The 144,179-nt window shown below is 36.9% G+C and overlaps 8 protein-coding genes, 3 long non-coding RNA genes and 4 pseudogenes across 26 annotated transcripts; 10 read left to right on the top strand and 5 right to left on the bottom strand.

The window, feature by feature from the left end:
• The window catches only part of LOC110760934 (FT-interacting protein 1 pseudogene), a 3,831-nt pseudogene extending 2,028 nt beyond the window's left edge, over positions 1-1,803 (top strand).
• Positions 1,804-2,067: 264 nt separating this feature from the next.
• LOC110760941 (large ribosomal subunit protein eL6x) lies at positions 2,068-4,373 on the bottom strand. The gene is made up of 4 exons (XM_021963299.2): positions 4,013-4,373; positions 3,221-3,327; positions 2,539-2,720; positions 2,068-2,414 (listed from the first exon to the last, which is right to left on the bottom strand). Exons 1-4 carry the CDS (start codon positions 4,267-4,269, stop codon positions 2,259-2,261), a joined length of 702 nt encoding a protein of 233 aa, XP_021818991.2. The 5' UTR covers positions 4,270-4,373; the 3' UTR covers positions 2,068-2,258.
• Positions 4,374-4,837: 464 nt separating this feature from the next.
• Positions 4,838-7,756, top strand: PSRP2 (RNA-binding (RRM/RBD/RNP motifs) family protein). The gene is made up of 4 exons (XM_021963304.2): positions 4,838-5,272; positions 6,458-6,559; positions 6,727-7,026; positions 7,575-7,756. Exons 1-4 carry the CDS (start codon positions 4,958-4,960, stop codon positions 7,611-7,613), a joined length of 756 nt encoding a protein of 251 aa, XP_021818996.2. The 5' UTR covers positions 4,838-4,957; the 3' UTR covers positions 7,614-7,756.
• Positions 7,757-9,226: 1,470 nt separating this feature from the next.
• SYN3 (Rad21/Rec8-like family protein) lies at positions 9,227-15,651 on the top strand. The gene is made up of 14 exons (XM_021963286.2): positions 9,227-9,558; positions 10,277-10,538; positions 10,623-10,669; positions 10,777-10,826; positions 10,950-11,017; positions 11,112-11,584; positions 11,690-11,780; positions 11,862-11,998; positions 12,089-12,675; positions 13,988-14,027; positions 14,192-14,264; positions 14,387-14,522; positions 15,064-15,209; positions 15,462-15,651. The coding sequence occupies exons 1-13, from the start codon at positions 9,435-9,437 to the stop codon at positions 15,160-15,162; spliced, it is 2,187 nt and encodes a 728-aa protein (XP_021818978.2). The 5' UTR covers positions 9,227-9,434; the 3' UTR covers positions 15,163-15,209; positions 15,462-15,651.
• A 21,991-nt stretch (positions 15,652-37,642) lies between these two features.
• On the bottom strand, positions 37,643-39,524 carry LOC110760946 (Thioredoxin superfamily protein). Its single transcript, XM_021963303.2, has 2 exons — positions 39,272-39,524; positions 37,643-38,079 (listed from the first exon to the last, which is right to left on the bottom strand). Exons 1-2 carry the CDS (start codon positions 39,414-39,416, stop codon positions 37,826-37,828), a joined length of 399 nt encoding a protein of 132 aa, XP_021818995.1. The 5' UTR covers positions 39,417-39,524; the 3' UTR covers positions 37,643-37,825.
• A 572-nt stretch (positions 39,525-40,096) lies between these two features.
• Positions 40,097-45,514, top strand: LOC110760939 (PPR repeat protein). 13 transcript variants are annotated; one of them, XM_088249086.1, is made up of 6 exons: positions 40,097-43,329; positions 44,045-44,166; positions 44,360-44,429; positions 44,562-44,621; positions 44,723-44,796; positions 45,354-45,514. In XM_088249086.1, exon 1 carries the CDS (start codon positions 40,212-40,214, stop codon positions 43,287-43,289), a length of 3,078 nt encoding a protein of 1,025 aa, XP_088105212.1. In that variant the 5' UTR covers positions 40,097-40,211; the 3' UTR covers positions 43,290-43,329; positions 44,045-44,166; positions 44,360-44,429; positions 44,562-44,621; positions 44,723-44,796; positions 45,354-45,514. The 13 variants fall into 13 exon arrangements, with proteins under 13 accessions (XP_088105212.1, XP_021818988.2, XP_088105214.1 ...); XM_021963296.2 differs by having other exon boundaries at positions 44,291-44,429; XM_088249088.1 differs by having other exon boundaries at positions 40,097-43,413; positions 44,562-44,600.
• A 20,674-nt stretch (positions 45,515-66,188) lies between these two features.
• LOC110746724 (cytochrome P450 71AU50-like) lies at positions 66,189-68,244 on the top strand. Its single transcript, XM_088249687.1, has 2 exons — positions 66,189-67,168; positions 67,456-68,244. Exons 1-2 carry the CDS (start codon positions 66,296-66,298, stop codon positions 68,074-68,076), a joined length of 1,494 nt encoding a protein of 497 aa, XP_088105813.1. The 5' UTR covers positions 66,189-66,295; the 3' UTR covers positions 68,077-68,244.
• A 5,885-nt stretch (positions 68,245-74,129) lies between these two features.
• Positions 74,130-79,628, bottom strand: LOC110760945 (uncharacterized). Of its 3 annotated transcripts, XR_015834085.1 has the most exons (4): positions 79,098-79,627; positions 74,531-78,500; positions 74,387-74,446; positions 74,130-74,302 (listed from the first exon to the last, which is right to left on the bottom strand). It is a non-coding gene; the product is annotated as an uncharacterized LOC110760945 (long non-coding RNA). The 3 variants fall into 3 exon arrangements; XR_015834084.1 differs by having other exon boundaries at positions 74,387-78,500; positions 79,098-79,628; XR_015834083.1 differs by having other exon boundaries at positions 74,130-74,446; positions 79,098-79,626.
• A 430-nt stretch (positions 79,629-80,058) lies between these two features.
• On the top strand, positions 80,059-81,271 carry LOC110760936 (uncharacterized). Its single transcript, XR_015834036.1, has 3 exons — positions 80,059-80,289; positions 80,412-80,486; positions 80,583-81,271. It is a non-coding gene; the product is annotated as an uncharacterized LOC110760936 (long non-coding RNA).
• A 2,095-nt stretch (positions 81,272-83,366) lies between these two features.
• Positions 83,367-84,113, bottom strand: LOC148296210 (uncharacterized). The gene has a single exon (XM_088248014.1). The coding sequence runs from the start codon at positions 84,111-84,113 to the stop codon at positions 83,367-83,369; it is 747 nt and encodes a 248-aa protein (XP_088104140.1).
• A 1,542-nt stretch (positions 84,114-85,655) lies between these two features.
• LOC148296209 (uncharacterized) lies at positions 85,656-92,643 on the bottom strand. The gene is made up of 3 exons (XR_015834129.1): positions 92,392-92,643; positions 86,784-86,825; positions 85,656-86,008 (listed from the first exon to the last, which is right to left on the bottom strand). It is a non-coding gene; the product is annotated as an uncharacterized LOC148296209 (long non-coding RNA).
• A 17,095-nt stretch (positions 92,644-109,738) lies between these two features.
• On the top strand, positions 109,739-112,873 carry LOC148296208 (uncharacterized; annotated as a pseudogene).
• A 353-nt stretch (positions 112,874-113,226) lies between these two features.
• LOC148296207 (secreted RxLR effector protein 161 pseudogene) lies at positions 113,227-113,949 on the top strand (annotated as a pseudogene).
• Positions 113,950-114,978: 1,029 nt separating this feature from the next.
• On the top strand, positions 114,979-117,199 carry LOC110746725 (cytochrome P450 71AU50-like; annotated as a pseudogene). Its single transcript, XR_015833390.1, has 2 exons — positions 114,979-116,013; positions 116,310-117,199. The product of XR_015833390.1 is annotated as a cytochrome P450 71AU50-like (transcript).
• Positions 117,200-121,707: 4,508 nt separating this feature from the next.
• LOC110746723 (cytochrome P450 71AU50-like) lies at positions 121,708-123,855 on the top strand. The gene is made up of 2 exons (XM_021946959.2): positions 121,708-122,689; positions 122,989-123,855. The coding sequence occupies exons 1-2, from the start codon at positions 121,817-121,819 to the stop codon at positions 123,601-123,603; spliced, it is 1,488 nt and encodes a 495-aa protein (XP_021802651.2). The 5' UTR covers positions 121,708-121,816; the 3' UTR covers positions 123,604-123,855.
• Positions 123,856-144,179: the final 20,324 nt, after the last annotated feature.

Raw genomic sequence — 144,179 nt, 5'->3', positions numbered from 1 at the left:
AAGATTTAGTCTTTGTGGCAGCTGAGCCCTTTGAGGAGCAACTGGTTATTACAGTCGAGGATCGAGTGCACCCTTCGAAAGATGAGGTGTTGGGGAAAATAAGCATGCCAATTGACATGTTTGAGAAGCGGCTTGACCACAGGCCAGTTCATTCTCGCTGGTTCAATCTTGAGAAGTATGGTTTTGGTATCTTGGAGCCAGATAGGAGGAAGGAGCTCAAGTTTTCTAGTAGAATTCACCTGAGAGTTTGTCTTGAAGGTGGATACCATGTACTAGATGAATCAACCATGTATATAAGTGATCAAAGGCCAACAGCAAGGCAGCTTTGGAAGCAGCCTGTTGGGATTTTGGAAGTGGGCATTCTAAGTGCACAAGGGCTTCTTCCAATGAAGATGAAGGATGGCCGAGGGAGCACAGATGCTTATTGTGTAGCCAAGTACGGCCAGAAATGGGTTCGCACCAGAACAATTCTAGACACATTCAATCCTAAATGGAACGAGCAGTACACATGGGAAGTTTACGACCCCTGCACCGTGATAACATTGGGAGTTTTCGATAACTGCAACCTAGGTGGAGGTGAGAAACAAACACCAGCTGCAGGCAGTGCAGCAAGAGATTCACGAATTGGGAAGGTACGTATTCGACTATCAACACTTGAAGCTCATCGGATGTACACACATTCGTACCCACTCCTAGTTCTACAGCCTAATGGAGTGAAGAAAATGGGGGAGCTCCAACTAGCAGTTCGATTCACCACCCTCTCTATTGCTAACATGATATATGTTTATGGGCACCCTTTGCTACCAAAAATGCATTACTTGCATCCTTTCACAGTGAACCAAGTCGATAATCTACGATACCAAGCCATGAATATTGTAGCAGCAAGACTTGGCAGAGCTGAGCCACCTCTTAGGAAAGAAGTGGTGGAGTACATGTTAGATGTTGATTCTCACATGTGGAGCATGCGAAGAAGCAAGGCTAACTTCTTTCGAATTATGTCACTACTTTCTGCCATGTTTTCTATGAGCCGGTGGCTTGGTGATGTATGTGATTGGAAGAACGGGGTCACCACAGTTCTTGTCCACATTCTCTTTCTCATATTGATTTGCTACCCAGAGTTGATACTTCCAACTCTTTTTGTCTACATGTTCCTCATTGGAATGTGGAACTACAGGTTCAGGCCTAGACATCCTCCTCACATGGATACCAAGCTTTCATGGGCAGAGACAGTTCACCCGGATGAGCTTGATGAAGAGTTTGACACATTTCCGAGCTCTAGACCCCATGATATAGTTCGAATGAGGTACGACAGGATCAGAAGTGTAGCAGGAAGGATACAGACAGTTGTAGGTGACATAGCAACACAAGGGGAGAGGTTTCAGTCTCTACTGAGCTGGAGAGACCCAAGAGCGACCAGCCTTTTCATACTGTTTTGCCTTTGTGCATCTGTGGTTCTTTATGTGGTCCCATTTAGAGTGGTTGCTTTAGTTGCAGGGCTGTATTACTTGAGGCACCCCAGGTTCCGAAGCAAGCTGCCTTCTGTACCCAGCAATTTCTTCAGGAGATTGCCCGCTCAGACCGACAGCTTACTCTGAAACTAATTTGTGGCAAGTCCTGTGGAAACTGTAACGTTCATGTAACCATGTTCATCTAACCTTGCTTTCATCTAACCTTGTTCGAGTTTGAATAAATGCCCTGTTTGAATTCCCTTTGTAACAACAGGGGCTCCCCTCTCAATAAAATAGAACTATGATCACACAATGAACAATGTAAATTGTTCTTGTATTGTAGCTGAGTTTTATACTCCTCGTGTCGGTTTTCAATTTGTTGGCTACGACTCCTTATAACTCAATAAAAATAGCAAGGGTTTTGTCACACATACAACCATCTTCAACGCATTTATCCTAAGAATTCTGTTTTTATACTTCAATTTAAGCACCCCCAAAGAAAGGTTTCCATAATATTATCCTAAACCCTAAGCAACCAACAAGTTAATCATCTCACATGACCGCAACTAAGGCTGTAATATTAGAAAACATGGCATGAAATGGGAGTGAGTCGAGATCCTAGGTTCAAACCTCCTTTAATAAAATAGAAAAGGTAAAAAACATTCGCACAATGCATGATCTAAAGTAACATCCGATTAGAAGTCAATTACAAATTAAACTTAAGAGTACAACCACTAAGATCAAGTTCAAACAAAAATGGAACAATTTTGGATAGAAAAGCAAAATCTAACACTTCTCAGTTTCTTCAATCTAGAAAACAAGCTCGTGAGGCTTCATGCCTTGCTTGAGAGAAAACCTTGCAGCCAAATAAGTCTTCAAATCTGAAACTCCCTCGATGGATTTAATCAATGCTGTATCAACAGCCTTCTGGTCATCTTTTTTCCCCTGTGGAAGTACAGTTTTCTCCTACAATTTGAAGAAGGAAATCAAAGGTTAGAAGAAAAGAACAAAAAGACGGCCAAAGAACGACCATAGACAGTATACACTTGAAAATAGATAAAAGATTTTTTTAATAAAGAAAAACACCAACCTCATTCTCTGCTTCAAAGAACTCGCCTTCACCCTTATTTTTCTTCTTCTGGACTTCCTTTGCAAAATACTTGTCATCAAACTTATCCACGTTAACGCCAGAGATGTCAACCTTGGTTGAAGTTCCAATCACGTAAGCTTGGTTCACACGTCTAAGAGGAACACCGTTAATCTTGAATGGTCCTGAAATGACAAGAAAGAACGACAGTAAGAAACACTCCAACTCTGAAATCTAAGGCACGCAGGGAATATGAAAAAAAAAAAAAAGAGGGAAGGGAAATGCTCAACAAAACTACAAATCACATTATCTGGCACAGCCTAATGGTTCTTTTCAAAACAGACGTGCACAGCCAAATGGCTCTATTGAACTTCCATTCAAACACACTAACAAAATTTAATCACTTTTATCACACATGTAAACAATGACCTTGTTCCATGTACTGAATGACCAACACTTCATCAAAGCATGTTTTTCTTTGTATTACATACGCGGTCGATCAAACCAAATAATAATCTCCATATGAAACCAACCAGCAGAACAATTGATACAAACATTAAGCACTAATAAATTTGATAAGAAAGAACTGAAACAGATGAAGGAGCACTTTCTCATCATTGTTCTTGCACCAATAACATACAAGAAAAAAACAAAAACTTAATTAAGGAAAAAAAAAAGAACTTACCAGTGACCAAAAGCAAGCCAGATGAGAGCTGCTTCAGAAACACAACCCTCTTCCCCTTGAACCTCCCAGCAAGAAGGATCAACACAGTACCAGGAGTAATGCTATCCCTACAAAATATGAAGAAAAGAAAATAACAAAAAATTACTAACGATCTAAACAAAAAAACCATACAGAGATTACAGAAGATCAAAAACTGCTTCTCGAACATAAACAATCTACTTCCGCTTTAAAGTAAGCAACTGAAAAAGAAAATAAAACATTCCCATCTCACAATTTATGTTTTTTTTGGTAAAAATAGATATCTAACTCTAATCTCTATATCCTAACCAATATTGAACAAATGAAAGATGATAATATCCTCAAACTCCCAAAGGGAAAAAACAAAACTCAGATAACAAAGTAAATACTTTCTCAAACCCCAAACCAAGGGGACCGTCCAATGCATATCTTCACTTTCTATGTTCCCAATTTCTTTTTCCATAATTGACATGGGTATTGGAAATCAAAGACGGAATCCCAATAAACAGAACTTAATAGAATGCACACACCCAATCACATCACATAAAAAAGTAGTCACTCACAAATCTACAAAATAGAGAGAGAAAAAATAAGCTCATAGGTAAACACATTTTCTCAGAATCCAAACACGTTAAGGCATCCATTCAAACCATTTCCCCACATTACGGAAAAAGCAAACCAAACCCAATAACATAACACAGTCAAAGAAACCCATTGATAAATACATAAAGGCACACAAATCCATAGAGATAGATACAGAAGGGAGATAGGGACCTGAGCTTTGTGGGTTTGGGCTTGCGCTTGTTGACGAGTGGCTTCTTGACATCATCGGCGGGGTAAAACTTAGGCGGCTTCACAGCAGGGACGTCAGCCGCGGGCTTCTTGTCGTGGCGAGGGAAAGCGCCGCCGTTTTTGGCCTTGATAGCCCAAAGCCCTCGCTTGTGGTACATCTTCGACCTCGAGTATTTCCCAATCCCTCTAATCAGATCTGGGTTTCGGGTCACCTTTGGGGTCCTCTGCTTCGGCGCCATCGTGAAATCTTTGTAAGAGTCTCTCACTGGTTCTCCGTCTCCGAAAGGCTCAGCCACAAACACTGAGTAAGAAACTGGTGTGTATATATACGGGCCGAACCCTTAAAACCCTCAGACCTACCTGCAAAATGGGGTACTCGCTATCACTTTTACCCACAGGGAAGGAAATGACAATTTTGGCCACCCCCATTTCAATTAGGTCTCTATAATTTCTAGGCCTAATTTCTAACTTTTCTTTTCGAACTTCCTATTGAGGGGTCGATAATATACTAAAATCACAAATACTAATTTTTATTGTTTTAATTAAGGCAGTGAATCTATTCCTTGCACTCGAATTTGAATCTCTAGTTTAGACTCTCACTCACTGGTATAAAAAATTATGTATAATTTACTTATTTATTATTATTCAAAATGCAATTCACTATCTTTTTTTTTTTATAAAAAAATGTAATTTAAATTTTTTTTAGTAAAGTAATTTACTTTTACTACAAAAGAAAAAGAAGTTCAATCATATCTCACCCGCGGGTGAGAGACCTTGTTCCAAAATCCCAGCTAGATAATGAGATAATGAAATTGAAGCCTCCTCAGTCTGAGCTCTTTTCCCACCCTCACTCTTTCACTCTGCTCTGAAACCCCATTCACTTTTCTCCTCTTGTTCATAATCACACCCAATAGCCCAGAAAAACAAATGGCTACAATCTCATCCCTACTGTCACCACCCAATCTCCTTCACCATCCCACAAATCCCATCAAAGCCGCACCAAAACTGTCTCTCCAAATCCTCAAACCAACCCAATTTCAGGGCTTTCACAAACTCACTTCCTCTTATATGATTCTGACCCCCAGACATTCACAAAGAGTCTTTGCTGTTGCCGAAGAAGTCGCAGCCGACCCGTCTTCTAAAGCGGCCAGGAGAGTTTACATTGGCAACATTCCCAGGACTGTGGATAATGCTGAGCTTACCAAAATTGTTGAAGAACACGGAGCTGTAGAGAAGGCTGAGGTTTTTGGCTTTTCCTTTTCATTTTATTTTATTTATTTATTTACGTCTGATTTTTGTGTTTTTCCATGCATTTTTGTGTTTTTTAATTGTTGGGTTATTGAAGATTGAGAACTCAGTATGGTAAGTATTTGATACTTGGCAGCCACTACATTTGTGTTTGGGTTCATATTAGTATTGGATTAGTTAGCTTGAGAAGAATAGGTTGGTTGGGTTAATATGTAGCATCATGGACACCCTAGCTTAATTGGTGTAAGGGAACTTCAGTGTTGTAGGGTAATTCGTTGATTGGAACTGAACTAAGAGTAGTTTACAACGGTTGGTGGGGTGGAGCTCCTCCGTCAGCTAGTATACGAACCCGAGGCTGCCAATAGGTTTTACTTACATGCATATGGTGTCTGTCCGGTTTGACAATTGCATTCAAAGTTGCAGTTCTAGATTCTAAATGTGATGTTAAATAATAAGAGTGGACTAATAGCTTAGTTGGAACTTCATACTGGGAATCGTATTCTTAACCTCATGAGCGTGAATACATCAATCTTGGTTATTACCAGCAATACCCTTAATATATGCATAAAATCTTGTCATGAATTTGATTTTGCCTGTCACAAATCTTTAGTTATTTTGATCATTCCTTTCAATGACAAATAATTCACATGTAGTCATATCAATATAAGACAACACTGAAAGCTTGAAGATATGCAGCTATCAAAACATATGATCCTAATCTGGTGCTTTAACAATATCTTTTGAGCCGTTCTACTTATAATTTCATCTTGATTTTGTAAAGCAGCATGCCAAGACCTTGTTACTGTTTCTCGAGATGTTTTCCTGATCTTCTATTATTATATTTGTCATTGACAGTCAAACCATTTACTCTTTTCATGCTTGAGCATGGTTTAATAATACCATACTTCAGATAGCTGAGGATTTGCTAGTAACCCAGTAAGCTTTTACCAGAAAATATTGGCTGAAGTATTTTAAATGCTTGTGCAAGTATCAATGTGAAGAATTTACTATTGTAAAATCCAAGTTGGGAGATATGTATTGCTGAGCAAGAGAATGAGGATTTATTTGGCGACTTTCTTTCAATATATAGAATGTTTTTTTTTTTTGAGTTGACTGTAATATAAATAACATAGAAAAGAAATAAAAGAGATGACTTTCTTCCCTTCCTTTTGGTCATAGGTGATGTTTGATAAGTACTCTGGAAGAAGTCGCCGATTTGCATTTGTTACAGCAAAGACTGTTGAAGATGCAAATTCCATTGTTGAAAAACTGAATGGAACTGTAAGTGTTGCCAAGGTTCATACGTTTATATTGATTAAAATACTGTTAAAGAATTCATCTAGTATAAAGTGTACTTCCTCTGCCCTCTATCGGCACTTTTTCAATTTGTTTAGTAAAATTTTATTAATTGTCAAAAACGAATTAATTCCATCTGGTTGTTAATACAGGAGATTGGAGGACGTGAAATCAAAGTAAACATAACTGAGAAACCCCTGCTACAAGCGGACGTATCACTTCTTCAGGCAGAAGAGTCCCAATTCATTGACAGCCCCCATAAAGTGTATGTTGGAAATCTTGGAAAGGAAGTAACTACGGATACACTCAAAACCCTCTTCTCTGAGAAGGGAAAAGTTCTTAGCACAAAGGTTTCCCGGGTTCCAGGGACTTCAAAATCTAGTGGTTTTGGGTTTGTTTCTTTCTCCTTGGAGGAGGATGTAGAAGCTGCCATCTCATCTTTCAACAATACTGTAAGTTTCTAGCTGTTCCATATTTTAGAGGAAGCTGGGAATCGAACTATACATACATATACTTGCCTGCTTGTTCATATTCTTTCTTCTATATGTTCTTATGGAAGTTTTCATATGACTGGCAACATAAACCATTATTGAAATTCAATGATGCAAAAGCTAGAATTACTAGCCAATTTTCAAATTTGCGGGTGCATGGTGTATTTTGTCTCTAGTTGCTTCTGTTGTCTGCATAAATTCCTGTTAATTCTTGTATGATACCTATCACGAATCAAAATACCCTTTCTCACCATCCATGATTTATACTTCCTTGTGGTTTCCATCCTGCTGATTTTCACATGTTACAAATAATAATTATAATCAAGGGTATGGTGGTTATGTTTTCATTTGGATGGATATTGCTTTCCTCATTAGTTTCCTGGAACTGATTATTCCTTTATTGCAAATAATTGGAACTGTTTGACCATTTGTTTCCTTAGCAATTTTGATCAGTTGGTATCCAATTTTTCACGGTTAGACAATTTATTTATATTTATTGTTCATTGCAGTTGTTTGAAGGGCAACGAATTCGTGTAAACAAGGCATAGTAAAGCTGGCAGAACGCTTGGTTTTGGAGAGTTTGTACTTGTATCTATTGTATCAGAAATTAGGATAGGGTATTTATGGAACAAAAATCAGAGTCTTTTTTGTAGTTTCTATTGATTTTGATCTTAATGAATGATTTTGTCAAGACCTTGATATTTTCTAGTCGTTCCTGGTAGAAGCTGACTGGATTGATAGTTATCAAAACGTATGAAAATGACATGGCATGATTAGTGCATCTTGTGATGGTTTTCTGACCAATACAGGTTTGAACAGCGTAATACAAATCTGGTTTGTTCAAGCTGGGTTTGGTTGAAATTCTCGAATTTGAACTAAACTCAAGCGTCCATTGTGTTCGAGTAATTTTGCTCAAGCTTCGTTGTTGTAGATTTGGTTGAACTTGAGCTGGTTTATTAGATTATAAGAATGGTTTTTTTTTTTTTTTGGGGTGAAAAAAAGTTTAGGAGGGAAGGCTACCCCATCGCAGGGCTAGGGCATACTAAGGCCTTAGCCTCTTTTTTGGTTTTTACGGATTACCCGCCAAGAGGGATTGTCTGTAGCGAGACTCGAACTTAGGCTTTGCTAGCGAAGAGAATGCTCTTTACCAACTCAACCAACCCTCGTTGGCTATATGAATGGTTTTTCAGTTGACCACTGTTGGGTCATGGAATACTTTGTAGAGTTCAATGCATTCTCATTGTGCTTGCTGCCGGTAAAATTCCCTTGCATGATTACATCTCTTGCTACAGTATTGGCTTGGAATTTGAAAGAAATGAGCGTTTTATTATAAATATTTGTTTGGATTTTTTTTTATTGTTGGAAATATTAGTTAGGAATTTGAAAAGACAAGAAAATTAAATTTAGGAGTTTCTAGAGATCTCTTTATAAATCACACAGAATATATACCATTTTATTAGGCAATCAATATGTTTCAAAGACAGCATGAGCCGAATAACAGAGAGCTACATTATGACCTTCAAATTTGATAACTTTGCGTTTTCTTTTTCGGTTTGGCTTTTATTTAAAAAGGTGTTGGTTTTGATCTGTTATTTTTTAATTCGAATTTTTTTAGTAGTTTTAGTATTTTTTGTTGTTGTTGAAGCAGATGTACTGTAAAATAGAAACATCTTGTATACAAAAGATAGCAAGAGAAATCATCCAAAATCCAATGTGAAAAGCATAGACAATAGCATAATCTTAAAAAAGATTTGCGGCGTGAATCAAACACATGGAAAAAAAAAAAGTTTAGCTTAAATTTCTTTGATTTAAAAATAAAAAAATAAAAAAACAGTTTAGCTCAGAGTTTTTATCTTCAGACTTTAATTACTACCAATTGAAAAATTTGAGAATTTTCTCTAAAATTATTGAATTCTCTTGTGGATATTACCCACTTTTTTTTATTTTCGAAAAGTGAGCAGATTTTTTTTTTGAAAATTTGAGTAGTGGAAACTTCCAAAGTATCTGTCGTTTCGTTTGGAAAAAAGAAAAGAAAAAAAGAAGAGAACTCCAAATGGGCAACAGTCGTAAATTCGTAATTCTTATAAACCACAAGGGTTATTCCCGTAAAACTCACTCCAAATGGGCGCCATTTTTCGTTTCCCGCGCCCCATTTCCTCCTTCAATCTCCAATAACCCTAAAACCTCCGTCTTCTTTTTCTCTCTCTCTCATAAACCATATTTATACACACAGAAACACTAACGAAGCACTGTTCTTATTTATATATTTATAAGTTTTGCCATTGAAATAGTGTAGAAGAAGAAGAAGAAGAAGGTTTTGCCATTGAAATAGTGTAGAAGAAGAAGAAGAAGAAGACGAAGGTCGAAGGATGTTTTATTCGCAGACGTTCTTGGCTCGGAAGGGCCCACTGGGAACCGTATGGTGTGCGGCGCATCTGCAGAGCAGGTTAAAGAAGTCCCATTACACTTCCACCGACATCCCCTCCACCGTTGGTCCGTACAACCCTTTTGTTTGTTTTGCTTAAAGTTTGGGTTTTTTTTTTTTGGTGTTCTGGGTGTCTCAAAATCTGAATCCAAAGCTACTTTCCTCTGTTAAATTTTGAGACTTTTTTGTGAAACCGTCGCCTTTCTTTGAGGAAGTGTTTTTTTTTCCTTCTTTAATCTGGTATTTTTATTAAGTTTTGATTTGTAAGATGCTAATTTAGATCTTAAAATTTTATGGAATTCATAATTTTTGTCATACATTATAATCAATCCATGCTAAATTTTGCTGAATTGAACCCCTTTGTCGTTTTGATCACATGGTCAGTCTGGTGAAGATGGATGGTGCCTGTAAAACCCCTTTTTGTTTTACAGGTGCCGCCCGTCTAAGGATTGCCCCATCAACAGAATCATATACCCTTTTAGATATGCTTGGGTTCAAGTTACTTGGTTATTTTTTTGTTTCATTCCCCTTTTCTGATTTCTTAATCAATTTTGGTAATGATATGTGTTTATTGTGGGCTGTGTATACAATTTTAATTGGTCATACTTTTGAATTTGAGGTATCTTTCTCTCATACTCATTTCAGTTAGAATTCTGTGGTCCTTCTCTTAGGCTCTCTCTTCTTGTTTGGTGGGTCTATTGTGTGCAGTTTTTCTCTTAATCGTATAAAAACTTGAATGTTGAAAAAACAATTGGCTAACAATTTTCATATGAATGCTTTTATTAGATCGCATCATGTTTCCGGATGTTCCTATTGCACTGAGAATGTCAGGACACCTTCTAGTAGGTGTTGTTCGGATATACTCAAAGAAAGTCGACTATCTTTACCAGGACTGTACTGTTGTTTTGACTAGCCTAAGAAAGGCCTTTGCTTCTATAGACTTGAATTTGCCAGAGAATGCAAGACAAGCACCGGTCCAATCCATCACTTTGCCTGACACATTTGACCTTGATGCTTTGGATTTGGATACAGACTTGTTCTGTGAGGGGTAATATTCGCAGAAGGCCCTTTTCATCCATCTTTCTTTTCTGCTTTTAAATGGATGTATGATGCAATGATTTTGTTTCCTCAGGGCTCACGATAATCATCTCAGGAGTGAGGAAGACATCACACTAACAGGTTGTAGAAGTGACTTGCTGTTTGGAATTTTCATCTTACTTTTCTTATTTTTCTTTGTTTATGTTCATTTGGTGAAAGTCTTGAAATATTTGAACTTTGTGTTACAGATCAAATTCCTATTGGAACAAACCCTTATGTTGCTATAACTTTTGACGAGGTTGAACATCTATTCCTTTTCTGTTTTAAAGTATATATATTTTTTGCTCTCCTTCATTTTACTGTTTGAATGTTGAAGTACTGGAATTGCATTGTTACTGACTGAAGCTTGTGTTATTTTTAGGATATACAGATGTATCTATCACTTCCAAAAGAGGTTTTTGGTTCAGATGCTACCCCCATGGATGAGGAGTATGCTTCTTAATGCATTTGAGTTTTCCACGTATGATTTTAAATCTTTCTTTGAGAAAGCAGTATAGTAATTTTTATGTTTCCATGGTTACAGCATCCTCCATACACCTCCAGCTGAGGGGGCTCCTAGTCCAGGCAATCAGACAGATGAACAAATAAGATTTAGTGATGACTTCACCCTTCCAAATTTTCCAGAAGTTGAGGTTCCACAACATGTTGGTTTTGAAGATACTGTTCCAACTAACCAGAGAGAAAGTATTGATTTGAGGCATAGAGATGACGGTTCCCCTGAACATGTTCAAGAAATGGAAGTTCTGCGAGATGCTGTTTCTGATTTTGGCTCAGAAATCCTTCCTCCGGTTTCCCCCAATAACAGTGATGATGTAACTGAACCATACAGGTCTGTTGACCCTGAAAGGAGTGAGAAAGACATTCTTTCTCCAATTATGGAGGAAACTATACCTTCTGGTGGGCCATCTCCATTATTTCAGCCAAGTTCAGGACCACCAGCATCTGTTGCTTCTTTGCCAGAGGGTCTACAAAATATTGATACACATGTTTCATTTGGTGTGTAGAGTTACTATTCATCATCTAATATCCTCTTCAGATGTAAACGTCAATATGACACAACTTTATTTTTACCTTGAGTGTTTCTCTCTTCTGTTGTTGCAGAACTTCAACCAACACCACCTCCTGAGCAGCCAAGAGCAAGACCAAGGAAGAGAAAGCAGTATTTTGATGAGACCCTTGTGTTGTCCAATGAGTATGGTTGCACATATTATTCATCATATGGTCTGTATTTCTTCTGGTATTGGTCACTGAGATAAGGTTGTGAATTTTGCAGGTTTATGAATAAGACAATTCAAGATACTAGTGATTTATTGCGTAAAAGGAGGAATATTCCGTGCTCTGCTTTGGGTGTTTGGAAGTTGAACAACAGTTTAAGAAAGGAACAAATATTCTTCCAGCCTTCATTAAGTGGTGAGTGGGTCTTTTCCCTTTATTAGTTTTCTCTTGCTGCTTGTCTGCCATTTTGATGACTTTATTTCTAATCTGGGTGTCTGCCTGTAGGTCTGTGTTCAGATCTTTGTAACATTTCCAACAAAGACTATATATCCACAAAATCCCATTTGTTTGAGGAAGCTCTTCCAGACTCTAGGCCTACAAGATCTCCTTCTCCCACAACTGAAGCTTTCTCAGAAGCTAGGGTTGCACAATCTCCTCGTCCTTTTACAACTGAAATCTCCCCAGAGCGTAGGGTTGCACGGTCTCTTCCTGTAACTGAAGCTTCCATAGAGTATAGGGGTGCACAATCGCCTGCTACTCAATGCAACCCAGAAATTGATCAACTCAGACATGTTGAAGAACATGATGGGGAAAATATCTTACCTGAGTTTATACCTTCACCAAGATTCATGCCTTCTCCCAGGAGAGATGATCTTACGCCTGCTCCATCTCCATACTTACGGTCAGCTTCAGTTCCTCCATTGGAAACAAGCACTGGAACACAAATACTGCAGACACCAGACCTACCATCATCAATTGGATTTCATGAGACTGTTTTTGAAACTCCAAGGACAATATTTGAGGAGCAGTTACGTCCAGAAAACACTGGTCTATCAGATACTCCTGACTTAAGGAATACTGCAGAAGCTGAAGTAAGTTATACAGTATTTGGTCCTATAAGTGCTTTCATATAAATTATATTTGACTTTTACATCATTTTTTGCTTTTCATTTTACTGTTTTGTGCCTTTTGTGGGAACTTTACAAGCCTTAAGTTCTTGTTTATGCTTGAGTGGATGGCATTAGATTTAAGATTTCTTTGAGGTAAGGCTTAGGGATACATTATAGAGAACCTAAGGCTTGTGAAACAGCTCACTTTATTGAGCACAACTTACTCTACCGAGCTCTATTATGCTTACCTTTAGCCTTGAGTGATCTATGTTCATTAAGTGTTTTCTTTGCTCTTTGAAGCTTATATATCCATTTACTTGGAAACATTTAGATGTCTTTCATTTTTTATATGATTATATATGATATAATGCACTTGATAATTTCCATTAAGGATAAAGAATGTTTATCATTTAACTCTCTTTTGAGTTAAATTTGAACGTTAAGCAGATTCATATATATTTTTTTGGAGTCAATAAGTTGCATGATAGATTTACTGAGGAATTAAATAATATTAGTGTTTTTTTCTTTGAGAAATGGTTTTTGAAGATTAACAAACCCTTTTTTACCAACTCTCTGAGAGGAAGATGGCAAAGCCAAAATTTTCCTTTACCTTGGGATAATGCATTTTGATACATGTTGAATCATTCAGAGCAAGGTTGGAGAATATCACCTAAAGTCAAACTAAAACTGAGTTTGAAATATCAAACTACGAATGTGTATCACTCAACTCACAACTACAAGACAATTACTAGTAGAAGTCTAATATTCTATTTGAATGACTATATCTATTTTATATTCTAGGGGCCGTGGCGAGGGCCGTGGCCTGTGGAATCCCTGGGCACAATTTGGCTCTGCCTTTGATCAAGAGTCTCACGTATTTAATCTTTTTCTTATTTCTATGATATTCCTAACTCCTGAGCCTTGTTCATTTTGACCTTCATTTCCTTGTGGACTAAAGTTTTAATAATATTGGTCTATGTGTAATTCCTTCCTCAAGTCTTTAAACTTTCTTTATGGTTGTTTTTCGGAAAAATACTTCATTGAAATACTGAATTACTTGTATTTACCGCAATATGAGATTTATAGTTTCAACCTGCCAGGCATTTTGTTAATATGTAATTTTTAACTCTTCTTATCTTTTAGTTTTGAGAATCAACTTATGAGAGACATAGAACTTCATTCTGAAACCCCTCTCCATATGCAATAGGTGTATTAGTGCATTACTTCATGTTTTCCTCTGTGAACCAGTTAACTCTTAATTAACTTTCGAACTTGTTAAAATGTTTCATTGTAGGATCTTTATTTTCTGGAAGCAGATAGCAGTACACCAGCTGGTAAACTCAGAAACCTTTGCTTGATCAGTGATTTGGATGATTCTGTAAATTGTGTATAGTGTTTTTCTTGGCTGCCTGTATGAATAAAGAGTACTCATTCTTTAAGTTCAAATTTTCTAACTTTTGTGTTCACTATTTGGATGACATATCTATGCTTGTACCAGGATCTCAAGGGACACAAGGAGTACCAGGATCTCAAGGGACACACGCAGTTGATTCATTGTCTGTTAGAACCAGGTACTTCTCTTTCAATCGTTTCTTTTCTTTGTTTATAAAGGGTTTAGTTAGTCGCTGTATTTCTGTACTCAGTGGCTCATTGTCTTTAATTTTCTTAATAATTTTCCCCATTTGGTGCGCAGGGCTGTGGCTCAGTATTTAAAAAGGCAATCTCCTATCACCTCAACCTCAGAAGACCTATTTGGAGATCTCAGCTTAGACAAAATCTTAGAAGGAAAAACAAGAAAGCTATGTGCCCGAATGTTCTATGAAACTCTGGTAAATTTTGGAGACATTTTTGTTAAGTTGTCTTGCTTTGAATCCAAGTGCTTTTTTGGATAGTAAATTGAGAATTTCTCCTAGTTCTGGTGTATCATGTATGTATCTTATGTGTACATCATAGAATTTTAAGAGCAAATTATTTGTATACATTTTAGATGAATATGCGCAATTGAGCAAAATGTTTGTTTAGGTTTAAATCAACCTAGTTATTGAAAAATGATTCAATTATTCAAATTCTATATTTTTTTGTTAAATATCAATTTGTCTTTGTGTTTGGGTTTTTCGTTACATATCATTTTATCTCTGATTCTTGTTCCTAGTCTTGGTGCTATTAGAAAATGTTCTGCTGCATTTCTATTTTCTGAAATATGCAATGTATTGGATGCATCTTTCTGTTTTTTGTTTGTTTGTTTAATTGGCTTGTCATTTGTTCCTTTTATACTTTCTGAACAAGCAAAACTTGTACTGCCTGTTGAAGTAGCTGATGCAGCATTTTTGGTATATTACTAAATGTGAGTTTTCATGGTCAATACATCAGGTTTTGAAGAGTTTCGATCTTGTTGATGTAAAGCAAGAAGTACCTTATGGTGACATTAGTTTGAAATTGACTCAAACCCTATCGAAGGCTCAAATTTAAGATGATCTGAGTCAATTCAGTGTGCTTGGTGGCTTTAATATATTTTGGTAAGAATGAGTCTTTTGACAATCGTATTTTCTGTATGCAATTTGATATGCTGTAGTGCCCGCTTACTCCTTGTGTGGAAGTGAAACCAATTTGTCGTTGTTAGTGCGTTGGGTTTTTTTCTTTTTCCATTTCATGTTTTACTTGTGCGTGAACGTTGCACCAACATGCATATGCTGTACATTTAGTGTGAATCGTAATTTGCTTTACTTTTTAGAAATACGGTGCCAAGTTTTACTTTCTGTGGATTGCAGGCGTTGCCAGGTCAAAGCATGAGGAAGGGAATGATGCAGTGTTAGTTTGTAAACAAGTTAAGTTGCAACGGAATTTTTGACCTTGTAGAGAGAGAAGTCTAGTAGCCCACATGTGTAACTAGTAGAGGTTGTGGTGTAAATTATTGTACTCATATTGTAATAAAAGGTATTTTCATGCAGGTTTTCTTTTTCTTCGTTTGCCATTTTTTCTCGCTGCAACATAGTTATTCATTGAACTTTTTACCTCTCAATTCACCATACTATAGTATGTGCCATCCACGTGATTAAAACCGACAGAAAATGTTACGATAGGACCAAGGTTTGTTAGTTTTGGTTTTATATCTACCTCGCGATGATCGTGACGAGGATACAAATTGAATACCAAGCTCATGGTTGGTTGCAAATAGATGCACCCTCAAGGTGGGTAGACGAGAGACAATATTCGAGAGCATGCATATCTTGAGGCCTGAGGAAATTCAAGAACTGTAAGGACATCATCTCTGTTTCTAAGAGCGTCAATCCAGTTTAGGGGTAAATGTCTCGCTAGTAGGGTAGTTAACCTAATACATCATCTGCTTTTCATCGATTGGTTCTCATTCTGAAATTGTGCTCACTGCTGCTACTTGAGATTATTATATTTGATCTGGTAAAGGTAATGCAGGTATGAGCAGAGCTTATCTGTTCTAAAGCATGCAAAAGAAAGCAAGAAAAGGATGATAACAAAAACCCATCTCCAATCATGCTGGGGCTAAACTCAAATTTCCATACTCAAAAATAAAACTATTCATGTATTTTCAGGACTAAAAGAAAAAAATTTCCTCCAATCTTGTAGACTCATAATTTGAGTCTGCAACTTTATTAAATTGTTTAAGCATGATTAACCCCTAAATTTTTTTTCTCGTTAATTTTTTTTTACATTATTTTTGTTTCAACATTCGTGATTTAATTTTCTAAACATTTTTACCTAAAAAAATTAAAATTCCAAAACATAATAGAATTTCATTTAAAAATAAAAACAAATACAACACCATACGTATGCCCGGAATAATTCGAACCTTTCATTGAAGCCATTGCCATAATTGTCTTCCATTTTTACTTTTACTTTTACTTCATTGGATTCCTTTATTCTCATTCAATAATGTTCTGAACTTTTGCTCATCTCCACTTGTGTTCTTCAATTATTTTTTGAACCATTTCCCATCCCTTATTGTCTTGTTTCAATTATGTTCTAAACCATTGCTCAACGTTGTCCATCTCACTTTATTGGATTCCCTTATCTTTTCCTATCTTCATTCAATTATTTTCTGAACCATTTCTTTTATTGTCTTGTTTCAATCATGTTTTGAACCATTTATCATCTTTGTTCATCCCGCTTTATTGGATTCTCTTATCTTTCCCTATCTTTTCCTATTTTCATTCAATTATGTTCAAACATGTAGGCAGTGACGGATCCAGAAATTTTTTAGCTGAGGTGCAATATTTAAAAGGGTGAAAGCTCTAAAAAAAAATTATTTCAAAAGCTCTTAATCTAATCAAAATCAATACCAATTAATCTAATCAAAATCAATCTCAATTAATCTAACAAAAATCAATACCAATTAATCTAATCAAAATGCATATCAAATTCTCAATTAAATAAATGAATCATAATTGATCCTACCTCAAGTCGTGCACAACCTCTTTCTGCTTAAGTTTGCTATTGATCATAGAAATACTGAGAGCTAAATCAGAAAAATAAAAATAAAAATAACATTTAGAAAAACTCTGAAGACCATTTAAAGACTATAGTGTGCCCCTTGTAGACTTAAAAGAAAGATCCGAAAAGCTTTAAATAAAATAAATAAATCCGAAGAGCCTTTTGCTACTGAAGAAGAAAAACAAAACCAGACCTTGTTGTTGGGTTTGCTTTGCCTTTGCTGAACAAGAAAAGTAAAAACAAGATATTCGTATTTTTTATTTAGAAATTTGTTTGATATCAGCCCTTGTTCCTCTGTGGATCCGCCACTGCATGTAGGTCATCTCATTCTCTTGTCTATTTAAGAAGTGTTATTCTACCCCAAATTTGGGCCCACATAAAATACCAGTTCAAACAATACTTAGATTGGAATTCCACTCCAAATTTGAGATTTCTCAAATTTCCATCCCCCAAAATACATGGGTTGGAGAAGATTTTTGGATTCAAAACTCATAATTTGAGTTTCCACCTCTTGGGTTGGAGATGGCCTAATGTTGGGCCTGGGAGAATCAGATGACGAGTTGAAGCAAGCTATGGCTGATTTAAGGGCTATAGATGTTGATATATTGACACTTGGACAATATTTACAGGTTAGTTAATACGCATAGCTTTGCAAAAGCTTTTGGTCAAATTCTCTTCACGAATAAAACTATTTATATTATCTTAATTTTATTTATTTATTAGATAAATAACATCTTAATTTTAATTGATCATGATTAGTGTAAAATCTCTCTACTTGAGCTTAAACTTGCATGTAACGGAGACGTGCTATCCTCTCTTTCACATGATGAGAGATGCATAACTAAACCATCTCCTTAGACAAATTTTAGAGAGGAATTGAAAAAATACAACTCCAACTATGCTTCCTATTCACCTCCTAAAATAGGGAGACCTCTAGGAGTTCCTAAATATGAGGAAAGAGAAATGACTCTTAATGGCTTCCTATAATTAAATGTTGTTTTATTTTATGATTATTTTAAACCTTTAATTAATGCTAATAATTTTTATATTATTTTTTAATTGAGATGGACCAATTGAAAAAGAGTTATAGTTTTAACTAAAAAATAAAGAATATAATTGTGGATGCTCTAATAACTATTTGAATAGTCCACAAAAGTGCAAGGAACACAAAATGCATTGGGCCATCATAGGAAAGACTCAAAATTGAAAAGAAAAGCTCAAAGCAATTGAACAAAAAGAACCACGAGAGTCCCAATCAACCACCATAGGCACATCGACACAAGTGCTTGACCACCATGGCAACCAAACTCAAAATTCAAACCCATATAACTTGGGAAGCTTGGAATTCATAACACGGATAAAAGACACATGCAACATCAAGGCTCTACTTGCTAATCTTATGTAATGCTTAGCTTTCATTACAATAACTTTAGAGTGTTTGTTATTTCCGCCTATTTTCTCACACTTTATTTTCAGAAAATTTAAGACAAATTCACCACTTTGTAAAATGACTTTTAAGAACTCAGGAAAAAAAAACATTAAAACAATAAAACCAAAAAAAAAATAAAGAAACTGATGAAGAAAAGAAACTAAAAAGATCATTAAAAATTATAAAACCCCTTCCGTCTCATCACGCATACCCCACACTCTTGCCTCCTCTCTCCTCGCTCTTCCTCCACCGCACGGCAACCATCTCCCTCACTTCCCCAAGCACCCACCTCTGTACTGTACCCAGTACAATCCATTCCCCCCTCTCATCTCTCTGTGGGAATTGAGTGCTTTCCGTGATTTGAACTAGAAGAACTATAGGGATATTGGGGGAACCGGAGAGAGAGGAGCTTAATGCGAAGGACGACAAGGGAGGCTCTGGATTCTTCAACGGGAAGAGAAGTTTCTTTTATGAAGTTGAAAGCATTGCTCAAGATTTAATTGAGAGCTTTTCAATTCATGGGCTTGTTGTGTTGTAGCTATTAAGTAATTTGTTTCTTTGGTAAAATATATAGTTTCATCCCTGAGTTCGTTTGACTCCTATTCAATTGGGTATATTTGTATCTGGTGGAATTTGACTATGGGCATTATAATATTTCTGGGTTTCGGATATAGTGATCTATGGAGGCCGAATTTGGAGCCAAGGCCCATAATTACTACGGGTTGTTTTTGTACCAAATTATGTCATGTCCAGAAATGAGAATGAAAATAACAGCACTCTTACTTTAAGATTTTTTCTATTTAAACCCCACACTTCTCTTAGTTCACCCCAATACTTAAATCATTAAGCTGTAAGTTTTATTATTGTGTAAAAAGACAAAAAAGGTCATCTAACTTAATACTTAACCATAGTACACACACCCCACACACCCCACAACTCTTCTGTTGGCACTAAAACTGAACAGATAGAGATGAGTGCAACTTACAAGTGAGATGGACGATCTAGTAGATCGATTGAGTGATAGATGCTGATTCTTCCTGTCCTCGGATGCTGATCCTGAATAGAAGATGAGCGAAGCTCGTGAGGTCTATGGAACCGGTGTGGAACCAGCCTAAGACCCTCCGATGCCAAAGTAAGTTTGTTTTCTAAGAGCTTTAGCTGTTGACAAGATATTAGTATACAAGTCAAGCTGAAAAGTTTTACCCCTGTATTGTAGTGAAGGGGCCTATTTATAAAGGGCATATTGGATGCTCTTAGTACTCATTTTCGATGTGGGACTCGTGGGAGGGCCCTATGAGGTTGACACGAGTCTCTAGATATTTCGGGCGGGTGCTTCGAAGTTGATTCTGTAGAATCGGCAGGGCGTGCCGATTTCAGGCAGTGTTGAGACTTGCGAATATTTGTGGTTTTGAGACAATGCCATCGGTAGCCGATGCCGATTGTTCGAGGCCTTGGGTACTTGGGTGAGTTTATATGATCCACGTGTCGTTGTATGAGTGGAGGGTCAGATATGGTACAAACAGTAGTCCCCCAAGTTGCCGATTGAGAAGCTTCTCGGTTGGGGACTTGAATATGTCTTCGGCATTCTGACCCGGACTTGGTCTCATAGTTGCCGATGGTGGTATGTAGTCCCCCAAGTACCCGAGCGAGTGAGCTTGAAAAAAGAGACGGTATCATGTACCGAATGGTTGGAGAGGCCAGTGTAGGTCAGGGTTTTGAAACGCCTACCGTTCGGCAGGAGAGGTGAGTGGAAACTCATCGAAGGTGCGCCTGCCGTTCGGCACGAGAGGTGATTGAGAAATCATCCAATGTGCGCCTGCCGTTCGGCACGAGAGGTGATTGAGAAATCATCCGATGTGCGCCTGCCGTTCGGCACGAGAGGTGATTGAGAAATCATCCAATGTGCGCCTGCCGTTCGGCACGAGAGGTGGTTGAGAAATCATCCAATGTGCGCCTGCCGTTCGGTACGAGAGGTGATTGAGAAATCATCGAATGTGCGCCTGCCGTTCGGCACGAGAGGTGATTGAGAAATCATCCAATGTGCGCTTGCCGCTCGTTAGTGGAGTTGTGCTCGAATGTGGCTAGATCTGCCACGTTCAGGAAGTTGAAGCGTCTCTAAGGATTTGAAACGTTTCAACTGACAAAGTCTGGGCGTCGCCATGCATGCTGTGAAGAGTCGCGTCGTTCCGTCTTCCGATGCGTCGTTTCGCTTCCCGATGCTAGATCGGCTTTATAAATATGAGGAGTGGATGAGGGTTCGAATACTTGGAGTTTTTGATAGCAAAGAGAGCTTGTGAGAGGCGATTTCCGGCAACCGTGCGAAGGCTGAGGAGGCGATTTCTGGCGAGCGTGAACAAGGCTGAGGCGATTTCCGGCGAGCTTGAACCACCGTGTAAACAAGGTATGTTGCCGTGTTTTTTTATTTTTCCGAATCAAAGTGTTGAATGTGATGAGTTTTTGTTTGAACAACGTATGAACAAGCATGAACAAGTATGAACAAGTATGAACAAGCATGAACATAAGTGTTTAAGGGGTAGAATAGGAATTTGATTCTAGCAGAGCACTTAGTTTCCCTTCGTATGTTGTTTGTAGATGTCAGATACTGAATCCGAGAGTAGGCGTAGTCCGAGGGCATATGAGGACGAATCGTCTTCGGGGAGTTCGTCCGAGGGGAGTGTGGGTGTCGAATCTGCTAGCTCTTCGAGCTGTGAGATAGTAGAGGGGGCAGGAGTGCGTGCCGAGGCTGTGGGCACTTCGACGAGAGAGCGTGGAGATGGTGAGCCTTCGACCTCGGGTCGTGAGGCTGATAAGGGTGGTGTGTCCGTTGCGGCCCCTGGTGAAGGGGTGTTAAGGGTTGTCAGTGGGAGGCAGCGGATTCCGATGGCGAAGCCCAAGGAAACTTTGTTCGGCGTAGATGAGTTAGAGCCGAACACAATGACTGAGGCGGAGCTGGCGAAGATTCGGGCAGAGTTCAATATTCCGGAATCGGTAGGGATGCGAATTCCGGGGCCCTTAGAGTCGCTCAGTCATAATGACAAGGGCGTAGTCTTCTTCACCGACGTGTTTAACCATGGGCTTCGGCTACCGTTGAAACATTCGGTGCATAAGATTTTGGCTGCAATCGGGTATGCACCGGGGCAGTATAATCCAAACTTTTGGATTACATTGCTCGGGACGATCACAGCGTTCAGCTTGGCTGGCGAGGGAGAACCGAGCTACGAACAGTTTGCCCAACTGTATAGTGTGACGAGGGCGAAGAGTGCTGATAATGGGGGGTGGGTCCAGTCCAACTGTCTATCGGCAGGGCAGCGTGGGCACTTTGTGGTTGGGGTGCCGAGCTCTCAAAAGACGTGGCGCAAGCGTCGAGTGATTGTCTATGGTGACTGGGAATCGGCACCGGGGGTGTAGAGAGACGGATCCCTACAACCTTCCAAACAGTCGGTAGGTTAAGGCCTGCCGTTCGGCAGGAGCGTTGGATTTTTTTTTTTTTTTTTTTTTTGACCGTTTGCTATTTGATTGCTGATCGGTTCATAATTGTATATCATTTTGTACCCTTCTAGCTTATGATTTGGTTATGTTTTTGAGTTAAACTTGGGCTTTTAATCCTTTTTGTGTTTATCTTTCAGCTTTAGGTAACAATGATGGCTTTTGATAGGAAATGATGCAATCCATGCATGTTAAAGCCTGATTTGGATAAAGGGAAGAAGTGCTTAAAGACAAACTCAATTTTGGCTACAGCCCCCTGCCAATCCAGTTTCGTAGGTCATATTGCAAGCTTTGTTTCAGCAACCTACATAGCTCGGATGAGGCAACATTCTTCATGAAAGTTGTTTCAATGGGTGTGTACTATAACATATCCAAAATTCAGCCCCATTGGATAAATATGGAGGCTGTTACCTAGCAAACACAGAGCCATGCTCAAGATGGATTTTATCAGCGCGCAAAATGAGTTAGCAATTTGTTTTGGCCTTAACTTCCTCCTCCAACCTTGGATTGGCCCAAATGATATATGGCTGGAAAGAAGACATTCTGAACTTCAAGTTTGAGTGCTTAAAGTTTTAATTTACTTAAGTGAAGCCCAATTTGTAAGCCCTTGAAGTTGCTGGTCATGCTGACCTCAGGATGAGCTATTGTTTCTGGTTGGAAGCTTGGTCATGGTGAGCTAGGCATGAGCTATTGTAGCTGGTTGGAAGCTTGGTCATGGTGACATGAAGATGAGCTAGGGCTGCTGGTGGGATTTATTGGTGAAGTGCATCAACCAATTCATATTTTCTAATACAAGTGTTGTATGCATTAGCCATATCAAATTCAGATTTTCACTTCCCCTAGGCCTATAAATCGGGAGGTTCTCTAAGCTTGTAAACACACCCCAAGGGGGGGAGCTCTCAAACACTTCTCTAGAGCTCCCTTCCCTTCTCTCCCTCAAATTCTCTTAGTTTCATTTTCTAGTTTTCAATTGTTGTAATGAAATATTTGTGCTGAAATTCTCCTTAAGTTTTTCCAAGTTCTACTTTAATTTTTATTGTTATGTAAATTCTTTTCTTTAGTTTCAAGTTTGATTAGTTTCCAAGTTTCAATTATGATTGTTGTTCTTATTCATTATGCTTATAAGTTAATATGCTAGTTTGAATGATTGATCACCATTTAGGCTTGCATGTTAGCTATCTTGGTTTGAATTAAGAGTATACACCATGCTTTAATTCGAATTGAACTATGAATAGGAAGAGTATGTATGGACATTCGACAACAGGGATTAGATACATACTTGGTTGTTTAAAATGTTCTTCTATGCTTAATGGGTTCCTAATGCTTAATTTTAGGTTAGACAACAAATGATCAAATTAGGGAATTAGGAACACAAGGTTATGACCACACACCATGGCTTAATCATACTATAGCTAGAATCAATCCATTAATCTAAATTGAACTTGGGAACTTATTTGCTTGAGTTAGTTATTTCTTTCTTCCTTGTTTTATTTATTTCCTTTCTTTTTCATTTCTGTTTTGTGTAGGGAAACTAAATTGGATCATTCAATCACCAATCCCTTTGGAATCGACCTCGCACTTACATACGCTAAACTACCAACGGCTCGTGCACTTGCGAGTATCACAAGTTGAGGATGCAGCTTAATCCATTTTGGTGCAGCTGTATCTACACAACAGTTGTAGTGTCTTTGAAATGGCCTGCCGCACCGATCAGAGAAGTGGAAGCAATCGAGAGGGTGCGAGTGAAGATTGCCGAAGAAGATCGCTTTTTTAAGGAGCTGCTCTATTTTCGGAATCTATTCAAGGCTGGTCTGATCGGTAGGGTCGAACACGATCGGAAAGTGAAGGAAGAGGAGGAAGAAGAAAAAAGGCAGAGTAAGTGATACCGTTCGGCTGGTTTAACTTGTATCTTTTTTTGCTTAGCTACCGTTTCCTTATTGACTTCGTGTGTTTTGCAGTGGCAGGAGGGAGGCCTATGAGCGAGGCGACAATGAGGCGTCTGGAGGGGCAAGGGGCGCCGAAGCCAAAGAAGGTTCAGTCCCCTAGGCTGAAGAAGAAGACGGCAGGAGGTGCTGGAGGGGCTTCGGCGGATGAGCAAACGGTGGCTGATCGCCGCCGGGAGAAGAGGGCGGCCGAAGCGGAGACCGTTCAGGAGGTTCATCTCCAGATGACGGGAAAGAGGATGATCGAGGGGGCCCTCGATGCGACGCCTATGCCGAAGCGGCCAAGGGGGCCTAATGAAGGGACATCGGTGCTGATTCCTGATGACGAATGAGAAGGGGAGGAGGGGCCGGTGAATATTGCGTGTCCTCGGAAGGCGGTGCCGTTCATCAACTGCATGATCGACGGCGCCCAGATGGAGCTCCCGGAGTTAGAGCAACTGTCGACAAAGACGTTGCGTGAGCAAACCGGTCGGGCTTTCTGTTGTGTAGATACAGCTGCACCAAAATGAATTCAGTTGCATCCTCAACTTGTGATACTCGCAAGTGCACGAGCCGTTTGGTAGTATAGCATATGTAAGTGCGAGGTCGATCCCACGAGGATTGGTGATTGAATGATCCAATTCATTTTCCCTACACAAAACAGAAACGAAAAAAAGAAAGGAAATAAATAAAACAAGAAAGAAAGAAAATAACTAACTCAAGTAGATAAGTTCCCAAGTTCAATTAGATTAACGGATTGATTCTAGCTAATGTATGATTAAGCCATGGTGTGTGGTCATAACCTTGTGTTCCTAATTCCCTAATTTGATCATTTGTTGTCTAACCTAAAATTAAGCATTAGGAACCCATTAAGCATAGAAGAACAATTTAAACAACCAAGCATGTATCTAATCCCTGTTGTCGAATGTCCATACATACTCTTCCTATTCATAGTTCAATTCGAATTAAAGCATGGTGTATACTCTTAATTCAAACCAAGATAGCTAACATGCAAGCCTAAATGGTGATCAATCATTCAAACTAGCATATTAACTTATAAGCATAATGAATAAGAACATGAACCATAATTGAAACTTGGAAACTAATCAAACTTGAAACTAAAGAAAAGAAATTACATAATGAAAAGTTAAGTGGAACTAAGAAAACTTAAGAAGAATTTCAGCACAAATATTTCATTACAACAATTGAAAACTAGAAAATGAAACTAAGAGAATTTGAGGGAGAGAAGGGAAGGGAGCTCTAGAGAAGTGTTTGAGAGCTCCCCCCTTTGGGGTGTGTTTACAAGCTTGGGAAACCTCACTATATATAGGCCTAAGGAAGCTGAAAATCTGAATTAAGTATGGCTAATGCATACAACACTTGTTTTATAAAATCTGAAATGGTTGATGCACTTCACTAATGCATACAACACTTCCATTATAAAATCTGAAATGGTTGATGCACTTCACTAATAAATCCCACCAGCAGCCCTAGCTCATCTTCATGTCACCATGACCAAGCTTCCAACCAGAAATAATAGCTCATCCTGAGGTCAGCATGACCAGAAACTTCAAGGGCTTACGAATTGGGCTTCCCTTAAGCAAATTAAGACTTTAAGCACTCAAACTTGAAGTTCAGAATGTCTTCTTTCCATCCATATATCATTTGGGCCAATCCAAGGTCGGAGGAGGAAGTTAAGGCCAAAACAAATTGCTAACTCATTTTGCGCGCTGATAAAATCCATCCTGAGCATGGCTCTGTGTTTGCTAGGTAACAGACTCCATATTTATCCAATGGGGCTGAATTTTGGATATGTTATATTACACACCCATTGGAACAACTTTCATGAAGAATGTGGCCTCATCCGAGCTATGTAGGTTGCTGAAACAAAGCTTGCAATATGACCTACGAAACTGAGCTGGCAGGGGACTGTAGCCAAAATTGAGTTTGTCTTTAAGCTCTTCATCCATTCATCCAAATTAGGCCCTAACATGCATGGATTGCATCATTTACTATCCAAAGCCCTCATTATTACCTAAAGCTCAATGAACTGAAAGATAAACACAAAAAGGATTAAAAGCACAAGTTTAACTCAAAAACATAACCAAATCATAAGCTAGAAGGGTACAAAATGATATGTAAATATGCACCGATCAAATACCCCCAAACCTAGATTTTGCTAGTCCTCGAGCAAAACAAAAGGAAAACAAAGCTAAAAACAAAACAAGAAGTTAACTAGACCACTTTCGTAGGTAACTCGATTGCATTGAGCGTATGCAACAAGCCTTTCAACCTCTAGGCATCCCTAGTAGGAGGAGTTGTGTCTCCTGAGGGTTTAACAGATACGATACCCACAAACGTTTTACTGACTCTACAAAACAAGGTAATTAGAAAACTTAAAAGATTGTTAGTCCTTAAGCAAAATAAAAAACAAAAACAAAAAAAAATAATTACATTAACAAAAACAAAACAAAACAAAACAAAAAAAAATTACAAAAATAAAAAGAACTCAAAACAATCTTTCCGAACATTTTCTAAAGAGAAATGACTCATGCACATGACTCAAAAGTTTTAACAATAAAAGCTCAATTTTAAACATTATTCACAAAGCGGCAAAGTTCAAAACATAATATGCTCAAAGTGTGGTAGTGTGATAGCCAAATGCAACAAATTCCCCAATCTTAGTTTTCACACAATTTCAAAAATCATACAAAGCACAAGTTCAACTTCAAATCTCACCAAAGTTATCCTCTCACAAATGAATCACTCGGAAGAGGGCTATAATGCAACACTCAGTTATAAACATGAGATTAGAGTTAAACCATAAAGACTTAACTCGAAATAGAAAGATGAAGAACTTGCATTAATATGATCTCAAGAAGGATGCCAAACACTTAAAAGTAAGAAAATGCATGCAATTCAACTATATGACATTTAAGATCAATTTAGGTCTTTAGCATAGGTTGTAATGGGGCCAAGGGTGTAAGGTGAGTAAGAAATGAAGGGTATGGATAAAACAAAGTCCAAGAAACTCAAAATATAAGAGCATAAAACAATTGTTTACAAGACTTCGAATCATCACGATTAGATTTTTTCTTTTACACGATCAAAACTCCTTATACCTTCATTTACAATTATTCATACTCCTTTCCTTGAATTGAACAAACACCAATTTATTTAGAAGGCCAAAAAATGAAACCCAAAAATGAAATTTCATTCAACCACGAGTTTATCACAATTTTTTCTCTTTTCTTTTTTTTTTTCTTTCACCAATTGAGTGAATTTTTTTTTTCTTTATGTAATATCCCTTCCCAAACTTAGCATGAAAAACACATCCGAATTAGAGCTCATGAGTTCCTTAGAAAGGTAAATTCTTGTTTTTCGGGCTAAGGTGAGGAAATGTAATTGGTAAAATGAAAGAAAAGGTTTACATGTAGGCTCAAAATGGTTAACAATGGAAAATCATGCTTAAGCATGCATAAGGTTAGCTTGAAAGGCACAAACGATCCAAAGAGGGCCTTAATATCACTTCTTAAATGTCATGAAATCAAATTGCATAAGAATGAATGACTTTTAAGTGTTCAACCAAATCAATGAATAATGAGATCAACAACTTTGATGACAAGAAAATAAGAGTATGTATATAACACTCATGAATTGAAGTACAAGGCTCAAAAGCTCACTTTATATGGTTGGTTAAATAAGTCTAATTTATGATTCATACAATTCTTTAGATCATGCAAATCCTTTAATTGGAAAATTATGAAACAAATGGCAAGTGCAAAGAAGGTTTCGAACATGTCATGCTAGAACGATGCCAAATTAATTAATTAATTAATTATTATTTTTTTACAATAAAAATTTACAAGGAAAAAAAATAAATAAAAAATAAAATTCAATTTTTTATTTAAGTCATGCAACATTTATCACAATCTCATCAAATGTGTTCGGAAAGTGACTAAACAAAACAAGATTCAAAACAAGAAAGAAATTTAAAATTTTTTTATTTTTTATTTTTTTTAAATTTTAAGAAAAACCAAGTTTACTTGCTAAACTCCAATACCCCCAAACCTAGAAATGAGCATTGTCCTCAATGTTTAAAAATTAGCCACAAACAATGTCATAACAACAAATGAAAGGTATTAAAGCAAATAAAAAAAAATCACAAAATCACAAAAGAAAAGAAAAACAAAATAATTATAAAATAAAAATTACAACACAAACAAACAAAAAAAAAAAAAAAATGAAACAGTAAACCCTAATCACACAATTCTGAAACCCAAAAAAATTTTGAAGCCCAAAGCCCACAATTTCGAAACACAAACCACGGTGAATTTAACCCACTTTGAAACCCAAACTAAAGTGAAACCCGACCCACAATTTGTTTACATTTCCGGCTTTTTATTATTATTTAGTTTTGTAAAAACAAACTATCGAACCGTGATTAGCAACACAAAGAGCGGGATTTTAACATGGGTCATGATGTCTCGGTTCAGTGTAAGGGACCAACAGACAGGGCGAGACACGTGTCGACACATAGAGGCGCCGCAGACTCCACAAGCAAAAATTACGGGCTCATGGAAAGGCGCGAAGACTTTACTGAACGCGTTCGTTCAGAAAAGACACGTCATGATAAATGAGTTGGGTATGGTTGGAAGGCGAGAAGGTTGTGGGACTCAAGGAATGCTTGGAGATTCAGAAAATGCTCAGATGCTGTAATGGCTAGGGTTTGTCAAAGACTAAGTCTATAAGAAAGGGTGAAAAAAACGCAAACTCAGAAACACACAAAAGAGAAAAGAAAGAAAGAAGAAAAGAGAGTGAGAAATCAAATGGCCTCTAACTACCCATTTTCGTTGGATCTCAACCTAGCTCCACCGACTCAGACACGAGGCCAAGCAGCGGCACCAGTATGGATGCCCTACTTTGCTTCTGCACGGGGGCCTGTGACAGTAACTGACTCAATACTCCTGGACAACGATGTTGCCATTGGAGTGGCTAGAAATTTAGTGACTCCTAAAGATATACGTGTTCTGGGGACAAGGGATGACAACCGGGTCGTGAGCGATGCCCTGGCACTGAGCGTGCAGAGTACAGCAACAGTCGCAAGTTTGGGTCATCGCCTACTTGCGAAGTCCCATGAGGTAGAGGTGCTCAAAGCTCAGTTGGCGGCGGAGCGAAGTATGGTTGAAGATTGTCAGAGTGCTATAAAAAGCTTGAAAAGGGAAAGGTCAAGGATAGTGGAGGTGAATCGACACCAGCTAGAAGTATTGCGGGACGAGAATAAAAACCTATCAAAGATGGTAGAGTTGTATTCTCGCGACATGCGAAAGCAGCTGGAGGACCTAGACAGACCGGGTAAACGCAAACAAGCAGATCGCGAGAGTAGTTACGCTCAAGCTAAGATTGCGATCTTTGGGAGCTCAAGTGATGAGCCCCAAGAAGCTGTGCGTGAAGCCCCGGAAGAGGACAGCCAGAGGGCCAAACTCAAAGCTCCAATGGTCGAGACACCAAGCACTGAGAAGAAATGACTTCTACTGCATTATTGATGTTTTTATTTTATTTTATTTTATTTTTTTTGGTTGTTTTTGTCTTTATTTTGTTTTGGAAATAAAAGAGTAAATTTGCAAAAGGAAAAAGAAAACGGAAAAGAAAGCACACTTTCCAAACTTAAATCAAACGAAGACGACAAACGGAAATGGAAGCACAGTTCCCTAACTAAAATAAAATAAAGATGATAGCCGAAAGGGAAAGGCAAAAACACAAAGCTCTAGAAAATGAAAGTAACGGGCAAAAACATTAAACACCAGAAAACACGGAAAAAAGTAAAGTAAAAGTAAAGGTGCTCCCCCTTGAAGCGATTAGGTCGAGCATGCCCGGGAAATCCGAAATGGTGTTGGCTCTCTCTCATCAGCATATGTCTATTTAAACCACACCTCTGCAAGCGGATGATACCCAGCATTTCTTCCTGCAACTCAAGGAAAAACATCAAAAAATCCAGAAACAGAAAAAAAAAATGGCATCCTCATGCACTCACCTTGATGATCTCAACCTTGAGCTCTCACTTGCACCACCGAATGCCCAGACAAGGGCTCCTCCAAACACTGTCTTTCCAAACTCTTCATATCATCACGGCACGGCCTCAAACTTTGCTGAGGCAATACCGAACTTTTCTGAGGCACTGTCGAACAGAGCAGTGCTGCTAGGAGGCATGATTAGCAGCAAGCTCACTCCGACAGATCATCTGCATGTGGCACAGAGGTCTGATAAGGCAGCGGTAGAGGAGTCCCACAATTTAACTGTGCTCCACGCGGTCTCCGCTACCAATTTGGGCATGCGATTACTGGCGAGGACAAGGGAGTGTGCCGCGATGAGCGAGGAAATAGCTTCCTTGAAGGCTATGGTGGCGGACTTGCATAAGCGGCTCTACTGTGCCAATCAGCACGTGGAAGCACTGCAGAGAAAAAATGAGGACCATGTGGAGCTGCTGCAGATTCTACAAGTGCGAGAAAATAGAGGCAAGCCATGATGATGAAGAAGATGAAGAATATTTCTTTTTTTGTTTTTTTTTATTTATTGTTTTTGTTTTTATTTTGTTTTTGTTGTTTTGTTTTTTTTTTATGTTTTTTTTTAATGCAATGTTTGAAATAAAAATGTGTTTTAACACTCAAAAATAAACTAACCAACCAAACCACGTAAATAAAAACATAAACTAACTTAACGAAACAAAAACAAAAACAAATCAAAAACAAAGACTCAACAGAAAAGAAAACAAAGAAAATAAAAATAAACTTAATTTAAAAACACACGAATATACAAGCAACTCACGGATGACTAGTTAAGGGCCTCAGAAAACACAGCCAGGGGATCCGGGAAGGTTGGAGGGGTCACAATGGTCCCGCTTAAAACCCAAACTTCTTAGACACCGAAGGTGTCGCCTATAGAACTCCTAGACACTGTATTGACGGAAGTGCTCACTGGAGTTACCATAAGTCAGCTCATATGAAAAATCTTTTTTTTTAAAAAAAAAAATTTTAAAGATAAGAAATAAAAACAAATTAAGATAAAATGAAACAACAAACCATAAACAAAAATGAACTAAGTACTGTAAACAAATTCAAACAAACAACATAAATTGTTGTACTAAAAGAAACAAACCAAGAAACCAAAGAAAAAAAAAAAAAAAAAAACAGCACTTTCTATCACCCGTTTATCACCATTTGGACAGATTCGTTTCTATGTTTTTCAGCTTCGACCTCTGTTCCGTTTTTAGGCTATAACTTTCCAACCGTAAGTCCAAATTTTACGTTCTTTATATGGTTGGATTCAGCATAGAAAAACAAAGAACTCAGCGCGGACCAAATGGTAAAAACAATGACGGAAATAAACATAATTCAAAGAAGAGAAAGGATTGAAATGCTCCCCCTTGAAGCGATTAGGTCGAATGTGATGCACTTGGAGGTCGCGACTTCTCCCATTGCTCCACACTTCCCATTCTTTGAAGTTGCCATCTCTCTCCATTTTTATTGAGCTATTTACATTGCTAAAACAAACACATACAAAAACTTGAAACGGAATTAAAGGATTACGAAATATAAAAAAAAAAAAAAAATGAAAGGGAAAAATCAACACAAGTCCAATTCCATGCTTCAAAGCAACAAGCACCAATGGGTTGTGTAAGCTGGGACTTAAACCCAGTTCTCTTGCTTGTTGGGCAATTGTCCTTTTCTGTTGGACTACAAACACAACTTGTCCATTAACGTCATTAACTTTAAAACTTGAAATTGTCTAGTTAAGAAAAAAAATAAAGTAGGAAAGCCAAATAGAATCAAACAATGTTACCGATCCCCGGCAACGGCGCCAAAAACTTGTTGTGTAGATACAGCTGCACCAAAATGAATTCAGTTGCATCCTCAACTTGTGATACTCGCAAGTGCACGAGCCGTTTGGTAGTATAGCATATGTAAGTGCGAGGTCGATCCCACGAGGATTGGTGATTGAATGATCCAATTCATTTTCCCTACACAAAACAGAAACGAAAAAAAGAAAGGAAATAAATAAAACAAGAAAGAAAGAAAATAACTAACTCAAGTAGATAAGTTCCCAAGTTCAATTAGATTAACGGATTGATTCTAGCTAATGTATGATTAAGCCATGGTGTGTGGTCATAACCTTGTGTTCCTAATTCCCTAATTTGATCATTTGTTGTCTAACCTAAAATTAAGCATTAGGAACCCATTAAGCATAGAAGAACAATTTAAACAACCAAGCATGTATCTAATCCCTGTTGTCGAATGTCCATACATACTCTTCCTATTCATAGTTCAATTCGAATTAAAGCATGGTGTATACTCTTAATTCAAACCAAGATAGCTAACATGCAAGCCTAAATGGTGATCAATCATTCAAACTAGCATATTAACTTATAAGCATAATGAATAAGAACATGAACCATAATTGAAACTTGGAAACTAATCAAACTTGAAACTAAAGAAAAGAAATTACATAATGAAAAGTTAAGTGGAACTAAGAAAACTTAAGAAGAATTTCAGCACAAATATTTCATTACAACAATTGAAAACTAGAAAATGAAACTAAGAGAATTTGAGGGAGAGAAGGGAAGGGAGCTCTAGAGAAGTGTTTGAGAGCTCCCCCCTTTGGGGTGTGTTTACAAGCTTGGGAAACCTCACTATATATAGGCCTAAGGAAGCTGAAAATCTGAATTAAGTATGGCTAATGCATACAACACTTGTTTTATAAAATCTGAAATGGTTGATGCACTTCACTAATAAATCCCACCAGCAGCCCTAGCTCATCTTCATGTCACCATGACCAAGCTTCCAACCAGAAATAATAGCTCATCCTGAGGTCAGCATGACCAGAAACTTCAAGGGCTTACGAATTGGGCTTCCCTTAAGCAAATTAAGACTTTAAGCACTCAAACTTGAAGTTCAGAATGTCTTCTTTCCATCCATATATCATTTGGGCCAATCCAAGGTCGGAGGAGGAAGTTAAGGCCAAAACAAATTGCTAACTCATTTTGCGCGCTGATAAAATCCATCCTGAGCATGGCTCTGTGTTTGCTAGGTAACAGACTCCATATTTATCCAATGGGGCTGAATTTTGGATATGTTATATTACACACCCATTGGAACAACTTTCATGAAGAATGTGGCCTCATCCGAGCTATGTAGGTTGCTGAAACAAAGCTTGCAATATGACCTACGAAACTGAGCTGGCAGGGGACTGTAGCCAAAATTGAGTTTGTCTTTAAGCTCTTCATCCATTCATCCAAATTAGGCCCTAACATGCATGGATTGCATCATTTACTATCCAAAGCCCTCATTATTACCTAAAGCTCAATGAACTGAAAGATAAACACAAAAAGGATTAAAAGCACAAGTTTAACTCAAAAACATAACCAAATCATAAGCTAGAAGGGTACAAAATGATATGTAAATATGCACCGATCACTTTCCGGCTTCAGGCAGCGGTAAGTGTAGAATTTGTGGTTCCAAGTGCATGTCGATTCGGCATGAATTAACGTTTTCGTTTATGTGGCAGGCTAATATGGAAATGTGGCTGTGCGCGAAACGAGCTGTCAATGCTGCCGAACGGCATCAGAAGAAGTTCGAAGAGAGCCGGTCGAAAATCGCTGATGCTGGGAAGATGCTCCAGGAGGCTGATCGGCGTGTCGAGGATAATGCGGCTAAAATTGCCGAGCTTGCGTCGAAGCTGGCGGCGACCGAGCTGGAGGTGGTCGCTGCCCATGAGGCCAAAGTAGCAGTGGAGGTGGCAATGGACGCTGCCGAATGGTCGCATGCCCGGGAGCTGGAAGAGGCGAAGGCGAAAGCCGTTGCTGACTACCGATCGTCGGAGGGGTTCACGCTTCTGGTGGATAAAGAAGTCATGGAGCAATGTGATGACTTTCTCTACCGATTCAAACGGTACAATGCTGACAAGAAGCTGAACCTGAACTTCCTCCGGGATCCACCACCGCTGCCAGAAGGGGTGACCGAAGAGATGGTGGAGGCTTACAAGGGCGAAGATGCCGAGGCCGAGGAAACCGATGACACCGAATCCAGTAGTGAGGAGGAAGGGAACCTCCCTGCGCCGAACGCAAGCAGTGTGCCGAATGCCGAAGCCTCGACCAATGCCGAGGAATCACCGGGAATCGGTCATAGCTTTGTGCCGAAGGCTTATCGGCTGTTGCAGCTTTGCTTGGTAGGGCCGAAGCCAACCCCTTGGAGTTGAAATGTTCGGCCTTGGCGTGGATGGCTGCCTGCTTCATTAATTCGGAGTAGGTGGTCCAGTTGCTGATGTGGACGAGATAGCGAAACTGAGACGACCGAATGCCGCTTTTGAAGGCACCGAAGGCTGCCCTATCGTCAGTCTCGGGACATCGGGAATATTCATGGCTGAACCTAGCTGCATATTCTCGTAATGGCTCATCGTCTTGCTGCCGAACGGTATAGAGGTCATCGGCAGAGTACAGCCGATCGGTCTGAATCATGAAATGGTTGAGGAAGGTTTGCTTCAACTGATCAAAAGAGTCAACCGTACCTGGCTCCATTCGGTAGAACCAATTCAGAGCAGCTCCGGTCAGGGTGGAGGGGAATAGTAAACATTGTCCTTCATCCGTCAGTCCTTTGCAACCCAAAGCCGATTGAAAGGTATGAATGTGAGTAACGGGATCTTCCACCCCTGAGTAGAACGATATCTGGAGTGCTTGGACCTCTTTCTCGTGTCTGAATGTTCGGATTCGATTCGTGAACGGCCCTGGCTGTACCGTTCCCCACGTCGGTGTCCGAGCCTGGTTCTGTTCCTCCTCGATACGATTCATCTTCTGTAAAAGGAGACGAATGGTCGGATCAGTGGAGGGAAGATCGTTACCAAAGGGTTCGGTCGCTCGGTTCCCTGTGTGTTGGCCAGCGTTGCGGCCTCGTCCTTCTTGGTCTGCCGTTCGGCTGGGACTTTTCTCGTAGCGTCTGCTATGCCGATCGTTATCCTGATCCACTCGATGGCGCTCCCTTGACCGCCCCGCCGATCGGCGGGAGATTGTGGTCCCGGCTGAAGTTGGAACATAGTCTGATTTGTCCGTTTCTTCCAGACCGATCGCACCGTATCTTTGGCGTATGGGGGATTTTGGTCCAAGGGCCTCTAGGCGGGGATCGTCGAGCGTCGCCCGGACTTGGATGGGTGAGGACCGCCGTTCCCTCCGCCGATCGTTGATCCTATCGCGGCAATCGGAATAAACTCGATATTCGGGATGGCGCTCCTTTGGAGTGGGTACGAACAGTCTTCGGGAGGCAGTTGGTTTGTCTGCAGCTTGCTGTTTCCCTTTATCTTGAGCGTTAGGCTTTCGCACGCTTTTAAACGACCTTTCCTGCCGAAGCTGTGTGGTTAGTTCCATACCGTTCTGTAGTTGGGCGGAGTGTGTCTGTTGATCATGTAGTTGCCTTTGGGTGTCATCCAATTTAGAGGCAAGAATATTGTTGTGCTCCTGCATTCTTGCCATATCCTGCTGTAGGGTTTCCATTCGAACCTCCAGAGTGGTCGGTCGAGCAGGTATCTGGAGCAAGGGAGCTAGACTTGGCTCGTTGCCGAGGCCAAGAATAGGGCCATCGGTAGGGAGGACCGAAGATGGATTCATTTTTTGGTCTCAGAGAAGCGAGATATGGGTGAACCGATAAGCGATTCCCACAGACGGCGCCAATCTGTTGGCACTAAAACTGAACAGAAAGAGATGAGTGCAACTTACAAGTGAGATGGACGATCTAGTAGATCGATTGAGTGATAGATGCTGATTCTTCCTGTCCTCGGATGCTGATCCTGAATAGAAGATGAGCGAAGCTCGTGAGGTCTATGGAACCGGTGTGGAACCAGCCTAAGACCCTCCGATGCCAAAGTAAGTTTGTTTTCTAAGAGCTTTAGCTGTTGACAAGATATTAGTATACAAGTCAAGCTGAAAAGTCTTACCCCTGTATTGTAGTGAAGGGGCCTATTTATAAAGGGCATATTGGATGCTCTTAGTACTCATTTTCGATGTGGGACTCGTGGGAGGGCCCTATGAGGTTGACACGAGTCTCTAGATATTTCGGGCGGGTGCTTCGAAGTTGATTCTGTAGAATCGGCAGGGCGTGCCGATTTCAGGCAGTGTTGAGACTTGCGAATATTTGTGGTTTTGAGACAATGCCATCGATAGCCGATGCCGATTGTTCGAGGCCTTGGGTACTTGGGTGAGTTTATATGATCCACGTGTCGTTGTATGAGTGGAGGGTCAGATATGGTACAAACATCTTCAAATTAAGTTTTTAAAAAATACAAACTCTTCTACATCCTATGCCATATTACTTTTCTCTTTTAAAGACGTAGAACATTGACGAGCCTACCTCTTTGAAATATGCGCGGAAGCTGATGGAAAGACTTGTTGATTGTTTCGCTGTAATGATCTTATTCTCTTCCCTTTGTTGATTTTTTTTTTGGTACTCTTTGCTGTTGATTTCTTGATTGTTTTGATTTTTGATTTAAAATTTATACCTGATGTTTTGGTAAAACTGTTCTCTTTCTCTAGAAAGTATGGGATAACTTGAATTTTTCTTCATATTATATTAATTGACATACATGTTCAAAAGGCACGAAACCAAGAGATTCATGGGAATATTGTTAAGTTGGGTTTTTATTATCCTGCTAAGAAGAGGGAGAGAAAGCAACAACAATTTATATCAGGTTGAAACTTGAAGGAATCCTTTTATGGACAATTATTCAAATGTCAAACAAGCCACGTGAAGTTTTTCAGTACTGTAAACATGAATGGGCTAAGCTTGCGGACTTAAGAGTTAAATTGTATGTTTATGAACAGACAATGAATAAGACTCTGAAATATCATCAAAAAATTAATTTAATACTTACTATTTCTCATGCTTAGAACATATTTTCTCCTCTAAAGGTAGCTTGTGGGGTTTAAATAGAAAATCTCTTTTATTTCTTATTTTTTATGCTTGGGGTGTATTTAAGGGTAGTTTGGGAAGATAGTGGGGTTTACTTAGAAATTGTGAAAATTTAAATTAAAAGTTGGGGTGAACTTAGAACATGGGGTGAACTAAGAGATGTGTGGGGTTTAAATAGAAAATCTCTACTTTAATATCCTCCAATATTTCAAGATAGATATGCATAATAGGTATATGGGAATTATATTTAAAGGTCGAAACATTAAGGAGAAAGGTTAAACTGACAGTGAAAAAGAAGAAAGAATATTAAACTATGAGTTAAAACACATTTGAACAATGAAAAACCCAAATGTTTCACTCCTTTAAAATGGGATGCTACTACTGATTCATGCCCTTATTGAGTCCTACCGAAATAGTTGTCAGACATTATAGACAACATGCATTTCAAGAATGAAACAATATGTATGTGAAAAACAAATTTTTAATGCGATACAAACCTAACACAAAATTAGCATGTTTAATTGCCACTTAGAATATTTCACAAAAACGCCAATATTTGCTAACATGAATAATATATGGATCGGATTTGATGAACTAACATGATTCGTAACCCAATCCATTTATTATTATTTCTTGTAGAATTGGAAGATTTTCTTTTTCTTCGCACATAGATATCCTGCAAGACTCTAATCACAGACAAGTTCACAGAAGCAACAAGAGCAATCGGCTGCTATAAGCTGCAACATATATCCTTAGAAACAGTAAAGAAGTAAAAGGCAACATCTCAACTGGCTATAACCACCATGGAGCACCTTATTTTTACAAGTCTAACAAGTCATAAAACATACGGAAATTCAACCATATTAGATATTGAAACGATAAACTTAATTTCCAGCAACAAGTGCATCGATTTTCCTTTCAACATGCGCTTCATGGTCTTCAAGGCGACCCTTGATCGCATCATTTTCCCAGCGGACTAGTGTTGGAACTCCAGTCAGCTTAAACCTCGAGTCTACTCTCCATGGGTGCACCGGATTCCTCCATGTTGGTCTATCTCCGACATATGCTCTCAGAAGTGCAACATCATCAGCTGTAGCTTCCAGCTTTTTGTAGATTACAGGTTCTGCTCTCACACAATCTGGAACAGAGAAGGGAAAATCAGTGCCATACACGATTTCACACTTCATTTCCGTTTTAAAAAAACTCTCAATAAATGGGAGAATCCTCCTGCCAAGTAGTTCTTAATGCAGTTTTTAGTAGGAGAAGCACGAAACTAGTTCCTTTAATTTAAGGGTTGTTTTACTCGGCGACATAGCAAATCAGTGTTTCTGATTCAACATTTCTGAGGATGCACCACCACCCCAAGTTTCAATAGGATCGGGATCATGATCCATTTTTGTCAATCTGTGCTGATTCAAAGATATGCAAACTACCACCAGGAAATTTGAAGAGATCTGATACAGGTCTGACATTTTGACAGCCTTCCTTCCTTCTAACCATGGATGATCAGGACATGTTTGCAAGAAACTACTTTCCTCTAGGAGCAATCATCACACAAGATTTTAGACGAAGACTTTGCTAACTTGTTCCAAGAATCCATTTTCACATTGAAGCTATTCTTAAACTAACAGTCAAGAAAGCAACTTGCCTTTTGTTTTCTTCTTCTATATCTAACATGTACGGAACATCTATTTTCATCCAGAGCCCCCCTTAGAACACAAGCTCCTCCTAAATCGATGGAAATGCCCTCACAGGATGACAGAAATTTCCTTTTTTTTTTAAACATACACTTGGGGTCCATGGTGAGAAAGAAGATGTCTAAAGGGCAACTTTCAACCAAAACTCTTCCTAGCAAGAATTTAAGATTTTGAATCAAAGAAAGGTATCGGAAAATTCATGAGAAGGTTTATGTAGAATTTGGAATTTATAATTGTATACAAAGTGAGCAGAGCAGACCCTATGCTGCAATGCATCTTACTCTCAGTCTCTCAGTGTCAATCTGACAGTGAACTGGAAGAAGTCAATGATCACTAAATTCTTTAAAAAGGTGAAGCTGGGGGCACTATTTACACATCTGAAGACACCAACAGGGTGATTTCTTAGTGATTTAAAATTATGGGATTTTGAATGTGAACCTCTGAGAGTCCAGATCAATTTTCTCAGCCTGTTGATAAAATTTCTAGACCTTGATTTTCTGATGTGAAAAGAAATGACAATAGTATCGAAAAATTTCACAAGAACTCTATCACGGGCACTTGTAATTTTATCGCATAAAATAAACACACAAAACTGAAAAGAAAATTCATTTATGAAGTAAATTAAATAATTACCAGGGCACCAGCTGAGCGAGGTAGAAGGGTCTTTGTCAGCCAAGAAGACGATGAGATTGGCTTTGTTCTTTGGGGCTTCTGCTCTGAATTTCTCGAACACACTGTCAAAGGTGGAGATGGTGGCGTCCAGCAGCTTGAGAGGCATTTTTCAGTTTCAGCTTTTCCAAGGGAAAGTTAAGGAACGAAGATAATTTTGCTGCTCTGTTCTCGTCTGTACGAGGAAGATGCTAAGCTAACGACGTATTTATAGGAGAACATAGCTTAAGGTGGAGTCAGAGGTAAACTCTGCTTTCTAGCTCCCCTACCCTGTTTTGTTGGACAAATACATCACCCGATAAAAACCATTCACAAAAACACTCACCTAACCTTAGTGGAGAGGGGCATTGTCATGCAAATAGGTGGTCTCAAATTCGAACCCTTAGGACACAATGTATGTGAGAAATCTCATTCCTTAATACGGCTTATATAAGTAAAAAAAAACATTTTCTTTTCTTTTTCTTAAAAACAATTATAACCTACCCTATCCTGTTTTGAATGTAAATCCTTTTTCAGGTGGTTAAATGTATTTATCTATATATCTAGGTTCGACTTCTCCTTCTCCAATATCGTTTATATTTATATAAAAAAAAGTCATGATTCAACTTTACTTTCCCTAATATTACCTGTATAAAAATAAAAATGAGAAAAGCCAAAGAGAGGGACATTCGAACATAAATATATGTAGTGTTATTATTTTTGTTTTTAATTATTTCACGGAAAAAGAAAAAAATAGGACTTATTCATACAGTAGCAATGTTTATGCTTTGGTTAGTGGTAGTGTACTAGTACTCTGTCTACTTCACAGCAAAAAAAACATGTTTGTTTGGCATTTCTGAATTACAAGTTCAATTGTTCAGATAAACAGAAGAGAAGAGTAAGCGAGGAACTAGCAGTATCACAGATGCTGCTTTTGAAGAAGCAAGCGAAGAGCACCCCTTTCCTCTCTCTATCTTTGAGTTTCTCATCAACCAAACTCCGCCCGACCAATCAAAACCCACCTATCTTCGCTCCTTCTCATCTCCAAAGCTACAATTTTGCCATCCCACCATCCAAGACCCACCTCTACTCATCATTCTTCTGCACCCTCATACACCTTTACTTGGCATGTGGCAGATTTCTCAGCGCTTCTGATGCCTTCTTTTCTATGCGAAATCACGGCCTTGTTCCTGTTTTGCCGCTTTGGAATCGGCTTCTTTACCAATTCAATGCCTCGGGTTTTGTTTCTCAGGTACCTCTTCTTTACTCTGAGATGCTCACTTGTCGGGTTTTGCCCAATGTTTTCACCCGCAACATTTTGATTCATTCATTCTGCAAAGTGGGAAATTTGAGTTCGGCTCTAGATTTCTTGAGAAATGGTCAAATTGATACTGTTTCCTATAATACTGTCATTTGGGGTTTCTCTAAACAAGGATTGGCTTATCAGGCTTTTGGGTTTTTGTCTCAAATGGTGAGGAGGGCTATTTCAATCGATTCTTATACTTGCAATACACTGGTTAATGGGTTTTGTCAAATTGGGTCGGTAGATTATGCAGAATGGGTTATGGATAATTTGGTTGATGGTGGAATTCCTAAGGATGTTGTAGGTTTCAACACCTTGATTGCTGGACATTGGAAAGCTGGACAAATTAGTCGTGCACTTGAGTTGATGGAGAGAATGGGGAGTGAGAGTCTGTTCCCGGATATTGTTACTTATAATACTCTCATTCATGGGTCTTGCAGCATGGGTGATTTTGTAAGGGCCAAGAGTCTTATAGATGAGATGTTGAGATCTCGGAGATATGAAGACAGCCCTCATGATGAAAGAGACGATGACCAGAATCAGACTGACGGTAACCCTTTGAAACCAAACCTTATAACACACACCACACTCATTAGTTCTTACTGTAAGCAGCAAGGACTTGAAGAGGCCCTGTCTTTGTATGAGGAAATGGTTATGAATGGCATTTATCCTGATGTAGTAATTTATAGCTCCATTATAAATGGTCTTTGCAAGCATGGGAGGTTATCAGAAGCCAAAGTGCTTTTAAGGGAGATGGAGAAAATGGGTGTGGATCCTAATCATGTCTCCTATACTACCCTTGTCGATTCCTTGTTTAAGGCAGGCTCTTCCATGGAAGCTCTTACCCTTCAAAGCCAAATGGTTGCTCGTGGCCTTGTTTTTGATATAGTAATCTGTACTGCTTTAGTGGTTGGACTCTTTAAGGTTGGGAAAGCAGATGAGGCTAAGACTTTTTTTCGAACAATTTCAAAGCTTAGCCTAGTTCCAAATTCTATCACCTACTCTGCATTGATAAGTGGGCTTTGCAACTTAGGGGACATGAATAGTGCAGAATCAGTACTTAAAGAAATGGAAGAGAAACATGTTCTCCCGAATATTGTTACTTATTCTGCAATCATAAATGGCTTCATGAAGAAAGGAAAGGTTGGTGAGGCTATGAATTTATTGAGGACGATGGTGCAAAAAAATATCCTGCCAAATGCTTTTGTGTATGCAGCACTAATTGATGGGTGCATTAAGGCAGGTAAACAAGAATTTGCTCTTGATCTTTACAAGGAAATGAAAATGGGAGGATTGGAGGAAAACAATTTCATACTTGATACTTTTGTGAACAACAAGAAAAAGTGCAGAAGGATGGAAGAAGCTGAAGGATTAATTATGGATATGACTTCTGGTGGTTTGTCTCTTGATCGTGTTAACTACACATCTCTAATGGATGGGTACTTTAAAGCGCGAAAGGAGTCAAATGCTCTTAACTTGGCCCAAGAGATGATGGAGAAAAATATAGGGTTTGATGTTGTTGCATACAATGTCTTAATGAATGGTCTGTTGAAGCTTGGGAAATATGAAGCAAAATCTGTCTGTATTGGAATGAAAGAGTTGGGTTTGGCTCCTGACTGTGCCACATACAATACCATGATTAATGCATTCTGCAGAGAGGGTGACACTGAAAATGCTTTTAAACTCTGGCATGAGATGAAGTGTCAAGGGTTAATTTCGAACTCAATAACTTGTGACATTCTGTTAAGAGGACTCTGTGATAAAAATGAGATTGAAAAAGCACTAGATGTCTTAGATGGAATGCTGGCTGTTGGTTTTCTCCTTACCTCATTTACTCATAGAATTTTGCTTAATGCTGCTTCAAAGAGTGGGAGAGCTGATACAATTTTGCAGATGCATCATAAGCTTGTAAGTATGGGGCTTAACCTCACTCGTGATGTTTATAACAATCTCATCACTATCTTATGCAGGCTAGGAATGACCAGGAAAGCTACTTCAGTACTGAAAGAGATGACTGGAGGAGGATTTCTAGCAGATACTGATACTTACAATGCCCTTGTATGTGGATATTGCATAAGCAGCCATCTGAAAAGGGCTTTTGCTACATACTCGCAAATGTTGGCTGTGGGAGTTTCTCCAAGTATTGAAACGTACAATTTTCTCTTAGGGGGACTTTCAGGTGCTGGTCTGATGACAAAGGCAGAAGAGTTATTTGGTGAATTGAAGAATAGAGGCTTTGTTCCTAATGCTTCTACATATGATATTTTGGTTTCTGGCCATGGTAAGATTGGAAATAAAAAGGAAGCTATAAGACTTTATTGTGAAATGGTAAGGACAGGTTTTGTTCCCAGAACTAGCACCTATAATGTTCTTATTAGTGATTTTGCTAAAGTGGGAAAGATGAGCCAAGCTAGGGAGCTTATGAATGAGATGCAGACAAGAGGGACCTCTCCTAACTCTTCAACTTACAACATACTAATCTGTGGCTGGTGTAAGCTATCAAAGCATCCAGAGCTGGAAAGGAATTTGAAAAGGTCATATCGGGATGAGGCAAAAAGATTATTAACTGATATGAATGAGAAAGGGTATGTTCCATGTGAAAGTACCCTTCGATGCATCAGTTCTACCTTTGCTAGACCAGGAAAGAAGGCTGATGCTCAGAGGCTATTGAAGGAACTGTACATAAAAAAGAACATATGATAGATGGGCTGAACGAAGAAAAGAGGAAATACCCATCCTGGTATAACATGCCTTCTAATCAATAATGTAATGTGGCTAGTTCAATTCTTCAGTTGGAACCAAGTCCTGAAATGCTATATACATGGTATGCATTCCTCAAGAGTTGATATTGATGCAGAGTTTTATGTGGTCTTCAGTCCCATAGCCTCCAAAACCAAATCCAAAAAGTCACAGTTAGAATACAAAACAGCTCAACTAACACTAGCAATCTTAGAAGACCTCCAACTGTGGGCATAGAATAAGACGAAACATACATTCCTAAATTCCAATGACAGTGAAGCCCACTACACTAAATCCCTTCCCATTCCCATTCCCCTTTATGTTTTGTTCATCCATGCTACCAAACATTAGTAATCACACAGCAATTCCACAAAGTTTTTCCTTCTCACCCCCATCCAAATGAAAAGTGCTTCTCAGTAAACATAGAAATTCTCTTATAACCTAGAAAACTGAAAATGGGTTATAGTTCGACATGTTCCACACTGAGAAGAAATTAAGATGAATTGGTGGATATTGTTCATTGTGAAGGTCAGAGGCATTTTATAAACGATAATGTTTTAAGTCTTTAGAAATCCATTTGATGGCAAGTAAACCTTTTAGCTTCATGATCATCTCAACTGAAGGACTCTTGTTGTACTATACTGTTACGTATTCCTTGTCTAATTCACTTCTGTTTATTTATGTCTGCACTTATGTCATTAAGCACACTTTTGTAGGTTGGCCATTCTGCATTTGAAGATCAAGGCAATGGCTCTCCCAATGATTTCAGGAATCTGTTTAAAGATATCTTTGATAATGATGTAATGACTTTATTCTAAAATTAAGGTTCTACAGCAAGGTGAAGTACCATCTATGTTTCCTAATTATTGTCTCTTGCATTTTTTTTTCTTTTTGGGGATGTTATATTCACTTTGGGTGGTATGTGCATGTTATTGGTGGGCGTTGTTTCCAATGGAAATTAGATCATCATTTTCCGTCAGAATTTGGTGGTCAAGATATCAAAGGTTTTATCCATCTTCATTAATACACAGGTTTCATTGGAACCATCCTTTATGGAAGCTGTCCAGGGATGTGCTAAAACTGTGCAGTGGCCTGTGAAGGGTATACTGATTCTACTCACTTCTAAATGTCTTTGCTACTTTTGAAATTTGTCTAGTATTTAGTTGTTTTTGGCTCATTAGTATTGGAAGGAAACTCTCTTTTCTAATTTCTTGTGCTTTTGGATCTTTGCAGGTGGTAGTGGTGTTCCTCCTGGCACCAGACCTGAATCATGTAAGCGCTGTAAAGGGTCTGGTATGGTCAGTTTTTCTTGGAACAGAAACCTTATCAGTTATTTGATCACTAAGAATATCACATCATCTGCCCTTGTTAACTCTGATTTTCTGCATATCCAGACTTTCATGCAAACTGGCCCATTTAGATGCATACTACTTGTTCGAATTGTGGTCGTAATGGTAAAACCTTCGCGGTATGGTTCGCATCTTATCTGGACAAATTTTCACTACTCTAAAAACAAATTTAATTGTCTATATTCATTCTCCAGACATGCCATGTCAATCAATAAAATCTCCGGAACCTGACTGTCTCCCAGAAGCTTTCTTCATTGGCACTATAATTCTAACAAAGTTTTCTATTTCTCTCCAACCAAATCACCCAAAAAACGGCTGCCACTGTACAATTAGACAAAGTTGCCTGAAGATGGAGACAAGAATGGGAATGAGATATATTTCTAGCTTAAACGCCATGGAAACTCAATAGCTTAGTCACAATTTGTCTTAAATTTCTGTGGTTTTTTAATTAAAATGGGAATACCAAAAATGAAAGATGAGAATGGGTTTATGTTCGACCAAAAAAAGAAATGGGTTTATGTTGCTGGCTTAAACGGGAATACCACCTATCTTTTGTTATAAAGTGTGTAACTGAGCTTCAAGATCATATGTTTTCAAGTTTGTGGATATGTTTGTGCGCGCGTGTAAGTATATGTATTGTTGCTGATTTTCCCTAGTATGCATTTTTCATTTGCAGGAGCGACTACTTGAAGCAGGCAGGACTATACAAAAGGAACATTTCTGAGCCGTCAAGTACTTTATTTTGGTCTTCTTTGCAGGACCAACTACTTGTAACAGGATACCCTTTGGATTGCTTTTCAGAATTTTCTGCTTGAATAAAATGATGAATTTTTGAAAGGTTCAGAAAGGGTTTTGAGGCTCCTTGTTCAGGTTGAGAGAAAATGTCAAGTGATCTCACATTAGCGTGACTATTTGCCCCCTTCACTTTTACATGACAACTGTTTTACCACATCTCTGCCTTTATATGCACACATACTGAGTTTAATAATCTTGATCTTAACCTTTAACATAGCTATATCTGGATGCCATCTAACCCAGCCAAATTTATCCTCTTGTTTTTGAAGAGGTTGCCAAAATATGCATATTCCAGGTTTTTTTTAAATGATCCCCTTTATGCCAACGGGGTCTAGCCGAGTGAAAAGGACCTTGATTTGCTGAGGTTTCAGGTTTGAATCCCCATGGCATCTGATGTAGAACAAATGGCTGAATGGATTGAAGAAGACTTGGAGCGATGAATGGAAAAAGGACGCAGTAGGAATTTACAGATTTGGCGTCCAAGCTCCGATTGGGACGCATGTTACCTTTTCGAAAAAGGAACGACGCAACGAGTCAAACTCACCGCTTCGCTGTGGCATAAGGTGGATTTTGGGCTTTTGAGGTCGTTTGGGCTTTCAAAAGAGCATTTAAAAGCTGTAGTTAATTTTCGACTTTTCGTTTATTTTCTGTTTACCTTTCAATAACTCCCCAGGGCAGTCCAATGGGTGAGATTGATGTATTTAGACAGCTTTCGTGTATGGTTGGTCTCAACTCATCTTTTATCAAATAATACAAACAATGAGAATTCTCTCTTAACTTTCTGGTGAATTCTAAGTTTATGATCTTTCCTAGGTTACTCTTATAACCTATTTGCTTGTGCTGCGTCGGCGTCATAGTTGTGTGTGTGTGTGAGAAATCTCCCTCCTCTGTAGTTTAGAGTATCGCTTGTATTAGGAAGAAAAAAAAAATGAACCCCTTTACCAAATAGAACATTTTTAGGTAAGCTCATGCTTTTGTAGGCGCAAGTTCTATTCATGGGCTCACATTATTCGTATTTGATTTTACCATGGCACTGTACTCAACTTAAATCACTTAAACCCATTATACAATGTATTTTCTTCAATTTTTGTGTGTCAAAACAATAGATAATTGACTAAATGAACATCTTCTAAAGTTTTATTGAAAATTTCCATATTTTTCTAACAATTTCCGTCATTTTTATTCAATTTTTACCGATATCAACATTTTGTCGATATTTCCTCAAAGGAAGGAAGAACCTGACCCCAAAAAAAAAGGAAGGAAAATACCACCATTAAATTGATAACGTGGGCAGAATTAGGACCTTAATGGAAAGTCATATCACATGTTTTCTTTTGATTGACTGGGTTCTTGGAGGTTCACAGAATTGATGAGAAAGGAATTGGTCTCTAACCACAATTGATAAGGTGTACTAAGTCATGTGAGACTTTGGATCCTGTTTCTAGCTGGCACAAGAGTAGCTTTCATTTGAAACTTTGCCGATGGTCATAGATTAGCAGCCTAGCAAGTAGTAACAAGTGGACAGAACCTTCAAAATCTTGCTTTCCCAGCAAGATAATCAAAGAAACGTCACATTTCTATCCCACTATAAATTTTCAACGACCATTCTAATTAATCACATACATTCATATATCTTATCCTATTTCCCTCTCTGATTTTTGTTACTACCATTTTGCAGCCCCATCCATCCATTTCTACTTTGCTGTTAGAATGGCCATTTTCTCAGGTTTTCTCAATTGCTTCTTTCCTTGCTCATCGTCACAGCAGGTCTCTGATGATGTAGTAGGAGGCAGCTCCAACAAAGAGCCTTCTTCAAAGGACTCCAAAAAAGACAAATCAAAATCATCATCGTCTTCATCGTCGTCAGGAGCTCCCATAGTGGTTTCTTACTTCCCCCACAATTCATCTCTCTCTCTCTTGTAAATTGCAATTAATTGTATCACTTCAAGCAAGAAATTTTAGTTAATTAATTTAACGAAACCGATTGAAAGAAGGCTACTCACTTTGTGTCAAGAAGCCACTAAGTGTTGGCGAGTAGAATATATCCTATTCTATTTGGGTTTTATTTATTTTTCCTTTTGTATAGATATTATGTAATTAGGATTCCACTTATTTCCAAATTAAACCCTACTAGGGTTTGTAACCTGTATTATAAATACCTCCTTTCGGAGAATGAAATATATATGAAAATATTCTACCCATATTGTTTGACTTGGTATCAGAGCCGACTTTCTGGTGACCTGTGTGTGTTGTGCCCACTCGTGTTCTACTGTGTGCCCTAATTTCTTTTAGGGTTCTTGTGTCTGTGCCTTTGCCGTGTTCCGCTGTGTGCTCTGTTGTGTTTGTGCCTCTACTGTGTTCGTGCATCTGCCTCTACTGTGTTTGTGCTTCTGTTGTCTTCGTGCATCTGCCATATTTGTGTGTGCTGTGATCTGTTGTATACCCTGCGTGATTTGTTGAGTTTCTGCTACAATTATGAGTGATAATTCCATTGTTGGTGCTGCTGCTGCTTCTGCAAATTTGCGTGTTTCTGACTCTATTCCAGGTACTAGCTCTAATACTTGGATAATTGACACTGGTGCTTCTGATCATATGACTTATAATGCCAAATTTTTTTTATGAGTTGTCTAGTAACACCCGTGACCCATATATAACTAGTGCTAATGGTTTGCCCTCTCCAATTACTGGCGAGGGCACCATTTCTCTCACCCCAACTCTGTCCTTGTCTCGTGCGTTATTAGTTCCCAATATCCATTGTAACTTGTTATCTGTTGGTCGCTTACTTGATACACTTAATGCTTCTGCTACTTTCTATCCTACCCATTGCTCTTTTCAGGATCTCAAGACTCACGAGGTGATTGGGCATGGTAAACGGATAGGGGGGGTTGTATTATTTGACATTACCTTCTGCACCAGTTCATGATCGTGTCGTTAATACTGTTCAACGTTGCAGTGTCAAAGACAAACAGCAAATTTGGTTATGGCATCGTCGCTTGGGACACCCGTCATTTGGCTACCTTAAGCGTCTGTTTCCATCTTTATTCCGCTCCTGTGATGAGTCTAGCTTCAAATGTGAGACTTGTGTAATGGCCAAGAGTCACCGTACTGTTTTTCCCTTAAGTAATAATAAAGCTGCCTTGCCTTTTGAGTTAGTCCATTCTGATGTATGGGGTCCTGCTCGTGTGACTTCAAATGGTTTCCGTTGGTTTGTTACGTTTATTGATGACTGCACTCGCTTAACATGGGTGTATTTGATGAAGAATAAACATGATGTTGCCTCTATTCTCCCTGATTTTTGTGCCATGGTGTCTACTCAGTTTCATACTCATGTTAAAGTTTTTCGGACCGATAATGGCGGTGAATATGTGAATCATACATTGAGTCAGTTCTTTCGTGATCACGGTATCATTCACCAAACTACCACTCCATTCACTCCTCAACAGAATGGCGTGTCTGAAAGGAAGAATCGTCAGTTACTTGAAGTTGCTCGCTCTCTTATGTTGGATATGTCTGTTCCTCATTATCTTTGGGGACATGGTGTCTTGGCCGCGGCCTACTTGATTAACCGTACTCCTAGTCGGGTTCTTGATTTCAAGACTCCACTTGATGTGTTGTGTGCTTTTACTCCTCCGGTTTCGGTCTCTAAGTTACCTCCGAAGGTGTTTGGGTGTGTTGCGTATGTTCATGTCTACTCCCATCAACGGAGTAAACTTGATCCTTGTGCTCTCCGCTGCGTCTTCATTGGTTATTCTACTACTCAGAAGGGTTATAAGTGTTATCACCCGCCTACTCAGAAGGTACATGTCACTTTGGATGTTACTTTTCATGAAGAAGTACCCTACTATGTCTCTCCCTCCTCTTCAATTCAGGGGGAGAGGGGGAATGAATTGAAGAGTTTCGGAGTGGAAAATATGGAAGTTTTTGGACCTGAAGAAGGAATTTCTGGCGAACAGGAAGCGACCGGTCGCCAACGACTCTGTGATGAAAACGACCGGTCGCACATAGGAAGCGACCGGTCGCACGCGTCGACGAGGGACAACAGTACCGATATGAGTGACGCGACCGGTCGAGAGGAAAGCCACGACCGGTCGCCAGACGAAATTGTTGGTGTTTTCGAGCCTCTCTCAGAAGGACATAACAGTGATATTGGCGACTCTCGTACAGATGAAGAGCCTCTCTCAGAAGGACATAACAGTGATATTGGCGACTCTCGTACAGATGAAATTGATAATAGACCCCCCTCTGCCCTGCCATTGCCTTAATCAAGTTGTGATAATGAGGTACTTTCTAGTGATGTGCCTACCTATTCTTTGCCCCCACGTACTACCCGTGGGGAACCTAAAGTGCAATATTCTCCTGATATACATGCCAAGTCTAAATATCCCATTAACCATTATATGTCAACTCATCGTTTATCTAAGTCATATGCATCATATTTGTGTCAATTATCTAGTGTATGTGTGCCAACTAAGTTGCAGGATACTCTTTCTGATCAAAACTGGGTAGATGCAATGCATGTTGAGATGGAAGCCTTGAACAAGAATGCTACTTGGGAGTTAGTTCCTTTACCAAAAGGAAAAAAGGCAGTTGGGTGCAGATGGGTGTTTACTTTGAAGCACAAGGCTAATGGTTCCATTGACCGTTACAAGGCAAGATTGGTAGCAAAAGGGTATACTCAGACATATGGAGTGAATTACACAGAGACTTTTGCTCCAGTAGCTAAGCTCAACACTGTACGCGTACTCTTATCCTTAGCTGCTAACCGTGACTGGCCGCTGCTACAATTTGATGTCAAAAAAGCATTCCTCCATGGTGACCTCAAGGAAGAAATATATATGGATCCTCCGCCGGGTATCCCTGTGACTTCTAAGGAGGGTGTGGTGTGCAAGCTACGGAAATCCTTGTATGGATTAAAGCAGTCTCCAAGAGCGTGGTTTGGAAGATTTGCTGCATCCATGAAGAAGTTTGGGTATGTGCAAAGTAACTCTGATCATACTTTGTTTCTGAAGCGTCATAAAGGTAAATTGACGGCTTTAATTATTTATGTTGATGATATGATTGTGACTGGAGATGATCATGTGGAGATACAGTGTCTTCAGAAGTATCTGGCTTCTGAGTTCGAGATGAAATCATTGGGTGATTTAAAGTATTTTCTTGGGATTGAAGTTGCTAGATCTAAACATGGTATTTTTCTATCCCAAAGAAAGTATGTTTTGGATTTACTTGCAGAAACTGGAATGTTAGATTGTAAACCAATTGATACCCCTAGTGAGCAGAATCATAAGTTGGGGATATATCCCGATCAAGTTCCGACTGATAAAGAACGTTATCAACGACTTGTGGGGAAATTGATTTATTTAGCTCATACCCGTCCGGACATTGCGTATGCTGTAAATATAGTGAGTCAGTTTATGCACTCTCCTAGTGTGGATCATATGGGGGCTGTGACTCGTATTTTAAGGTATCTGAAAGTAACTCCTGGCAAGGAGTTAATTTTCTCCAAGTATGGCCATACGAATGTAGAAGGGTATACAGATGCTGATTGAGCAGTTTCAGCCACAGATAGGCGTTCAACATCTGGGTATTTTATGTTTGTGGGTGGCAATCTTGTTACGTGGAGGAGCAAGAAACAAAAGGTGGTGTCTAGATCTAGTGCTGAGGCCGAGTATCGGGGAATGGCCTATGGTGTATCTGAGTTACTATGGTTGAGGAGATTGTTGAAAGACCTTGGTTTTGGGCCTAATAAACCCATGGATTTATATTGTGACAATACGGCTGCGATTGCAATTGCTCATAATCCTGTACAACATGACCGTACAAAACATGTGGAGGTTGATCGAAATTTCATTAAAGAAAAGTTGGATGCGGAGATTGTGTCCTTCCCCTTCATCCGTTCAGAGTATCAGTTAGCTGATGTTCTTACGAAAGCTATTTCTACAAGTATCTTTCTCAACTCGCTTGACAAGTTGAGCATGCGTGACGTTTTTGCTCCAACTTGAGGGGGAGTGTTGACGAGTAGAATATATCCTATTCTATTTGGGTTTTATTTATTTTTCCTTTTGTATAGATATTATGTAATTAGGATTCCACTTATTTCCTAATTAAACCCTACTAGGGTTTGTAACCTGTATTATAAATACCTCCTTTCGGAGAATGAAATATATCTGAAAATATTCTACCCATATTGTTTGACTCTAAGAAGCCTGTGGCTCACTGAAGCTAAGAAAGGAATGATGATTAATTCACAAAATATATAACACGTGCATGGAAGGAAATAGAAGTGGGATGATGATTTGCAGCTGGAATATTCATTGAATCTGTCTACTGTTCTTGAGTGGTTCTGTTCATTGTTTTGTATTGTTTATTAGATTTTGGGTTTGATTTGATGTAATATATTTCAAATTATTAGCGTGATTTTTCAGTTCCTCTTTGGAGAAGTATAATATTAAGAACATGTGTAAAGTTGAATAGTTCATCTCACTCATGCATGTTGTTAATTAAGTGGATTATTAATTTCTTCGTTGGTCCACAAGCTCATCTCTCATTAATTACCTTTGAACTGTGTATTTCTTCGTCCTTATAAAAATAAATCCGTCGTGAGCTGCTTATTTATATGGGTGATTATTCCTTGAAATTTTTGATACGGAGAGGATATCTAATTTTATTTATTTATTAAGGTATGCCAAATGCAATGGTAAAATTCGAACTATGGTTTTGGGCATGGGAAAATTATTCTTACCAACAATGTGTTGTGGCCAAACCAAAACGAAAAAAAAGAAAAGAAAAGAAAAAGAAGAAACTATGATAGGAACCACACCATTTGAAAATATACAAAAGAACATCATGGTCGAATAGACACATGCATATGCTTTAGTAACTACTAGTCCCTCTTCTTGCTCTGCACGCTGTTGGTGCCTAAATATATTGACATTTTATAATCTCTTGACCATTGACCTCAATTTTCTTATCTTCATCACTTTCTCCGTTGTCGAGAGGCCACCTACTAATCGAGCAAAGGTGAACCACGTGGCATTTAAAAATCATAGTTGATGACATTTGATTCTTAAAATATCAGCGTCGTCAACTTGGAAGTGCATTTTTCCTTGCTCTCCAAGCTTCTCATCTCCCACAACAACACACATATTGGAATATTACAAATAAGATTCTACACTTTATTTCATTGCGTGGCCTCCATATATATATATATATATATATATAATTTTCTTTTGACCGAGTCACAGAAGTTCGATATGGCTTCCTGGAAGTTCACAGAAACAATAATTGAGAAGTAAACATTTTTTTTTCCTTTTCAGCATTAGAGAAGGTTACATGAATAATAAGACTATCCACTAGATTTTATAAAGGACCACAAATATTTGGCTTTCTATGACGTTGCCTTTAATGTCATTTTAGCATCGTTTATTATACCCACCGATGCCTAAAATGCTTTTTAGTTTTTAGTTTTTTTTTTTTTTTTTTTTAAGTGGAACATTAGGTACTGATGCCTAAACTACGGTCAACACCATAATTGATTTTCACATGCCCTTTTAAAATTTTCATACTCCTTCACAAACAATTTTCATAAACTCTTTAGGAGTTTGCTGTGATTTGTTTTCTATTTAGGATTTTTATTTCTTTTTAGCTTTTGGCTTTCGATATGGATTTGCCATTTCTGCCGTTGACGCTGTGGATTTCTATTGTATGTTTGAGTACATGTGCTTCTGGTTGTTGAATTGAGTTGTTTGAGTTGTGCGTGATTCTCTCTAGATCAATTCAACATGTTGCTGTGTTTGATCATTGGAGAAGATTTACTAATATTTGGCACATAATTACTTTGTACTTTGATTTGCTCGTCAATAATATACTATCGTTTTAAAAAAAATAAATAATCGTATATAGTCTTAATATTGTTGAAAATAATCCCAAGTTAAAGTTTTAGGTTTTAAAAAAAAAAAAAAAAAAAAAATAGTATAAGCATGCGCGTCGACATAAATTTAGTGAAATTCGGTGGAGTTAACTTTGAGGGGTACTGACTCATCTCTGACTTTGAGCCATGTTTAATAGTTGGCAGAAGGGTAGTTTTTAATTCTATCTCGTCATAGTTGTTAATTTTATGACTTTGAATCACATTTTCCAACATAATTTGTCGTCATAGATTGTTTTGTCTGGTTAAAGCAGCCTAGTGTCTACAGAACCTTCAAATCCTTCTTGCCCTGCAAGTTAATTAAGAAACGTCACATTTCTATCCATCCCATCCCACTATAAATATTCAACGACCATGCTAGCATTCCCCTTAATCTTATAGCAAACTCTTATCTTTGTTGGCCAGCCATCCATTTCTACTTTGTTGTAAGAAAGTAGCCTCAGCTAAAGAAACCAGCACAAGCCTAGCTCTCGTCTCTCTTTGCTTTTCATTCACCCTTTTAATAAAAAAGAATGGCCATTTGCTCAGGTTTTCTCAATTGCTTCTTTCCTTGCTCATCGTCACAGCAGGTCTCTGATGATGCGGGAGGCAGCTGCAGCAAAGAGCCTTCTTCAAAGGACTCCAAAAAAGGCAAATCAAAATCATCCTCATCATCATCATCGGGAGCTCCCATAGTGGTTTCTTACTTTCCCCAAAATTCATATCTCTCTCGGTTGTAATTAATTGCGTCACTAATTAATGAACCCGAGATCGATCAAAGAAGGCTACGTACTCTCGCTTTCTCTGAAACGTACTACTCTCTGAGTTGCAAGATACTCATGAGTTGCAATTTGAAGCTGGAATTGGGCGGAGTTGGATGATTTTAACATCTTCATTTTGTATTGTTTAGATTCTGGTTTGATGTTTGTGTTAGAATATATCTCAAATTCTTAGCGTGATTTTTCACTTTTCTCTTTGTTCAAGAATGATAATAAGAAAATGTGAAGTTGAATAATGATCCTTACGGATTGTTTAATTAGAATTTTATAAAATTTTAATTTAACACATCAATAATCTGTTAGCAAGTTTCTTTTCTCAAGTTAATTTTGAGGAAAAGAACACGAACATGGATGGATGGATGCAGTAGCTGATCCAAGATTTTAATCCCTATGGGTCAACGTGTAAAAGTTATTAAATTTTTTTCAACAAAGAACTTATATTAGAAATAATATGAGTCTAATATGAGAACTATTAGAAAATCGTATAAACAATAGAATTAATTCTAGTATGAGATTTTTTTGGGTTGGAATTCCAATATGAGATTACATCGTGCATATTGACTCTATCTTTGCTTCTCTCAAAGAAAAAAAAATAATTCCAAAACATTCTACTTTTATAAATTCTAGAAAGAAAAATTAAATTTTTTTATAGGGTTATTTTCAAAATTAATTAAAGTGAAAAAGATTTTACAGAAGAAAAAAGAAAAAGAAAAAGAAAAAGAAAAAGTTTTCCTTAATTATAATCTACATGAACAAAATATTAAAACAATAAAAAAGAATTCACTAGACAGAAAAATTGATCATAATATTTCGGGGAAAAAAAAAAATCCTTTCTCTCCTATAATCGCCTAATCAGAAGGAATAATAATCGTTCAAGTTTGAGAGGGAGTGGGAGTGTGAACTAATTTGGAAATTAAGGGGTTGGGTGGATGTGGAGTCGGATAAAGAGGAGGAATTATAGAATAGTACGGATGTACCACGTCAGCGTATGATACTCCCATTCAAATTTCGACATGTGTCCATTTTTAAAAAGAAATTAATTACTTTATTATACCTGGACTTACTTAACTTTTATCTTTTAAAATAAAAAAGAAAGAAAGAAAGAATTTTCCAACCCTTCGTCCCCAACCCAAACACCCATCACCCCCAACCTGTGCCACCCCTATCCTTGCTCTTCCTCTTCAAAATCGAATGCTCAGTAGACAATTGACCTTAGAATCCGATTTTGAACCCAAGTCTTTTATTAGCCAAATCAAATTGAAGAAGATTGTCCTCCAATTGATGCGCTCTGATCACAATGGCAGCACCTTGGGTTACTTGGGCACAGCCCAGCATCCACAAAATCCCAAATACAACACATATTTGCGCACTTGCACCATTGAATTTGCTACCAACACACCCTCTAGTACACTCTCACTCTGCAACACAAAATCAATGGAAGGCACAACCGATGTGGATTGAGTTGAAGTATACTCTGAAAGGTGCTACAGACACCACCCTAGGAATTTGAGCATGGAGTAGCTTCAGAAATGCAAGGGGTCGACAGGAAGAGCAAGGGAGAGGGGTGGCGCAGGTTTGAGTTGGAGATGGAGGGTTGGAAAATTCTTTAATTTTATTTTAAAAGATTTTTCTAATTTTATTTTAAAAGATAAAAGTTAAGTAAGTCTAGGTGTAATAAAGTAATTAATTTCTTTTTAAAAATGAACACATGTTGAAATTTGAATGGGAGTATCATACGCTGAGGTGGTACATCTGTACTATTCTATAATTTGGGGGTGCGGTTCCTTTTTTTAATTGTTTTTTTTAAATAAAGTCAGGCTCAAAACGACGGACTTTTGAGGTTGGTCATTAAAAGCAAATTGAATAAGCATGGTGAGGCGCTTTGAAAAAAAATTAGAACCTTGCGTTGCGTGCAGCAGTTGCTTTGGGGACTTTCATTGAGTAGAATCACTTATAGGAAGAAGCACCTATTACTTGATTCTCCATATAATTGCTTTAAAAGTGATTTTAAACAATTATGAGGATGCGCTTTTTCATAAAATTACTTAAAACAACTTAAATAAATTATTGGTCTATCTAAAATCACTCTCAAACGAGCCCTAAGTTTAATTGTCAAATGAAGCCTATTTAAACTTTAATCACATCTCTAATCTAATGGTCTCACATCAGTTCAGCATCATGCCGGCATCTTATGCATGATGTTAATAGTTAAATAAGTGCCTTTCTTCTACCTTGGTCTGCATGCAAGCTCATCTCTCATTAATTACCTTTGAACCCAGAATATCATCATGTCACCTGAGAGAGCCTTGTTGGAATTCACACCTTTATAAAGGTCATCAACTTCAGTCTCCCTTCCTATATAATCTGTCGCTCTCAAGTGTCAAGTACTTGTCAAAGTCGACAGAACCTGAATTCATACATCTTGCCGTGCAGGTCAATCAACAAAGTCACGCACATTTATCACACTATTCAATTATCTTAAACATTTTGTCATTGGCCGTCCATTTCTACTTCGCTAAGCAACTAAAGAAATCGCCTCTCTAGCCGACAAGGGTTGGTTGAGTTGGAAAAGATTGTACTCTTCGCTATCAAGGTTTAAGTTCGAGTTCAGCTACCGAAAATTTCTCTTGGTGGATAATTTATAAAAACAAAAAAAGGGGCTAAGACTCCAAGTCCTCAAAGAGGCTTTGGTATGCCCTGATCCTGAGATGGGATAGCCTCCCTTATCCCTAAACTTTTTTTTTTAAATTTAAAAAAGGTGTCTTTTTATTATTATTATTGGCATATGTTTAGAAGAGTTTTTAGTATTGTCAATTAATTAGTGTTTAAATTCGCCCCTATACTTTATTAACCGATCCCTCTGCTTTTCTTGGTCTGCAAGCTAATATTGAATATTGATGCCTAAATATATATTTACATTTTATGATCTCATCACACAAACGGAGTCTAGTCTAATAAAAAATAATTTTGATTTGCAGACTTGGCGGTGTGTGATAAAACTCCCTCTCAAAATTATTTTCTATTAAACAGATATTTTAGACATGAAAGCAGACGCATTTGATTGTTAAAATATCCGTTTAATAGAAAATGATTTTAATTTGCACACTTGACAGTGTGTGTGATAAAATTCCCTCTCATTTCTTACTTTGACAGGAAAAAAGAGAAAAAGAAAAGGCCCACAAACCTGAAACGTCGGCTGAGAGAGCCGCCTTGGAAATTCATAGAGTTTTCTTTAAATATTAGCAGGTCCTGATCTAGACCTTTTTTTTTTACTGCTTCTCGAATTAATTATTTTTAGAATTAAGAAACACAAAAATATGTCTATTGATTTAGTCAAGGTTAACAAATAAAATAAGCTAAACACAATGTCTTGCTTTATTGTTAACTTTGAGATTTTTCAACATGCCTTTGTTAATTATGATATCTGGTCAAAGAGGCCAAGTCTATTATATGAAAGTGCACAGAACCATCGATATATCAGATGATGTCTTCAAATGTTGCTTGGCCTCCAAGTTAATGGACAGAGTGTCATTTCTTTCTCATTATAAATATATTGGACAACATAGCAACTCACATACCCATTAGTAACTGGGAGTGACAATTCGAACTTAGAACCTATTATAAAAGGAGAAGTATAAATAAACTAGAAAAGAAACTAGTCAATTTTGAACCAGTACTTTCAATTGTTTTAAACACAAACCAACCAACTTGAACAAGAAAAAATCAACTAAATAACTAATTGGAAATAAAGACTTCGTTGATAGAATTAGAACAGCATCCAACCATTTATACCAGAAGGTCAGTCACGCTGCTACATCTACTTAAATAATAAATCTTATGCAGAACCGTGAGACATGTTCTTCAGGACCTAGTTGTAAGGAACCCAAAGTACATCTTTCATCATATACCCGAGGATCACAAAGTTCTGTTTTCTTTTTTTCTAAATTTGGGAGATTTCGTATTTTTGCTTTACTTTTCTACTTTAGTGTATACATATTTTACATGTTGACTATGTCGAAGGATAAATTTCTCGCATGCTCTCTCTCTCTCTCTCTTAATCAACTTGGTATATCATAGGAATCAATTTCCAAGGGAGATGTCAAATACAAAATGTTAAATTTGAATTTGATGGTTATGTGGCAATTTGACATTTAGTAAAAGGAACTACACTTAAAATGCCAAATATCATATTATTTCATTATATTTTAAAAAGAAATGGGGTTCATATGATGCTTAAAGTTTTAAAATAGAGTAAATGATAGAGGGGTCCAAGATTAAAAAATAATTAAAGTAATATTTGACATCAAGCTTTTGGATATGTTATTTTTGACATATCTCTTCCAGCTAGCCTTTAAATCCACGTATGATTTGACTATTCAGTTGGAGTAACTTTAACCTTTATTTTTTGTTATTTCATGTCCACGTGGTAATTTGACATCTCATTTGGAGATGCTCTAATTAAGGCTTATAGCCTATTTGTTGTTGATTATTCTCATTCTAGCGAATCAAAGGACTAATGGTATATGTAATCCGTAATTGGGAGAGTATGAATTTAATTAAGGAGGAGTTTGACTGAGAAGGAGTTTGATTATTAAGGATAGATAGTTTTTTCTTTCCTTATAAAAGCTATTCTAAATAAGGAGGAAAGATTCAAACTCTGATTTTGGGTGTGGGGAAAAGTATTCTTAGTCAAACCCAAAAAAAAAAAAAAAAAGGGAGGAAGGCTGGTATGTAGGAACCACACCATTTGAAAATATAACAAAAGGACATGGTCGAATAGACACCTAGGCTATATACTTTATTAAATGGTTCCTGCAAGCTAATGTTGGTGCCTAATATATATAAACTTTTATGATCTCATCTCATGTTACCACATGTAGCTACCTAGGCATCTCTTGACCTGAATTTTCTCATCTTCATCACTTTCTCCGTTGTCTGGAGAAATATAAATCAGGTCTTGATCGGGCTATATATAGTGTTAATTATTTCTTACTCGAAGAAAGGAAAAAAATATTGAAAAAGGGAGTACAAGTAGGAAAATTAAGTATAAAGAAATGTGAAAGACCCACTAGTGTGTGGAGCAATTGCCCCCCCTAGGAAAGGTTTGAGGTTCAAGTCCTAGCATCTGTATAGTGTGTGTGAGTTTAGAATACTATCACCCCTCTCGATAGGAAAGGTCCTAAAAAAAGTATAAAATAAAAGAAATAATATAAAAGTCAAGTAGAAAGAAATAATATAGGGTAAGGGTAGAATAGGAAAGAGAAAGAATAAAAAAGAACAAAATTGATTAAAAAATATTAAAAAAACAAAAGGGAGTGTAAGTGAACAAAAGGGGAGTGGGAAAATCAACTCCCTATTTTAATAGTATTTTTGTTGGGTTAAAATATATGGTCAAACTCCGAATTTTAGAAATAGTTTAAGGGTGTAAGGGTAACTCCTAATGGATTGTTTCTCCAACAATTAGAATACCCCTTCCAACACAAGAGTCTAATTTCATGATGATATTGTGTGGGGCCCTACTTGTGTTTCCATTCTCAATGGTTAATAAACACATAAGTAATCCGTAATCGGAATTCAACTCCTTATTTTGATTCCGATTCTGGATAAATAAGCATGTCATAAAGGTGAACGTTATTTTAGGTCTTATGGGGTTCAAGAATAATCCGTAATCGGAATTCAACTCCTTAAGAATAATAAAATAGAAATTTAGTGAAATATCTATTCCTAGACATAAAACTATAAATATACCCTATACCATTCAATATATATAAACACACCCAAAAAAAACCAAAAACTGACAGCTGTTACCTTTTTTAATTTAATTAGATAAATGAAATACCTTTATTACCCATTTAGTATTAAATTAGTTTTTTTGAAAAATTTTGGGCGCGCTCTCTCTCGTCTCTCTCCATTCGCTCTCGTCTCTCTCCAGCGATCTTGGTGCTCCGGCCACAGCCAGTCGTGAGACCGGTCAGAAAAGGACCGGCCAGAGCCGACGATCAAGTCTGGGCTAAAGCACAGCCACATCAGCCACTCACGACTCCATTACGAGCTCGGAAAGGTCTGTGGATTTTGAGTTTTCCAACGTCGTTTTCGGCGACTCCGGCGACTGTTTCTGTCGATCAAGGTATGAAACTTCATTTACTTTTCATGCTCTAGCTGTTTATGTATGTGGTTAGGATAGATTTTGGAGTTTTGGAAATTAATCAATGCACCCTAGATTTTGGTGTTTATGTATGTGCAATTGTAGATCCAATTCTTCTTGATTTTATATGTTTATTTTTGTTATTGCCGATTTAGAGGTAAGCTGTTGGATTTTCTAATTTCGTTCTAATTTGTATTTAGATATTCATTTGAGTTTTAAATTGTGATTTTAGTTTCTTTTTGTTTATAATTTGGATTGATTTCATATTCGGTTTGGTTGTGGATTTGCTCTTGTGTTTTGGTTTGAGATGTGGTTACAAATTTGTGATATTTGATTCGGTTATCATATTAATTGAGGTATGTTTTTTCAATTGAATTTGACTATATTCGTGTTTTTTCTGTTTATGCACTATTGGTTTTTGAGTTGACTATAATTTGCTGTTAGGTAGCAGTGTTATTACCTTATATTGGAACTTTACAGACATGAATTAGAAATAGGATTTCATAGGAAACAAGCAGTGTTATTACCATATACTGGAACTTTATAGTGGCAGACATGCATTAGAAACCAGATTTTATAAGAAACTAGCAGTGTTATTACCCTATACTGGAACTTTACAGGGAGCAGACATTTATTAGCAATAGGATTTCGGAGGAATCTAGCAGTGTTATTACCCTATACTAGAACTTTATAATGGTAGACATGCATTAGAAATAGGAATTCATAGGAAACAAGCAGAGGAATCTATCAGTGTTATTACCCTACACTAGAACTTTACAATGGTAGACATGCATTAGAAATAGGATTTCATAGGGAACAAGTAGTGTTATTACCATGTACCGGAACTTTATAGTGGTAGACAAGCATTCAAAATAAGATTTTATAGGAAACAAGTAGTGTTATTACCATATACTGGAACTTTACAGTGGTAGACATGCATTCGAAATAGGATTTTAGAGGAAACAAGCAGTGTTATTACCCTATACTGGAATTTTGCAATCATTAATCAATATGACAGTAAACTAGCAGTGTTAAGAATGGGTATATGATTAAATGTCTCTTTCTTTTTTGAGTTGTTGAAAATTGACTATTTTATAGTCCTATGCAATAAGTTCAATAATGAAAATCCAATATAGTTTCAAGATTTTGTCCTTGATTCGAATCTAAAATACTGTTATTACCCTAGACTGGAACTCTATATCAATTTATCAACATTACAGTAAGTTCGGTGTTGTAAATGTCTTACTTTTGAAGCGTTTTCGTGTTGATATCGTTCTCTGAACTTTTCTCTTGGTTTTGTAGGCGGAGGTCACTATGTGGTATTTGTTCTTGGTGCTTGGGGTTGGTGCTTGGTGGTGGTTATGGAGTTTCTGCCTGATTGAAGATGAAGACGCTTTGATGAAGGTGAACGAAGCAACGTTTTGCAGAGAAGTTGATAAATGGGCGTGTTGGAAGTTGAGTTACCGTGTTCTTTTGTTTTGGACAAAAGTTATAGTTTTTTAGATGGTCAAAATGTTTGGGCTTGTTTATAAATTTGGGCTGGGTTGGTTTTGGGTGTCTTTTGAGTTTTTTTTCTGTTGGGCATATCAGTGGCAGTCTTGTAATATATAGGAACTTCAATACCAATTTGTTATATAATAAATGTTTTTTGGGTGTGTTTCTAAAGTGCATTCGATGTGGGTTTTTTTTATAAATTCAGCTCCCATTTTGGGTATGTTAGTGAAGCTCTCATAATAAAATGTCATAAACTATAACTCCAATTAACTAGAACCCTATTCTTAAGTATTGTCAGGGTTTAGTAGGTCAATTACTTGTTTGATAAACTGCTTCTCAACCTTATTAAAGAAAATAATCAAAAGCCATGCTAATTGTGTGGTGAAAACTAATACTGCATGCGGGCATGTCTTCCTTCCTGTCTCTCTTCAGTTGGGTTTAAATTGATTGATTTCGTCCAAATGATGAAAAGAAAATTAGAGGACTGACATGACCAAAGACTTTAGACTGGGGCAACCAACATGATAGTGATTAATCAGGTGCATGCATTGTCTTCCCTTGGTTCGCAAGCTTTCTCGCTATGTCACTTTCTCTCCCGTTGGCTTTACAATTTTAATCATTTTTTTTCTTTTCACCAAAAGAATAGGAAAGAGCACTAACCATGCCGATGTCTCTTTGAAAAAAATCAATATATGCTTTAGCTGATGGCTGCAGCTTCCTAACACAATTAACCCAACCGTTTAACAAAGAAACTAACAGTCGTCAACTAGACAAAAATTTGTAGTAACGATTGGGTGGCTAAACATGTTAGCTGGGTAATCTTTGATTTATGGAAACAAAACGTGGCATGATGCAAGTTACAATCTTTTTGGTCGTATACAAAGGAGTCAAAGCACACACAATACCAAGAAAATGGACACAACCATCTGATGACTTGCTTGATTACTTGTCCTCCAAGTTCGATGTAGTCAACAAAATCCCACTACAAAAATGAAGTACCGTCTTAACTTGATTCTCATCAAACACACAGTTATCTCATCTTTAATCTTTGGCCCTCTACAAAACTCTCTCAGCTATACTTTTCTCTGCTAAAAAACTACCTGAGGAACTGTTTTTTCGAATACAAGAGAGAGGCAAAATTTGAATAGACTGATTAATGGCTTTCTTCTCAGCTTTTTGGAATTGCTTCATGCCCTCGTTGTCATCACAACGGGTTTTCGATGATGCTGGAGGCTCTTCTGGAGTGAAAGCGTCAAAGGAATCCAAAGGCAAATCAAAGTCTTCATCAGAAGCTCCATTAGTAGTCTCTTACTTCCCCAGTAACTCTTATCTCTCTCGCTTGTGATCATATATATTTGTTGTTTTATATCTCTCTCGCTTGTGATCAAAATTATGATCAGAAGAAGCTCCATGAGTGAAGAACGTTGGCAATTATAGCGACCAAGAATCGAAAGGATGATTGAAAAATATCTGGACTGGAAACAGGTGGAACCACACTTCAGGCCGCCCACTTCGGCATGAAATGGCTGTGCCTCCAAATTCCAGTATTTCATGTAAAAAAACATCAAGATTTGTGTAATTGTGAGGAAAATATTGAAAAATTTATATTGTTGGCACCCGTTGATCAATATGTTTTGCTCTCCCATTGATAAATCTGTATTGCTCTCCTTTTCAAGAAATGAAAGCTAGCTCTGTGACTGACTGAAAATAATGATCATATCGCTTCATTGTAGATGCTCCATACTAATACATATATACCCGAGGATCGCAAGTTTTGTTTTTTTATAAATTTGGGGATTTCGTATTTTTGTTTTACTTTCAATTCTCAGCTAGGGTTTTGAGCACCTATAAAAGCCAGTTTCCAAGCTTGAAGACATTCTTTTGGTGTTGAATAAACTTGAATTGAAGAGGAGTTCGATTGATGATATATAGCTTTTTTTAAATTTTTTTTTAATTGGCGAGATTCAAACTCTGATTTTGGGCGTGGGACGAGACACTATTCTTACCAACAACAGAAAGAAAAAAAGAAAAAAAAAAGAGGCTGGTAGGACCACTCCATTTGAAAATATACAAAGGGCCAAAGTCGAATAGACACGTTTAGGGCCCGTTCGATAATGTTTTTAGAGCCAATTTTCTGTTTTCGTTTCCTGATTTTCAGCAAATACACGTTTGGTGGATCGTTTTCATTTTCCCTCACAAAATATTTTCTGAAAACAAGTCTAACTTTAAGAGAGACAAGTTTGGCAATCTTAGTTACTTCACTAAGCAAATGATCCACCTGATCTTGCAAAGATCTGGGATTTCCTCTAGATATGGAAGACAATTTTTTGGTCTGATCTCTTTTGTACATATGACGGACGGGTCGAATATGACCAGTTAACCCACACCATTATTTTTTCTAAATATTCATTTTTATTTTTTATGTCTTTGGTTTTTGTGGTTTAGTTTTAAAAGTAAGTCAAATAGACAAATTGAACTTAAATTTCAATTGAATCTCACGATTCCATGCCAATCTGTCAATGTCACTGACATATCTAATTTGAATATACTTATAATTTTCTTATATTTTTATTACCGTAAATATTTGCGTGATGCTTGACAATATGTATTCTTTTGTCTATTTTATATGTATTTATTTGTGTTAATGTTGGAAAATGAATGAACTTGTTTGGCTTATAAAAATTTTCACTAGAATATTTGAAGAAGGATATATTATAACATAGAAGCTGAATATAAAAATAAAATTAGCCCACCCCAATATAAATTCATGGTTCTGCCCTTGGGATGGTACTGTGGTGGCGTGAAGATAGACCATCTTGTGTGTGTGTTCCAGAAGAATGATAAAGAGCTGGAGAGAAAAGCGATGAGGGGAGAAAGACGATGGTTGGGTGTCGTTGGGAAGAAAGAAGGCATAGATTGAACATACTTTAATCCCTATTTGTTTTTTCTTGTTTTTTTTTTTTGGATTAGAATAATTAGAGTTTGTGTAAAATTGGGGCCATGAGTGTGGATTAATCTAAGGGCCTTCATTAAATAGGTCCTCACAGGACCTCATTTTTAGGTCCTTAGATAAGCGCGACTGTAACTGGCACAAAGTGTTGAAAGAAAGGGGGAATTCTTTTAATTTTCACATATGAATAACTCCTTTAAATTGTTAAAAGAAAAACAATGGCAAATTGAAAATTACATTTTAAAGATAAAGTAATTACATTGACGAGTTCTCCATCATTTGACTTGGATATTATGTTTTCATGGTAGATTTTTTTGATTCTTTTTCTTTTAGGTGACATTGTCTTATAGGAACAATCTTTTTCATAAGGAGAATCCTGAAAAAACAATAAATAAATAAACCACTTAAACACTCATTTGTTTATGTTGATTGAAATAGCAATTCAAAGCAAACCCTAGATTCAAACATGGTTTACACTCACCCATAACAAAACCACAATACAATAATACTTGTTATTGAAAAGACAACAAACATATGGTTTTTACAGACCCAAAAAAGACAAACATGGTTTTTACTGATTAGCTATTGGTCTAGTGGTATTTTTCATTCCAATGTTGAAAGTAGTTTCAAATTCGATTCCCCACTCTCTAATTAACAAAAAGGAAAAAGCAAAACAATCATAGAATTTCAATTGAACTAAAAACATATTTCAAATTTTTTTGTAGTCTTAGGATAAAATTTTCTTTTTAATTTCTTACACTTGCATCTCATGATCATGTAACATTCAGGTGCAAATGCTCTTCGTTATGTAATTGATGGCCTAAAAATGCTACCTCCTCTTGCGCACATGATTCATGAACGAAAGCATTTATCTACTCTTGCGCACATGATTCATGTTTTTACGTACCCTTTTTTTTTTCTTTAGTCTATTAAAAGCAGAAAATCAACTAGTTCCACGAAAAGGTCTTAAAATTGAGTTTCCTCTCTTCCGTTGGTAAAAGAAATATTTAATTTTGAAAGAAAAAAAAACATAATTTATCAAACACATGAAAGTTTTTCCTGAACTATGCAGTCAAGAAGTGTAATAGGTACACCATGTAACAAACACGATGACATGATCCGTGGTTTGGCCACGAAAGAACAATGGCCTTTGTTACTATGGACTACGGATTGACCTGTGGCCTTTGTCTCTTCTAAAGAGAAAATTATGAGATGCGAAAAAGACACAGATAAAGGCAGAACAAAAACGCTATGTATACTGTATTGCTCCATAATAGAATAGAATTATTGGATAAGGACCAACTTAAGTTTGTGGTAGGGTAGCTATTGCATTCTGGCATGTACGATTCAATCTTGATGCTTCATTTGAAATGGTGCCTTGGGATATTTTATGTATGGTCGTAGATGAAGAAGCGTGTGATGTTTGGATCTTCCACGCATCCTCATTCATTAAACACAACGAGACTAAGTATACAGAGAAGAGCATAGAGAGACTTCTCTCTTCTTAGACACACTCAACTAGTCAACCATTTGAGCTCATCCTCAAAGAGCAATGGTTTGGATTTGGGCAACAATTGGGTTGCTTGCCCTTGTTTATATCCTGCAAGCATGGTGGAAGAACAAGAAGAAGATGTTACCTCCTGGTCCAAGAGGGTTTCCCATTTTTGGTAGCCTTCACTTGCTAGGGAAGTTCCCCAACAAGGATCTTCATCGGCTGGCCCAAAAATACGGCGACATCATGTACATGCGATTAGGCCTTATGCACACCATTGTTGTCTCATCTCCACAAGCTGCCGAGCTGTTCCTCAAAACACACGACCTTGTTTTTGCAAGTAGGCCACCACATGAAGGAGCAAAGCTCATCTCTTTTGGGCAAAGGAGCTTGGTTTTCTCTGAATATGGTGCATATTGGCGCGACACGAGGAAGATGTGCACCCTTGAGTTGCTCAGCAACCACAAAATCAACTCCTTCAAGTCCATGAGGAGAGACGCGATTGCTCTCTGTGTTGAGTCTATTCGAGCCACTGCCGATAATGGACGTGTCGCTGTTGATCTGAGTGACAATGTCTCATCTCTCAGCGTGGTCATGAGCTGCCGGATGGTGCTTGGGAAGATGTATAGGGATGAGGAGTTTGATGCGAGGGGTTTCAGATCTGTGATCGAAGAGGTTGTCCAATTGATAGGCGCCGCTAACTTGGGTGATTACATTCCTTTTATAGCTCCCTTCGACCTCCAAGGTTTCACGAAGCGGATGAAGTCTGTTAACAAGGCGTTTGATACCTTCTTTGAGAAGGTCATTGACGAGCATATTCAATCTAACGAGGGAGAAAGGACTAAAGACTTTGTTGATGTCATGGTGGCCTTCATGGGATCTGAACAATCTGAATACCGAATCGAACGCCCTCATATCAAAGCCATAATATTTGTTAGTATACACAAAAACTTAGACATATAGGCATGGTGGCACTAAACACCAAATCGTTGCATCATTTTAATTCTTATTCTAGCATTACTCGAAGTAAAACGAAATCATTTCTTTGAGACAATTTAACATGTCAAAGTTTAAGATTGTAAATCTGAACCATTTATTATGTGTAATTTTGTTTCAATTGATCTGTTATACATGTCCCTTTTGTTATTTATCATGCGTATATAGTTTCGACTATGTCTTCTACACCACATTACGTGAAAAAATGGCAAATTTCCTTGCAGGATATGTTGGTGGGCTCCATTGACACATCATCAGTTACGGTCGAGTGGGCACTGTCCGAGCTTATGAGGCATCCAAAGGCAATGAAGAAAGTCCAAAAGGAGCTAGAAGATGTTGTTGGATTGGGGAGAATGGTGGAGGAATCTGACTTGGGGAAATTGGACTATTTGAGCATGGTAGTGAAGGAAACCATGAGGCTACACCCAGTTGCGCCATTGTTGGTTCCTCATGCTGCCACTGAAGACTGCACCGTCAATGGCTACCACATAACCAAAAAATCGCGCGTTATCATAAATGCGTGGGCAATCGGGAGAGACCCGAGTGCTTGGACCGATGCAGAGGAGTTCATACCAGAAAGATTTGAGGGTAGCGATGTTGATGTTAGAGGAAATCACTTTCAGCTTATCCCATTTGGCTCTGGCCGAAGACGTTGCCCAGGAATTCAGTTAGGCCTTATGGTGGTCCAGTTAATGTTGGCACAACTTGTCCATTGTTTTGATTGGGAACTTCCGAATAACATGTTGCCAGAAGAATTGGACATGACTGAGGTGTTTGGCATAACGGTTGCAAGGGCAAAACGTCTAATTGCTATTCCTTCCTATCGCCTTCACAAATTATCATAATCTGTCTGCAGTGCCTCATTTTGTACTGTTGGAGAACTAAACCAAATATGCTTGATCATTGCATTCAAGAAGTTTTAATTTGTTATTATATTGAGACTTTTCTTATTCTCTTTTTTAATAAGCTCATGTATTAATTAGTGAGTTAGTTTTATGTATTAGTAGGATGATGCAGAGTCTTTAATTATGATAAGTCCTTAAATTGGTATGTTACCAATGTCATTTGGGAACTGAATTTGAATGAAAGAGCCTATTCTCCCAAGAATGTAGTGTTTGTTTATTTCTCTTCCTCCTACATGTACTCGTAATATTTTGCTGTGTCGTTTATGTTTTTCTACTGTATACCACTCTTGTAACGCGTTACATTTTTGTTTTCTTCACCTGAGAAAAAATTTATCAAAAAAATGGAATAAATTGAATAAAATCGCGTTACTTAAGTTTTAGGGTCTCTTTCTCCTTTGGTTTACAACGTGGATAGATTCTTGAAACCAGATACAAATCAGCAGACTTTTTTTAATTTCTATATAGGCTTACGGTTAACTGAGAGGCCCAAGAGCAAACAACAACCCAACTGATGTCCAGGAGGACAGCTGGGGCCAGAAAAGATAAGCCCAGATTTTGTAAACATCAGGCACCCCATGTAAAATTCTTTTGGGAAATTGGCAGCTTTGCCCCTGGCGCAACTAATTTATTCAATAATATTCCCATTTTGAAATCAAATCACAAATACCCCCTATAAAAACTCCCTATTGACAGTCTATTGCCCATCCTTCACTTAGTTTTTGTTTTCTTCTCATTCGTTGCTCTTGCTCTTCCTCTTCTCTCTAGTCTCTTCCTCTTCCTCTTCAAACCTCACAGAAAATCCACCTACACGAATCTCACCTAACTCCATATCCTCTTAGTTATATCTTCCATCTCCTATCTTTTCTTGTCTTCTCTCTCTCGTTCTCGCCCACGATGACGGCAACTGTCACCTCCTCAGAAACCCTAACCCACATCAGCGATGGCGACCTCACCCTCTCTCTTTTGGCCGCCCTTCTCCACCTCCATCTCTCACTCTCTGTCACCTCTTTCGACTGCCGTTCTTCCCCTCCGATTCAACAAATTTCTCAATTTTTCTCAGCTTTCCTGAAATCCATGGCATCTCAGGTACTCAGCTTTTCTGCTTTACTTTCATACCCATATGTTATTTGGGTTTTCTTCTGTTTGTTTCAATTTCATATATGGGTTGGAATTTTTGGTGCTTAATGTCACTTCAAGTCCCTCCAAGTCAAATTTGAGTGAGATTGTACATAAATTTGTTGAAACATAATTGTGGGTTTAATTTAAAATTTTATCTCTCTTTTTTTAAATTAATATTTTCAGTTTGTGTAGAGAATGTTATTTAAGTAGGATTATACAAAAACTTGTTGAACCAAAATTTTGGGATTGTGCAACAAATATTTTTCTGTTTGTGGTAAGGAATATTATGCTTGAAGCTTGAAGCTTGTCCAGGCTAAAATGATTTTGAAGTTTTTCTTTTGCTGATTGAATTTATTACTGAGTTAGGTTTTTATTCTGACAAAAAATAATTGAAGAAACACAATTATTTGGTTCAATGGTCTCTTGGTTTTATAGGAGTTGTGTGATATAATATAAAGGAACATTCGGGGCACTAGAAAGTGTTCTGCATCTTCAAGAATATGTTATGATCTGAATTTGTTTTGTTATGTTTTGGGATGTGATTTTTGAATGAACTACATAAATTGATATAATGAACTACTAAGTGAGCTCTGCATCCATAATATTGAATTAGCAATGGTGAGCTTAAGTAGAAGCAAACGCTTGATATCCAGTAAGATAATAATCGAAGTTAAATTGTGCTTGATGTCCACCACTTACTTTAATTACGCTCCTCTACAATGTAGAACACTTTTTGCAAAGTTAGATTGTGCTTGTAGAGGAATTGGATAATGGATAATGGGTTCAGCAATTACAAGACTGCTTTGTTCATTCCACAGTCCACTCTGGAATTGCTCTCCAATTCTTATAACCTCCTTGTTTCTCTTTCTAAATATGTTTCATTGTTGTAGGTTGTTGCAGGTAGATGCCATAAACCATATCAGTTATAAGGTGAGAAAAAAGAGTTCTTTGATGACCGGGAAGAGTGTACAGAGGCATTGTAGTATGACAGCCATCATCATTCAGTGTTTTAGATTTAGGCTTACCTATGAGTTATTGCTAGGCTTATTGCCTTAACCTCTGGTTGTTGTTGGTGTTAGTGCTTCATGAGTTTGCTATCTTTTTAAGAAGGCCATGAAAAATGCACCTTGCATATTTGTTGATGAAATTGTTGTTGCACAACAAAGAGGACCTGGAATTTTTTTGTTTTGCCATCTCTTTTGCAGGGTTCATTTGTAGGGTTCTTTTTTTTTTTTTTTCATGAAGATTGGACCTAAATATTTTGCTTATGGAAAAAATATACATTGAAGAGAGAACATTATATACATTGTGTTTTGCCCAGCATTTCCCGCATAAGATGGACTATTACAGTTTTTGTATTGCTACTGTATAGCCTCATATTGCCTTAGTATTTCTACTATACAGCCTCCTATTGCGTTCTTATTATCACTATATTAATTGGTTTTTGCTATTTTTTGCATTAATTGGTTTGAGTGTCCTCCTATTTGCACAATACATAGGCAATACAAGCCATATATGGGGGCAATACCTACGCAATATAAGCCATATACAGGGGCAATACAAATGCAACACAAGCCATAAGAGTTTATATTAATTTTTCCTCAAAAAATGACACAAGCTATAAATTGGCAATAAACATACAATACAATGACAATAAAAGGCAATAAATGGTTATACGCAAACAATAAACAAGCAATATATAGACAATATACACGTAATATACACTGAATGTATATAACGTGTTTTCTCAAAAAAGGATGTGACGTCCTTGATGAAATCACATTCTTACACCCATAATTTCCCAATTTCCCTACTATGGAAGCAATGTTACCTCATTACATCTTAAGATATACATAAGAAAGTGGCAAAAAACAAAAAATTTACATCTCCTCTTAGTCGGGAATTTTAACACAATTTATATCTATCATTAAAATTCTAGGACATGTCCTCTTAGACCCGAATTTAAGCTGAAAGTTAGCAATTTCCTCCCCAAAAGAACGCCGCCACTTGAAACAAGACAATCTTCCATCTGTATAAAATGGATAAAAAATGCATATTAGAAGTAAATCATTCAATCACAATGGAAACAAAAACATAACATTCAATCACAATTGAAACCAATTTCAAAACAGAAACCAATATCAAAATTCATATAGATTGTTGGCTTTTCTAAATGACCCAATTCTTCATATGGCAAGCTTTCACAAGACAGTACCATTGCAAAATTAAAGTTCACATTCATGCACACAATTTCATACTACTCAATTGCAATATAAAAGTAATTATAAAAATGGGTAAAGTGAATGTGTGTCCTCGCAGGCGAATAAAAATACTAATCAGGAAATCAGGAAATCATCAATAGTGCATTTGGCATTGTTCAAACAATTAAAGAAGCACAGTCTCAGAGAAGAAGAAGAGCAGGACAATGGAACTAGATAAATGCAAAGAGCTGTCAACAAACCTTTAAGTTTTCCAAGAACCCTTTTCACGGCACCAACACAACCTTGGCATGATACCAACCTTGAGGATTGTATAGACTGCACCAAAAACAGATCTAGGATTGAATTACGAAAAAAATAGAGAAAACAAAGATCCAACATATGCCAACTTTACACTATCAAACGTATGTTAAAATATTGGCATTCTCATAGAACTTACAGACTCTCCAATCACTTTCAAAAGAAGTAAAGGATGAGAATCTTGCATTTGTTGGTGGTGCTACTGGTTTCAAATTATGATGTTGGTTTCTTACGGTTAAAACCCACATTACTGTTATTTCAGAGAGCATCTATGAGTTTTATATGTATTCTTACAGGTTGCTCAGAAAAGCCAGAAGTCCTAATTTGATATATCACCTAAGCGATTTCACAGACAAATCACAATCACAAAAGAGTGAATACACCACTTTCAAGGAGGTCTGCATGTCCAAATCTCAATCACAAAACAGTGTATGCATGATTTCAGAGACAAATCTAAAGTACAAAACAATGTATCCAAGTCCAAGAGCTTGACAACCACAAGAAATAGTTGGTAAATTTCATTCAATCACAAAAATAGCAAACAAACCACAACAAAAACCCATTAATGTCTCATTCAAAATAGTAAAAGTAATCACCCAATAATCTCAATCAATAACAGGAACCCAAAAAAAAAAAGAAGCAAAACCAATATTAGAACTCACCACAGTGAAGATCGAAGATGAAGGTGTCGTGGCTTTGTGGTGGAAGTCAACGACGGAGGTCGAGAGTCACGATTGTGGCTCCGTTATGGAGGCCGACGACGGAGGTGGCGAGTCACGCCTTGGCTAGGGTTCGATTCCAAATTTGGGGTTCAACCTTGAGGTTCAAATTAGCTCCTAGTTTGAAGATATAACTAAGAGGCGATTGAGTTAAGCGAGATTCTATGGTGGAGGTGGATTCCTGTGAGGTTTGGCATAAGGAAGAAGAGGATGAGGAAGAGACTAGATAGAAGAGGAAGAAGAAGAGCAACGACTGAGAACAAAAAAAACCTAAGTGAAGGATGGGCAATAAGTTGTCAATAGGGAGTTTTTATAGGGGATATTTGTGATTAGATTTCAAAATGGGGATAATATTGAATAAATTAGCTGCGCCGGGGGTAAAGCCGCCAATTTCCCAATTCCTTTTGCTGCAGTCAAGCTGCCCACCCAATGACTGAAAGAGCAACTCAAGTCACCATGTCTGTACATAAAACCACGGAAAAAAATATATATACATAAAACCACGGCAAGTAACATGTCCTTTTCTATTCAGTCACTACTACAAATTTGATCTCAAACAACACACCATAGCGCATTAGGCATCGTTCACTAAAGTAACAGAGTTTTATGTATTTAAAGACTTCACCACTTGGTACTATGGATGACTTTTGTGCATTATAACATCATTGTTTTTACCAAAATTTAGGGAAAAAGTTATTAATAGGAGGGTCAGATTCTTTGTTGTTAGATCATCTCAAAGGTAGATTTAAAAACATATTAGTTTGTTATAATTTTTACAAACAAATGAGCCGTATAATTTTTCTAGATTTTTAAGAAGTCACTACTACAAAATTGCTATAAAGCTACATTTCGAAGAGCACGCATGCCTTTTTCGACCTCATTTAACAGGTCTTAGATGATGCAGGAGGCAGTGCAAAAGCTCCTTCTTTAAAGGAATTCAAGAAAAGCAAATTGAAATCATCGTCGTCGTCGGGAGATCCAATTATAGTTTCTTACTTCCCCATACACTACTACAAAAAACGAAATAGACGACGGGGATCCACCGTCGTTGTAATGCTTTGAAATCCGTCGTTAAATCGACCGCCGTCTATTTGGGTGTCAAACTACGACGGCTTTCCACCGTCGTTGTTTATCTGTAAAGACGACGGTTTTTAAAGAAAATCGTCGTTGTTTAAAGGTAAAGATCGTTAATTATAGGATGAAAGACGACGGTTTTAAAAACCGTCGTGTATTGTATGTAAAGATGACGGTTTTTTATGAAAACTGTCATCTTTACATACAATAGACGACCATTTTATAAAAAAAAAAAACAGTCATCTTTACTTCACAATAGACGACCCTTTTTAAAAAAACGGTCATCTTTACATATAATAGATGACCCTTTTTAAAAAAAAAAACCGTCATCTTTACATATAATAGACGACTCTTTTTAAAAAAAAACCGTCATCTTTACCTATAATAGACGACCTTTTTTATAAAAACCGTCGTTAATTATCTGTAAAGATCATGATTTATTATAAAAACCGTCGTCTAATAAGTTCCCAAATTGCTACATTTTAGTTCTTTTTGATTTCCTATGATGCTATACAACGATTTTAACTAGAAAACCAACCATAATGCTTTATTAATGAATATATACATCAAAAATAGTTTCTTTCATAAAACTTGAAGATTCAATAGTTATTACATAGTTAACCAATCTTTATTTTACAACAAACATAATTCCTAACAAGACCTACGTACTCCTAATCCAAGCCTTCCTCATCCAAACATACAAATGATGCACAACTGAAGTCTCCTCCATCATCCCTATAAATAAATCAAAATGACAAAGAGAGAAAAAAAAAAGTTAAGATTATAAACATAAAAAATTAGGTGGAAGAGAAATTTTACCATTGGACCATATTTCCATAGAAAACTTGTAAAATGAGCTTAAAAAAAACCATCGAGAACCTGCAAAAGAAAAAATATATAAATAAAATGATAGTGAAACGAGAAGGTAACAAATTTTCAACAACAAAAAAACATACGACTCACATAGAAAACCTGCAAAAGAAAAAGTTATAAATCTGCAAGCTTATCTCCTCATCTCCTGATAATAAAATCAGAAAATCTAAAAAGAAACCAGAAAAAAAAAAAAGGTAAACAAACCAGACAAATCAAGAGAGACAGAAAATTTGAAATCAGGGAGACAAAGAACATACTAGAAACGCAAAGAGACTAATCCAGAATTCACTAGGAAGATATAGAAGGGTATTGAGAGATTAGGTGACTTTCAAATCAAACCTTTCAACCAGCTTTGATTCTCAAATACAGAACCTCCCTCTACATCTTATGGATCTGCGAAAATCTCTCAACTCTTTCATTGATATCGATTTTTTGATGATTTTGTAGAGAGTTTCATGAGGGTGTTTTAGAGAGTGCAGGAGGGTTTCAAGGAGGGAGAGATAAGGTTTTCAGAGACGGGGGAAAATCTGAAAATTTGTCGAGCGCGAATTCACTTAAGTAGCCTTTTTTTAGCGTGTTTTAAAAGACGACGCTTGTTAATGAGAGATAAGGTTTTCAAAGACAGGTGAAAATTTGAAAATTTGTTGAGAGCGAATTCACTTAAGTGGCCATTTTTTAGCGTGTTTTAAAAGACGACGCTTTAAAAAAAACCCGTCATCTTTACATATAATAGATGACCCTTTTTTAAAAAAAACCGTCGTCTTTACATATAATAGACGACAGTTTTTTTTATAAAAAGTGTCATATTTACATATAATAGATGACTCTTTTTATAAAAAAACTGTCGTCTTTACATATAATAGACGACGGTTTTTTTATAAAAAGCGTCATCTTTACATATAATAGACAACCCTTTTTTTTAAAAACTGTAATCTTTACTTCACAATAGACGACCCTTTTTTACAAAAAAACGTCATCTTTACTTATAATAGACGACCCTTTTTTTTAAAAACCGTCATCTTTACTTCACAATAGACGACCTTTTTTTACAAAAAAAGCGTCATCTTTACATATAATAGACGACCCTTTTTTTAAAAAAACCGTCGTCTTTACTTCATAATAGACGACCCTTTTAAAAAAAAAAACGTCATCTCTACATATAATAGACGACAGTTTTTTCAAAACAACCATGTCTTTACCAAAAAAAGGACACTTGATTTTTAAAAGACGACGCTTGTCATATCTGTTGTCGTCGTTTTTTGGTCAGATTTTAACTCTGAAGAAAACCTTTTTAAAAAGACGACGCTTTTTATTTGTGTACATCGTTATAAAAAAATATTCAATAGTACCTCCATTTTTTAGTTGTTTAAGTCACTTATCCAAGACGGTTTTTTTGTTACCGTCGTCTTTTTAAACACAACGATGGTTTTTTCTTCTACCGTCGTCTTTTTCTGGTCGTCTTTTCCACTTTTTGTAGTAGTGATAATTCCTATCGCTTTCGATTGTGATTGTGATTCTTTTGCTGCGTGCAAGCGAAAGCAAGTTCTGAATTTGAGTATGACTACTATATGCCTAGCTAAGGAGTATGGAGGAGAGTTGCAAGAGCCTACAACTCTTTCCCTTTCCATGGTAACACCACCTAAACACCAACTAGCGCCCTAGGACCTCTCTATTTGCGTTAAGAGTTGACGCTCTGAAACCAATTGAAATTGGTACTTAGATGGAAGGGGTAAATTTAAAGCTTACTCAAACAGATTGATAACAACAATAATCAAATAATCCTAGAGACAATATAACTAGTCAACAACTAGTCATAGACCTATGAACAAGTAAGCAAAACACATAAGTAACCCAGATCAACAATCAGCACCTGCAAAATTGTAAAGTGTGTGAATGAATGGTCTGTTGAAGCTTGGGAAATATGAAGCAAAATCTGTCTGTATTGGAATGAAAGAGTTGGGTTTGGCTCCTAACTGTGCCACATACAATACCATGATTAATGCATTCTGCAGAGAGGGTGACACTGAAAATGCTTTTAAACTCTGGCATGAGATGAAGTGTCAAGGATTAATTTCGAACTCAATAACTTGTGACCTTCTGTTAAGAGGACTTTGTGATAAAAATGAGATTGAAAAAGCACTAGATGTCTTAGATGGAATGCTGGCTGTTGGTTTTCTCCTTACCTCATTTACTCATAGAATTTTTCTTAATGCTGCTTCAAAGAGTGGGAGAGCTGATACAATTTTGCAGATGCATCATAAGCTTGTAAGTATGGGGCTTAACCTCACTCGTGATGTTTATAACAATCTCATCACTATCTTATGCAGGCTAGGAATGACCAGGAAAGCTACCTCAGTACTGAAAGAGATGACTGGAGGAGGATTTCTAGCAGATACTGATACTTACAATTGCCTTATATGTGGATATTGCATAAGCAGCCATCTGAAAAGGGCTTTTGCTACATACTCGCAAATGTTGGCTGTGGGAGTTTCTCCAAGTATTGAAACGTACAATTTTCTCTTAGGGGGACTTTCAGGTGCTGGTCTGATGACAAAGGCAGAAGAGTTATTTGGTGAAATGAAGAATAGAGGCTTTGTTCCTAATGCTTCTACATATGATATTTTGGTTTCTGGCCATGGTAAGATTGGAAATAAAAAGGAAGCTATAAGACTTTATTGTGAAATGGTAAGGACAGGTTTTGTTCCCAGAACTAGCACCTATAATGTTCTTATTAGTGATTTTGCTAAAGTGGGAAAGATGAGCCCAGCTAGGGAGCTTATGAATGAGATGCAGACAAGAGGGACCTCTCCTAACTCTTCAACTTACAACATACTAATCTGTGGCTGGTGTAAGCTATCAGAGCATCCAGAGCTGGAGAGGAATTTGAAAAGGTCATATCGGGATGAGGCAAAAAGATTATTAACTGATATGAATGAGAAAGGGTATGTTCCATGTGAAAGTACCCTTTGATGCATCAGTTCTACCTTTGCTAGACCAGGAAAGAAGGCTGATGCTCGGAGGCTATTGAAGGAACTGTACATAAAAAAGAACATATGATAGATGGGCTGAACGAAGAAAAGAGGAAATACCCATCCTGGTATAACATGCCTTCTAATCAATAATGTAATGTGGCTAGTTCAATTCCTCAGTTGGAACCAAGTCCTGAAATGCTATATACATGGTATGCATTCCTCATGAGTTGATATTGATGCAGAGTTTTATGTGGTCTTCAGTCCCATAGCCTCCAAAACCAAATCCAAAAAGTCACAGTTAGAATACAAAACAGCTCAACTAACACTAGCAATCTTAGAAGACCTCCAACTGTGGGCATAGAATAAGAAGAAACATACATTCCTAAATTCCAATGACAGTGAAGCCCACTACACTAAATCCCTTCCCATTCCCCTTTATGTTTCGTTCATCTATGCTACCAAACATTAGTAATCACACAGCAATTCCACAAAAATTTTCCTTCTCACCCCCCTCCAAATGAAAAGTGCTTCTCAGTAAACATAGAAATTCTCTTATAACCTAGAAAACCGAAAATGGGTTATAGTTCGACATGTTCCACACTGAGAAGAAATTAAGATGAATTGGTGGATATTGTTCATTGTGAAGGTCAGAGGCATTTTATAAACGATAATGTTTTAAGTCTTTAGAAATCCACTAGTAACAGTGCCCGCGCGATGCTGCGGGTTTTGAAATCGTGTGAAATGTGTATAAAGTTGTGAAAATATGCAGGGAAAATGGTACTATTTATATAAACATGGAGATCTAAATAATGGTATCATGCTTAGTTTAGCAAGCTTAAGTTACAACAAATAAACTAATAACATGTTTTATGCGTTGCTCGTTATGTGAAAATATTGAGCATATTTTAATAGATCAAACAGTTATAAAAACATCAAAATATGAGCAACTTTTAGTTTCTCATTGTTCAAAAGAGTTTGGACAGGTGTTTATACATATAGTACTGGGTAGTGGGAGGGGATCTAGGTCTTGCTAGCTCTGCTGTATAGGTGGTTTTCGTTTTTTCTCGTCATTTGTAGACGTTTTGACCCTGTTGGCATAAATTTGGAAAATGGTAGGTGTTAGTATATATAAATGGAAAAATTTAAGTGAGGGCAATAACTATTATGACATAATTAAGTTTAAAAAAATAGAACTTGATGAACAACAGTACATCAAACATTCTATTAATTTGATGGACAAAAGTATAAACTCAATCTATTGAACCAATTGAAAACAAATTCTGAACAATTGTGACAATTATTAAATAGGTATAAGAGAATCAAGCCAAAACACCTTCCCATTTATCAAAACAGAACAACACACTCATATACACAAACCCTTTCTATAGTCATTTCCATGCTAATTAACCAATGTTTATTACAAAACCTGGATACATGTTTTGCATAATGTGATATGATTAACAACGTGTTACATATATTATAGCATGAATTTTTTGTTTTTATTTTTGGTAATTAGATGTTAATTTAAACAAATTGTAGCATGACTATTAATATTCCTGCGTAAACATATGTATTTCTTTAATCAAAACATTCAAATTTGTCAGATAATGCAACAACATCAACTCCACCTCTCAGAAACCCATCAGCAAGCTATTAATCCATTAAAAAGTTGAGGGGATGCAAACCTGAAGAGAAACGATGGAAGAAATCGCAGATCGGAAATCTGTCAGACGAACGCCAGACAGAGGACCAAGAATTCGAAGGACCCACCTGCCCCTGTTGATCCCCGAGACTTCACGTTTGTTGATTCGTCTTGGATTTTGAGTCTGGTTTCAGGATATACCAAACCCTGATATGGCAGAAACAGGGGAGGTCAAGGTTGAGGTGGTTGAAGAAGAGTCTATTGGAGAGGAAGATGGCGGCGAAGGCCAAAGGCCAATTCTTAATGTGTATGACCCAACTGGTTGTGGGTCTGAATAAACTGCCGATGGGTCTGTGCCAATTGGTTGTGTGGAGAAGGAGGAGTGTGAAATATCAGAAAATTTGAGTTGTTCTGCTGAGGAAGAGTTGGGGAAGGTCAGTTTGCTTGGAGGATGCGATCAAAATTCGGTTCTTGATTGTGGGAATTGTATGAAGAGAAGTGACCCGTAATGCTGGAGGAGGAGAACCAGAGAATAAGAGGGCAAAAGGGTTATGTCGTTGGTCATCAGGGCAAAAAAGACATTGCTCTGTTCATTTGGTAAGAGGGCAACCAGTTAAGCAGGGGCACCAACGGCATTTCACTATTAAAATGAATAGTCTAAGAACAGTAACTTTATTCAGTTTTAGTATATATATAATTTGATGGCAAGTAAACCTTTTACCTTCATGATCATCTCAACTGAAGGACTCTTGTTGTACTATACTTTTACTTATTCCTTGTCTAATTCACTTCTGTTTATTTATGTCTGCACTTATGTCATCAAGCACACTTTTGCAGGTTGGCCATTCTGAATTTGAAGATCAAGGCAATGGCTCTCCCAATGATTTCAGGAATCTGTTTAAAGATATCTTTGATAATGATGTAATGACTTTATTCTTAAAGTAAGGTTCCACAGCAAGGTGAAGTACCATCTATGTTTCCTAATTATTCTCTTGCATTTTTTTCTTTCTTTTTGTGGATGTTATATTCACTTTGGGTGGTATGTGCATGTTATTGGTGGGCGTTGTTTCCAAGGGAAATTAGATCATCATTTTCCGTCAGAATTTGGTGGTCAAGATATCAAAAGTTTTATCCATCTTCATTAATACACAGGTTTCATTGGAACCATCCTTTATGGAAGCTGTCGAGGGATGTGCTGAAACTGTGACATTTCCAGCTGCAGTGGCCTGTGAAGGGTATACTGATTCTACTGACTTCTAAATGTCTTTGCTACTTTTGAAATTTGTCTAGTATTTAGTTGTTTTTGGCTCATTAGTATTGGAAGGAAACTCTCTTTTCTAATTTCTCGTGCTTTTAGATCTTTGCAGGTGGAAGTGGTGTTCCTCCTGGCACCAGACCTGAATCATGTAAGCGCTGTAAAGGGTCTGGCATGGTCAGTTTTTCTCGGAACAGAAACCTTATCAGTTATTTGATCACTAAGAATATCACATCATCTGCTCTTGTTAACTCTGATTTTCTGCATATCCAGACTTTCATGCAAACTGGCCCATTTAGGATGCATACTACTTGTTCGAATTGTGGTCGTGATGGTAAAACCTTTGCGGTATGGTTCGCATCTTATCTGGACTAATTTTCGCTACTCTACAAACAAATTTAATTGTCTATATTCATTCTCCAGACATGCCATGTCAATCAATAAAATTTCTGGAACCTGACTGTTTCCCAGAAGCTTTCTTCATTGGCACTATAATTCTAACAAAGTTTTCTATTTCTCTCCAACCAAATCACCCAAAAAACAGCTGCCACTGTACAATTAGACAAAAGTTGCCCGAAGATGGAGACAAGAATGGGAATGAGATATATTTCTAGCTTAAACGCCATGGAAACTCAATAGCTTAGTCACAATTTTTCTTAAATTTCTGTGGTTTTTAATTAAAATGGGAGTACCAAAAATGAAAGATGAGAATGGGTTTATGTTCGACTAAAAAATAGAATGGGTTTATGTTGCTGGGTTAAACGGGAATACCACCTATCTTTTGTTACAAAGTGTGTAACTGAGCTTCAAGATCAGACGGTTCTTATTCTTATTCTTCTCCATAAGGAGGTATATATAAGAGTTTACATGAGTACTTTACAAGAAATTAGATCCAGTAAAAGATTAGGAAAATATCTCCTAATTATACAATGATTTGACAACTATATAAAAAAATGAAAGTAAATCCCTTAATTAATCAAGGAAATAAATCTCCTTGATTAATTAGGAGACTCACTTCAACACTCCTCCTCAAGTTGGTGCATATACGTCACAAATGCCCAACTTGGTAAATGAGTCATGAAATTTGTAGCACCTGAGTCGATAATCCATGCGGATTTTTGAGAGGACGTATGAAAAATAGAACCTTTGGTGGTGTTGATAGAAGCACAAGTCTGCATGCTTCTGTGAGTTTGCAATAAGGGAAGTAAAAAGTGATATGAGAATGTGAGGGATTTTGATTGGAGGATTTTGATTTGAGGAATTTGATGTAGGAATTGGATTTGAGAGGTATGTGTATAAGATTTGAGGAATTTGATTTGAGGGATTTGATTTGAGTATGAGAAATTTGAGATAAGGCATTTGAGGACTTTAGATTTGAGGGATTTGATTTGAGTATGAGAAATTTGAGATAAGGCAATTGAGGACTTTAGATTTGAGGGATGAAATTGGCACTTAGGTGACGAGGGGTAAATTATAAATGACACAAACACAACCACAACAAGCTTCACACACTTTAGTCATTGACCAAAACACTTATGACTAGTCAACTGCTAGTCATGAACAACCACAATCAAGAATCCACACAGAGCAGGCCACAATGTACCTGCAACCCTAGAAAAATACTAGAGGCACTCAGAAGGACCCATCAATCTAGGCATCCCCTGTGCTAGCAACAACTATGGTGGAAGTGTGTGAAAACATTATAATCAAGTAAATACCAAACAGCAGATAATGATGACTAGTCAACCACCAAAAACACAAACCCAGAAAAATTACAGATATGCAAACCAGATTTTGTTCACCCAGAAACCCACCATTGGGAAAAACTGGAGGTCATCAACCGACCAGGCAATCCACTAAGTAGAAAAAGATTCTTACAAAGGAATACAAGCAAGCTCAAGCAAAACCTAGATCTATTTAGGAAGATGAGCTATACCTCCTTTGTGCAATCTTCTTCTCCAACTTAGCAAAGCTTGAAGCTCAGTTCTTCATGGCAATGGCAGCTCCTTCTTCAGCTCGTTCATCCCATGGCACTAGCTTGCAAGCTCCAACTCAAACCGAAACCAAAATTTGGATTCAAAGGAGAATGACCAATTTCTTCAAGAAACCATACTCTTGAAGAAATCAATCTTGAATCTGACCTAGATATAAATGAGAGAGTGTTTTAATTAGCTAGATGAAGATTTTCATTTTTCAAATGCAGTTTTCAAAAAGAAACAATTTGGAAAACTCAAAGATGAAAAATATGAAGATGGCTCTTGAGGAAGAAGCAAAAGTTTCCAAAGAAACTTTCCAAAACTTGCCTACAAAAGTGACGGCTACCAAAAGAATAATTGGTTTCCTTTTACACCAAAATTCCTAGGTTAGAATCGTACAATGACAGCTGGGAATTTTGCAGAATAAGACAAAAACATATGGGTAGGATCCAGCTGGAACAGTGAGCTGGAATTCCTACTGAGGCAGAGGTTGACTAGTCATAATCTTCAGAAGTTGGAAAATGCAATGCAAAATTTACCTTTGTCAATTTGCTTGAACCTCCATAGGATAGTTGATAGTTAAGAACACCTAGAGAAGCTATTCTTAATCTAAACTTGAGCTTGATAAAAACAATAAAAATCCTATTACAAAATTGTCAAGGGAAGCCAAAAGAAATACTCAAAATTCATACATTAAGGATTTGGATTTGGGAGAAATATGAGGAATTTGATTTAAGTTTTGTTTTTTTGTTTTTTTGTTTTGTTTTGAATATGAGAAATTGCAAGAAGAACTAAAGCACAGGTTGCATGAGAACTAGGCTCCTCCTAGTACCACAACCAATTGGCTTGCTGCTGAGAATGTCCTGTTGTGGCTACAGAGGAAGATGCGAGAGCCGATGCAGTCGGAACAGCAGGACTTACATGATCTGCGGCAGAAGATGTGTTGAGTGATTTGCTCCTATTCTTGCGGGGAGCTTTGGAGTGGTCTAAACCCAATCAGTTCGTAACAGCCAGCATAGGTATGTTTGCTTCCACCACAATGAGTGCATTTGTGTTCCGGACGAGAGCTTGTAACTTGAGTCTAAGAAGTGCCACCGGTAGAGGGCGGAGGGCCCTGTGAACGTTGAGTGGCCAAGACCGCAGTGTCCGGAGTACTGGCCATGATTAGTCGTTGTTGAGCTTCGCGACGTACATATGCAAAGGTTTGGTCAAGGTCTAATTTGGGATCTTTGCGCAGGATTTCCCCCCGGACTTGATCAAACTGAGGGTCGAGCCTTGCAAGAAAAAGGTGAACACGAAGACGATCCAGTTCTGTCTGGCACTCCGTCACGTCAGCGTCGCAGTGCATGCGATTCGGAGTGCGATGATCAATCTCCTGAAAGATGGTCTGCAGCTGGTTGTAGTATGTGTGGACAGGGGCACCATTAATGGTGAAGGCCCGTTTGTTGAGATCAAAAAGGAAAGTTTCATCCCCACCATCAAAGTAGGTTTTCTTCACGGCATCCCAGATTTCTTTGGCGGTACTGAAACGGATGAAACGACCCATCAAGTCGGGAGACATGGAGTCGATGAGCCACCCCTTGACCCGAAAGTTCTCCGTACACCATTTGGTGTAGGTGGAGGAGAGCTTAGAGGGTTGCGGAGTGTCGCCGGTGAGGTACCCCAATTTTTCGCGGCCAGCAATACGTAACTCCATGACTTGAGACCATAAGGCATAATTGGTTTCTGTCAAGATGATGCCGGTAGGTAACGGAGCGTTGCCACTATGAATAGTAACAATTTGGGAGGATGATGGAGTAGAGTCGGTGGTTTGGGAAACGATATCCATGGCAGTGGAAGGATTGAAGAATAAGAGAAAAAAGATGTGTTTAGGGTTTTGTGATAAGAGAAAAATGTGATATAAGGATTTAGGGTTTGTGTTTGAAGAACTTTGATATGAGGATTTAGAGACAACTGAGGATCGATTGCTCTGATACCATGCTAAAATATGAATATGGGTTTGAATATGTTAGGTTCTTATTCTTATTCTTCTCCATAAGAAGGTATATATAAGAGTTTACATGAGTGCTTTACAAGGAATTAGATCCAGTAAAGGATTAGGAAAGTATCTCCTAATTATACAATGATTTGACAACTATATAAAAAAAGGAAAGTAAATCCCTTAATTAATCAAGGAAATAAATCTCCTTGATTAATTAGGAGACTCACTTCAACATTTGCCCCCTTCACTTTTACATGGCAACTGTTTTACCACATCTCTGCCTTTATATGCACACATACTGAGTTTAATAATCTTGATCTTAACCTTTAACATAGCTATATCTGGATGCCATCTAACCCAGCCAAATTTATCCTCTTGTTTTTGAAGAGGTTGCCAAAATATGCAGATTCCAGGTTTTTTATTATTTTAAATGATCACCTTTATGCCAACGGGGTCTAGCCGAGTGAAAAGGACCTTGATTTGCAGAGGTCTCAGGTTCGAATCCCCACGGCATCTGATGTAGAACAAATGGCTGAATGGATTGAAGAAGACTTGGAGCGATGAATGGAAAAAGGACGCAGTAGGAATTTACAGATTTGGCGTCCAAGCTCCGATTGGGACACATGATACCTTTCTGAAAAAGGAACGAAGCAATGAATCCAGCTCATCGCTTCGTTGTGGCATAAGGTGGATTTTGGGCTTCTGGTCGTTTGGGCTTCCAAAAGAGCATTTAAAAGTTGTAGTTAATTTTCGACTTTTCATTTATTTTCTGTTTACCTTTCAATAACTCCCCAGGGCAGTCCAATGGGTGAGATTGATATATTTAGACAGCCTTCGTGTATGGTTGGTCTCAACTCATCTTTTATCAAATAATACAAACAATGAGAATTTTCTCTCTAACTTTCTGGTGAATTCCAGGTTTATGTTCTTTCTTAGGTTACGCTTATAACCTATTTGCTTGTGCTGCGTCAGCGTCATAGTTGTGTGTGTGTGAGAAATCTCCCTCCTCTGTAGTTTAGAGTATCGCTTGTACTAGGAAAAAAAGAAGATCCCCTTTACCAAATAGAACATGTTTAGGTAAGCTCATGCTTGTAGGCGCAAGTTCTATTTATGGGCTCACATTAATTGGTATTTGATTTTAACATGGCACTATACTCAACTTAAATCACTTAAACCCATTATACAATGTATTTTCTTCAATTTTTGTGTGTCAAAACAATAGATAATTGACTAAACGAACATCTTCTAAAGTTTTATTGAAAATTTCCATATTTTTCTAACAATTTCCGTCGTTTTTATTCAATTTTTACCGATATCAACATTTTGTCGATATTTCCTCAATGGAAGGAAGAACTTGACCCCAAAAAAAAAGGAAGGAAAAAACCACCATTAAATTGATAACGTGGGCAGAATTAGGACCTTAATGGAAAGTCATAACACTTGTTTTCTTTTGATTGACTGGGTTCTTGGAGGTTCACAGAATTGATGAGAAAGGAATTGGGCTGCTTTACTTTACAGTTAATTATTTTCAAAGTACAGCAGAAGCAACTCTTTTTAAAAGTGACAGCAATCCCAAACTAGGCCTAAGTTATGTGAGACTTTGGATCCTGTTTCTAGCTGGCACAAGAGTAGCTTTCATGTTATTAATTTGGACGTGTTTCAACATATATACTTTGCCGACGGTCATAGATTAGCCTAGTAAGTAGTAACAAGTGGACAGAACCTTCAAAATCTTGCTTTCCCTGCAAGTTGATCAAAGAAAAGTCACATGCAACGGACATACTAATTAATCACAAACATACATATCTTATCCTATTTCCTTCTCTGATTTTTGTCACTCATTTTGCAGCCCCATCCATCCATTTCTACCGATTTTAATTAAATTTTAATTCATCTCACTCATGCATGTTGTTAATTAAGTGGATTCTTAATTTCTTCGTTGGTCCACAAGCTCATCTCTCATTAATTACCTTTGAACTGTGTATTTCTTCGTAAATTCGTCGCCAACTGCTTATTTATATGGGTGATTATTCTTTGAAATTTTCGATAAGGAGAGGATATCTATTTTTTTTTTTTTTTTGGTCTATTAAGGTATGCCAAATGCAATGGCAAAATTCGAACTCTGGTTTTGGGCATGGGAAAACTATTCTTACCAACAATGTGTAAGAAGGTTTATTACATTAAACCTACTGAAGTGATCTTCTAATCAACTAAGGATTGCAAAGACTCATTGTTTATCAGGGACTCAAAACCTATCTCGATTAGGAAGCCTCTAAACAGTGTTTAAGAAGGATAATAAAGGCTTAAGGGTTCCTAGTTCTACAAGGATTGTAACAGATTAAACCTATAGCATGAAGGATATCTCTAAGTGTTTCTTGATGGGCAAGACACTTAGAGAGATGCATATAAATAGAAGGCTCCCTCCTAGATCCGATACACAACAAAAGCTAATCAGAAAATTCACCCATCAGAGTTATAGCTATCAAGATCGGTTTCTAAGGAGAAGAGCTTCTTTACCTTCTTTCCTTGCGCAGCCAATCTGTTTCAGCATCATCAGATCTGCTCCAGTACCATGACGGATTCAGGTTAGTGTTCTATGTGTTATAGCTCTAAAGTATTTACATGTGGTATCAGAGCGTGAGTTATATCATGTTCTACCTAACAAAACTCGTGCAGGAAAATTAAGAGAAATAACTGACAGTTTTTTTTAAGTTATAAAGTATGAACATGATAACAGTATAAAGTATGAACTTTATCATGTTCTTGACGGTTTCTACAGATCATTGCTTACAGTTATTGTGCAGTGATTGAGTAAGCCAAAGCGACTCAACCATTGTATGATCACTGCATTCAAGGTTTTATGATCAGAATTTGCACCATGATGCAAAACATGTCGAAAGGCTTTCTGTCTAAAGATGTAAGCTGTTTGATATGTCTTGCATCATGGTGGATCGACATGGGACATGGATAGATATGGATTAGTGAAAGGTTTTCTTCTGTCTAAAGATGTAGAAGATCTTTTGCTCAGGAAATTCACATCTATTCGTTTTCCAGTGTCAATAAGCATGCTTGATTCACTGTCCAAAGATGTGATTAAGTATGTTTGATTAAAGTTCTGGGGAAAGTTGTATGTATATATATAAAGTGCTTATTTTGTTCTAAACATGTACAGTCAATCATAACTCAATTCGAACTCTCACTGGCTCAAATTATAAGAAATGGAGAGAAGATGTGGAAATTTCCCTTGGACTTCTGGATTATGAGATGGTTCTTACTGATGAAGCTCTATCAGTGCCTGCGAGTGATGCATCTGCTGAGACTAAAACTAAATATGCAAAGTGGATTAAGGCCAACAAAATGGCAATTCTAATCATGAGGAGGTCTATTTCAGAAGAGGTCAGAGGCAGTGTTATCGAAACTGAGAATGCTAAGCTATTCATGGAAGCTATTGCAGAAAATTTCCAAGGATCCAAGAAAGCTGAAATAGGCACACTCATGAGCCAGCTGACAGATATGAAATACAATGGAGAAGGCTGCATAAGGACTCACATTCTGAACATGGTTGAAATAGGAAACAAGCTAAAAGCCCTGAAAGTCAATGTGGATGAGACCATGATGGTGCACTTTGCCATTAACTCTCTACCTAGCATTTTTAGACAACTGAAAACTACTTATATTGCTCAGAAGGAGATATGGTCAGTTGCTGATTTGATAGGTATATGTGTGCAGGAAGAACAAAGTATTAGAAAGGACAAAGGCAAAGAACAAGTGTATTTCGTGCAGGATACTAAATTCAAATCAAGAGAATGGACCAAAAACAAGAATGCAGATAAGCAGCAAAAGAAAGATGAGACTGCAAAGGGGATGGGTCCAGTAGGTCTAAAGTGTTTCTTTTGCAAAAAGTTTGGACACTTAAAAAGAGATTGCAGGAGATACAAACGTTGGTTAGAGAAGCAAAAGGGAAAAGGTAAGCATGAAAATATCTCTGTAATCTATGAATCTAATACAGTTGAAGTTTTATCTAATTCATGGTGGTTAGACAGTGGTGCAACAGTTCATGTGACTAACTCTTTGCAGGGATTCAAAACAAAGAGGGTGCCAAACAAGGATGACTTGAAGGTGTTCGTGGGAAATGGAGAAAGAGTTAGAGTAGATTTTGTTGGTTTAGCTAGTCTTGAATTGGAGTCAGGTTTTATTTTGGAATTAGTTGATGTCGTTTATGTTCCTTCTATGACAAGGAATTTATTATCAGTTAGCAAGCTTGTAAAATCAAACTTACAGTTTGAGTTTGATGAGTCTGGGTTCTCCATTTTCAGAAATAAAAGTTTTATTGGTAATGGATTGTTGATTGATGGAATGTTTCGCTTGAACTGCAAATTGCCAAATCAAAATACAGAGATGATAAATATGTTAAGTTCGAAACAGCCATGTAATACAGAATCTTTCACACTATGGCATAAGAGACTTGGACATGTCTCGAAAGAAAGGATGAATCTGTTAAGCAAAGAGTTAATCCTTCCACCACTTAATCACCATGAACAAGATAAAACATGCATTGAATGTGCAAAAGGAAAATTGACAAATCTCAGAAAGAAAGGGGCAATAAGAAGTGAGAAACTACTTGAGATAATACACACAGATATTTGCGGGCCTTTTCCAGTTGATACACATGATGGTTTCAGGTATTTTATTACCTTTACAGATGATTTTTCAAGATATGGATATGTGTATCTCATAACAGAAAAATCCAAAGCATTGGAAATGTTTAAAATCTACAAAGCAGAAGTGGAAAACCAACTGGATTCTAAGATAAAGGTTGTAAGATCAGATAGGGGAGGAGAGTTCTATGGCAAGTTCACAGAAAAAGGAAGAAATCCAGGACCCTTTGCAAACTTTCTACAGCAAGAGGGTATTGTTGCACAATATACAAATCCTGGAACACCACAGCAGAATGGTGTTTCAGAAAGGAGAAATAGAACCTTAATAGAGATGGTGAGGAGCATGATGTGTTGTGCAAAGCTTCCTACTTTTCTATGGGGAGAAGCCTTAAAAACTGCAAACTACCTTGTCAATAGAGTTCCTACCAAAGCTACAAACAAGATACCCTACGAAATCTGGTGTAAAAGAAAGCCTAGCTTGGCTCATCTAAGGACCTGGGGATGCAAGGCAGAAGCAAAGTTGTACAATCCTATGCAGAAGAAGCTTGATTCCAAAACTGTGAGCTGTTTCTTCGTAGGATATCCAGATAGGACAAAAGGTTACAGGTTTTATTGTCCTAAACACAACACTAGATTTGTAGAAACACAAAGAGCAATCTTCATTGAGGAGGAGAAAGAAGAAGTAGACAATGCAGATTTTGTTTTTGATGAAGTTTTGGAAAATCAAGAGACTGCAGAAGAAAATGAAACGACATAAGTGATTGTTTTACCTTTTGTTACCTTGGAAGGAAACCAAGCCTCACCAACACATGAGGACAGAAATCATGAGCAAAATCCAGTGACAGAAACTCAACCAATTGCAGCAGAAGAAATACAAACAGATCAGCCAGCACAAGCTTCAGACCCACAACTTAGAAGATCACAAAGGTCTAAGAGGCCAGCCTTGTCGAGTGACTATTTTGTTTACCTACAAGAATCAGAGCATGACATCAATACTGAGGAAGACCCTGCAACCTTCAAGCAGGCCATGGAAAGTAACAAAAGTTCACAATGGTCTGCAGCCATGGAATCTGAATTAGAATCCATGAGCAAAAATGGGGTATGGAGACTAGTTAATCTGCCACCAGGATGCAAACCTATAGGATGCAAGTGGGTTTATAAAACGAAAAGAAATGCACAAGGACAAATAGACAGGTATAAAGCCAGACTAGTGGCAAAAGGTTACACACAAGAAGAGGGAGTTGATTACAATGAAACTTTCTCTCCAGTATCAACTAAAGATTCATTCAGAGTTATAATGGCTTTGGTTGCACATTTTGATTTGCATCTTCATCAGATGGACGTTAAGACAGCCTTCCTAAATGGAGAACTAATTGAAGAAATATATATGAAGTAGCCGGATGGTTTTACCTCAAAAGGGGAAGAGAATTTAGTGTGCAAGCTGCAGAAATCAATATATGGTCTAAAACAGGCATCAAGACAATGGTATCTCAAGTTTGATGAAGTTGTTAAGTCCCAAGGCTTCATTGACAATCCATTGGATGAATGCATCTATATGAAATTCAATGGAAAGAATTTCATCTTCATGCTGTTATATGTGGATGACATCCTTCTAGCAAGTAGCAATTTGTCCATGTTGCATGACACTAAAAGAATGCTATCAAATCATTTTGATATGAGTGATTTGGGAGAGGCAAACTACGTTCTTGGAATAGAAATCAGCAGGGACAGAGAAAGAAAAATGATTGGTTTATGTCAGAAGGCATATATTGAGAAAGTGCTTAAGAGGTTTAACATGGGAAACTGTACAGGATGTGATGTTCCTTTTTCGAAAGGTGATAAATTGAACAGTGAACAGTCTCCTAAAACTGAGCAAGAGAGAGAAGAGATGAAGGATAAGCCCTATGCATCATTGGTGGGAAGTTTGATGTATGCACAATTCTGCACCAGACCAGATTTGGCATTCTGCATAAGTGTTCTTGGCAGATTCCAGTCTAATCCAGGCCAAGCACATTGGATTGCAGGCAAGAAAGTATTAAGGTACTTGCAGAGAACTAAAGAGTACAAATTGGTCTATAGAAAGGTTGATAACTTGCAGCTGGAAGGATATGCAGATGCAGACTTCGCAGGATGTCAGGATACTAAGAAATGCACATCAGGAGTTGTTTTTCTGTTTGCAGGAGCTGCAGTGGCTTGGAAAAGTATGAAACAGCAGTATGTATCAACCTCAACCATGCAAGCAGAATTTCTGGCAGTTTATGAAGCCACCTCAATGGCAATGTGGCTTAAGAATTTCATGTCCATGTTGAAAATTGTAGACTCAATACAGAGGCCAATTCAGTTATGGAATGACAATACTGCAGCAGTGTATTTTGCACAAGGAAATAAAAGATCAAGTGGAATGAGGCATTTGCATTTAAAGTTTTTATCTTTAAAGGAAAAGATTCGAGATGGAGAGACTGCTCTAAGTCACATTGGCACAGATTTTATGATTGCAGATCCCTTAAATAAAGGTCTGCCTAATCATGTTTTTCATAGGCATGTGGCAAGCATGGGATTGCAGTTGAGTTTCGATACCTAAAGTCAGTGGGAGTCAGTGGGAGCTAGAGTTCTTGCTGTTATGTTTCAGTTTTGATTTTGTTAACTAGTTTTATCTAGACTGTTTTGTTTTTGCAGACTTAATTGAATTACTTTTATATAATGTTCTGCATTTGCTGTTTATGAATGACAAATAGAATAAAGGCCAAACTGTAAACATGCTAGCATTCTGCTTGCAGTTTGAATCTATGAATGAGTCATTAAAGTTTGTTTAAAAGGAGACCTTGGGTAGTCTTGAAGGGTGAGCAAAGAACAGTTTTGGTTTTGTTACACTTACAGTAAAACTAAACAGGTTCTTGTTTTCAATCTAGTTGGAAGCCTTATGTGTTTTGCAAATTCATATATGTGGTTATAAAAGTCTTGGATGTTATATATCCAGTGTACTTCGATAGTCCCTTGTGAATTTTCAAAATGACAGTGGCTTGATAAAAGGAACAAGAGAGTTTTGAGTACCACATGGCCATTAAGTGATGAACAATAAGTCTAAATTGATTATTTGATCAAGTGGGAGAATGTAAGAAGGTTTATTACATTAAACCTACTGAAGTGATCTTCTAATCAACTAAGGATTGCAAAGACTCATTGTTTATCAGGGACTCAAAACCTATCTCGATTAGGAAGCCTCTAAACAGTGTTTAAGAAGGATAATGAAGGCTTAAGGGTTCCTAGTTCTACAAGGATTGTAACAGATTAAACCTATAGCATGAAGGATATCTCTAAGTGTTTCTTGATGGGCAAGACACTTAGAGAGATGCATATAAATAGAAGGCTCCCTCCTAGATCCGATACACAACAAAAGCTAATCAGAAAATTCACCCATCAGAGTTATAGCTATCAAGATCGGTTTCTAAGGAGAAGAGCTTCTTTACCTTCTTTCCTTGCGCAGCCAATCTGTTTCAGCATCATCAGATCTGCTCCAGCACCATGACGGATTCAGGTTAGTGTTCTATGTGTTATAGCTCTAAAGTATTTACACAATGTTCTGTGGCCAAACCAAAACGAAAAAAAGAAAAGAAAAAGAAGAAACCATGATAAGCTGGTAGGAACCACACCATTTGAAAATAGACAAAAGAACATCATGGTCGAATAGACCATGCATATATGCTTTAACTAGTCGCTCTTCTTGCTCTGCAAGCTATTGGTGCCTAAATATATTGACATTTTATAATCTCATCTTTATATATCACCACATGTAGCTAGCTACCTAGCTAGGCATCTCTTGATACCATTGACATCAATTTTCTCATCTTCATCACTTTCTTCGTTGTCGAGAGGCCACCCACTAATCGAGCAAAGGTGAACCACGTGGCATTTAAAAATCATAGTTGAATGAAATCATTACATTTGATTCTTAAAATATCAGTGTCGTCAACTTGGAAGTGCATTTTTCCTTGCTCTCCAAGCTTCTTATCTCCCACAACAACACACATATTGGAATATTACAAATAAGATTCTACACTTTATTTCATTGCGTGGGCTCCATATATATATAAAATTTTCTTTTGACCGAGTCACAGAAGTTCGATATGGCTTCCTGGAAGTTTACAGAAAAAATAATTGAGAAGTAAACATCCAGTTTTATTTTTTCCTTTTCAGCATTACAGAAGGTTACATGAATAATAAGACTATCCACTATATTAAATTTTACTTTAAACAACACCACATAGGCATCGACAATACTAAAAACTGATACTGTTAGTATATTAGGCATCGATTTTATAAATAACAAGATTATGTTTTATAAAGGGACCACAAATATTTGGCTTTCTATGACGTTGCCTTTGATGTCACTTTAGCATCGTTTATTATACCCAACGATGCCTAAAATGCTTTTTAGTTTTTATTATTATTTTTAAAAAAGAGTGGACCATTAGGTACTGATGCCTAAACTAAGGTCAACACCATAAAATAATTTTCACATCATTCCCTTTCAAATTTTTCACACTCCTTCTCAAACAATTTTGGATTTCTTTTTAGCTTTTGACTTTCAATATGGATTTGTCGTTTCTGCCGTTGACGCCGTGGATTTCTATTGTAGGTTTGAGTACATGTGCTTCTGGTTGTTGAATCGGATTGTTTGGGTTGTGCGTGATTCTCTCCAGATCAATTCAACATGTTGTTGTGTTTGGTCATTGGAAAAGATTTACCAATGTTCGGCACATAGTTGCTTTGTACTTTGGTTTGCTCGTAATAACATACTATCATTTATTTATTTATTTTAAAATAATCCCAAGTTGAAGTTTTAGGTTTTTAAAAAAAAAAAAAAAAAAAAAAGTATAAGTATGTGCGTCGACGTAAATTTAGTGAAATTCCCTGGAGTTAACTTTGAGGGGTACTCACTTATCTCTGACTTCGAACCATGTTTAATAGTTGGCCGAAGAGTAGTTTTTAATTCTATCTCGTCATAGTTGTTAATTTTATGACTTTGAATCACATTTTCTAACATAATTTGTCGTCATAGATTGTTTTGTCTGGTTAAAGCAGCCTAGTGTCTACAGAACCTTCAAATCCTTCTTGCCCTGCAAGTTAATCAAGAAACGTCACATTTCTATCCATCCCATCCCACTATAAATATTCAACGACCATGCTAGCATTCCCCTTAATCTTATAGCAAACTCTTATCTTTGTTGCCAGCCATCCATTTCTACTTTGTTGTAAGAAAGCAGCACAAGCCTAGCTTTCGTCTCTCTTTGCTATTCATTCACCCTTTTAATAAAAAAGAATGGCCATTTTCTCAGGTTTTCTCAATTGCTTCTTTCCTTGCTCATCGTCACAGCAGGTCTCTGATGATGCGGGAAGCAGCTGCAGCAAAGAGCCTTCTTCAAAGGACTCCAAAAAAGGCAAATCAAAATCATCCTCATCATCATCATCGGGAGCTCCCATAGTGGTTTCTTACTTTCCCCAAAATTCATATATCTCTCGGTTGTAATTAATTGCGGCGCTAATTAATGAACCCGAGATCGATCAAAGAAGGCTACGTACTCTCGCTTTCTCTGAAACGTACTACTCTCTGATATAATTTGAGGAGCTGGCCTGCAAGATACTCATGAGTTGCAAGAAGCTTCTGTCTCACTGAAGCTAAGAAAGGAATGAAGATTCGCAAAGCAATTAGTGCATGGAAATAGCAGTTGTTATATATATATATATGTGATTTGAAGCTGGAATTGGGCGGAGTTGGATGATTTTAACATCTTCATTTTGTATTGTTTAGATTCTGGTTTGATGTTTGTGTTAGAATATATCTCAAATTCTTGGCGTGATTTTTCAGTTTCCTCTTTGTTGAAGAATGATAATAAGAAAATGTGAAGTTGAATAAGGATCCTCACGGATTGTTTAATGAGAATTTTATACATTTTTAATTTAACACATCAATAATTTGTCCGCAAGTTTCTTCTCTAGAATTAATTTTTGAGGAAAAGAACACGAACATGGATGGACGGATGCAGTCGCGGATTCAAGATTTTAATCCCAATGGGTCAACGTGTAAAAATTCTCAAATTTTTTTTTCAATGAGAACTAATAGAAATAATATGAGTCTAATATGAGAACTATTAGAAAATCGTATAAACAATAGAATTATAATATGAGATTACATTGCGCATATTGACTCTATCTTTGCTTCTCTCAAAGAAAAAAAAAATTCCAAAACATGCTACTTTTATAAATTCTAGAAAGAATTTTTTTTTAATAGGGTTATTTTCAAAATTAATTAAATTGAAAAATATTTTACAGAAGAAAAAAGAAAAAGAAAAAGAAAAAGTTTTCCTTAATTATAATCTACATGAACAAAATATTAAAACAATAAAAAAGAATTCACTAGACAGAAAAATTGATCATAATATTTCGGGGAAAAAAAAAATCCTCTCTCCTATAATCGCCTAATCAGAAGGAATAATAATCGTTCAAGTTTGAGAGGGAGTGGGAGTGTGAACTAATTTGGGAATTAAGGGGTTGGGTGGATGTGGAGTCGGATAAAGAGGGGGGTGCTGTTCCTCTTTTTAATTTTTTTTTAAGTCAGGCTCAAAACGACTTACTTTTGAGGTTAGCTCATTAAAAACAAATTGAATGCACATGGTGAGGCGCTTTGAAAAAAAATTAGAACCTTGCGTGCAGCAGCTGCTTTGGGGACTTTCATTGAGTAGAATCACTTATAGGGAAGAAGCACCTATTACTTGATTCTCCATATAATTACATTAAAAGTGATTTTAAACAATTATGGGGAGGTGCTTTTCCATAAAATTACTTAAAACAACTTAAATAAATTATTGGTCTATCTAAAATCACTCTCAAACGAGCCCTAAGTTGAATTGTCAAATGAAGCCTATTTAAACTTTAATCACATCTCTAATCTAATGGTCTCACTTCAGTTCAGCATCATGCAGGCATCTTATGCATGATGTTAATAGTTAAATAAGTGCCTTTCTTCTACCCTGGTCTGCATGCAAGCTCATCTCTCATTAATTACCTTTTGAACCCAGAATATCATCATGTCACCTGAGAGAGCCTTGTTGGAATTCACACCTTTATAAAGGTCATCAACTTCAGTCTCCCTTCCTATATAATCTGTCGCTCTCAAAGTGGACAGAACCTGAATTCATACATCTTGCCGTGCAGGTCAATCAACAAAGTCACGCATTAACCACACTATTCAATTATCTCAAACATTTTGTTATTGGCCGTCCATTTCTACTTCGCTAAGCAACTAAAGAAATCGCCTCTCTAGCCGACGAGGGTTGGTTGAGTTGGAAAGGATTGTTTTCTTCGCTATCAAGGTTTAGGTTCGAGTCCAGCTACCGACAATTTTTCTTGGTGGGTAATTTATAAAAACCAAAAAAGGAGCTAAGACCCCAAGTTCTCAAAGAGGCTTTAGTATGCCCTGACCTTTAGATGGAATAGCCTCCCCTACCCCTAAACTTTTTTTTTAAAATAAAAAAAAGGCATCTTTTTTGTTATTGGCATATGTTTAGAAGAGTTTTTAGTATTGTCAATTAATTAGTGTTTAAATTCGCCCCTATACTTTATTAACCGATCGCTCTGCTTTTCTTGGTCTGCAAGCTAATATTGAATATTGATGCCTAAATATATCTTTACATTTTATGATCTCGTCACATGTAGCTAACTAGGCATCTCACTTGACCTCAAATTTCTTATGTTCATCACTTTCTCCCAAGTAGAGGTGAAACCCCAAGTGGCACTTAAAAATCATAGTTGAATTAATGGACCTGCAAGCGCCACATTTGATTGTTTAATAGAAAATGATTTTGATTTGCAGACTTGGCGGCGTGTGATAAAACTCCCTCTCAAAATCATTTTCTATTAAACAGATATTTTAGGCTTGAAAGTGCCACATTTGTTTGATAGAAAATGATTTTGATTTGCAAACTTGGCAGTGTATGATAAAATTCCCTCTCATTTCTTACTTTGACAGGAAAAAAGAAAAAAGAAAAGGCCCACAAACCTGAAACGTTGGCTGAGAGAGCCTTCTTGGAAATTCATAGAGTTTTCTTTAAATATTAGCAGGTCCTGGTCTAGACCTTTTTTTTACTGCTTCTCGAATTAATTATTTTTAGAATTAAGAAACACAAAAATATGTCTATTGATTTAGTCAAGGTTAACAAATAAAATAAGCTACACACAATTTCTTGCTTTATTGTTAACTTTGAGATTTTTCAACATGCCTTTGTTAATTATGATATCTGGTCAAAGAGGCCACGTCTATTCTATGAAAGTGCACAGAACCATCGATATATCAGATGATGTCTTCAAATGTTGCTTGGCCTCCAAGTTAATGGACAGAGTGTCATTTCTTTCTCATTATAAATATATTGGACAACATAGCAACTCACATACCCATTTCTGCTTTGCTCCGCTCAAGTCTAAACAAATTAACCAGACAAAATCATTTTCCACAACCTTTTTACTTACAAACAAATGGCTATCTTCTCACCCATTCTCAATTGCTTCATGCCATTGTCAAACTCACAGGTCTCAGATGATGCAGGAGGGCCTAACGGTGGTGCAAATGCTCCTTCTTCAAAGGAATCCAAGAAAAGCAAATCAAAATCATCGTCGTCTTCATCGAGAGCTCCCATTATAGTTTCTTACTTCCCCCATAATTCCTATCGCTCTCGCTTGTGATTGTTTTGCTCAATGCATACAAGTCTGAATATGGTTGCTTCAACACTTTGTATAGCTGAGGAGCTGGCCTGGATATAGACAGAAACCAATTGGGTTATATAGTTGATATTTCTTTTCTTTTCATTCTTCAAATTCTGGGTTTTGGTGTTGATAATTTGATTGGTTTTGAATGAGTAGTTTGCTTTTAGTAACTGGGAGTGACAATTCGAACTTAGAACCGCTTATAAAACGAGAAGTACAAATAAACTAGAAAAGAAAGTAGTTAATTTTGAACCAGTACTTTCAATTGTTTTAAACACAAACCAACCAACTTGAACAAGCAAAAATTAATAAACTAAATAACTAATTGGAAATAAAGATTTCGTTGATATAATTAGAACAGCATCCAATCATTTATAGCACAAGGCCAGTCACGCTGCTACATCTACTTCTAAATAATAAATCTTATGCAGAACCGTGAGACATGTTCTTCAGGACCTAGTTGTAAGGAACCCAAAGTATATCTTTCATCATATACCCGAGGATCACAAGTTGTGTTTTCTTTTTTCCTTTTTTTGTAAATTTGGGCGATTTCGTATTTTTGCTTTACTTTTCTACTTTCAGCTACAAGCTTAGTGTAAACATTTTTTACATGTTGACTATGTTGAAGGATAAATTTCTCTCTCTCTCTCTCTCTCTCTAATCAACTTGGTGTATCATAAGAATCAATTTCCAAGGAAGATGTCAAATACAAAATGTTAAATTTGAATTTGATGGTTACGTGGCAATTTGACACTTAGTAAAAAATGAACTACACTTGAAATACCAAATATCATACTATTTTATTATATTTTAAAAAGAAATGGGGTTCATATGATGCCTAAAGTTTTAAAATAGAGTAAATGATAGAAGGGTCCATGATTAAAAAAATATTAAAGTAATATTTGACATCAAGCTTTTGGATATGTTATTTTTGACATATCTCGTCCGGCTTTCAAATCCAACTATTTGGTTGGAGTAACTTTAACCTTTAATTTTTGTTATTTTATGTCCACGTGGTAATTTGACATCTCATTTGGAGATGCTCTAATTAAGGCATATAGCCTATTTGTTGTTGATTATTCTCACTCTAGCGAATCAAAGGACTAATGGTATGTAATCCGTAATTAGGAGAGTATGAATTGAATTTAGGAGGAGTTTGACTAAGAAGAAGTTTGATTATTAAGGATAGATAGTTTTTTCTTTCCTTATAAAAGCTATTCCAAATAGGGAGGAGAGATTCATAACTCCGATTTTGGGTGTGGGGAAAACTATTCTTAGGTAGCGTTTGGCCCCGCTTAAATTTTAAAAAAAAGTGGCTTTAATAAAAATTTGGCATGAGTTGGGTGTTTGGTAAACCCAAAAAAACACGCTTATTTTTAAAACACCCATCATAAAAAGCAAAAACTCAAAGTCGCCAATACCCAGCTTTCAAAAGCTACTTAAAAAAAGAGCCGGTTTTTTGATTAATGAAAGTTTCATTATTCCTATAATGCCCCTAAACATTTTACGAAAGGACAACGTTTGTCCCTCTCACAAAATAGATATCGCGACCTTCACTCTCTCTGAGACCTTCACTCTCTGCTCTTCTCACATTTCTTCTTCTTCCTCCCCTATTTCAAAATTCCAGTCTCTATCAAGGAAGAATTCATACTCAAGCGAAGTCAAAGCGTGGAGAAGTAAACACCTAACACCAAACAACCAAGTTGTGGGCTTTTGTTGAAGATTGTGCCCAGAAAATTACTTGCCCTTTGCATAATATCACATCTGTGATATCTTCACAAGTATAAAATCTCACTGCTTTGCGTATAAAAACAGAGACCTAGATGAGGAAATTCGCAAGCGGCAGACTCTCACCAAAATAAAATCCAATCTTACAATCCCACTCACATACATAGAGCAAAGGACCATGAACTCAAACCTCTCTTGATCTGGGTTTGGATTGAGTTTTGGGTTCTAAAATTCTTAATCTGGGTTGTTTTTTAATCGGTGTTTTGAGGCGATGGAGAAGAGAAGAGGAGAGAGAGAGAGAGAGAAAGAGATGGGGTGGGTACGGTGATGGGTTTGTTTGTTTTTAATTTTAATTTTGTATATATTTTTTTATATTTTATTCATATAACAGTATATATATATAACAATATTTTTTAGATTAAATTTTTTGATAAAAAAAAGTGTAAATTTAAAAAAGAAAAAAAATTATGTAGTGAAGTTGGGTTTCTTTAAAAAAAATAAAAAAAAATAAAGGAAAAAACAAACAGATTTATCATCATGCCTTTTTCGGTCATTATACACACTAAAAGCGCTTCTGATAAAAATTTACCAAACACTTTGACTATTCACAGCAGTTTACCAAACGCCTAGCTGCTTTTTTTCACAGCTGATTATTTTCGCAGCACAGCAGAATCAGTTTTTTTTAAAAGCACAGCAATGCCAAACTAGCCCTTAGTCAAACCCATAAAAAAACAAAAACGGCATGAGAGGCTGGTATGTAGGAACCACACCATTTGAAAATATAACAAAAGGACATGGTCGAATAGACACCTAGCAGGGCCGTCCCTGAGATTTTGAGGGCCCTGTGCGAAACTTAAATTGGGGCCTCACATAATCTAATACAAAAATACTATAAATAAAAATTTAACATAACTTAATGTCATGAACAATTTTTTATATAACTAAAAGTCACCATCAATAAACATGTCATGACCATCCGAAATCAAATTCATAAAAATTTAAATGTTTCCATTTGATAAAGTTAAATATAAGTATGTTTGGTACAAAAATAAGCTCCTTGTGCCCCTATAAAGTCCCTTGCTACCTCCAATAAGCAATCTATGTTTAATAGGAAAAAAAAATTGGCAATCACAAATTAAAGAGTAGTTGCACACAAATGTCATTAACAAAGAAAAATTCCAAACCCCTATAAACTGGAAGAAAACCCCAGCAAGAAATAGATAAATATTTCTAAAAACTATATTCTCATATAACCAATCACCAACATGATAATAATTTAATACAATAAGTCATGTAATATATAGAATAGATTGAAATTTTAGATATATACTTGAATTTGAATTGAGATTTGAAGCTGACTATATTTTGATGGTCTTTATGAATTTAGGAATTAGGGTTTTCTTTTTTTGGTGTTGAAATTCCTGAAATTGAAAGAATAACAAAAATTGTCACATGATTGAAAAAAGAACCAAAGAGAGATTGATGAATGATGATTATTACGTACTAGAGAATTAGAAGAAACTATGAAGTTTTTGTTTTGTTTTTGTTTTATTTTTTATTTTTTTATTTTAAGAATGATAGGGGGTGTAGAAAGTGTTTGGGGGATATATATATATATATACTGCTTCTGTGGTTAGCTAAGCTTCGATGTTTCTTTTTTTTCTTTTTTTAAGGCTTTCTGTTTTTATTTATTTATAATTATGTAGAGTTTGTTGTAATAATGCAAAAATAGTATAAAAAAGGCTAATCGATGGGAATCGAAGTTAGGCGCTTTTGTTAAGTGAATTATGCGTTGCAGCCAACTCCACTATACACACTATTGTGCAAATGTTTGGCACACTGTAATATATATACAATTTATAAAATATTATATATAATATAAACAAATTTTTTTTCAGGGGCCCTCAAGAATTCGGGGCCCTGTGCGGTGGCGCCACTTGTCCCACCCCAGGGCCGCTCCTGACACCTAGGCTATATACTTTATTAAATGGTTCCTGCAAGCTAATATAATGTTGGTGCCTAATATATATATAAACTTTTATGATCTCATCTCATGTTACCACACGTAGCTACCTAGGCATCTTTGACTCGAATTTTCTTGATCGGTGTTAATTATTTCTTATTCGAAGAAAGGAAAAAAATATTGAAAAAGGAGTACAAGTAGGAAAATTAAGTATAAAGAAATGCAAAAGACCCACTAATATAGTGGTTTGGAGCAATTGCTCCCCCTAGAAAAGGTTTGAGGTTTGAGTCCTAGCATCTGTATAGTGTGTGTGAGTTTAGTATACTATCACCCCTCTCAATAAGAAAGGTCCTAAAAAAATTATAAAGAAAAAGAAATAATATAAAAGTGAAGTAAAAAGAAATAATATAGGGTAATGATAGAATAGGAAAGAGAAAGAATAAAAAAGAACAAAATTGATTAAAAAATATTTAAAAAATAAAAGAGAGTGTAAGTGAACAAAAGGGGAGTGGGAAAATCATCTCCCTATTTTAATAGTATTTTTGTTGGGTTAAAGTATTTGGTCAAACTCCAAATTTTAGAAATAGATTAAGGGTGTAAGGGTAACTCCTAATGGGTTGTTTCTCCGACAATTAGAATACCCCTTCCAATACAAAGAGTCTAATTTCATGATGATATTGTGTGGGGCCTACTTGTGTTTCCATTCTCATATGGATAATAAACACATGAGTAATCTGTAATTGGAATTCAACTCCTTATTTTAATTCCGATTCCGGATAAATAAGCATGTCATAAAAGTAAGCGTTATTTTAGGTCTTACGGGGTTCATGAGTAATCAGTAATTGGAATTCAACTTCTTAAGAATTATAAAATGTCCTAAACTATAACTCCAATTAACTAGAACCCTATTCTTAAGTATTGTCAGGGTTTAGTAGGTCAATTACTTGTTTGATAAACTGCTTTTCAACCTTATTAAAAAAGAACCTTTATTAAAGAAAATAATCAAAAGCCTAATTGTGTGGTCAAAACTAATACTGCATGCGGGCATGTCTTCCTTCCTGTCTCTCTACAGTTGGGTTTAAATTGATTGATTTCGTCCAAATGATGAAAAGAAAATTAGAGGACTGACTGACCAAAGACTTTAGACTGGGGCAACCAACATGATAGTGATTAATCAGGTGCATGCATTGTCTTCCCTTGGTTCGCAAGCTTTCTCGCTATGTCACTTTCTCTCCCGTTGGCTTTACAATTTTAATCATTTTTTTTTCTTTTCACCAAAAGAATAGGAAAGAGCACTAACCATGCCGATGTCTCTTTAAAAAAATCAATATATGCTTTAGCTGACGGCTGCAGCTTCCTAACACAATTAACCCAACCGTTTACAAAGAAACTAATAATGATTAGGTGGCTAAACATGTTAGCTGGGTAATTTTGATTTATGGAAACAAAACGTGGCATGATGAAAGTTACAATGTTTTTGGTCGTATACAAAGGAGTCAAAGCACACACAATACCAAGAAAATGGACACAACCATCTGATGACTTGCTTGATTACTTGTCCTCCAAGTTCGATGTAGTCAACAAAATCCCACTATAAAAATGAAGTACCGTCTTAGCTTGATTCTCATCAAACACACAGTTATCTTATCTTTAATCTTTGGCCCTCCAAAAAACTCTCTCAGCTATACTTTCCTCTGCTAAAAAACTACCTGAGCAACTGTTTTTTCGAATACAAGAGAGAGGCAATTTTTGAATAGACTGATTAATGGCTTTCTTCTCAGCTTTTTGGAATTGCTTCATGCCGTCGTTGTCATCACAACGGGTTTCCGATGATGCTGGAGGCTCTTCTGGAGTGAAAGCGTCAAAGGAATCCAAATGCAAATCTAAGTCTTCATCAGAAGCTCCATTAGTAGTCTCTTACTTCCCCAGTAACTCTTTTCTCTCTCGCTTGTGATCAAAATCATCATCAGTAGAAGCTCCATGAGTGAAGAACGTTGGCAATTATAGCGACAAAGAATCGAAAGGGTGATTGAAAAATATCTGGACTGGAAACAGGGGGGAGCCACACTTTAGGGGCACGAAATGGATGTGCCTCCAAATTCCAGTATTTCATGTAAAAAACTTTAAGACTTGTGTAATTGTGAGGAAAATATTGAAAAATTTATGTTGTTGGCACCCATTGATTAATATGTTTTGCTCTCCTTTTCAAGAAATAAAAGCTAGCTCTGTGACTGACTGAAAATAATGATCATATCGCTTCATTGTAGATGCTCCATACTAAAACATATACCCCCCGAGGTTCACAAGTTCTTTTTGTTTTGTTTTGTAAATTTGGGGATTTCGTATTTTTGTTTTTACTTTCTATTCTCAGCTAGGGTTTTGAGCTCACCTATAAAAGCTAGTTTCCAAGCTTGTAGACATTCTTTAGGTGTTGAATAAACTTGAATTGAAGAGAAGTTTCGATTGACGGGTTTTTGTTTGATGATATATAGCTTTTCTCTTCGTTTTTTTTTTAATTGGCGACATACAAACTCTGATTTTGGGCGTGGGACGAGACACTATTTTTACCAACAGCAGTATGAAAAAATGAAAAAAAAGAGAGGCTGGTAGGACCGCACCATTTGAAAATATACAAAGGGGCATGGTCGAATAGACACATACATGTTTAGGGCCTGTTTGGTAATGTTTTTAGAGCCAATTTTCTATTTTCATTTTCTGATTTTCGGCAAATACACGTTTGGTGGATCGTTTTCGTTTTCCCTCACAAAATGTTTTCTGAAAATAAGTCTAACTTTAGGCACAGTGGATGAATTCATTTTAAGAGATAAAAGTTTGACAATCTTAGTTACTTCACTAAGAAAATGATCAACCTGATCTTGCAAAGATCTGGGATTCCTTCTAGACATGGAAGACAATTTTTTAGTTTGATCTCTTTTGTAGATGACAGACTGGTCGAATATGGCCAGTCAACCCACACTTGTGACAAGTTGCAACAAACTTTAGTTTCTTGACAACATGCTGTATATCAAGAGGTGCAATAACTTGAGTTGTAGACTTGACAAACTTAGTGGTAGAGCTAGACACACTAGAATCAAAATGATTATATCCAAGACCACCTTTGTCTCCATGAAGTTTTCCCATATTCAACATTTTGTCAATTTTTGAGGCACCAATAGTCAAAGATATAAACTTACTTTTTGCCTCATTCAATTCACTTAGGACCTGTTTGTTTGAATTTTAGAAACCAATGTTGCTCTCCTTGAGCACATTTACTTGATTTTCAAGATTTCTCCTAATTGACACAAGCTCAACAATTTCATTTTCTAGGGACTCAAATTTGTCACTCAACTTCTTTTTGGTTTCTTTTAAAGTGAGAACATCATGTTGGAGTTCATGGTTATTGGCCTCACGTTTGAGATTTTCCTCTTTCAAGGAAAAAGTCTCTTTGAACAAGCAGTCATATTTTCTTCCTAAGGACTTGTATGACTGGTCATCTGAATCAGAAGCAGATGGGTTCAGAATATGTTCGTGCCCAAGATGACCTCAGATGGGTTCGTGGCCTTCTGGAGAAGTGTTCAAAAAGTTTTTATCTTTAAAACAAGCTATCTTGGGCCGGATTTGGAGGAGATTTGAGGCCAAAACGTGGCTGGGCAAATTATGGGTGCACCATTTTGTTTGATAATGAATGCCCGTTTGTTGAGATAAAAAAGATAAGTTTCATTGCTACCATCATAGTAGTTCTTCTGGACGACAACCTAAATTTCTTTGATGGTACTTAATTGGATGAAACGACTCATCAAGTCGGGGGACATAGAGTCGATGAACCACCCCTTGACCCGAAAGTTCTTGGTACACCATTTGTTGTAGGCAGGGGATAGCTCCGGAGGCTTTAGAGTGTCATCGATTAGGTAACCCAACTTTTTGCGTGCAGTAATGTTCATCTACATGACTTGAGACCATAAGTCATAATTGGTCTCAGTGAGGGTGACGTCGACAGGGAGCAGGGAGTTGTCACTCTGAATAGTAACGATTTTAGGTATACATATGAGTTTACAAGGGTGCTTTACAAGGAAATATATACAATAATTAATTAGAAGATTATCTCCTAATTATACAAGGATTATCAACTATATGAAAACAAGGAAGTAAATCACCTAATTAACTTAAGAAATAAATCTCCTTAATTTGCTAGGTTAACTCACGTCAACAATCCCCTCCTGGAAAATTAAAAGCTTAGTTCAACTTATATAAGCAAATAAGATGAATTTTTTTTTTTAAAGAAATGAGCAAGATCAAGATCTCATGAACCCAAAAAAAAGTTCCTCATGTAGTGTATACCTTTTTTTTTTTTTTTCCTGGATTGAAATTCATGTCATTCTTGCTCGCATTATTTTTTCTAAATATTCATTTTTATTTTTTATGTCTTCGGTTTTTGTGGTTTAGTTTTAAAAGTAAGTCAAATATACAAATTGAACTTAAATTTCAATTGAATCTCACGATTCCATTCCAATCTTTCAATGTCACTGACATATCTAATTTGAATATACTTATTATTTTCTTATATTTTTATTACCGTAAATATTTGCGTGATGCTTGACAATATGTATTCTTTTGTCTATTTTATATGTACTTATTTGTGTTAATGTTGGAAAATGAATGAACTTGTTTGGCTTATAAAAAATTTCATTAGAAGAAGAATATATTATAACATAGAAGCTGGATATATAAAAATAAAATTAGCCCACCCAATATAAATTCATGGTTCCGCCCTTGGGACGGTAGCGTGGAGGTGTGAAGATAGACCATCTTGTGTGTGTGTGTTCCAGAAGAATGAGAAAGAGCTAGAGAGAAAAGTGATGAGGGGAGGAAGGATGATGGTTGGGTGTCGTTGGGAAGAAAGAAGGCATAGATTGAATACTTGAATCCCTAATTTTTTTTTTTTTTTTTTGGGATTAGAATAATTAGAGTTTGTGTAAAATAGGGAGCATGAGTGTGGATTAATCCAAGGGCCTTCATTAAATAGGCCCTCACATGACCTCATTTTTAGGTCCTTTGGTAATTGCGACTGTAACTGGCACCAAAGTTCTTTCTTCATTATCAAATTTCACCTCTTCTTATCTCATACATACACATTATAATTGTTATTTTTGAGATATTTTCCAAAAATGAAAGAAAAAAAAAGGAGATTTAAAAAAAAAAAAATTCACATATGAATAACTCCTTTAAATTGATAAAAGAAAAACAATGGCAAATTGAAAATTACATTTTAAAAATAAAGTAATTACATTGACGAGTTCTCCATCATTTGACTTGGATATTATGTTTTCATGGCAGATTTTTTAATTTTTTTTTTCTTTTAGGTGACATTATTGTCTTATAGGAACAATCTTTTTTTTTTTTCCGATGAAGAGGGGGGCAAAGCCCAACAAACAACAAGCCTAAACAGGATAGACTAGCCGATTATAGGAACAATCTTTATCATAAGGAGAATCCTGAAAAAGCAATAAATAAATAAACCACTTAAACACTCATCTGTTTATATTGATTGAAATAGAAATTCAAAGCAAAACCTTGATTCAAACAATAATACTTGTTATTGAAAAGACCACAATACAATAATACTTGTTATTGAAAAGACAACACACATAGTTTTTGAGTCAACGTTCCTATTATGAATAGAATTTATATTTTATTGTAATTATCTAATTTGAGTAGAATTAGGAGATTTTGTACATATTTCTTATTTGTACCCACTTTGTATGTAGTATATATATTCCTCCTTGAGAGAAGAATAAATATATCAGTTTAAACCCTAATTATTTTGAGTTGGTATCAGAGTGGGTTCCGATCCGTCTCTACAATATCAAAACCCTAATCCTGAAAAATACCTATTTCCGCTACACCTAGCCTATACACCTAAGCCTGTACCGTCTTATATATCTTACTGTCGTCATCGTCTAATCTTTTGCTGCCGTCGCCATCTATCACCATGTCAGATGCCACTAAATCTTCTTCTTCTACTCCTGTTGTGACGGTTCATACCAAATCATCTACCAATCTACCTATGGGATTCAAATTGAATGGATCCAACTATGAGATATGGGCTTCGATGATCGAACTCCATGCTACTACACAAGGCAAATTTGGTTACCTGACTGGCAACACTGATGCCCCTGATTCCCAAGACCCAAAATATGGGAAGTGGAAAATTGCTGATGCTATTGTGAAAAGTTGGATGCTACGAACTATGGAACCCAGTTTGTTGAATATGTTTCATACTCTACCTACTGCTAAGGAAATTTGGAAGTCACTCGATCTAAACATGGCTTATTTCTTTCACAAAGAAAGTATGTCACGGACCTGCTAGCAGATACTGGAATGCTTGACTGTAAACCAGCTGATACATCTATTGTTGAGAATCATAAACTTGGTGTTTATGTGGATCAGGTTCCAACTAACAAAGAAAGATACTAAAGGTTAGTTGGAAGATTGATTTATTTATCATTGACACGCCCTGATATTGCATATGCGATAAGCGTTGCTAGCCAATTTATGCATTCACCTAGTGAGGACCGTATGGCTGTTGTGATGCGTATTCTGAGTTACTTAAAGTCTGCTCCTGGGAGAGGTTAATTATTTAAGAAAAATGGCCACTTGGATTTAGAAGGTTACATTGACGCAGATTATGCAGGGAATATTACAGATAGACGTTCTACATCAGGTTACTTCACCTTTGTTGGTGGTAACCTAGTTACGTGCCGTAGCAAGAAGCAAAACGTTGTGTCTCGGTCCTCTGCAGAGTCTGAGTACAGAGGAATTGCCCAAGGGGTTTGTGAAATATTGTGGTTGAGGTGGTTACTTGCTGAAATTGGGTTTAGACCGGATGCTGCTACAAAGCTCTACTGTGATAATCAGTCTGCATTTGAAATTGCTAACATTCTGGTGCAACATGATCGAACTAAGCATGTAGAAGTTGATCGGCATTTCATTAAGGAGAAGCTGGAGCATAAGTTAATTTCTAAACCTTTTGTGCCTTCTTTAGAGCAGCTTGCAGATATGTTGACCCATGCCGTGTCAAAGCGCCGATTTGAAGACTCACTTGACAAGTTGGGCATTACAGATATCTATGCACCAACTTGAGGGGGAGTGTTGACGTGAGTCAACGTTCCTATTATGAATAGAATTTTTATTTTATTGTAATTATCTAATTTGAGTAGAATTAGGAGATTTTGTACATATTTCCTATTTGTACCCACTTTGTATGTAGTATATATATTCCTCCTTGAGAGAAGAATAAATATATCAGTTTAAACCCTAATTATTTTGAGTGTTTTTACAGACCAAAAAAAAACAAACATGGTTTTTAGCAATTAGCTATTTGTCTAGTGGTATTTTTCATTCCAATGTTGTGATTTCAAATTCGATTCCCCACTCTCTAATTAACAAAAAGGAAAAAGCAAAACAATCATAGAATTTCAATTGAACTAAAAACATATTTGAAATTTTTTTTTGTAGGATTTGAGTAGTTCTTAGGGTCAATTTTTCTTTTTAATTTCTTACCCTTGCATCTCATGATCATGTAACATTCAGGTGCAAATGCTCTTCGTTATGTAATTGATGGCCTAAGAATGCTGCCTGCTCTTGCGCACATGATTCATGAACGACAGCATTTATCTACTCTTGGCGCACATGATTCACGAACGAAAGCATTTATCTGCTCATGCGCACATGATTCATGTGTTTACGTACCCTTTTTTTTTTTCCTTTAGTTTATTGAAAACAGTGTTAAAATCAACACCAGCCCAATGACAGAACTCAGCCCAAGGAATTAAAGCCTAGAGAAGGAAGTCATCACTTGTACTAGACAATTATAGAAAAATCTGGAAAAGTGAAGGAAGTTCCACCGACCTAGTAACTAGTATTGTAATAGAATAATGTAGATGATTCTAGAAAGTTACATAGGCTATGTCGGCTAGGAATTATGAAAAGCTAAGCAAGTTGGCAGCCAAGTTGTAGCATGGAGAATAGTCTAGAAAGTAAAAGAATTATGTAGCCAAGGTAGTGGAATGGAGAGCTATGTCGGCTAGAACAACTATAAATAGGCATGAAGCCATGCATTGTATAACGAATCAAGAAGTGAAGTGTGTCAACAATAAGAGTGAGCTATAGAGCTAAGTAGTTCTAGTGAGAAGTGTGAGTGAAGTGAGAAAGAGTGTTTGTAAGAGTTAGTCTTTCCTTTGAGAGTTGTTTGTTGTAATATTTTGTGAGTCTAATACAAGTAAATTGTTTACTTGTTTTGTCTCCAACAAGTCTAAATTAGAGTTGTGTACTCTAAATTTGCTCAACAATTGGTATCAGAGCGGGACGGTCAGTGACTGATTCTGCGGGAGCTTCTTTGAGTCGTGAAGAGTTTGTCTCTACAAGTTTGCATATTTAGTTCAAGCTTGTTCGGTACTGCCGGAATTCTGCCGAAACGATGGGTGATCTTCACGTAGTTGGAGGAATCACGAAGCTCAACAACAAAAATTACAACACGTGGGCGACATGCATGGAGTCTTATCTGCAAGGTCAAGATCTTTGGGATGTCGTCGGGGGCAACGATGTTGCACAACCACGAGAAGACAATAGCGACGCTTTGCGTAGGTGGAAGATCAAAGCAGGTAAAGCCATGTTTGCCCTGAAGACAACAATTGAAGAAGAAATGTTGGAGCACATAAGGAAAGCCAAAACACCAAAGGAAGCATGGGACACCTTTGCAACACTCTTTTCAAAAAGGAATGACACAAGACTACAGCTTCTTGAGAACGAGCTGCTATCCGTTGCACAACACGACATGACGATTGCTCAGTACTTCCACAAGGTAAAGTCCATATGCCGTGAAATTTCTGATTTAGATCCTACTGCTGCTATTGTGGAATCTAGGATAAAAAGGATAATTATCCATGGTCTGAGACCCGAATACCGAGGCTTCGTTGCCGCTGTACAAGGGTGGCCTACTCAACCATCACTTGTTGAGTTTGAAAATTTGCTTGCCGATCAAGAAGCTATGGCTAAGCAAATGGGAGGGGTCTCGTTAAAAGGTGAGGAGGAAGCGCTCTACACCAACAAAAGTAAAGGCAACTTCAAGCAGCACTTTGGTAATGGATCTAAAAGAGATGGTGACAAGGCGAAAGGTTGTCAAGGAGAAGGAAGTTCTCGGTCAGGGGGAGCTTCAAAGTTTCACGGCAACCGTGGTCAATCCAAGAATACTAAAAGATTCGAAGGTAAATGCTACAACTGCAGAAAGAAGGGCCACATGGCGAAAGATTGTTGGTCCAACAAAAGGCCCGCTGAGAGTAATACTGCTACTTCCAACTCAAAGGAGAAAAGTGAGGATGTTTGGGACGCAGAAGCATCTCTTGCTATAGAGGAAGAGGAGATAGCTCTCACTGTGACGTCACCTGAAAGGATTGACTACAAGAATGATTGGATTATCGACTCAGGCTGCTCAAATCACATGACAGGTGATAAGGAGAAGCTGCAGAACCTGACTGAGTACAAAGGCAATCGTGTGGTGGTGACTGCCAACAACTCAAGGTTACCGATAACCCACATCGGTAAGACAATAGTAGCACCACGATACAATTCTAACCAAGTGTCGCTTCAAGATGTCTACCATGTTCCAGGCATGAAGAAGAATCTGCTTTCAGTAGCACAACTGACATCATCAGGCCACTATGTCCTATTCAGTCCAAGAGATGTGAAGGTGTATCGAGACCTTAAGATCTCAGGGATGCCGACAATGGAGGGACGACGACTGGAGTCAGTCTACGTAATGTCAGCAGAGTCTGCATATGTAGACAAGACAAGAAAGAACGAGACAGCAGATTTATGGCACATGAGATTGGGCCACGTTAGCTATCACAAGCTAAGCGTGATGATGAAGAAGTCAATGCTCAAGGGTCTGCCTCAGCTTGATGTGAGAACAGATACGGTCTGTGCAGGATGTCAATATGGTAAAGCGCATCAACTACCATATAAGGAATCCAAGTTCAAAGCAAAAGCACCGCTAGAGTTAATCCATTCTGATGTGTTCGGTCCTGTTAAGCAACCATCGATTAGCGGGATGCGATACATGGTGACGTTCATTGATGACTTCTCCAGGTATGTGTGGGTTTTCTTTATGAAAGAAAAATCCGACACATTTTCAAAGTTTAAAGAGTTTAGAGAGATAGTTGAAGGAGAAGTGGGAAAGAAGATTATTTGTCTACGCACAGATAATGGAGGAGAATATACCTCGAATGAATTCTGCCAGTATCTACGAGAGACTCGCATACGTCATCAGTTCACATGTGCCAACACGCCACAACAGAATGGAGTAGCAGAGAGAAAGAACCGGCATCTTGCAGAGATATGTCGAAGCATGCTGCATGCCAAGAATGTGCCTGGAAGGTTTTGGGCTGAAGCCATGAGAACTGCAGCCCATGTGATCAACAAACTTCCTCAACCAAGGTTAGAATTTATTTCACCATTTGAGAAACTGTGGGATATGAAACCTACAGTCAGTTACTTTCGAGTATTCGGTTGTGTGTGCTACGTATTTGTTCCAAGTCATCTACGTAGCAAGTTTGACAAGAAGGCAATCAGATGTATCTTTGTGGGATACGACAACCAGAGAAAAGGGTGGAAGTGTTGTGACCCTACAAATGGAAGGTGCTACACATCACGAGATGTGGTGTTCGATGAAGCATCATCTTGGTGGTCCCCAGAAAAGGAGGTGTTACCAGACTCGAGAGAAATTGAAGATAAGCTGCAACAAAAGTTGGGGGAGCAAATTGTTCCAATCCAACCGAGTCTAAATGAGCATGAAGATTCGCTTGACGGTGATGATGACGAGCAAGAGGTTACTCAGAATCCTTGGCAAACTGGTGTACATCAACAAGCACTAGAAGAAGTTAGACCCAGTGAAGTGGAAATACCGACTCCACAATCACAACCTAGAAGGTCAACAAGAGTACGGAAGCAAAATCCCAAATACGCCAACGCAGCCATAGCAGAAGAAACAGTTGAACCTGAAACATTTGAAGAAGCATCACAGAGTTCCGAATGGGTTAAAGCTATGGGAGAAGAAATCACTGCGCTAGAGCAAAATCAGACTTGGGATCTGGTGCCAAAGCCAAGAGATGTGAAACCCATATCCTGCAAATGGGTGTATAAGATAAAGCGTCGTCCTGATGGGTCGGTCGAGAGGTACAAGGCTCGGTTGGTGGCTCGAGGTTTCTCTCAGCAATACGGACTAGATTATGATGAAACGTTTAGTCCAGTGGCAAAGCTTGTGACCGTACGAGTCCTACTTGCACTTGCGGCCAACAAAGATTGGAACCTGTACCAGATGGATGTGAAGAATGCATTTCTGCATGGGGAGTTAGATCGGGAAATCTACATGACTCAACCAATGGGCTTTGAGAACGAAGTCCATCCCGAGTATGTGTGCAAGCTGAAAAAGGCACTTTACGGATTGAAGCAAGCACCAAGAGCATGGTACGGTAAGATTGCAGAATTTCTCTCTCGAAGTGGTTATTCAGTGACCCATGCAGATCCTAGTTTATTTGTCAAAGCTAATGGAGGAAAATTAGCTATCGTGCTGGTATATGTGGATGATCTAATCATCACTGGTGATGATGAGGAAGAAATTCACCGGACGAAGGAGAATTTGTCAGTTCGTTTTCAGATGAAAGAACTGGGACAACTCAAGCACTTTCTTGGGCTAGAGGTCGATCGCACACAAGAAGGAATATTTCTGTGTCAACATAAATATGCAAAAGATTTGTTGCAAAAGTTTGGGATGCTTGAATGCAAGCCAATCTCAACGCCAATGGAGCCCAATGTCAAGCTGTGCGCATATGAAGGCAAAGACTTGGAAGACACAACGATGTATCGACAATTGGTGGGTAGTCTAATCTACTTGACATTGACTCGGCCTGACATTTCGTATGCAGTTGGTGTGATGAGTCGATACATGCAAAATCCAAAGAAGTCTCATTTGGAAGCAGTACGACGAATACTGAGGTATGTGAAGAGTACAATTGACTATGGCCTCTTGTACAAGAAGGGAGAAGACTGTAAGCTAGTTGGTTATTGTGACGCTGACTATGCGGGAGATCATGATACTCGTCGATCAACTACCGGGTACGTGTTTAAGCTTGGTTCAGGAACAATTTCTTGGTGCAGTAAGAGACAGTCGACGGTATCTTTGTCAACCACAGAAGCTGAGTACAGAGCAGCAGCAATGGCAGCTCAAGAGATCACGTGGCTAACACAACTGATGAATGATCTACATCAACTGGTAGATTATTCAGTGCCGTTATACTGCGACAATCAATCGGCAGTTCGTTTGGCGGAAAATCCAGTCTTTCACGCAAGAACCAAACACGTGGAAATACACTACCATTTTATCAGAGAGAAGGTTCTGCAAGAAGAGATTGAGATGAGACATATCAATACAGATGATCAAGTTGCGGACTTCTTCACAAAAGGTTTGAACACAGGAAAGTTCGAAAATTTTCGACGACAGCTCAATGTGGTGCAAAGAATGTGAGCTGGTGTTGAGGGGGAGTGTTAAAATCAACACCAGCCCAATGACAGAACTCAGCCCAAGGAATTAAAGCCTAGAGAAGGAAGTCATCACTTGTACTAGACAATTATAGAAAAATCTGGAAAAGTGAAGGAAGTTCCACCGACCTAGTAACTAGTATTGTAATAGAATAATGTAGATGATTCTAGAAAGTTACATAGGCTATGTCGGCTAGGAATTATGAAAAGCTAAGCAAGTTGGCAGCCAAGTTGTAGCATGGAGAATAGTCTAGAAAGTAAAAGAATTATGTAGCCAAGGTAGTGGAATGGAGAGCTATGTCGGCTAGAACAACTATAAATAGGCATGAAGCCATGCATTGTATAACGAATCAAGAAGTGAAGTGTGTCAACAATAAGAGTGAGCTATAGAGCTAAGTAGTTCTAGTGAGAAGTGTGAGTGAAGTGAGAAAGAGTGTTTGTAAGAGTTAGTCTTTCCTTTGAGAGTTGTTTGTTGTAATATTTTGTGAGTCTAATACAAGTAAATTGTTTACTTGTTTTGTCTCCAACAAGTCTAAATTAGAGTTGTGTACTCTAAATTTGCTCAACAAACAGAAAATCAACTAGTTCCACGAAAAGGGCTTAAAATTGAGTTTCCTCTCTTCCGTTGGTAAAAGAAATATTTAATTTTGAAAGAAAAAAAAACATAATTTATCAAACACATGAAAGTTTTTCCTGAACTATGCAGTCAAAAAGTGTAATAGGTACACCATGTAACAAACACGATGACATGATCCGTGGTTTGGCCACGAAAGAACAATGGCCTTTGTTACTATGGACTACGGTTGATCTGTGGCCTTTGTCTGTTTTAAAGAGAAAATTACGAGATGAAAAAAAGACAGATAAAGGCAGAACAAAAACGCTATGTATACTGTATTGCTCCATAATAGAATAGAATTATTGGATAAGGACCACCTTAGGTTTGTGGTAGCTATTGCATTCTGGCATGTACTATTCAATCTTGCTGCTTCATTTGAAATGGTGACTTGGGATACTTTATGAATGGTTGTAGTGAAGAAGCGTGTGATGTTTGGATCTTCCACGCATCCTCATTCATTAAACACAACGAAACAAAGTATACAGAGAAGAGCATAGAGAGACTTCTCTCCTCTTAGACACACTCAGCTAGTCAACCATTTGAGCTCATCCTCAAAGAGCAATGGTTTGGATTTGGGCAACAATTGGGTTGCTTGCCCTTGTTCATATCCTACAAGCATGGTGGAAGAACAAGAAGAAGATGTTACCTCCTGGTCCAAGAGGTTTTCCCATTTTTGGAAGCCTTCACTTGCTAGGGAAGTTCCCCAACAAGGATCTTCATCGGCTGGCCCAAAAATACGGCGACATCATGTACATGCGATTAGGCCTTATGCACACCATTGTTGTCTCGTCTCCACAAGCTGCCGAGCTGTTCCTCAAAACACACGACCTTGTTTTTGCAAGTAGGCCACCACATGAAGGAGCAAAGCTCATCTCTTTTGGGCAAAGGAGCTTGGTTTTCTCTGAATATGGTGCATATTGGCGCGACACGAGGAAGATGTGCACCCTTGAGTTGCTCAGCAACCACAAAATCAACTCCTTCAAGTCCATGAGGAGAGACGCGATTGCTCTCTGTGTTGAGTCTATTCGAGCCACTGCCGATAATGGACGTGTCGCTGTTGATCTGAGTGACAATGTCTCATCTCTCAGCATGGTCATGAGCTGCCGGATGGTGCTTGGGAAGATGTATAAGGATGAGGAGTTTGATGCGAGGGGTTTCAGGTCTGTGATCGAAGAGGGCGTCCAATTGATAGGCGCCGCTAACTTGGGTGATTACATTCCTTTTATAGCTCCCTTCGACCTCCAAGATTTCACGAAGCGGATGAAGTCTGTTAACAAGGCGTTTGATACCTTCTTTGAGAAGGTCATTGACGAGCATATTCAATCTAACGAGGGAGAAAGGACTAAAGACTTTGTCGATGTCATGGTGGCCTTCATGGGATCTGAACAATCTGAATACCGAATCGAACGCCCTCATATCAAAGCCATAATATTTGTTAGTATACACAAAAACTTAGACATATAGGCATGGTGGCACTAAACACCAAATCGTTGCATCATTCTAATTCTTTTTCCTTCTATTCTAGCATTACTCGAAGTAAAACGAAATCATTTCTTTGAGACAATTTAACATGTCAAGGTTTAAGATTGTAAATCTGAACCATTTATTATGTGTAATTTTGTTTCAATTGATCTGTTATACATGTCCCTTTTGTTATTTATCATGCGTATATAGTTTCGACTATGTCTTCTACACCACATTATGTGAAAAAATGGCAAATTTCTTTGCAGGATATGTTGGTGGGCTCCATTGACACATCATCAGTTACGGTCGAGTGGGCACTGTCCGAGCTTATGAGGCATCCAAAGGCAATGAAGAAAGTCCAAAAGGAGCTACAAGATGTTGTTGGATTGGGGAGAATGGTGGAGGAATCAGACTTGGGGAAATTGGACTATTTGAGCATGGTAGTGAAGGAAACCATGAGGCTACACCCAGTTGCGCCATTGTATTGGTTCCTCATGCAGCGACTGAAGACTGCACCGTCAATGGCTACCACATACCCAAAAAATCGTGCGTTATCATAAACGCGTGGGCAATCGGGAGAGACCCGAGTGCTTGGAACGATGCAGAGGAGTTCATACCAGAAAGATTTGAGGGTAGCGATGTTGATGTTAGAGGAAATCACTTTCAGCTTATCCCATTTGGCTCTGGCCGAAGACGTTGCCCAGGAATTCAGTTAGGCCTTATTGTGGTCCAGTTAATGTTGGCACAACTTGTCCATTGTTTTGATTGGGAACTTCCGAATAACATGTTGCCAGAAGAATTGGACATGACTGAGGTGTTTGGCAAAACGGTTGCAAGGGCTAAACGTCTAATTGCTATTCCTTCCTATCGCCTTCACAAATGATCATAATCTGTCTGCAATGCCTCATTTCGTACTGTTGGAGAACTAAACCAGATATGCTTGATCATTGCATTCAAGAAGTTTTAATATGTATTAATTAGTGAGTCAGTTTTATGTATTAGTAGGATGATGAAGGGTCTTTAATTATGATAAGATAAGTCTCCCAGGAATGTAGTGTCTATTTGTGTTGTTTAGTTCTCTTCTCCTATATGTACTTGTAATATTTTGCGGTGTCGTTTATGTTTTTCTACTGTATACCACTCATGTAACGTGTTACATTTTTGTTTTCTTCACCTGAGAAAAAATTTATCAAAAAAATTAAATAAAATCGCGTTACTTAAGTTTAGGGTCTCTTTCTCCTTTGGTTTACAACTTGGATAGATTCTTGGAACCAGATACAAATCAGCAGACTTTTTTTTCTTTTTATATGTGCTTATGGTTAACTGAGAGGCCCAAGAGCAAATAACAACCCAACTGAAGTCCCAGGAGGACAGCTGGGGCCAGAAAAGACAAGCCCAGATTTTGTAAACATCAGGCACCCCATGTAAAATTCTTTCTGTAGCGATGTCAAATTCCTGCAGGGGTGTTCTTTTTGCTGCGGTCAAGCTGCCCCCCCAATGACTGAAAGAGCAACCCAAGTCACCATGTCTGTATAGTTAACCACGGAAAAAAATATATATATACATAAAACCACGGCAAGTAACATGTCTATTCAGTCACTACTACAAATTTGATCTCAAACAACACACCATAGCTAGGCGTATAGGGAAAAAAAAATAATAATGATGCCATAACGCATTAGGCATCGTTCACTAAAGTAACAGAGTCTTATGTATTTAAAGACTTCACCACTTGGTACTATGGATGACTTTTGTGCATTATAAAGTCTTTGTTTTTACCAAAATTTACGGAAAAAGTTATTAATAGGATAGTCAGATTCTTTGTTGTTAGATCGTCTCAAAGGTAGATTTAAAAACATATTAATTTGTTATAGTTTTTAAAAACAAATGAGGGCCGTATAATTTTTCTAGATTTTTAAGAAGTCACTACTACAAAATTGCTATAAAGCTACACTTCGAAGAGCAGGCATGCCTTTTTCGACCTCATTTAACAGGTCTTAGATGATGCAGGAGGCAGTGCAAAAGCTCCTTCTTTAAAGGAATTCAAGAAAAGCAAATCGAAATTATCATCGTCATCGGGAGCTCCGATTATAGTTTCTTACTTCCCCCATATATAATTCCTATCGTCCTCGGTTGTGATTGTGATTATTTTGCTGCGTGCAAGCAAAAGAAAGTTCTGAATTTGAGTATGCCTACTATATGCCTAGCTGAGGAGTATGGAGGAGAGTTGCTAGAGCCTCCAACTTTTTCCCTTTCCATGGTAGCACCACCTAAACACCAACTAGCGCCCTAGGACCTCTCTATTTGCATTAAGAGTTGACGCTCTGATACTGTTTACCTCTTTTCGGCCGGGTAGGCCGATTGAAGGAACTTTTGGTCCTTCTTCTTTTGGATGCGGGGCGTGCCACCACCAAGCCCCGAATTTGGGCTTGAATTGAATGTGAGTATATGGATGTGTTGCGCTTCTAACTTCTGATCAAACGATTGATCGGCCAAGCAAGGAACCTCCTCTTGGCCTAGGTTCTTTCACTTCCTCGGGCTCGAGGATGGTTAGGTTTCGTACGGATGTTTTTATGATTTTTAGGGTTTTAAGTAAAAATAATGCAATTAAAATAAATGTGCGTATAAACGTAAAGACAAGAATTGAAGTGCGATAAAGTAAATCAAAGCGATAAATAAAGCAATAATGAAAATAAAAGCGATAAAATAAAATAGACTTGAAATTGAACTTAATTGAAGTGCGATAACAATGAAAAGCAAAGCAATGGAAATAAACTTGAGTCTAAATGACACGAAAATATAAATTGAACAAGAATTGAAACTTACACTAGGAAAAGGAAGAACTCGCTACACTAGGTGCTTGAAAATAAAATCCTAAGTCTAGGGAAAGAAAAGTGCGAGACGAAAGATAGGTTTGTCTGTCTGATGTTGTGTGTCTTCTGTCTTCGTCGAACAAGGTTTATATAGGGCGCTCGTCAGCCCATGGGCTGGCCATTGAATGGCCAAATGTCAACTCTTCTTAAAAAATCTTTCCTTTCAAAGCCCTCCTAAATCCGTGGGATTGTATTGATTGAAATATTCTGACATGCTTGATTCTTCCTCCATTTGGAACACTCGGAGTTGCTATCACATTCCTTGATTTCTTTCCTTGCAAAGCCTTTGTCACGTGCATATAATCCTCCGAAAATCTGGGCTTGGATTGGTGGCTTAAACTTGGGCCTCCGATTTCTCTAATATTGCCGCCCATATAATATATATTGAATTTTCATATTATTCCATATATATATATATATATATATATATATATATATATATATGATAGAATATTACAATATATATATATATATATATATATATATATATATATATATGTAGGTATAAAATGGGATAAGGAGGGCTTTAGAGTTTCAGCCGCCACTTATGCACATTCATCTATTCATATGTGCCTATATAGATATATTATATAATCAGGTCTAGCTCCCAAAAATCCGGCCGCAAACAAACCCAAAGTTTGACCCTTCACATTCCAACATCTCGGCCGCCAAGTTCCAATAGCCCAAACCCCTTTTAGCTTCCAGCCATATTCATTCCATATATATATATAATCAGTTTTAAGCCTAGAGACCTCCAGCCCAATCTGTGGTATTTCAAATGTAGCCGCAACTCTCCAAAGCTCCAACACTTCCAAGTTTCAACCACCAAAACTACGGGACTTCAGTCCAAAAGATCCAGTCGCAAAAACCACTCAACACCCGGCCGAGATATCCAACAATCCTGGCCGCCAAAAACCCGGCCGAGATCTCCAACAGCCCCGACCGTGAGCTTTAGCCATTCCAGCCGTACACTCCAGCCACTATCGAACTGCCCGGCTACATCTCGTAAGGCCCGGCCTTTTCTGGCCGTGCCCCGCAATTTTGCAAGCCCGGCTTGCCCAACGAACCCCGGCCACAATTCTTCTCGTGCCCATTTTTCCTAGCTCCATCCGGCTGCAAGTTTGTGCAACCCGGATTGCTACGGCCCCCAAAGTTCAACGGCTGCCCAATTCCGCAATTGAGAAGCCCGGCCGCATCTCCTTGTCTGCCCGGCCAATTTTCATGCTTTCAGAAATTGCCCAAGTTAGGTGGATTTCTACCACCCCTAAACAGATACCAATTGAAATTGTTACTTAGGTGAAAGGGGTAAATTTAAAGCTTACTCAAACAGATTGTTAACAACAATAATCAAATAATCTTGGAGACAATATAACTAGTCAACAACTAGTCATAGGCCTATGAACAAGTAAGCAAAACACATAAGTAACCCAGATCAACAATTAGCACCTGCAAACCTAGAAGAATTCTAGTGACAACCTAGGCATTCAAAAGGACCCATCAATCTAGGCATCCCCTGTGCTAGCAACAACTAAAGTATAGAGTGTGTGAACATCCATTCAATCATAATAGAAATACTTAGTAGATTATGACTAGTCAACAGTCAAGAACATTAAACCCAGAAAATTGTTCACCCAGAAACCCACCATTGGGAAAAACTGGGGGTCATCATCCAACTAGGCAATCCACTAAGAAAAGAAGGTTCTTACAAATATTACAACCACAAGCTCAAGAATCCTAGGTCTATTTAGGAAAAGCTATACCTCTTTGTGCAACCTTCTTCTCCAAGCTTAGAAAGAACTAGCAGCTAGTCTTTCATGGAATTGGCAGCTAGTCCATCATCTCTTTCACTCCATGACACCAGCGGCTTAGCTCTCAAAGAACACATGAAGGCAACTGTAGATTCTAAGGAAAAATTGATTTATTTAAGAAACCATTCTTAAAGAAATTGATTTGAGAATCTGACCTAGATCTAGATGAGAATATGATTGACTATTCTAGATGCATATCAAGCGCGGAATTTGTTGATTTTCAACCTTTTTTCTTCCAGATAAGGAAATCATATTTTGTCTATCCAGGGAAACTCCTCATTCAAGTTTAAAACCCAAGTCTCCAAGTTGTAAGATCATGTACAAGGGCCGGCGCATGCCCAATGTCGGTGGTCAGAATAAGTAAAATAAGGTGGTGTATAAACAGAAACTTTTAGTTTGTAATTTTCTATTTTCTATTTTTATTTAATTTGGAGAAAGGAACAATGCGGGCCAAGTTGTAACACAATTATAGCTTACTAGAGTTATCCAATTCAATCCAAATTAATTGTAGGCACCAAACGTGGTATATAAATCTGACAAGTTTGACACAATGGGTCTTGTAAAATTTGAGTTGCAGACAAATTGGCCCCAACTTTGACCAAATCCTTTATTAGAATCATAGTCCAGAACAAATTGGCCCATTTAGTTATTAAAAAAATAAAAAAAGCAAAGGCTTGCACCTGTTGGGGTGTCATAGTGATGATGATGAGGTCCACATCATCATTCCATTGTCCTAAAGAGAAAATTATGAGATGCGAAAAAGACACAGATAAAGGCAGAACAAAAACGCTATGTATACTGTATTGCTCCATAATAGAATAGAATTATTGGATAAGGACCAACTTAAGTTTGTGGTAGGGTAGCTATTGCATTCTGGCATGTACGATTCAATCTTGATGCTTCATTTGAAATGGTGCCTTGGGATATTTTATGTATGGTCGTAGATGAAGAAGCGTGTGATGTTTGGATCTTCCACGCATCCTCATTCATTAAACACAACGAGACTAAGTATACAGAGAAGAGCATAGAGAGACTTCTCTCTTCTTAGACACACTCAACTAGTCAACCATTTGAGCTCATCCTCAAAGAGCAATGGTTTGGATTTGGGCAACAATTGGGTTGCTTGCCCTTGTTTATATCCTGCAAGCATGGTGGAAGAACAAGAAGAAGATGTTACCTCCTGGTCCAAGAGGGTTTCCCATTTTTGGAAGCCTTCACTTGCTAGGGAAGTTCCCCGACAAGGATCTTCATCGGCTGGCCCAAAAATACGGCGACATCATGTACATGCGATTAGGCCTTATGCACACCATTGTTGTCTCATCTCCACAAGCTGCCGAGCTGTTCCTCAAAACACACGACCTTGTTTTTGCAAGTAGGCCACCACATGAAGGAGCAAAGCTCATCTCTTTTGGGCAAAGGAGCTTGGTTTTCTCTGAATATGGTGCATATTGGCGCGACACGAGGAAGATGTGCACCCTTGAGTTGCTCAGCAACCACAAAATCAACTCCTTCAAGTCCATGAGGAGAGACGCGATTGCTCTCTGTGTTGAGTCTATTCGAGCCACTGCCGATAATGGACGTGTCGCTGTTGATCTGAGTGACAATGTCTCATCTCTCAGCGTGGTCATGAGCTGCCGGATGGTGCTTGGGAAGATGTATAGGGATGAGGAGTTTGATGCGAGGGGTTTCAGGTCTGTGATCGAAGAGGTTGTCCAATTGATAGGCGCCGCTAACTTGGGTGATTACATTCCTTTTATAGCTCCCTTCGACCTCCAAGGTTTCACGAAGCGGATGAAGTCTGTTAACAAGGCGTTTGATACCTTCTTTGAGAAGGTCATTGACGAGCATATTCAATCTAACGAGGGAGAAAGGACTAAAGACTTTGTTGATGTCATGGTGGCCTTCATGGGATCTGAACAATCTGAATACCGAATCGAACGCCCTCATATCAAAGCCATAATATTTGTTAGTATACACAAAAACTTAGACATATAGGCATGGTGGCACTAAACACCAAATCGTTGCATCATTTTAAATATTCTTTGTCCTTCTATTCTAGCATTACTCGAAGTAAAACGAAATCATTTCCTTGAGACAATTTAACATGTCAAGGTTTAAGATTGTAAATCTGAACCATTTATTATGTGTAATTTTGTTTCAATTGATCTATTATACATGTCCCTTTTGTTATTTATCATGCGTATATAGTTTCGACTATGTCTTCTACACCACAATATGTGAAAAAATGGCAAATTTCTTTGTAGGATATGTTGGTGAACTCCATTGACACATCATCAGTTACGGTCGAGTGGGCACTGTCCGAGCTTATGAGGCATCCAAAGGCAATGAAGAAAGTCCAAAAGGAGCTACAAGATGTTGTTGGATTGGGGAGAATGGTGGAGGAATCAGACTTGGGGAAATTGGACTATTTGAGCATGGTAGTGAAGGAAACCATGAGGCTACACCCAGTTGCGCCATTGTTGGTTCCTCATGCTGCCACTGAAGACTGCACCGTCAATGGCTACCACATACCCAAAAAATCGCGCATTATCATAAACGCGTGGGCAATCGGGAGAGACCCGAGTGCTTGGACAGATGCAGAGGAGTTCATACCAGAAAGATTTGACGGTAGCGATGTTGATGTTAGAGGAAATCACTTTCAGCTTATCCCATTTGGCTCTGGCCGAAGACGTTGCCCAGGAATTCAGTTAGGCCTTATTGTAGTCCAGTTAATGTTGGCACAACTTGTCCATTGTTTTGATTGGGAACTTCCGAATAACATGTTGCCAGAAGAATTGGACATGACTGAGGTGTTTGGCATAACGGTTGCAAGGGCAAAACGTCTAATTGCTATTCCTTCCTATCGCCTTCACAAATGAACATAATCTGTCTGCAATGCCTGATTTCGTACTGATGGAGAACTAAACCAGATATGCTTGATCATTGCATTCAAGAAGTTTTAATATGTTATTATATTGAGACTTTTCTTATTCTCTTTTTTAATAAGCTCATGTATTAATTAGTGAGTCAGTTTTATGTATTAGTAGGATGATGAAGATGTCCTTAAATAGGTATGTTACCAATGTTATTTGGGAACTGAATTTAAATGAAAGAGCCTATTCTCCCAAGAATGTAGTGTCTATCTGTGTTGTTTATTTCTCTTCCTCCTGGACAAATCTCCACCGTTCGTCATTGCTCTCCCGGCAGTAGCTGTGGCACCCTCCATCTCTCTTTATCTCTTCTTCTTCTTTGTCTTGTGAAGTTGTAGAGATACAAACACAACATGGTTTTGCTGAGTGCTCGGCTTTCTTTTATACCAACGAGTACCACTCGGCTTCTTCCTCATGATAATGACTATATTAGCCATGCTGCACTTCAATATATTATATTGCAAAGTTGTGCATGGGCAATCCAGTCATTTCGGTGTCTATTATATATTATAATAAACATATAATAAGAGCACTTCCAGCCTAATAATAGTAGAAAGAAGAATAAAATGTACAAGGATTTGGTGTTAAAAGTGAAGAGAATTGGTTGGTATTTATAGAAAAAAAAAATTCCGTATCTTTTTAGTTTTTTTTTTTTTATAATTTGATTTTGTTTCATTTTTTTATTGCACAAAAATTGGCTGCCGTTGGATTTGAGGAAAAATTCTGATCGGACAACCCAGAACTCGACACGTGGCAGAGTGGGACTGTAGCGCTGACGTCATCGTGACATCAGCTTGCCCTCGTTTTGGACCTGGGGCTAGACTTGCCCTCGGGCCAGCCTAGTTCGCTGGGTCCCACTGCTTGCCCGGGCCAAGTTTTGTTGCTGGAAACACGATTTTGGGCTTGCCCCCCAGCCCTCCCCTTGGCTGCATTGCTGGAAATGCTCTAATGCAAGTGAAGTAATAATCAAAGTGCATGGGGTCTACGAAATTAAAGGGTAAGAATCATATGATATATTAGTGCATGGTGTGGTGGCTGGCTGCTGCTGCATAACTACAAACATCATGTCCAACTGTACGCTTTCTTGTCCTTTTTCTCAATGAAATTAAAGCCAGTATTTTTCTTATTTATTTCATTGTTAATGAATAATGACAGGGTTAAGTGACCAATTAATTAGGTGGTGGTGATTATAATGGGTTATTTTCTATGAAATACAAATACAAATACTTGTAATATTTTGCTGTGTCGTTTATGTTTTTCTACTATAACGCGTTACATTTTTGTTTTCTTCACCTGAGAAAACATTTATCAACGTGGATAGATTCTTGAAACCAGACACAAATCAGCCGACCTTTTTTTTCTTTTTATACGTGGTTATGGTTAACTGAGAGGCCCAAGAGCAAATAACAACCCAACTGATGTCCAGGAGGACAGCTGGGAGCAGAAAAGATAAGCCCAGATTTTGTAAACATCAGGCACCCCATGTCCAATTCTTTCTGTAGCGATGTCAAATTCCTGCAGTTGCTGTTCTTTTTGCTGCAGTCAAGCTGCCCACCCAATCACTGAAAGAGCTACTCAAGTCACCATGTCTGTATAATTAACCACGGCAAAAAATATATATACATAAAACCACGGCAAGTAACATGTCCTTTTCTATTCTGTCACTACTACAAATTTGATCTCAAACAACACACCATAGCTAGGCATATCGGGAAAAAAAAAATAATGATGCCATTACGCATTAGGCATCGTTCACTAAAGTAACAGAGTCTTATGTATTTAAAGACTTCACCACTTGGTACTATGGATGACTTTTGTGCATTATAGCGTCATTGTTTTTACCAAAATTTACGGAAAAAGTTATTAATAGGAGAGTCAGATTCTTTGTTGTTAGATCGTCTCAAAGGTAGATTTAAAAACATATTAATTTGTTATAGTTTTTAAAAACAAATGAGGGCCGTATAATTTTTCTAGATTTTTAAGAAGTCACTACTACAAAATTGCTATAAAGCTACATTTCGAAGAGCACGCGTGCCTTTTTCGACCTCATTTAACAGGTCTTAGATGATGCAGGAGGCAGTGCAAAAGCTCCTTCTTTAAAGGAATTCAAGAAAAGCAAATCGAAATTATCATCGTCATCGGGAGCTCCGATCATAGTTTCTTACTTCCCCCATATATAATTTCTATCGCCCTCGATTGTGATTGTGATTACTTTGCTGCGTGCAAGCAAAAGAAAGTTCTGAATTTGAGTATGCCTACTATATGCCTAGCTGAGGAGTATGGAGGAGAGTTGCTAGAGCCTCCAACTTTTTCCCTTTCCATGGTAACACCACCTAAACACCAACTAGTGCCCTTGGACCTCTCTATTTGCATTAAGAGTTGACGCTCTGATACCAACTGAAATTGGTATTTAGGTGAAAGGGGTAAATTTAAAGCTTACTCAAATAGATTGATAACAACAATAATCAAACAATCTGGGAGACAATATAACTAGTCAACAACTAGTCATAGACCTATGAACAAGTAAGCAAAACACATAAGTAACCTAACTCAACAATCAGCACCTGCAAACCTAGAAGAATTCTAGTGACAACCTAGGCACTCAGAAGGACCCGTCAATCTAGGCATTCCCTGTGCTAGCAACAACTAATGTGTAGAGTGTGTGAACATCCATTGAATCATAATAGAAATACTCATAAGATTATGACTAGTCAACAGTCAAGAACATCAAACCCAGAAAATTGTTCACCCAGAAACCCACCATTGGGAAAAACTGGGGGTCATCACCTGACTAGGCAATCCACTAAGAAAAGAAGGTTCTTACAAAGATTACAACCACAAGCTCAAGAATCCTAAGTCTATTTAGGAAAAGCTATACCTCTTTGTGCAACCTTCTTCTCCAAGCTTAGAAAGAACTAGCAGCTAGTCTTTCATGGAATTGGCAGCTAGTCCATCAGCTCCTTCACTCCATGACACCGGCGGCTCAGCTCTCGAAGAACACATGAAGGCAACTGTAGATTCTAAGGAAAAATTGATTTCTTTAAGAAACCATTCTTAAAGAAATTGATTTGAGAATCTGACCTAGAGCTAGATGAGAATATGATTGACTATTCTAAATGCAGATTTTAACCCTCAAAGCAGATTTCAAATGCAATTTGAAAATCTCATTTTGAAAGAAACATCCCTCACTTAGAGAAGAGTTCCAGAGCAAAAATGGAAAACTCTCAAAACCTTTTTCTAAGCAAGTGACAACTCAAAGGCCCTTTGCTCTCATTTTACCCTAAATAGGCAGGTTAGAGAAAAATGCACATGGCAGCAAATAATTGGACTAGCAAAAACAAAATTCATTAAAAAACACAGTTGGAGACACTTGAGAAAGCAAATGAGCTGGATGTCCAAATGTTACACAAATGATGACTAGTCATACTTAAAATGCTTTCTAATGAATGTAATGCAGAATTTGTTGAAGAATACAAGTCCCACATCAAAAACTTGGCTAAATAAAATACAAGATATAATGAATGGTTCCACTACTAATATCACCAAGGCCTTTTGTGATAAACCCCCACACCTATTGAGCTTTGTAGATGGTTAAGTTGGGGACAATACTGGTGTTGCTAATAGTGGGCCGCTGACCCGTCTTTTTGAAATTTAACATAGTATCAGAGCGAGTTGAATGACTGGACCTAAAATATTTGGCCTTTACCCTTACCCTATGTGGTGTTCACATGTTGGGCTTGATTGTTTACCCTTACCCTTTACCCAATACGCGGTGTTCACGTGTTGGGTTTGAATGTTTGACTCCGATGTGGACTTGGCCCCACGTGTGGCCAACTATGTATGTCACATCCATGGATCGGCTCCGCCGTAGCACGATATTGTTCGCTTTGGGCCCCCCTCTTTGCCCTCACGGTTTTGTTTCTAGGAACTCACGACCAACTTCCCAGTGGGTCACTCATCCTGGGATTGCTCTAGCCCCAACTCGCTTAATTTCAAAGTTCTCATGACTCCGAAGCCAGTGAGCTCCCAAAAGGCCTCGTGCTAGATGGAGGTGAGCATGTATATACAAGGCACATCACCCCCTCTCCGTTGGTCGATGTGGGATCTTACAATCCACCCCCCTTAGGGGCCCGACGTCCTCGTCGGCACACTCGCACCACATGGTAGAGTGGCTCTGATACCAAATTGTCACATCTCGGGATCGGCTCTGCCGTAGCACGATATTATCCGCTTTAGGCCCCCCTATTTGTCCTCACGGTTTTGTTTCTGGGAACTCACAACCAACTTCCCAGTGGGTCACCCATCCTAGGATTGCTCTAGCCCCAACTCACTTAATTTCGGAGTTCCCATGACTCTGAAGCCAGTGAGCTCCCAAAAGGCCTCATGCTAGATGGAGGCGGGCATGTACATATAAGGCACATCACCCCCTCTCCGTTGGTCGATGTGGGATCTTACAATGTAGTGGTCCCATGTGAGGGGGCGCATTGAAGAATATAAGTCCCACATTGGAAACTTGACTAAAGATATAATGAATGGTTCCACTACTGATATCACCGAGGCATTTTGTAACAAAACCCCACACCTATGAGGCTTTGTAAGTGGTTAAGTTGGAGACAATATCGGTGTTGCTAATAGTGGGCCACTGACTCATCTCTCTGAAATTTAATAGAATTTACCTTTGCCAACCTTTGATTTTGTTGAGTCATTGATTATCACAGCCATAGAAAAACAACTAGGTATAAAATTAACCTAATCTAATAACCACGATGATGTAAGATATGGGTGAATTGAGAATTTAGGTAGTTTAGCAGAAGCAAAAACAATGGAAAACAGAAAATAGAACGAACAAGGATAGGTCTGGAATCACTCCAGGGGTTTGGCTTCACACCAAGTAGTCTCCAATCTCTGGAAAATAAACTTCTCTTTATATCTCAACAACTCAACTCCATAATGAATTACATGACATGGGTATTTATAGCAAACTAAAACCTAAAGACAATATGATAAAAATCCCTTGCTAAAATAGAAATTCTAACCTAAATAAATAGGAAACTTAGAAATCCTACTAAAATTTGGAAAACTTAATTTTTTTACTAAAGTCTAGAAAACTTAGAGAACAAGTTAGAAATTAATCGCATGAATAAAAAATTGTCAGATTTAAAGACCACATTAAATGATTTCCTCTTCCATCTCATTCTTTTGTAAACCCTAATGGGTTTGACAAAGATGTCCTCATCACATGAGCTTGGGTATACATTACATGACCTATAATTACAAGGTTGTCAAAGAGCCAAAAGAAAAACTAGCTAGAATACAACTCAACAAAAATTATTCTTACCAACATTAGAGCGATTCCACCGGATAGCCCAGCCAGAGGCTGGGGGTGGGGTGGGGGGGGAAACAAAAACCCAGTTCCAGTGAGGAGCCCAAACCCGGGCTGGGAGTGGGACCCACGAAGTTGGGTTGGCCCGAAGGCAAGTCTCGCTCGAGCTCCAACCTGAGGGGGAGGTGATGTCATGCCCCATGTGGCGCGTTCTAGTGCTCTGATGGGTTTTTTTTTCCAAATCCAGTGGCTGAGCTTTTTTTGGGCAAAAAAAATTCGAATAATTATTTAAAAATTCACCCAAAAGTTCTGAACTGTTTTTCTATAAATACCTACCATTCTTCTTCATTTTCAACACAAAATCCTCTTATAATTTCTTCTCCTTCTATTATTTTTCATTTTCTACACAAAATTTTCAACACATTCAATACATCAAACAAAATATAATTAAAAGAAATCTTATCCGAAATATTCTCAAAGTTAATTCTTTAGGTTTTAAAAACAAAATATTATCCGAATTAATTATTGAGGTAAAAAAATTTGTGAAAAAAACAAAAAAATGAATAGTAATTGCCCTTAGCCATGGCAACGGGTGGAAACACAAAATACTATTTGCAAGGGCAACTACTATTCACGTGAATAGTGGCTGCCCTAGCTCCCCCTTGCCATGGCAAAGAGCAAATGGGTGGAGTTGCTCTTATGTAGTGGTCAAACCCAGGAAAAGAAATTGACATAAAGACAAAAAAAAATTACAAAAAATTAGACAAAAAAAGAGGCATGAGAGGCTGGTAGGTAGGAACCACACCATTTGAAAATATGACAACAGGACATGGTTGAATAGACACCTAGGCTACATACTTTATTAAATGGTTCCTGTAAGCTAATGTTGGTGCCTAATATATACAAACTTTTATGATATCATCTCATGTTACCACATGTAGCTACCTAGCCTAGGCATCTTTTGACCTGAATTTTCTCATCTTCATCACTTTCTCCGTTGTTTGGAGAAACAGAAACCAGGTCTTGATTGGGCAATATAAAACGTTAATTATTTCTTACTCGATGAAAGAAAAAAAGTATTGAAAAAGGAGTGCAAGTAGGAAAATGAAGTATAAATTTAAGAAAAGCGAATGACCCACTAGTGTAGTTGTTTGGAGCATTGCTCCTCCAGAAAAGATCCTGAGTTCGAGTCCTATCTTCTGTGTAATATGTGTAAGTTTAATATATTATCGCCCATCTAAATAGAAATCCTACAGAACAGTCGACCAAATTATCAAGTTAAGCTGGGCAATCTCTGCTTTGTAGCAACAAAACGTGGCATCATGGAAGTTGCAACCTTTTTGGTCGTCTAAAAAGAATTCAAAGCATCAATACCAAGAAAATCCCAAGTTCGATGAATGAATTAATTGCCTAATTACTTGTCATCCAAGTTCGATGTAGTCAACAAAATCCCACTATTCTCATCAAACAAACGGTTATCACATCTTTAATCTCTGGCCCTCTACAAAACTCTCTCAGCTATATTTTCCTCTGCTGAAAAACTACCTGAGGAACTGTTTTTTCCAATACAAGAGAGAGGCAGTTTTTGAATATAGACTGATTAATGGCTTTCTTCTCAGCTTTTTCGAATTGCTTCATGCCGTCGTTGTCATCACAACGGGTTTCCGATGATGCTGGAGGCTCTTCTGAAGTGAAAGCGTCAAAGGAATCCAAATGCAAATCAAAGTCTTCATCAGAAGCTCCATTAGTAGTCTCTTACTTCCCCAGTAACTCTTATCTATCTCGCTTGTGATCATGTATATTGGTTGTTTTATATCTCTCTCGCTTGTGATCAAAATCATGATCAGAAGAAGCTCCATGAGTGAAGAACGTTGGCAATTATAGCGACCGCCGACCAAGAATCGAAAGGATGATTGAAAAATATCTGGAGTGGAAACAGGGGGGAGCCACACTTTAGGGGCACGAAATGGCTGTGCCTCCAAATTCCAGTATTTCATGTAAAAAACTTTAAGACGTGTAATTGTGAGGAAAATATTGAAAAATTTATATTGTTGGCACCCATTGATAAATCTGTACTGCTCTCCTTTTATTTTAGTCTAGAATTTTCACATTGCTTCTCTAATTAATTATTTTTATTATAAAGCAAACAAAAAAAGGATGTCAAATAAAATAAGCTAAACAAAATTTCTTGCTTGATGTTAACTTGAAATTTCAACACTGGTCAAAGAGGCCACGTGCATTATATGAAGGAACACAGAACCATCGAGATGTATAATTAATGAATATATATGGTCTTGAAATCTTCCTTGGCCTCCAAGATAATTGACAAACTCTCATTTCTATTTCGCTATAAATATTGGACAACATAGCAACTTGTTGAAAACTAAAAACTTGAGTAATTGAAATAATAATTGGAAAAGTATATCTTATTAACAGAAGCTTTAAAGCTGAGCTTATATAGCCTTACAAAGAAACTAATGCAGAAACTTAAGCAACAAACAAACCCACATCTAATATCTCTAGACTAAAAGGGATTCCCCTATAAACTAGGATAACAAACAACACTACCTCACGTCCCTAACAACTAGGGATTATTAACAATTAACTTGACTAATTCAATTAAAACATAAATACTTAAAAAATCCTAACACTTTCCTTTAAATTGAACTCCATATAAATATTCAATTACATCAGAACTTGAACAAACATCAAGGAGACCAGGCAGCTTCTCAAATGGCTCAAGCTCAAAAGGCTTTGTTAATATATCTGCAATCTGATCCTGACTCTGACAATGAATCAATTCAACAATGAAAACTTGCGAGCACTGGATCAACGAAAACTGTGGGTGTTCATCATTCTTAAAATGCTCCAATCCTTTAAACTTGCGAGCAAGTTCAACCTGTTCAACATGTAATAAGTGGTTAACAGTGAAAGCAACGCATAACAGAAAAAATGAGGTTACTAGAAAGGCAACCTGCTCTGCTAACTCCATTTGTTTTTTGTCCACCATAACAGAAAAAATGAGGTTACTCGGTCCATTGCCTATTTTTCTCCATTGCATTTGGATGGAGGTATTGTACATATTAAGTCATTTGAGCTATTGCTTGGGATTTTCTTTTCAATCAAAGCTTCGACAAAGGAAGTCATTCTCGGTAATGACAATGGCCAACTTCATGAAAGGGCTGTGGATGAGAAGGATAAGAAGGAGAAATACGTGAAGTTTCTTTTTGAACTATTAGAACTTCCAGAGGCTTTTATGAGTTTGCAGGTAATCTTTGTTCACCTTTTCTTATGGGAAATTAATTCTGACAGAGTTGCACCAATTTGTAACTCTATGCATCATCATCTTTATCTCATTCTTTCTGTGCAGATGGAAACTGCGACCATTCTCAATGGAACTAGATACTATATAATGGCTGTAACTCCTACACGACTCTATTCTTTTACTGGTGTTGGATCGCTGGAAGTAAGTTTGGCTCTAACACCTATTCTTGTGTTGGATTTATTGAAATTGGGTAACATCGGCATAGTGAAATTGTCAATTATATTCATTGTTTCAATTTTCAAAAACATATGTGCATGGTTCCAAAAATTTCTACTTTAGTGGGAGTGTGCTACGATTTACAGTAGATAGCGACAATCATGCACTGGTTGGAGGTTGTACCATAGTTCTGGGTTCAACTATTTGCAACAAAAACCAGCATAAAAGATGTAAGATTTTTATTTCAACAAAAAAAAAAAAGATATAACATTTGTATTAAAGTAAGGACATAAATATGTAGTAGCTCGCCAAATGGTGTTTGGAGATGGCGACGTAGAGTTGCATGCTGTTGATTTTAGACTAAGGAAAGTTAGTACATGGGTGATCTAAGGGTTTCACTGTTTCACAGGTCTATTATCCTGTTGTATTCTTATGCCTAGAACAGATGGTCATGTTAAATTTACATTGCTTTTTCTCCTGTTATATGTTGTTAATCATTTCCAGTGACAACATATTTGTTTGTCTTACAGTCCCCTGTTTTTCCTGATTCCAACTTGTTCTGCATTTCTAGAGTGTGTTTGTTGACACTAATAAAGTTATTTGCAAGATGAGATACAAAAATTTCTTACAATTTTTTTTCTTTGAATTATTGTCCATAAAATGAAATTAAAAAAATCACTTTATGATTTGCAAAAATTTGTGATGTACTGTTTCCTGTCGTTCTTATTGCCATTTTTCAGTGAACTGCATTTCTATATCAAGCAAAGGAGAGCGGTACATTTTGCATGGCTTTCTGGTGCTGGTATCTGTCACGGTGGTTTAAATTTTGGGGCACAACATAGGTACATGACGTTCTTTTCTTCCTTGTCTAATGGTACCGTCTGTCTAAATTCTGATCATTCTGGCTACTGGGTAGTTTTGTGGTTGGCTTGCTTTCCTTGATATATCTAATGATAGTCCACATAAAAACCTTCTCGTAGTATGGATTTTTGGAAATCTTTTGGGCAGTTCTCCCAATGGAGATGAAAATTTTGTGGAGAACAAGGCTCTTTTGAACTATTCAAGTTTGAGTGAGGGTGCTGAATTGGTGAAACCCAGTTCTATGACAGTTTCAGAATTTCATTTCTTGCTTCTTATCGGGAATAAGGTTAAGGTATGCATATATTAATTCTCTGAATGACTTTTTTCTTGTGATCAGTGCTGTTATCTTTATGCTCGTATTGGGTATCATGTTCTGAACTACTGCTGGTGCTAAACATTAGGTTGAATGAAAAAACCTATATGCTGTGCCCTAGAAGGTGGTTTTTAAGTGTTCACATAAAACAGCCTAAATACTGCACTTGTCCTCTCCTTTTAGCTTCCAGACTTGTTTTATGAGTGAAAATGTTTTGAAGGTTGTAAACAGAATAAGTGAGCAAATTATTGAGGAACTTCAGTTTGATCAAACACCTGAGTCAGTTTCAAGGGGTGTCATTGGATTGTGCAGTGATGCCACTGCTGGGTTGTTCTATGCATATGATCAAAACTCTGTATTTCAGGTTTGCTTCTTTTGATGACTAAATATTTTCTGGATTTAATTCAGTTTGCATCAGACAGTAAAATTTTCCATTTATGCTTCACTCATTGAGCTTACAATTGTCTGTTTAAATATGAAAGCTGTTTCGGCCAAAAAAAAAAAAACTATGAAAGCTGTAAAGTACCACATATTTGTATTGCCAATTAGTATCTTTTCAATGAACAGCTATATTATTAACCATCAGTAACATTCAATGTGTGTCCCTTTCCGTTGTACCACACTCTGATTATTCAGATCTCATATTTGAAGGATTCTGAGAATTAGCCAAGATCTTTTTTATGAATAAGTACATTAGTAACCATTAGTAATATGAAAACATGTTGTCCCTTCTGCAAACATAGCAACTCTGTACAAATGAACCAACACACCCCTGTCTCCCTAGTTTAATATGATGCCCCCATGTTATTCTCCTGCATACATCATTTAATTTGTTTAACTGAGATTTAAATATGGTTCTTCAATTTGAACTTGTGTTAAACATATAAACCTCACTGTAAAAAGCACAATGAATCCTTCCCCTGCCACTGCTCTGTTAATATGTTGTTTTATTTCTATTTTATGGCGGAGAACAAGATACTTCATAAACTTGCCCTGTCTACATACACTCTATCTTTTCATGATCTCTAGTTCTCAAGGTCCCTCTTATTCCAACTTAGGAAAGAAATTCAGGGATGGCGTTGGTAACACTATGAAGAAGCATGAAAAAAATTAGAAATTCCACATCGAAAATTCACACTCCTATTAAGGTGTTTATAAACAAAGCACAATGATGATTTACTAAGTGCAGTTAACATTGGAGAGTTGGGTTAACGGGCTTGGTTTTGTGCTTGGCTTCCATTAATAATAATTAAATTAATCAAAGACTTGGGCCTTGGGCCTTGGGGCTCTTGGGCTCTGGGGAAGTTTAATTAAGACACCCAAGAGAATTATTTGTATAATACGTGAACTTTGTGAGAATTACTGAAAGTTTTGTAAAAAAATATGTGCATTAAGCATTAGAAATACGTATGTACATGTACAATACGACTATTGTACGTTTGCTTTTTAAAACATAGTAGACGTGTATAGAATACGAATGTATTATTGAAAAATACGTACATACATATGTGTATATATACATATATAAGACTATATTTTAAAGAAATTAATTTTATATTTTTTATAAAAATTTTTAAAAAAAAAACATAAACACTTCTCCCGACGAAATTTCGTCGGCATAGGTCTATGCCGGCAAATAGTTGTCGGATTAGGTTTCTCCCGACAAAATAACCTGTGCCGACGAAATTTCGTCGGGAGAGGTCTTTTAAAAAAAATTAAATATAAAATTACGATGTTTAGGTTAATTAATTTTTAAAAATTTTATTTTTAGAAATCAAACAATATATTTGACTGATTTAATTAGTTAAATTAGTAATTATATTTTAATTATCATCTATTTAGTGAATAATTAGTATTAAATATTTTAATTAACTTCATGAATTATATTACTTAATAAATAGTAATTCAATTTTTCTTTTTCTTTTTTTTTCCTTTAATATTCACTAAGTAAATAATAACTAAAACATAAGTAATAATCAAAGTAATTAAGAAAGAGAAATACATATTATGCTACTTAAAGGCTCCGTAAAATCGTATAGCCGTGCGGCTATACTGTTGAAAAGAAAATTATAAAACTGAGTATAGCCGTGCGGCTGTACTATTTTTATATATGAAAAAAGAGCACCCCAGTCATTAAGCGCCACGTGCCACGACAATTCTACTTTAAAAAAAAAAAAATTAAAAACACAGAGTATAGCCCAGCGGCTGTACTATTTTTTACTTTTTATTTTTTTTAAAAGGACCCTCCAACGATTAGACGCCACGTGTCACTATACTATTTTTGGAAGAAAAACATCGTAGTATTGCCGCACGGCTATACTATTCTAAAAGGTCTATCTATACTATTTAATATATAAATTAAAAAAAGAAAAGAGGACCCTCCAAGTTTCATTAGCTTGTACTTTATAGATATTAATTTGCTAGTTTCAACATATCCAACGTAGATATTAATAAGTAACTATCTAATATTTTAGCATAATTTTTATAACATATATTATTCGTATTTAATAATATGTGAGAATTATTTGTATAACACGTGAACTTTGTGAGAATTACTGAAAGTTTTGTAAAAAAATATGTGCATTAAGCATTAGAAATACGTATGTACATGTACAATACGACTATTGTACGTTTGCTTTTTAAAACATAGTAGACGTGTATAGAATACGAATGTATTATTGAAAAATACGTACATACATATGTGTATATATACATATATAAGACTATATTTTAAAGAAATTAATTTTATATTTTTTATAAAAATTTTTAAAAAAAAAACATAAACACTTCTCCCGACGAAATTTCGTCGGCATAGGTCTATGCCGGCAAATAGTTGTCGGATTAGGTTTCTCCCGACAAAATAACCTGTGCCGACGAAATTTCGTCGGGAGAGGTCTTTTAAAAAAAATTAAATATAAAATTACGATGTTTAGGTTAATTAATTTTTAAAAATTTTATTTTTAGAAATCAAACAATATATTTGACTGATTTAATTAGTTAAATTAGTAATTATATTTTAATTATCATCTATTTAGTGAATAATTAGTATTAAATATTTTAATTAACTTCATGAATTATATTACTTAATAAATAGTAATTCAATTTTTCTTTTTCTTTTTTTTTCCTTTAATATTCACTAAGTAAATAATAACTAAAACATAAGTAATAATCAAAGTAATTAAGAAAGAGAAATACATATTATGCTACTTAAAGGCTCCGTAAAATCGTATAGCCGTGCGGCTATACTGTTGAAAAGAAAATTATAAAACTGAGTATAGCCGTGCGGCTGTACTATTTTTATATATGAAAAAAGAGCACCCCAGTCATTAAGCGCCACGTGCCACGACAATTCTACTTTAAAAAAAAAAAAATTAAAAACACAGAGTATAGCCCAGCGGCTGTACTATTTTTTACTTTTTATTTTTTTTAAAAGGACCCTCCAACGATTAGACGCCACGTGTCACTATACTATTTTTGGAAGAAAAACATCGTAGTATTGCCGCACGGCTATACTATTCTAAAAGGTCTATCTATACTATTTAATATATAAATTAAAAAAAGAAAAGAGGACCCTCCAAGTTTCATTAGCTTGTACTTTATAGATATTAATTTGCTAGTTTCAACATATCCAACGTAGATATTAATAAGTAACTATCTAATATTTTAGCATAATTTTTATAACATATATTATTCGTATTTAATAATATGTGAGAATTATTTGTATAACACGTGAACTTTGTGAGAATTACTGAAAGTTTTGTAAAAAAATATGTGCATTAAGCATTAGAAATACGTATGTACATGTACAATACGACTATTGTACGTTTGCTTTTTAAAACATAGTAGACGTGTATAGAATACGAATGTATTATTGAAAAATACGTACATACATATGTGTATATATACATATATAAGACTATATTTTAAAGAAATTAATTTTATATTTTTTATAAAAATTTTTAAAAAAAAAACATAAACACTTCTCCCGACGAAATTTCGTCGGCATAGGTCTATGCCGGCAAATAGTTGTCGGATTAGGTTTCTCCCGACAAAATAACCTGTGCCGACGAAATTTCGTCGGGAGAGGTCTTTTAAAAAAAATTAAATATAAAATTACGATGTTTAGGTTAATTAATTTTTAAAAATTTTATTTTTAGAAATCAAACAATATATTTGACTGATTTAATTAGTTAAATTAGTAATTATATTTTAATTATCATCTATTTAGTGAATAATTAGTATTAAATATTTTAATTAACTTCATGAATTATATTACTTAATAAATAGTAATTCAATTTTTCTTTTTCTTTTTTTTTCCTTTAATATTCACTAAGTAAATAATAACTAAAACATAAGTAATAATCAAAGTAATTAAGAAAGAGAAATACATATTATGCTACTTAAAGGCTCCGTAAAATCGTATAGCCGTGCGGCTATACTGTTGAAAAGAAAATTATAAAACTGAGTATAGCCGTGCGGCTGTACTATTTTTATATATGAAAAAAGAGCACCCCAGTCATTAAGCGCCACGTGCCACGACAATTCTACTTTAAAAAAAAAAAAATTAAAAACACAGAGTATAGCCCAGCGGCTGTACTATTTTTTACTTTTTATTTTTTTTAAAAGGACCCTCCAACGATTAGACGCCACGTGTCACTATACTATTTTTGGAAGAAAAACATCGTAGTATTGCCGCACGGCTATACTATTCTAAAAGGTCTATCTATACTATTTAATATATAAATTAAAAAAAGAAAAGAGGACCCTCCAAGTTTCATTAGCTTGTACTTTATAGATATTAATTTGCTAGTTTCAACATATCCAACGTAGATATTAATAAGTAACTATCTAATATTTTAGCATAATTTTTATAACATATATTATTCGTATTTAATAATATGTGAGAATTATTTGTATAACACGTGAACTTTGTGAGAATTACTGAAAGTTTTGTAAAAAAATATGTGCATTAAGCATTAGAAATACGTATGTACATGTACAATACGACTATTGTACGTTTGCTTTTTAAAACATAGTAGACGTGTATAGAATACGAATGTATTATTGAAAAATACGTACATACATATGTGTATATATACATATATAAGACTATATTTTAAAGAAATTAATTTTATATTTTTTATAAAAATTTTAAAAAAAAAAACATAAACACTTCTCCCGACGAAATTTCGTCGGCATAGGTCTATGCCGGCAAATAGTTGTCGGATTAGGTTTCTCCCGACAAAATAACCTGTGCCGACGAAATTTCGTCGGGAGAGGTCTTTTAAAAAAAATTAAATATAAAATTACGATGTTTAGGTTAATTAATTTTTAAAAATTTTATTTTTAGAAATCAAACAATATATTTGACTGATTTAATTAGTTAAATTAGTAATTATATTTTAATTATCATCTATTTAGTGAATAATTAGTATTAAATATTTTAATTAACTTCATGAATTATATTACTTAATAAATAGTAATTCAATTTTTCTTTTTCTTTTTTTTTCCTTTAATATTCACTAAGTAAATAATAACTAAAACATAAGTAATAATCAAAGTAATTAAGAAAGAGAAATACATATTATGCTACTTAAAGGCTCCGTAAAATCGTATAGCCGTGCGGCTATACTGTTGAAAAGAAAATTATAAAACTGAGTATAGCCGTGCGGCTGTACTATTTTTATATATGAAAAAAGAGCACCCCAGTCATTAAGCGCCACGTGCCACGACAATTCTACTTTAAAAAAAAAAAAATTAAAAACACAGAGTATAGCCCAGCGGCTGTACTATTTTTTACTTTTTATTTTTTTTAAAAGGACCCTCCAACGATTAGACGCCACGTGTCACTATACTATTTTTGGAAGAAAAACATCGTAGTATTGCCGCACGGCTATACTATTCTAAAAGGTCTATCTATACTATTTAATATATAAATTAAAAAAAGAAAAGAGGACCCTCCAAGTTTCATTAGCTTGTACTTTATAGATATTAATTTGCTAGTTTCAACATATCCAACGTAGATATTAATAAGTAACTATCTAATATTTTAGCATAATTTTTATAACATATATTATTCGTATTTAATAATATGTGAGAATTATTTGTATAACACGTGAACTTTGTGAGAATTACTGAAAGTTTTGTAAAAAAATATGTGCATTAAGCATTAGAAATACGTATGTACATGTACAATACGACTATTGTAAGTTTGCTTTTTAAAACATAGTAGACGTGTATAGAATACGAATGTATTATTGAAAAATACGTACATACATATGTGTATATATACATATATAAGACTATATTTTAAAGAAATTAATTTTATATTTTTTATAAAAATCTTTTAAAAAAAAAACATAAACACTTCTCCCGACGAAATTTCGTCGGCATAGGTATATGCCGGCAAATAGTTGTCGGATTAGGTTTCTCCCGACAAAATAACCTGTGCCGACGAAATTTCGTCGGGAGAGGTCTTTTAAAAAAAATTAAATATAAAATTAGGATGTTTAGGTTAATTAATTTTTAAAAATTTTATTTTTAGAAATCAAACAATATATTTGACTGATTTAATTAGTTAAATTAGTAATTATATTTTAATTATCATCTATTTAGTGAATAATTAGTATTAAATATTTTAATTAACTTCATGAATTATATTACTTAATAAATAGTAATTCAATTTTTCTTTTTCTTTTTTTTTCCTTTAATATTCACTAAGTAAATAATAACTAAAACATAAGTAATAATCAAAGTAATTAAGAAAGAGAAATACATATTATGCTACTTAAAGGCTCCGTAAAATCGTATAGCCGTGCGGCTATACTGTTGAAAAGGAAATTATAAAACTGAGTATAGCCGTGCGGCTGTACTATTTTTATATATGAAAAAAGAGCACCCCAGTCATTAAGCGCCACGTGTCACGACAATTCTACTTTAAAAAAAAAAAATTAAAAACACAGAGTATAGCCCAGCGGCTGTACTATTTTTTACTTTTTATTTTTTTTAAAAGGACCCTCCAACGATTAGACGCCACGTGTCACTATACTATTTTTGGAAGAAAAACATCGTAGTATTGCCGCACGGCTATACTATTCTAAAAGGTCTATCTATACTATTTAATATATAAATTAAAAAAAGAAAAGAGGACCCTCCAAGTTTCATTAGCTTGTACTTTATAGATATTAATTTGCTAGTTTCAACATATCCAACGTAGATATTAATAAGTAACTATCTAATATTTTAGCATAATTTTTATAACATATATTATTCGTATTTAATAATATGTGAGAATTATTTGTATAACACGTGAACTTTGTGAGAATTACTGAAAGTTTTGTAAAAAAATATGTGCATTAAGCATTAGAAATACGTATGTACATGTACAATACGACTATTGTACGTTTGCTTTTTAAAACATAGTAGACGTGTATAGAATACGAATGTATTATTGAAAAATACGTACATACATATGTGTATATATACATATATAAGACTATATTTTAAAGAAATTAATTTTATATTTTTTATAAAAATTTTTAAAAAAAAAACATAAACACTTCTCCCGACGAAATTTCGTCGGCATAGGTCTATGCCGGCAAATAGTTGTCGGATTAGGTTTCTCCCGACAAAATAACCTGTGCCGACGAAATTTCGTCGGGAGAGGTCTTTTAAAAAAAATTAAATATAAAATTACGATGTTTAGGTTAATTAATTTTTAAAAATTTTATTTTTAGAAATCAAACAATATATTTGACTGATTTAATTAGTTAAATTAGTAATTATATTTTAATTATCATCTATTTAGTGAATAATTAGTATTAAATATTTTAATTAACTTCATGAATTATATTACTTAATAAATAGTAATTCAATTTTTCTTTTTCTTTTTTTTTCCTTTAATATTCACTAAGTAAATAATAACTAAAACATAAGTAATAATCAAAGTAATTAAAAAAGAGAAATACATATTATGCTACTTAAAGGGTTCGTAAAATCGTATAGCCGCAGCTATACTGTTTAAAAAAAAATTATAAAGCTGAATATAGCCGTGCGGCTGTACTATTTTTATATATAAAAAAGAGCACCCCAGTCATTAAGCGCCACGTGTCACGACAATTCTACTTTTTAAAAAAAATTAAAAACACAGAGTATAGCCGACCGGCTGTACTATTTTTTTATATTTTTTTAAAAGGACCCTCTAGCGATTAGACGCCACGTGTCACTGTAATATTTTTGGAAGAAAAACGTCGTAGTATTGCCGCACGGCTATACTATTCTAAAAGGTCTATCTATACTATTTAATATATAAATTAAAAAAAGAAAAGAGGACCCTCCAAGTTTCATTAGCTTGTACTTTATAAATATTAATTTGCTAGTTTCAACATATCCAAAGTAGATATTAATAGGTCACTATATAATATTTTAGTATAAGTTTTATAACATATATTATTCGTATTTAATAATATGTGAGAATTATTTGTATAATACGTGAACTTTGTGAGAATTACTGAAAGTTTTGTAAAAAAATATGTGCATTAAGCATTAGAAGTACGTATGTACATGTACAATACGACTATTGTACGTTTGCTTTTTAAAAAATAGTAGATGTGTATAGAATACGAATGTATTATTGAAAAATACGTACATACGTATGTGTATATATATATATATATATATATATAAGACTATATTTTAAAGAAATTAATTATATATTTTTTATAAATTTTTTTAAAAAAATAACATAAACACTTCTCCCGACGAAATTTCGTCGGCATAGGTCTATGCCGGCAAATAGTTGTCGGATTAGGTTTCTCCCGACAAAATAACCTATGCCGACGAAATTTCGTCAGGAGAGGTCTAATGGACTTGTGCCGACGAAATGTCGTCGAGAGAGGTCTTTTTAAAAAAATTAAATATAAAATTAGGATGTTTAGGTTAATTAATTTTTAAAAATTTTATGTTTAGAAATTAAATAATATATTTGACTGATTTAATTAGTTAAATTAGTAATTATATTTTAATTATCATCTATTTAGTGAATAATTAGTATTAAATATTTTAATTAACGTCATGAATTATATTACTTAATAAATAGTAATTCAATTTTTCTCTTTCTTTTTTTTCCTTTAATATTCACTAAGTAAATAATAACTAAAACATAAGTAATAATCAAAGTAATTAAAAAAGAGAAATACATATTATGCTACTTAAAGTCTTCGTAAAATAGTATAGCCATACGGCTATACTTTTGAAACTTGATGTCAATATACTTAACTTTTTCCATGTAACACCGAATTTCTTTAGAGTTTGATAGTAGAAATGTTATCGCAATGAATCAAAGTAGGACTTTGTTGAACATACCCCAATTCTCTGAGCAATCTTTTTAACCACACAACTTGACATGCACAAGAAGTAGCTGCAATAACCTCGGCTTCAATTGTGGACAAAGTGACCACCTGCTGCTTCTTTGAAGACCATGAAATTCCCCCAGAACTAAGCATGAAAACATGACTTGAAGTGCTCTTCTATCATCCAAGTCCCTAGAAAAGTCACTGTCACTGTAGCCAACTAAACCCTTGCTTTTATCTCTTTTATAAAGAACACTAAAATCTATAGTTCCTTTCAAATAATGAAGAACCCTTTTTGCAGCTTGAAACTGAAGTACAGTTGGTGCTTCCATGAATATCGACTAAGGAGACTAATAGCATACATCGTATCAGGCCTAGTAGCTAATAAGTACATTAGACTACCGACAATCTTGTTTTCTTTTTTCATGTTTTAAAAAAATAAAAATAAAAAATTAATTCAAGGTCCCGTTAAGAAAAAAAATAAAAAAAATAAAAATGGAAAAACTACAAAAGACCCTCAAACTATGGGATCATTTTCGAGTTCATGCCTATTTTTAGGGACATTTACAATTACAAACTCAAACTCATGAAAAACCTACAAAGAAGCCCCTCTGTTACATAAACCTTTAATGAATCTGTTAAATGACGATGTGTCAAGGGTGGGATTCATTTTGTAATGACATGGACTTTCAAATGGACAAAAAAGTAATAAAAAAATTATATATGTTTTTAAATTACAAAAAAATTTAAATTATATTAAATAAATAAATTTAAAATAAAAATAAAATCTCTTTAAATTTTTTTTGAAAAAACCAACCAGAGAAGAGAAGGATGAGAATAAAGGAGAAAAAAAGAAGATTTATAAAATTATAAAATTACCTATATTTTTAATTGATGTCTAAAGAGTCAAACAATATGAGTAGAATATTTTCAGATATATTTTGTTTATACTATATTTGACCAAGCAACTAGAAGCAATTCTAAGCAAGGCCAAGAGTCCCACATTGAAATATTGCAAGAAGGGAAGACTCCCTCTCATCTATAAAAGGAGACCACTCTCCACTTAGGAAGGGATCCCCCCTAGGCTGGGCTTTGTATTCAGTCATGGGCTTCTCTACTTTCTTCTCTTTATATTTGGGCCCAGCCCATTGTACAAATGTAAATACACATTGTTATAATAATGAGAATATACTTCTC

Source organism: Prunus avium, chromosome 2, assembly GCF_965620075.1.
Source record: "Prunus avium chromosome 2, drPruAviu1.hap1.1, whole genome shotgun sequence".
NCBI lineage: Eukaryota > Viridiplantae > Streptophyta > Magnoliopsida > Rosales > Rosaceae > Prunus > Prunus avium.
Note: the sequence above shows the minus strand (reverse complement) of the source record. Positions and strands in the feature narration are given on the sequence as shown.

Bases quoted from the DNA above. Each gene is read 5' to 3' on its own strand.
- LOC110760941 (XM_021963299.2), bottom strand. From the start codon at position 4,269: ATGGCGCCGAAGCAGAGGACCCCAAAGGTGACCCGAAACCCAGATCTG. The intron at 3,328-4,012 runs GTCCCTATCTCC...CATATTTTGTAG, and splicing joins CCCAAACCCACAAAGCTCAG to GGATAGCATTACTCCTGGTA. The intron at 2,415-2,538 runs GTTGGTGTTTTT...TTCAAATTGTAG, and splicing joins TCTTTGAAGCAGAGAATGAG to GAGAAAACTGTACTTCCACA.
- PSRP2 (XM_021963304.2), top strand. From the start codon at position 4,958: ATGGCTACAATCTCATCCCTACTGTCACCACCCAATCTCCTTCACCAT. The intron at 6,560-6,726 runs GTAAGTGTTGCC...TTGTTAATACAG, and splicing joins TTGAAAAACTGAATGGAACT to GAGATTGGAGGACGTGAAAT. The intron at 7,027-7,574 runs GTAAGTTTCTAG...TGTTCATTGCAG, and splicing joins TCTCATCTTTCAACAATACT to TTGTTTGAAGGGCAACGAAT.
- SYN3 (XM_021963286.2), top strand. From the start codon at position 9,435: ATGTTTTATTCGCAGACGTTCTTGGCTCGGAAGGGCCCACTGGGAACC. The intron at 11,018-11,111 runs GTATGCTTCTTA...CCATGGTTACAG, and splicing joins GCTACCCCCATGGATGAGGA to CATCCTCCATACACCTCCAG. The intron at 11,585-11,689 runs GTGTGTAGAGTT...CTGTTGTTGCAG, and splicing joins TGATACACATGTTTCATTTG to AACTTCAACCAACACCACCT.
- LOC110760946 (XM_021963303.2), bottom strand. From the start codon at position 39,416: ATGCCTCTCAAGCTGCTGGACGCCACCATCTCCACCTTTGACAGTGTG. The intron at 38,080-39,271 runs GTAATTATTTAA...TCTCTGTTCCAG, and splicing joins CTCGCTCAGCTGGTGCCCTG to ATTGTGTGAGAGCAGAACCT.
- LOC110760939 (XM_088249086.1), top strand. From the start codon at position 40,212: ATGCTGCTTTTGAAGAAGCAAGCGAAGAGCACCCCTTTCCTCTCTCTA.
- LOC110746724 (XM_088249687.1), top strand. From the start codon at position 66,296: ATGGTTTGGATTTGGGCAACAATTGGGTTGCTTGCCCTTGTTTATATC. The intron at 67,169-67,455 runs GTTAGTATACAC...ATTTCCTTGCAG, and splicing joins ATATCAAAGCCATAATATTT to GATATGTTGGTGGGCTCCAT.
- LOC148296210 (XM_088248014.1), bottom strand. From the start codon at position 84,113: ATGGATATCGTTTCCCAAACCACCGACTCTACTCCATCATCCTCCCAA.
- LOC110746723 (XM_021946959.2), top strand. From the start codon at position 121,817: ATGGTTTGGATTTGGGCAACAATTGGGTTGCTTGCCCTTGTTTATATC. The intron at 122,690-122,988 runs GTTAGTATACAC...ATTTCTTTGTAG, and splicing joins ATATCAAAGCCATAATATTT to GATATGTTGGTGAACTCCAT.